This window comes from Ovis aries, chromosome 22, assembly GCF_016772045.2.
Source record: "Ovis aries strain OAR_USU_Benz2616 breed Rambouillet chromosome 22, ARS-UI_Ramb_v3.0, whole genome shotgun sequence".
Lineage (NCBI taxonomy): Eukaryota > Metazoa > Chordata > Mammalia > Artiodactyla > Bovidae > Ovis > Ovis aries.
In genome coordinates this window covers 342,885-487,063 of record NC_056075.1, presented here as the reverse complement: position 1 = coordinate 487,063, position 144,179 = coordinate 342,885, and the positions used below count along the sequence as shown (strand labels likewise).

Genomic DNA, 144,179 nt, shown 5'->3' with positions numbered 1-144,179 from the left:
CATTTAAATTTTATTTTAGAAAGTTTCAAATTAATACAAAAGCAGAAAATATAACTTAATATATCTATCACCAGCTTTCACAGTTTCCAACACTCTAACACTACCTTTCCACATAGTAATACTTCACACCACTTTTTTTTTTTTCTGGATTAATTTTAAGCATATACCAGACATCATAAAAAATTTCTCCTTAAGTCTTAGCTTTTATTATTAAAAAGGAGACCTTTAAAAATATATATATATATATATATATATATATATATATATATATATAACTACTACATAAATACCCCATTATACAGAATTCACAACAATTTACTAATAGTTTCCAATACCACTCAGTCTTCAGTTACCACCACTTGTTTCGGGGGTTCAGGATTGGGAACACGTGTACACCCGTGGCAGATTCATGTTAATGTATGGCAAAACCAATACAATATTGTAAAGCAACTAGCCTCTAATTAAAATAAATAAATTTAAACTTAAAAAAAATAATTTTAAAAAATACCTTTTAACAGGTGGCTTGTTTAAACCAAAATCCAAACAAGGTTATTATTGTTTTTAAAATCTCTCTTGTATCTACAATTACTTTTCCTTTTGAATTCTGTTATTTTTTTCTTTTTGTATCTTTTCTCCTTTTTTTAAATTGGCATTACCAAAGGTCTACCGGTTTTAGCTTTGTGAGTCTTCTCTATTATTTTTTGTGGCTCTTGTCCTTTTGTATGTGTGTGTTTGGCAAAATCTATTGATACTGTCTTAACCATTTTAAGTGTACAATTCTATGACATTAAGTATATTCACAATGCTGTGCAACCACTACCATTTATCCATTTCCAGAACTTAGACAGGATCAATTTTATAAGGAGACCCAAGAGAGTAACTATCCTAAAAATAGGTTAAATGCAGATTTCAAAAGAGATATTTACAGATTCATTAGTAGTTTCCAATTTCATGCCAATTTTTAAAGCTCTGACCTAGATTCACAGTCAGGTAGCTTTAACTGGCATTTAATAAATGTCATTTTCAGGAAGGATATATAACTGCAATATATATCCAAATAACTCATCCAAATAACTGTCAGGGTGCCACCTGCTAGATATTGATCTTTTACATTCAACACCCCATCAAACATCATCAGATATTAAATGAAACTGCTGATTTCATCTCAAGGTTCATAGAACTATAAAACTGTTTATAATGTCTAACTCACTAATGAATGGCATCTCAATTCAGAAACACTGGTTTACCCCTTGAAATGTTTGCACTCCATCAATAGTCACAACCTCACTGAGCCACTTTCCTTGCTATTAATTAGAAGAGGTACAAATAATTCTTAGGAGAATAACTAGCAGGCTGTTCATAATCTTCTTTGAAAATGTATTGAGGTTAAAGCAATTAGCAAAAGTGTAACCTGATTAAAACAATTGATAACTTCAAGAGAACCTCTATGATACAATTTGCTCCTCTAGTACTGCCAAGAGGCTGAAATAAAATGTGATACATGTATTAACTAAGTGTTTATTCAAGAAAATCACAAGAATAAGAGAGCAGACATCCTGAACACTGCATAGAATATTCCACATGATATTTGGTTTACAGCATCACAACTCACCATCTTAGAAAATGTGAGAGATTCAGTCAGTGTTGGGCAGGCTGTTAAGTACTCTGCTGCATGGGTCTCCATTATAATGAGATTCATTTCTGATTGAAAAAATTCATAGAATTGAAGAGGAGAGGAAAGGGGAAGGAGTAATCCTATTTTTACGTCTCATCCGCATGTGTAGATAACATTGGAAAACCTGCATGGGGAATAAGATATGAAATTGCTTTCACAGTATATGAACATCATGGTCACTGCTAGGCTGTCATAATATTCTTTAAGGGATGTTTTATTCCAAGACTTTAGATTTTAACTCTTGGCTGATAGGAGCCTACAAAACACCAGCATGAATTAAACATGGAAGTTTCACAAAACTAAATGAAATAAGGGAAGGTTGATAAAGTTTGGCTTCTTAGGGCTACAATTAAAACATGAGAGAAAATCCTTCTCAGAGACAAAGGAAGCAGTTTTACAGAGGAGTAAACAAAGATGCCTCCAATGTAATTATCTTAACTAAACTGGAATAAGCAGAAGTGATGGTCCAGCAAATTTACTTCTGCAACTGATTTTCTTGATTTGTAGAAGGAACAAGAAAAATAGCTCTAGAGCCAATGTTTTAGCTGTTTATTTATGGAAAATATGAGTGCCTGCCATGCTCTGGCACTAGGCTAAGTGCTGGAGATATAGTAGGGAAAAAAAAAAACAGCATGCTCCCATCTTCATGAAGCTTCCATCCTGATAGAAGAGATGATAAATAACCAGATACTTTCTAAAAATAGTAAATTAAACATAACCACATAATACAAATAATTATAACAGTTGTAGCAGAAACAAGAACAACACCCCAGAGGAGACACGAGTGGTGACACTGGTCACTACTGTTTATGTGGTGGGTGGTGGTTTTCCACAATAGTCAGCCAGACTCCCACAGACTCAATTCATTGAAGACACTGGTTACGGTTGCAATTAAAATGAGAGAATAATCATGTGTATCAAGCACTTAAGAAACTTAGCTGCTTCTGAAAGTCTCCCTAACAATGACAAAGAGTGAGATGCAGACTGTTTTTATGAGAACATATGTATGTAGGTATATTCAGTGAATACAAGGAAATGCAATGTTCTACAAGACAGAAATGGCTCTAGAAAATGTGTCCCTAACAGAAATTTTATTCCTTACTTGGCCAGTTGCATACTCCCATACTGTTCGTCTCATTACAGAGAAAAGAGAAGTAAACGTAGAGCTCCAGCTTCCTCATCACGCTCCTCCCCGGTCAAGCCCTGATTATTCTGTTAGGTTAAGGAAGCTGCCACACTCCACCCCAGCCCACTCCCTCAGCCTTATTGTTATTGTTCAGTCATTCAGTCGTGTCCGACTCTTTGCAACTCCATGGACTGCAGCACGCCTATCTTTCCTGTCCTTCACTTCTTCCAGAGCTTGCTCAGATTCATGTCCATTGAGTCTGTGATGCTATCCAACTCTCCTCCTCTGTCATCCCCTTCTCCTCCTGCTCTCAATCTTTCCCAGCATCAGGGTTTTTTCCAATGAATCATCTCTTCACATTAGGTGGCCAAAATATTGGAGTTTCAGCTTCAGCATCAGTCCTTCCAATGAATATTCAGGGTTGATTTGCTTTAGGATTGACTGGTTTGATCTCTTTACAGTCCAAGGGACTCTTAAGAGTCTTCTCCCACACCGCAACTCAAAAGCATCAATTCTTTGGTGCTCAGCCTTCTGTATGGTGCAACTCTCACATCCATACATGACTACTGGCAAAAATATATAGCTTTGACTAGATGGACCTCACTCACCCTATGAACACTTATCCCAAACACTAAAAGTCCCACCCAACATTTTGCTTCGGAGTTAGACATTAAGAGCCTCTATTCATATTCATATATGCTACCAGGTCCACTTGAGCCATTTCCTGACTGCATATGAGAATCACATGAAAGGCTTTGAGAATTTTTTTTTTTTTTGGAATTACAGATATTGATTTATTGGTTTGAATGGAACTCAGCATGGATACATTTGAAAAGCTGCACAGGTGTTTCCAATGATGCAGACAGGGCCAGGAACCACTGAGTAAATGCTTTAGTATAAATTAGTCTTCCCATTTGGTTTTGTTGTTGTTGTTGTTGTTGTTGCTTTTGTTGTTAACTAACTTTTGGCTGCACTGGGTCTTCATTGCTGCACGGGATTTCTTCCAGTTGCAGTGGGGGGTTGGGGTTCCTCTCCAACTGAGGTGTGTGGGCTTCTTATTATGGTAGCTTCTCTTGCAGAGCAGAGGCTCTAGAGTACAGGTTCATTAGTTGTGGCCTATAAGAAAGCCTTCCTCAGCGATCAATGCAAGGAAATAGGGGAAAACAGGAGAATGGGAAAGACTAGAGGTCTACTAAGGAAAATTAGAGATACCAAGGGAATATTTCATGCAAAGATGGGCTCAATAAAGGACAGAAATGGTATGGACCTAACAGAAGCAGAAGATATTAAGAGGTGGCAAGAATACACAGAAGAACTGTACAAAAAAAGATCTTCACAACCCAGATAATCACGATGGTGTGATCACTCACCTAGAGCCAGACATCCTGGAACGCTAAGTCAAGTGGGCTTTAGGAAGCATCACTACAAACAAAGCTAGTGGAGGTGATGCTGTGAAAGTGCTGCACTCAATATGCCAGCAAATTTGGAAAACTCAGCAGTGGCCACAGGACTGGAAAAGGTCAGTTTTCATTCCAATCCCAAAGAAAGGCAATGCCAAAGAATGCTCAAACTACTGCACAACTGTACTCATATCACCACTAGTAAAGTAATGCTCAAAATTCTCCAAGCCAGGCTTCAGCAGTACATGAACTGTGGACTTCCTGATGTTCAAGCCGGTTTTAGAAAAGGCAGAGGAACCAGAGATCAAATTGCAAACATCAGCTGGATCATGGAAAAAGCAAGAGAGTTCCAGAAAAACATCTATTTCTGCTTTATTGACTGTCAAAGCCTTTGACTGTGTGGATCATAATAAACTGTGGAAAATTCTGAAAGAGATGGGAATACCAGGCCATCTGACTTGCCTCTTGAGAAACCTGTATGCAGATCAGGAAGCAACAGTTAGAACTGGACATGTAACAACAGACTGGTTCCAAATAGGAAAAGGAGTACGTCAAGGCTGTATATTGTCACCCTGCTTATTTAACTTATATGCAGAGTACATCATGAGAAACGCTGGACTGGAATAAGCACAAGCTGGAATCAAGATTGCTGGGAGAAATATGAGTAACCTCAGATATGCACAAGACAGCACCCTTATGGCAGAAAATGACAAGGAACTAAAGAGCCTCTTAATGAAAGTGAAAGAGGAAAGTGAAAAAGTTGACTTAAAGCTCAACATTCAGAAAACTAAGATCATGGCATGTAGTCCCATCACTTCATGCGAAATAGATGGGGAAACATTGGAAACAGTGGCTGACTTTATTTTTCTGGGCTCCAAAATTACTGCAAATGGTAATTGCAGCCATTAAATTAAAAGATGCTTACTCCCTGGAAGGAAAGTTTTGACCAACCTAGAAGGCATATTAAAAGAAAGACATTACTTTGCCAACAAAGGTCCATCTAGTCAAGGATATGGTTTTTTCCTGTAGTCACATATGGATGTGAGAGTTGGACTTTAAAGAAAGCTGAGCGCTGAAGAATTGATGCTTTTGAACTGTGGTGTTGGAGAAGACTCTTGAGAGTCCCTTGGACTGCAAGGAGATCCAACCAGTCCATCCTAAAGGAGATCAGTCCTGGGTGTTCATTGGAAGGATTGATGTTGAAGCTGAAACTCCAGTACTTTGGCCACCTGATGGGAAGAGCTGACTCACTGAAAAGACCCTGATGCTGGGAAAGATTGAAGGCAGGAGGAGAAGGGGACGACAGAGGATGAGATGGTTGGATGGCATCCCTGACTCAATGGACATGGGTTTGGGTGAACTCCGTGTGTTGGTGATGGACAGAGAGGCCTGGCGTGCTGCAGTTCATGGTGTCGCAAAGAGTCAGACACGACTGAGTGACTGAACTGAACTGATGGGTTTAGTTTCCCCCAGCATGTGGAATTTTCCCAGACCAAGGATCAAACTCATGTCCGTGCATTGGCAGTCAGATTCTCTACCACTCCACCACCAGGGAAGTCCTAGTTTATCTCTTTAAATAAGAGGTTGAAGAGAAAAGAACTCATTTCACCAGGAAGGAACAGCCAGGTGAGGGATGAGCAGATTACCCATCTCTGGAGTGGGTGCAAGAATGGATAGCACCCTCCTTTGAGACAGGGGTCATGAAAAGCCACAGGAATACTGAAGGAGGCACAAAATATATGAGCCTCTGAACAAGACTCTGATGAGATAATATGCTCCTGGTTTCTGGAGCTTGTGTTGTGGGATTAAAGAAGGATGATCCTGGGGAGGAGCTGTGTAATGAAAAAACTCAGTTCCCCTCCTGTGTTTCTCCTTTACTCTCCACATTACCACCATACTCACAACACTTCTGACAACAGCAATGCAATTCTCTAAGAAATCTACTGAATGTCCTATAATTTACCTCAATTCTGATGCTCTCTACCTGGAGATAACATAAATCCCATAGTTAAGTGCTCAGTCGAGACTACCACCCACTTCCGATGCCAATCTCAAGTAGTAGGCCCCCAGGTTACCTATAATTTATTTCCTGCTCCTAAGTCACTTCAGTCATGTCCGACTCTGTGCGACCCCATAGATGGCAGCCCACCAGGCTCCCCTGTCTCTGGGATTCTCCAGGCAAGAACACTGGAGTGGGTTGCCATTTCCTTCTCCAATGCATGAAAGTGAAAAGTGAAAGGGAAGTCACTCAGTCATATCCGACTCTTAGCGACCCCATGGACTGCAGCCTACCAGGCTCCTTCATTCATAGGATTTCCAGGCAAGAGTACTGGAGTTGGGTGCCATTGCCTTCTCCGATAATTTCTTTCCTACTTGGCTACAAATCCAAGGTTCACAAGACCTCCTCCTCCTTGGATTGAATTATTTGCCAGAACAGCCTACAGAACTCAAGGAAATACTTATGCTTACTAGTTTGTTGTAAGGATTTACTATAAAGAAGATGATAAAGAATACAGATGAAAAGCCAGGTGAAGAGATACACAGCGTGAGGTCTGAGAAGGTACCAACTGTGGGAGCTTCTGTCTCTACAGTTGGGGTGTCTCACTCTGTTGGGTATGTGGGTATGTTCTACCTGGAAACTCTCTGAACCTTGTACACAAACAATTGATATTTTAGACATATTATTCTTTAAGCATAAGAGGCATTAACTTCCCTATTCAATACTATTGATCTTTGTTTTGTAACAAATATTACAAAGAAAAATTTTTGCTCATTTCACATTGATATTAAGGGTTCATCCAAAAACATTTTTATATTGGGTGTCAGCATACATGTTGCTTCTGATAAATTCATTTTCATTCATGCTTGATTTTGGGTGTGACATTGAAATAGATACTGCTTTTACCAATACAGATCTTATATAATTTGTGATTATATAAGAGTATTCCATATAAATATACACATCTTTTCTGTATTTCTCTGTTAAAGTATTTACAATTTTAGATACTGGAAAACACCAACACGCACTTTTAGGTATATTCTAATGCCTAAAATTCAGATCTTCTAGCAAAGTTAGCAGCATTGCTAGAATCATGTGTCAGAACTCCCAATTTAAGAACTATTTTGTCTACACAACTTATTTTTTGAAATGGCACTCATATAAGTTGCATATAGTATATAATGCATGTAAACATATTAATATTAATTCCTCTTTTATAAATTGACTCACTATGAAAAGTAGACAAGGCCACAAGCACCCAGTTATGTCAACAGCTCTAAGACTGAATGATTATATCATGATCACTTCCCTCCTATGTGCTCCTGTACAAGTTCCCAGAAATGTTAAACTCAACCTTCAACTTCCCACGGCAGCTTTCCTGTTCTTGCTTTTAGCTTGACTTCAGTGAAATCTCAAATTAGTAATTATGTTGACTGTTAAGCTTTTCCTTCAAGGTCTGGAATTTTAAAAACCATACAAGTCATAAGAGCTACAAGGAAGGATTCCTGCAAGAAAATACAAAGGCTGATCAATAACTAATTAGTAAATACAAGCAATAAGTAAAATGTAACAGTGTTCAAGGTCCTCCAGCTGTGGACACCATGTTCTAGTAAAGCACTTACTTTTGGTCCACATGTATGAACTAACAATAGAGTTGTACTATCCCTGGCTTCTGGGATTTTTCTAAGGGCAGGAGCTTCCCACCATGCCAGAGGGATCCTCAAAATCCTCAAAAGTCCAAGGAGATAACTCACAGGGATACAAAGAAAAGATGGGGAAAACTTTTATCTTAGACATCTGCACTTATTTCTGTTGCCTTCAGCATAAGACTCCCTGCTTTGAAGCACTGGTCTTTGAAAATATGCAACAATTGATATGGGAAGCACTCAGCATGGTAGCAGGAACATAGTCGACTCTTCTGGTATGTTTAAATAAAATCCTTCCAAAGTAATACCCTGGCCTTGTCCCTTCTCCCTGAAAACCCATTTAGAGTCATTCATTTTCACTAGATTTTAATGGTATTGTTGGTCTACATCCCCTCACCTCATCCTCTACAGTACCCACCTGTCTTGAATTCCTTCCTTTTATGATCCTGCTCCATTGTTAATAGAAGCTTGTGAGCAGTCAACCTTATTTCGTCGCCTCACTTCTAATCATTCTGCAGAACCCAAACGGGCAGTCATGGAGTCCACAGGGCAGGGAAGAGGAAGGGATGGTGATGTCAGTTTAACTCTAGCACTTCCTAGTCCTAGTTGTGTCATTAAAATTTGGCCAATGACTGAGAATACACTAACCAGGAATTCACAGCCAATCACTGACTCGATGGACGTGAGTCTGAGTGAACTCCGGGAGTTGGTGTTGGACAGGGAGGCCTGGGGTGCTGCGACTCATGCGGTCGCAAAGAGTCGGACACGACTGAGCGACTGAACTGAACTGAAAGTTCATATACTGAGGCCCTGAACCCCAATGCAGCTACATTTGGAGACAAAGGCTTGAAGGAGGTAATATTAAGAGTGGGACCCTAATCACATAAGATTGGTGTCCTTAGCAGAAGAAGAGATACCAGAGAGGCCTCTCTCCCTCTCTCCCTCCAACTATCTCTCTCTCCCTCCCTCCTTTGCCTTCTCTCTCTCTGTCTCTGTGTCTATCCCTCCCTCCCTCTTTCTCTGTCTCTCTCTCTCTTATCTCTCCTTCCCTCCATCTCTCTCTCTTTCTCTTTCCATGTGCTCACAGAGGAAATTCCATGTAAGTACATGGCAAAAAGGCAACTCTCTATCTGCAACCCAGAAAGAGAACTCACCAGAAACTGAATCTGCCAGTCCCTTGGTCTGGGACTTCAAGCCTCCAGTACCATGAGAAAATTAATTTCTATTGTTTAAGACACCCAGTCTGTGGTATTCTTTTATGGCAGCCTCGTCTGGCTAATACAGACACTAATTCAACAATGGAACCCAAGAAAGTAGGAAATCAAGAAGAAGTTGGAAAGAAAATAGGAGTTTTAAACAAGAAAATGAACACCAAAAGGAAGACAGAGACTTCAGAAAAGATTGAGGATGGAAAATGCCACTGTAGCAGGTTGCTAAATTTCACATAAATACAGGAGCTTTAGATATCCCTCATGGAGATAAGACAATTTGTAACAGGGGCAGATTTCCCCCTGGAGTACAAGAGCTGTTGTGCTACAATTAACTTCCTGATGGGAGTTTCCTTCCAGTGGAGTTGTAAGTTCACATGTCCTCCACTTTAGAAAACACATGGATTCATCACCAACAGTAATGCTGGAAACAAGGAATCTCTGTCTTTTGCTCTCCTCTTGACTCTATCCATCAACTTCTCCCACATAAATCTCTTAGTCCATGGCTCATATCAACCAAGTGGATCTAGAATATAATATATGTTAATTTCCAACTAATACTTTGTTGGAGGACATGCTACTCTATGAAGAAACTGCTACTGTGATTGAGAGTGGCTGAAGCAGGAATGTAAGTTGCTGCAATTTTATGTGTTATCAATATTTTTGAAACTCTAGAACTGCAGGACACATGTAGAAGCTGGAATTAACTCAAATTTTTAGAAATTTGGTGTTGTTTCAGGAGTAAACTCAGCTTCAGAAGAAGTCAGTTGCAACAGGAGAAACCCAATCCCAGTAAGCCACCACTGACAGCAGATGAGTCCACCAAGAAAATAAGGGTTGTTATACGTATATGGGGACTCTAATCTTTCTATCGCAACAAGAAGAAAGGATATCCAGTTTATTATGCTAATTTCTCTGGTGAAACAAGGGATTGACTTACTAAGGAAATTCATATTGTTCAACTTTAGGTTAATGTGCTATAGCATTATAAAGCAGATGAGCCTGGGTTAAAGTCCTATATCCATCATTGATTAGCATGTTTCAGTAAATTACTGAATGTAATACTAACCATCTCAGAAAGTTAATTTAAGAACTGAGTTAAATAATGCCTGAAAAGTACCTAGCACATCATAATTTCTCAGTAAAGGTTAGATCCTCTTATTATTAATAATTATTATTTTCTCTGGACTTTACTCTGGGGCAAACAGCAAACCATTATCTGCTCAATGGGTTGGAGAAGGAGGCAAGTATAAGGAACACCTAGCACTGAATGAGCACTTACTATGTGTTAGACACAGTGCTGAGTGATAAGACATAGATTATTTCATTTTAAAATTTGATTTATTTTTCAATTATTATGTGTGTGCATGCTTAGTCACTTCAGATACGTCTGTTTGCAACCCTATGGACTGAATCCTGCCAGGCTCCTCTATCCACAGGGATTCTCAAGTCAAGAAGAGTGGGGTGAGTTACCATGCCCTCCTCCAGGGGATCTTCCCAACCTAGGGATGGAACCCAAGTCTCTTATGTCTCCTGCATTGGCAGGCAGTTTCTTTACCACTAGCACCACCTAGAAAGCCCCAATTACTATGTATTTGAATTTTTATTTATTAGTTAGCATTACCTTATTAAGTAGGTACTATTACTTTAAAAAATGATGAATCTGAGATTCAGAAAGCATTTTACTAAGGTCAACAGAGATAGTAATTAGTGACTCTAGGAATGTAAATCTCAGTGATAAGACTCTAGGGTCTATCATCTTGACAAGGATCAACTAAAACATTTCAACAAAATTCAAGTCAAAAATAAGAAGAGTATGATTTCTCAGGTAATATAGAGAATGGAGCTGGGTCTAACCTCAAAAAGGTTTCTCGGACAATGTTATAAAAGCCTTGAAAAACCAAGCTGCCCATTTCATGGTCACAGATGCAGACTCAGAGACTAAGCCAGTGATCTCAGTGAGGTCAGGACACTAGTTATTTCCTGACTTTCACATCTCATTCTACTCCTAAGGAGGAAAAGTTTGTCTCTGGATTGACCTCTGTCCTTAAATGTGCATGTTCAAGGGAGTTAAAGATCATGAGCATACATGTATGTTCTTTCCTTGTATTCTCTTGATTCCTTGAAGCTGGAGAAGGAAAACAGAAACAGGACCCAGGACCTGCTCTGTCCTAGGGGGAAATACATCCATCTCCGTTTCCTTTTGGCCCCCTTCTCCATTTTGAGACCTACATCATCCCACCTAGTGAGGAAAAATGTGTCTGCTGGTGACTCCTTCCTGAGGTCTTCTAGAGCTTCTTATTCTTTTATTCATTGCTGGGCACTCTGGCCCCTGCCATTGGAGCAGAAAGACCTGAGACTCAGGGGTGCACTTAATGGGAAGGAAGAATAGATTAGTGGTTATTATCCTTGACTACACATTAGAATCCACCTTGATAGTTTTTTTGTGTGTGTTTGTTTGGTTTTGTTTTTTTTTTTTTAAGTTCTGTTGGCCAAGCCACATGTTATACCAAATCAGCCAGTATCTTTGGTGGCAGAAAAGAGAAGAACAAACAAACAAAAAAAAAAAAAAAACTGTTTTTTAAATCTCAGTTCACTCCAGTGGGCAACTAGCAAAAGAGGCTATATAATCTGTTTTGCTTCCAAAACTCAGAACCACCCTGAGAAGGAAAAAAAGTTTTCTTTTTGACTCAGTAAAGACTGTTATAGTTCTACAAGTTTAAGGGTCATAGCCAGGGCATAATAAAGAATGCTCCTTGGTCCCACCATTTTATCCTGTTCATAAGTTTTCCCTTTGGGGACTTTGAATGATTAAACAGCAATGGTATTTATTGCTGTTTTTGGGTTTGGGGTTATATACAACCCTCTTATTGCATGATATTTCTCACAAATTGCAGAGACCACATTTCTCTTCAGTCACAATTGTGCTCTTTCCCTTTTCTTTTTCCCTCACATCTTCAGCAACACATGAGCTGGAAATTAGCTTCTATATAATTATGATATTGTTCTATGAAATATCAGGATTGATTTTTTAATATTTTTTATTTTATATATGTATTTATTTCTGGATGTGCTGGGTCTTCATTGCTGCACAGGCTTTTCTTTAGTTGCAGTGAGCAAGGGCTACACTCCAATTGTGGTGCCTGGGCTTCTTATTGCAATGGCTTCTCTTGTTATGGAACACAGGCTCTAGGGTGCTCAGACTTCAGTAGTTGCAGCATATGAGCTCAGTAGTTGCAAAGCCTAGGCTTTAGAGTGCTGGCTCAATAGCTGTGGCACACAGGCTTAGCTGCTCCAAGCATGTGAGATCTTCCCGGATCAAGGATTCAACCCATGTCTCCTACCCTGGCAGGCAGATTCCTACCACTGAGCCACCAGGGAGTAGCAGGAATGATTTTTTAAAGTGTCATAAAAACATTTACAAGAGGATGAAATTCTTGTATCTGACAGAAATGTAATAGGTCAGCCAAAACTTCTATTTATGTGTCATGAAACAAAAATAAAGTTGTTTTTTCCTAGAACTATGAAAATCACAAATTATCATCACCATAAAGGAAAATTCTTAAATAAAAATATCAAATTATGCACAGAGGAAGAAGTAGCAGAATCAGACTGAAACAACATGGTCATAGAAACACGCTCTCAACTTGGTTCACATGTTACAACCTCATAGTGAGCTTTTTTTTCTTTTTCTTTTTAATTAATTTTTTATTGAAGGATAACTGCTTTACAGAATTTTGTTGTTTTCTGTCAAACCTCAACATGCATCAGCCATAGGTATACATATATCCCTTCCCTTTAGAAACTCCATCCTACCTCCCTCCCTATCCCACCCCTCTAGGTTGATACAGAGCCCCTGTTTGAGATTCCTGAGACATACAGCAAATTCCCATTGGCTATTTTACATATAATAATGTAAGTTTCTATGTTAGTCTTTACATACATCTCACTCTCTCCTCCTCTCTCCCCATATCCATGTCTATTCTCTATATCTGTTTCTCTATTGCTTCCCTGTAAATAAATTCTTCAGTACCATTTTTCTAGATTCCATATGTGTGTGTTAGAATATGATATTTACCTTTCTCTTTCTGACTCACTTCACTCTGTATAGTAGGTTCTAGGTTCATCCACCTCATTAGAACTGACTCAAATGTGTTCCTTTTTTGTGGCTGAGCAATATTCAGTTGTGTATATGTACCATTACTTCTTTATCCATTCATCTGTCGATGAACATCTAGGTTGCTTTTGTGTTCAAGCTATCGTAAATAGTGCTGTAATGAATAATGAACATGTGTATTATTCAATTTTGGTTTCCTCAGGGTATATGCCTAGGAGTGGGATTGCTGGGTCATACGGTGGTTTTATTGCTAGTTATTTAAGGAATCTCCATACCGTCTTCCATAGTGGCTGTACCAATTTACATTCCCACCAACAGTGCAAGAGTGTTCCCTTTTCTCCACACCCTCTCCAGTATTTATTGTTTTTAGACTTTTTGATGATGGCCATTCTGACCAGCGTGAGGTGATATCTCATTGTGGTTTTGATTTGCATTTCTCTAATAATGAGCAATGTTGAGCATCTTCTCATGTGTTTGTTAGCCATCTGAATGTCTTCTTTCGAGAAATGTCTGTTTAGGTTTTTTTTTCCCACTTTTTGATTGGGTTCTTTGTTTTTCTAGTATTGAGTTGTATGAGCTGCTTGTATATTTTGGAAATTAATCCTTTGCCAGTTGTTTCATTTGCTATTATTTTATCCCATTCTGAGGGTTGTCTTTTAACCTTGCGTATAGTTTCCTTTGCTGTGCAAAAGCTTTTAAGTTTAATCAGGTCCCATTTGTTTACTTTTTTAAAATTTCCATTACTCTAGGTGGGTCCCAGAGAATCTTGCTTTGATTTATGTTCTCGGGTGTCTGCCTATGTTTTCCTCTAATAATTTTATAGTTTCTGGTCTTACATTTAGGTCTTTAATCCATTTTGAGTTTATCTTTGTGTATAATGTTAGGAAGTGTCTTAATTTCATTCTTTTACATGTAGCTGTCCAGTATTCCCAGCACCATTTATTGAAGAGGCTGTCTTTGCCCCATTGTATTTTTTGGCCTCTTTTGTCAAAAATAAAGTACCCATAGGTGCATGGGTTTATTTCTGGGCTTTCTATCTTGTTCCACTGGTCTATATTTCTGTTTTTGTGCCAGTACCATATTGTCTTGATGACTGTGGCTTTGTAGTATAATCTGAAGTCAAGAAGGTTGATTCCTCAGCTCCATTCTTCTTTCTCAATACTGCTTTGGCTATTCAGGGTCTTTTGTGTTTCCACATGAATTGTGAAGCTTTTTGTTCTAGTTCTATGAAAAATGCCATTGGTAATTTGATAGGAATTGCACTGAATCTCTAGATTGCATTTGATAGTATAGTCATTTTCACAATATTGATTCTTCCTACCCAGGAACATGGAATCTCTCTCCATCTGTTTATGTCATCTTTGATTTCTTTCATTAGTGTCTTATAATTTTCTGGATACAGTTCTTTTGTCTCCTTAGGTAAGTTTATTCCTAGATACTTAGTTATTTTTGTTGCAGTGGTGAATGGGATTCATTCCTTAATTTCCATTTCTGATTTTTCATTGTTATTATATAGAAATGCAAGTAATTTCTGTGTATTGATTTTATATCTGCAACTTTGCTTAATTCACTGATTAGTTCTAGTAATTTTCGGATCCTGTCTTTAGGGTTTTCTAAATGTACAGTGTCATGTCTTCTGCAAACAGCGAGAGCTTTACTTCTTTTCTGATCTGGATTAGTTTTATTTTTCTTCTCTGAATGCTTTAGATAGGACTTCCAGAACTATGTTGAATAATAGTGGTGAAAGTGGACACCCATGTCTTGTTCCTGATCTTAGTGGGTGTGCTTTCAGTTTTTCACCATTGAGAATAATGTTTGCTGTAGGCTTGCCATATGTGTCCTTTACTATGTTGAGGTAGGTTCCTTCTATGCCCATTTTTTGAAGAGTTTTAATCATAAATGGGTGCTGAATTTTGTCAAAGGCTTTTTCTGTATCTATTGAGATGATCATATGGTTTTTATCTTTCAATTTGTTAATATGGTGTACCACATTGATTTGAGTATATTGAAGAATCCTTGCATTCCTGGAATAAACCCAACTTGATCATGGTGCATGAGCTTTTTGATGTGTTGCTGAATTCTGTTTGCTAAAATTTTGTTGAGGGTTTTTGCATCTATGTTCATCAGTGATAGTGGCCTGTAGTTTGCTTTTTTTGTGTTGTCTTTGTCTGGTTTTGGTATCAGAGTGATGGTGGCCTTGTAGAATGAGTTTGGAAGTCTTCCTTCCTCTGTAATTTTTTGAAAGAGTTTTAGAATGATAGGAATTAGCTCTTCTCTAAATGTTTGACAAAATTCACCTGTGAAGCCATCTGGCCCTGGGCTTTTGTTTTTTGGAAGATTTTTTTTTTTTTTTTTAATCACAGCTTCAATTTCAGTGCTTGTAATTGGGTTGTTCATAATTTCTATTTCTTCCATGTTTCAGTTTTGGAAGATCAAGCTTTTCTAAGAATCTGTCCATTTCTTCCAGGTTATCCATTTTATTGCCATATAGTTGTTCCTAATAGTCTCATAATCCTTTGTTTTTCTGCATTGTCTGTTGTAACCTCTCCTTTTTCATTTCTAATTTTGTTCATTTGATTCTTCTCTTTTTTTTTTTTTTTTTCCTTGATGAGTCTGGCTAAATGCTTGTCAATTTTGTTTATCTTCTTAAAGAACCAGCTTTTAGTTTTATTAATCTTTACTATTGTTTCTTTTATATATTTTTAATTTATTTGTGCTCGGATCTTTATGATTTCTTTGCTTCTACTAATTTTGTTTTTTTTTCTTCTTTCTCCAGTTGCTTTAGGTGTAAAATTAGGTTGTCTATTCGATCTTTTTCTTGTTTCTTAATGTAGGATTTTATTGCTATAAACTTCCCTTTTAGAACTGCTTTTGTTGCATCCAATAGGTTTTGAGTTTTCCTGTAATCATTGTCATTTGTTTCTAGAAATTTTTTTTTTATTTCCCTTTTGATTTCTTCAGTAACCTGTTGGTTATTTAGAAATGTGTTGTTAAATCTCCATGTGTTTGTGTTTCCTACAGATCTTTCTTGTAATTGATATCTAGTCTCCTAGCATTGTGGTTGAAGATACTTGATACAATTTCAATTTTCTTATATTTACTGAGGTTGGATTTGTGGCCCAAGCTGTGGTCTATCTGGAGAATATTCCATGTGCATTTGAGAAGAAGGTCCATTGTTCTGCATTTGGAAGGAATGTCCTGAAGATATCAGTGAGATCCATCTCATCTAATGTATCATTTAAGACTTGTGTTTCCTTATTAATTTTCTGTTTTGATGATCTATCCATTGATGTGAGTGGAGTGTTAAAGTCTACTATTGTTCTGTTACTGTCAATTTCTCCTTTTATGTCTGTTAGTGTTTGTCTTATGTATTGAGGTGCTCCTATGTTGGGTGCATAGATATTTATAATTGTTATATCTTCTTCTTGGATTGATCCCTTGATCATTATGTAGTATCCTTCCTTATCTCTTGTAATCTTTATTTTATGCTCTATTTTGTCTGACATGAGGTTCGCTACTCCAGCTTTCTTTTGCTTCCCATTTACATGAAATATATTTCTCCACCCCCTCACTTTCAGTCTATGTGTCTTGAGGTCTGAACTGGATTTCTTGTAGACAGCATATATATATGGGTCTTGCTTTTGTATCCATTCAGCCAGTCTGTGTCTTTTGGTTGGAGCATTTAATCCATTTACATTTAAATATATGTTCCTATTGTCATTTTCTTAATTGTTTGGGGGTTGATTTTGTAGATCCTTTTTCTTCTCTTGTATTTCTTAACTATATATGTTCCTTTAACATTTGTTGTAAAGCTGGTTTGGTGGTACTGAATTCTTTTAACTTTTGCTTGTCTGAAAAGCTTTTTATTTCTCCACCAATTTTGAATGAGATCCTTGCTGGGTACAATAATATTGGTTGTAGATTCTTCCCTTTCAGTACTGAATATATCCTGCCATTGTCTTCTGGCCTGCAGTTTCTGCTGAAAGATCAGCTGTTAAGCACATGGGGTTTGTCTTGTGTGTTACTTGTTGCTTCTCCCTTGCTGCTTTTAATATTCTTTCTTTGTGTTTAGTCTTTGTTAGTTTGATTAGTATGTGTACTGTTGTGTTTCTCCTTGAGTTTATCCTATATGGGACTCTTTGTGCCTCTTGGACTTGGACTTGATCGACTATTTCCTTTTCCATGTTGGGGAAATTTTCAACTATAATCTCTTCAAATCCCTTTCTTTTTCTCTTCATTTTCTGGGACCCCTATAATTCAAATGGTGCGTTTGATATGGTCCCAGAGGTCTCTGAGACACTATACTCAGTTCTTTTAATTATTTTTACTTTATTCTGCTCTTCAGAAGTTATTTCCACCATTTTATCTTCCAGCTCACTGATTCATTCTTCTGCTTCAGATATTCTGCTATTGATTCTTTCTAGAGTATTTTTAATTTCAGTAATTGTGTTTTTGTATGTTTACTCTTTAATTCTTCTAGGTCTTTGTTAATTGAGTCTTGCATTTTCTCCATTTTGTTTTCTGAATTCTTTTTCAGGGAGTTTGCCTATTACCTCTTCATTTCTTTGGACTTCTGTGTTTCTAGTTTATTCCTTTATTTGTGTAGTATTTCTCTGTCTTTCCATTATTTTTTTTAACTTATTGTGTTTGAGATCTCCTTTTCCCAGGCTTCAAGGTTGAATTCTTTCTTCCTTTTGGTTTCTGCCCTCCTAAGGTTGGTCCAGTGGTTTGGGTAAGCTTTGTATAGGGTGAGATTTGTGCTGAGTTTTTGTTTGCTTGTTTTTCCTCTGATGGGCAGGGCTGAGTGAGGTGGTAATCCTGTCTGCTGATGATTGAGTTTGTATATTTGTTTTATTTGTTGTTTAGATGAGGCATCCTGCACAGGTGCTACTGGTGGTTGGGTGATGCTGAGTCTTATCTTCAAGTGGTTCCCTTTGTGTGAGTTCTCATGATTTGATACTCCCTAGGGTTAGTTTTCTGGTAGTCTAGGGTCTGGAGTCAGTGTCCCCCCTCCAAAGGCTCAGGGCTTGATCTCTGGTCAGGAATGAAGATAACACTTGTTGTTATGGCATTAAGTGAGATTAAAACAAATATTCAAAAATGAAAAACCAAAGATGAACTCCAGAAAAATGGCATTTATAAAATCAGACAAATAATAATTAAAATAATGGAATATATACATCCATGAGCAAAATCAAACAGTCCAACAAAAATAAAGTACCTGGAGAACAAAGGAAATTAAAAATTGTATTTACCAGTTAAGAACAAAACTAACTAAAGCACAAAATGGAAAGCAAAACTAAAGCAAGGTGCCAATAGGGGAATAAAGCAATGAAAACAAAGCTAACAAATGCTGAGAGGAAAGGAAAGAAAGAAAAGGAAGAAAGAATTGTTATGCAAAGTTAAATAGAGGTAGATGAAGAAGATTTGTACACACTAAAGATTAACTACAAGGGGAAAAGAACAGTAGGAAAGGCAAACAAAGGAACAAATGTAGAAAAAAATATAATAGGTTTTAAAAATTAAAGTTAAAATTATAAAGAAGGGGGGGGGGGGAAGAATGGAAGAAGAAAGAAAAAAGGAAAATACCACAGAACTGCAAAAGCCCAACATCGAAGCAGAGGTATATAACAACAATAAAAAAGGTGACTGAGGGAAAAAAAGCTCAAAAGCTTACTTAGATTTCATAGCGCCAATAAAATGGACAACTACAACATAGGTGGGAGAAAAAAAAAAAGAATCTACAGAACAAGTCAAAACATAAGAATAATAAATGTTTTTCCTGTGTCACTACTGTTAGAGTCCTTTCCCTTGCTGGGAGTCACAGTCCACCTCACCTCCCTATGATGCCCTCAAACACTGCTGATCTCTGGACCTGTTGTTGGGGCAGCTCAGGTTCTAATCTGGTCCTACTCTGTGTTCTTGCCTCCAGTGTCCACAGCTATCAGCACTAGTGCCTTTTCTTTTGTGGGCACTCTCAATGACCTTTTATATATTCCATAGACACAGTCTGCCTAGTTGATCATGTGGGTTTAATCTGCAGGTTGTGCGGCTGGTGGGAAGGATTGGGTCTTTATTATTCACACTGCCCCCAGGTTTCAATTGTGGTTTTATTTCCACCTCTGGATGTGGATTGTCCACTGGGGTTTGCTCTTGAGGCTTCCCTGGAGGGCTTGGGTTTGCCCCTGTGAGGGCCAATTTGCAGCTGGCACAGCTACTTGGGTTGCAGGGGTTCTGGCAACACCAGGTACTCAGGGGAGTTGGCAGCTAGGGCAGCAGGAAATGTAATGCTATAGAAGGGTGTGACAATCAATATTGGCCAATACGCTTCAGTATTCTTTCCTGGAGAACCCCTCTCCCTGACAGAGAAGCCTGGAAGGCCACAGTCTACAGGGTCGAAAAAGTTGGACACTACCAAAGCAACCCTGTGCACATAGATGCAAGACACTTTTTGCCTATGGCAGCTGTACCCCAGTGAGAGTTGAGTGTGAAGGTGGCACAGCTGCTTGGCTTGTGGGGACTCTAGTGGCACCAAGTGTGCAGCGACATGGACTGCCTTCATCACAAGAGTTATGGCCCTATTAGAGTCTTTTTTCAAGCCTCTTGTAGCTGGCAATCAGAAGGCCTCTTTGGCCAGTCTTTCTCCATAGCTCCACCCATTAAGGCACATAGAGCGGCCACCTTGCCTGGGGTCCTTCTCTGTTGCTCAGTGCATCAGGCATTTGATGGGCCAGCCTCTCTATTGTGCAGCTGCCAGTACTGGCTTGTCGGGGGAGACAGGCTATGGTGATGGCTCCACCCACTACATGTGACTCAGAAGTATCATCTTGCTTCCATGGCTGCCTGGCTTTCCTCATCCATAGGCATTTCCCACCACAATCTCCTCCCTTCAGTTCAGTTCAGTCGCTCAGTCATGTCCGACTCTTTGCGATCCCATGAATCGCAGCACACCAGGCCTCCCTGTCCATCACCAACTCCCGGAGTTCACTCAGACTCACGTCCATCGAGTCAGTGATGCCATCCAGCCATCTATCCTGGGTCATCCCCTTCTCCTCCTGCCCCCAATCCCTCCCAACATTAGAGTCTTTTCCACTGAGTCAACTCTTCACATGAAGTGGCCAAATTACTGGAGTTTCAGCTTCAGCATCATTCCCTCCAAAGAAATCCCAGGGCTGATCTCCTTCAGAATGGACTGGTTGGATCTCCTCCCTTACATCCCCTCAATCCATCTCTCTGCAGTCAACAGCAGCCCTTACCCTGGGATTGCTCCACAATCCCTAAACTCCAGCTCCCAGCCGCTGTAACTTCCAGGGGATCTATGACCCTGTCCAGGGTTTGTATGGCTGTGGCAAGGACTGTCTGATTCTCATTCCATTTAGGCTGCCACAGATCAGCTGTTTCACTCTCAGCCTTAAATGTTTCTCCTCTGACTCAGATATTTGCCCCAATGTGGTGATTGGACCCCTGCTTCAGTTCCCCCACCTGCTCAGGGCAGGTCCAGCCCTACTAACACTCCTGTTTTTCCTCCTAGTTCCTTCATCCTACTGAGTTTTGTGTAGGTCTATATATTCTTTTCCACTGGTCATGTACTCCTGTCTGCTCTCAGCTGGTGTTCTGCATGCACTTCTGTGTCTGAAGGTGTATTCCTGTTGTATCCGTGGAGAGAGATGTACTCCACGTCCACCAACTCCTCTACCATCTTGTTCTCCCTAGTGAAAGATGAATTAAATCAGAATCTGGAGAGATGAGACCTATATATGAGGTTGGTGGGGTGGTTTGCTTATTTGTTTGTTTGTTTTTTCAAGCTCTCCAGAGGACTCCAATATTCAGCCAAAATTAAGACCAATGCTCAAGCAATGTTTCAGGACCTTGAACAATTAGATACAGAATAGGCATTGGTGGGAATGCAAACTAGTACAGCCACTATGGAGAACAGTGTGAAGATTCCTTTAAAAATTGCAAATAGAACTACCTTATGACCCAGCAATCCCACTTCTGGGCATACACACCGAGGAAACCAGAATTGAAAGAGACACATGTACCCCAATGTTCATCACAGCACTGTTTATAATAGCCAGGACATGGAAACAACCTAGATGTCCATCAGCAGATGAATGGATAAGAAAGCTGTGGTACATATACACAATGGAGTATTACTCAGCCGTTAAAAAGAATTCATTTGAATCAGTTCTGATGAGATGGATGAAACTGGAGCCGATTATACAGAGTGAAGTAAGGCAGAAAGAAAAACACCAATACAGTATACTAACACATATATATGGAATTTAGAAAGATGGCAATGACGACCCTGTATGCAAGACAGGAAAAAAGACACTGCTGTGTATAACGGACTTTTGGACTCAGAGGGAGAGGGAGAGAGTGGGATGATTTTGGAGAATGGCATTCTAACATGTATACTATCATGTAAGAATTGAATCACCAGTCTATGTCTGATGCAGGATACAGCATGCTTGGGGCTGGTGCATGGGGATGACCCACAGAGATGTTATGGGGAGGGAGGTGGGAGGGGGATCATGTTTGGGAACACATGTAAGAATTAAAGATTTTTAAATTAAAGAAAATAAAAAACTAAAAAAAAAAGTAAGAAAAAAATAATAATAAATTGAGACATTGTTCGCTTTTTACTAAAGACATGATCACTTTTTACTAGAAATAGAAAAGTAGGAAAAAAAAACAGGAGGGGAAAAAAGTACAAAGCATCAAGGAAAATTCCATTCTTATTTAAAATAGTGTTCTCAAACCAAAATGACATATAGGGTTCAGATAGAAAATGCTAAGAAAAGAAACAGACAAGGTTTGTTATGTAATGGTGATTTAAGTTTACTCTTTTGACAAAGACCCTTTTTGCATATAGAGTACCCTCCAGTCACACATACACACAAACACACACACACGTTCTTTGATTCTTCTAGAAAAGCCATGACCTTCTAGGTTTGGATTTTACTTTTCTACTTTTTTTGTTACATTTTGTTTCTTTATATGGAATCATAAATTGTCAGAGGAGGAGTTTTGGAATTTTATGTTTATCCTTCCTTTTTAAAATTTTTTTTTAAAATTAATGTATTTATTTTAATTGGAGGTTAATTACTTTATAATATTGTGGTGGTTTTTTGCCATACACTTACATGAATCAATCATGGGTGCACATGTGTCCCCCATTCTGAACCCCCCTCCCACCTCCCTCCCTATTCCCTCCCTCTGGGTTGTCCCGGTGCTCTGGCTTTGAGTGCCCTGTTTCATGCATTGAACTTGGACTGGTCATCTACTTCACATATGGTAATATATATGTTTCAGTACTGTTCTCTCAAATCATCCCACCCTTGCCTTCTCCTACAGAGTCCAAGTCTATTCTTTATATCATCTATTTTGCTGTCTCGCATATCGGGTCATCATTACCATCTTTCTAAATTCCATATATATGTGTTAATATACTGTATTGGTACTTTTCTGACTTACTTCACTCTGTACTTTTAGTGGGAAAATATTCTTATGACTTAATTGCATTTTTCTTTTTATTTGACTATAAGAAAAACAAGATGATGATAAATGGAAATATGGGGTGGAGGGGAACAGCATGAAGGTTAAACAGAACACGTCTGTAGGATGATTTTGGCATAGATTACATCAACTGGCAACTATATGAAATTAACAAAATAATTCAAAACATGCAAAAATTTCTGTCTCACTTCAAAACTAAGCTCAAATTAACTATCAGGCTTAAATGTGCTCTATGATTTATGAGGTATTTAAGGGGGGAGAGATCTTTTCACTGTTTATCATCAGCTTTCCTACTTCCCAGTCAAATTACATTAGCAAATTTCTGTTTTGCAAAGCATCTGTTTGCCTGATCCCTATAGTTCACACAATGCAGAAAACTGTAGCAATTACATGGACAATTCATGATGAACAGGACATTGGCATAGCATTTGGGATATTCCATTATCATTTTCATTACAATGTAGGCAAATTATTTATTGGAAACCTAGATAAAGCAGTTCACATTTATCAGGCAAAACCACAGAGGCTCTATGCAAATAGCTCTATCTTTTCTGCCACTTGAGTTATTTCAGTCAGTTCATCATTGAAAGCATCTTTCATCAAGCAAAGGAGTCTGACTGTGAAGGACTAAACCAAGCAAAAGCTCTTTTTATCCAATCAATCATGGGAAAATAGATAGTAACCACATTATCTAATTTATTTATAACGGATTTGTCATTGAAAATCAAAAAAAAAAAAAAAGAGAGAGAGAAATTTGCTTTCTCCATGAACAAAGTAAATCATTTTTATGTTATTTATTTAAAAGGAGGATCATGTTTGGGAATGCATGTAAGAATTAAAGATTTTAAAATTAAAAAAATAAAAAACTAAAAAAAAATAAAATAAAAAAATAAAAGGAGGATCCTACTCATTATCTCTAGTGTCTCAAATAACTTTAGCTCTGATTTTTTAAGCGGACCATAGAGATATGAAGTTCTCAAAGTTGTATATGGATGTATGTCATGTTGCTCTAAATTAAAAACTAGATGATATTATTTTCTATAAATTTAAGATATTTCTGAGAAGAATAAAATGGGTCAATGTTGAAAAAAAAAAAAGGAGGATCCTTCAAGAATCGAGTTGGATCCAATCACTCTGGATTCTGATTTAAATAGCATTCATCCTTGTAGATTGAGAAGCCAGTTTTTCATTCTATCCCATTGCACTCCTGTGAGCTCTGTGTACTACTATTTCAACAAGGGGAAAGCCCTGGACCGTGCTTTCTGTGACTTTGGAGAGGAGAAGCATTCAGGCATAATGTCAGAAATATTTACAGTTGCCAACAATTCCACCTCTGAGCTAAAGTTATAAATACTTGACTAAATTCCAAAGGAATATTTATGAGATGTTTTTCTCTAGAGAAAGAAATGCAATCTCCAAAACCCCCTGTTGTAAAAAATATGTATAACCAGTTTGAAAACTGTATATTTCTTTCTGGGTTCACAGAACTTTAGAATCTATGATACAAGAGGACTAGGGCTGGTCTCTCCAACCCTAAGTGCTGCCTGGGTGCCATAGGTAAAACTCGGAGGCTTGGGCTGCTCTGAGTGGTAGTGTAGACTGCCCTGGCTGCAGGCCTCTCTGATTAATCCTGATTCCTACAAAGTGGCTACAACCTGCGCATAAATTAGGAATTGGGATAGCATCATTATTCATATTGGAAGGCTACGCAAATCTATTTCCAAAGATTTCTGAGACTGATTAACCACATGGGCACCCAGAGACCGCCAAATGTCACTGCACACAGTTCATTCTATATCCTGAATATTCTATGCTTGCCTTCCCTGAGTATAATAAAAACCAATACAGAGGAAAATTCTAGTGATTAAAAAGACATGTGGTAGATGGCTAATTTAGAATTGACAAACAGTTTCCCCCAAGTGGGAAATGTTGCCTTTTCCAGTTATCATGTGTGTGTCTGTTTTATTTAGGTGAAATTCATATAACATAAAACTAACCTTTAAAAAAAATTTGTCTTTTAATTGGTGGAAAATTGCTTTACAATTTTGTGTTGGTTTCTGCAATACAACAACATGAATCAGTTATAATTATATCTATATATTCCTTCCCTCCTGAGCCTCCTTCCCCTCCTACCCCTCTAGATCATCACAGAGCACCAGGCTGGACTCCTTGTATTTTTTAGCAGCTTCCCACTGGGTATCTATTTTACACATGGTAATATATATGTAAAGGCTACTTTCTCAATTCGTCCCACCCTCACATTCCCCCTCTGTGTCCACAAGTCCTTTCTTTCCTAGGTTCATTTGTACCATTTTTCTATATTCCATATATATACATTAATATATGCTTGTTTTTCTCTTTCTGACTCACTTCACTCTGTATAAGAGCTCTAGATTCATCTACTTCACTACAACTGACTCAAATTTGTTCGTTTTTAAATGGCTGAATAATACTCTGTTGTATAAATGTATCACAACTTCTTTACCCATTCATCTGTCAATGGATATCTAGGTTGCTTCCATGCCCTGGCTATTGTAAATATTGCTGCAGTGGGCATTGGGGTACATTTGTCTTTTAGAAGTGTGGTTTCCTTAGAGTATATGCTCAGTAATGGGATTGCTGGGTCATATGGTAGATGTCAGGAGGCCTGGAGTGCTGCGGTTCATGGGAGCGACTGAACTGAACTGATGGTAGATGTATTCCTAGTTTTTAAAGGAATTTCCATATTGTTTTCTATAATGGCTGTATCAGTTTACATTCCCCCCAATGGTGCAAGAGGGTTCCCTTTTCTCCATATCATCTCTAGCGTTTGTTGTTTGTAGATTTTTGGTGATGGCCATTCTGACAGGTGTGAGGTGATACTTCATTATAGTTTCAATTTGCATTTCTCTAATAATGAGTGATGTTGAGCATCTTTCCATGTGTTTATTGCCCATCTGTAGGTCTTCTTTGGAGAAATGTCTGTTTAGGTCTTCTGCCTATTATTTTTTATTGGATTGTTTGTTTTTCTGATATTGAGCTGCTTATATATTTTAGAGATTAACCTTTAGTCAGTTTCTTCAATTGCAATTATTTTCTCCCATTCTGAGGGTTGTCTTTTCATTTTGTTCATAGTTTCCTTTGTTATGCAAAAGCTGTTAAGTTTTATTAGGTCCCACTTGTTTATTTTTTATTTCCATTAATCTGGGGGGTAGATCAGAGACAGTACAATTTATGTCTTGCTACAATTTATGTCGAAGAGTTTACTGCCTATATCTTCCTCTAAGAGCTTTACAGTTTCTGGTCTTACATTTAAGTCTTTAATCCATTTTGAGTTTTAGTGTATGGTGTTAGGAAGTATTCTAATTTCATTCTTTTGCATGTGGCTGTCCAGTTTTCTCAGTACCATTTGTTGAAAAGGCTGTCTTTTCTCTATTATATATTCTTGCCTGCCTTATCAAAGATAAGGTATCCATAAGTGTATGGGTTTATTTGGGCTTTCATTGGTCTATATTTCTGTTATTGTACCAATACTATACTGCCTTGATGACTAGCTTTGTAGTATATTTTGAAGTAAGGGAGGTTGATTCTTCCAGCTCTGTTTTTCTTTTTCATGATTGCTTTGGCAATTTGGGATCTTTTCTGTTTCCATATGGAAGGGGGTGGGGTGGGGGTTCAGGATTGGGAACATGTGTACACCGTGGAGGATTCATGTTGATGTATGGCAAAACCAATACAATATTGTAAAGTTATTAGCCTCCAATTAAAATAAATAAATTTAAACTTTTTTAAAAAATTTAAAAAAATTTTTGTTCTAGTTCTGTGTGAAATACCCTTGGTAATTTGATAGGGATTGCATTGAATCTGTAGATTGCTTTGGGTAGTATAATCATTTTGACAATATCAACTCTTCCAGTCCAAGAACATGGTATATCTCTCCAGACAAAGATATCACACACAAAAAGAGAAAATTACAGGTCAATATCACTATGAACATGGGTGCAAAAATCAACAAAATTCTAGCCAACAGAATCCAACAAACATTAAAAGAATCATACACCATGATCAAGTGGGTTTATCCCAAGGATACAAGGATTCTTCAATATATGCAAATCATGCATGCATTTTAGAACATGTTTTTAATACCACTGGATTTAACTTCTTCATTCCTCCCCAAGGAAGAAGTATACCATAGAGTGGACTCCTCCATACTAAAAACTGTGCCTGGGATAGTACACTGCAAAATTAGAAAATGTACAAAGTTTGCTTTAGGAAACCTCCAGACCTTCTTCTCCTGCCTTATTTTGCTCTGATGTCCATTGAATTTCTGTATGTCCCCATAGCAAGCCTGCCCTTACCAAGAGGACACCAAAATCCTAAAACTCCCTCATTTCTGAGCAACCTAGTGCTTAATGTCCAGTGCTTTACTGACTGCTTTTCTTCAAGATTTTTTAAACTTTTATTTATTGATTTTTTTTTACTGTGCTCAGTTTTCATTGCTATGCAAACTTTTGTCTAGTTGCAGTGAGAGGGGGCTACTCTTTAGCAGTGGTGCATGGACTTCCCATTGCAGTGGCTTCTCATGTTGAGGGGCACAGAATGTAGGGCACACCAGCTTCAGTAGTTGTAGCATGTGGACTCAGTAGTTTTACCTCCCAGAGCACAGGCTTAGTTGCTCCAGCATGAGGGATCTTCCTGGATCAGGGATCAAACTCTGTCTTCTGCTTTGGCAGGGGGATTCTTTACCACTGAGCTACCAGGATTGCTTTTAATTACACAATAAACAACTCAAAACTATTAAGCTAAAGGTTAATGATGAGAGAAGACTCAAACCTCTTACAGGCTGAAGGGTAGAACGAACTTGGGACCTCAGGGTTCTTTCTGTGCTCCTGAAACCACCACTGTGGTCTGTTAGCTTGTGAAGTTGATCCTGAGAATGTGTTTACTTTATGCTTAAGAGATTACAAGTGTTACTCTAGGGTGAAAATTTCACTCCAGATTCACCCATTCTCAAACGGAAGATGCCTGTGGATGTTTCCGCCTCCAGGGATACTGTCTCTAGCATCCAGGCATCCGTACTTCTTGAAAGCAACCGGGTAAATTTCAGCCACAGTCAAGGTTGACTCTCTCTCTGTGGAGATTCTAATCAGGTGACCAATGAGGGTCAATCTGTCTCTCAAGTTCTATGATATTCAGTGAAACTTCTCTTTCTCCACAATCATGAGAGATAATTACATCCTACTGTCTGTTCTGTTAGCCTCTTCTAAGGCCCCCAAATTTTTAGGCATTGATTTTTAGTACCAAGCATGACATCCAGGCCTTAAATCAGATTTCATTTTTCTCCTAATGCTCACCATTGATGAATGAGAGGTTGAGGCCTGCGTGACTCTGTTCCATTACTGAAATGAATTGAAAGGCCTCAAAAAAGCATCCTCAGCCAAGCCATCAATAATGTAAAAACATGGTCCCCGCGGATTGCAAAAGTGATGTCTATTTCGATGGGAACATCCTGTGTGGCCTTTTTGTATGAGGAGGTGACTGCTTAATTAAGAAAGAGCACTGTCTCTGGCAGGACAAAGCAACTCTCCAAACTCAATCGTCGTCTTACCTAGAGCACGTCTGCCACCTAGTGTTCAGAGCTAGCATAACATTCTGTCAGTCTTCAGGGAGAAGTGGCTGCTTTATTTCAGGCGTACTTCAGTTTTACGCTCTTTGGTTAAGGTCATTTCTAGAATGCTGGGGGTAACCGTGGGAGGTATTATTTCTGAGTAACACCTAAACACTAAACCTAAAAATACAAACACTTGCACTCATCACTCACTCACTCACTAAGGACTGTAGTATTTTGGTGCTGAAATTTATATTTCATAAAATACAATTCAATCAAAATGTTCTGTCCCTAGGAAATGCCTGGGGCCCACAGCTCAGCAGACTGAACAGCCCTCTTTCCCTGGATGATAGTTATAAAGACACTAAATAGAATAAACATGAACTTACAGGGAGATATTGAGAAACAGCTATTAGATGTAGAGGTAAAGGATCTTGTCAAAGCAAAGACATAGATGTATCTTATGTGGTTTAGTGTCCTTTCCCCAGACAGAGTAAGAGCTGCCCTACAGCTAATGTACGTGGGGATGGATCACCAGGTAATGGATTCAGAGAGAGAAATCTATGGGGATAACTAACTCTTTCTTCCTTATGGTGCCACCTCTACAATGCAGTCCATCCACTTTGCACTCTTCCAGGTTCAAGATGAAAAAGGACTAACAGCTATCAGGAGAATTTATCCAGACACCACTGAAATTAGCTGGTACCACAACCAGGCCCTGTGCTTCCCCTACATTACTACTCCAGTGAGACAGAATCAACTGTCAATACCCTGTGCCAGTTAGCCTGGAAGAATTAAAGGTCTTCCCTACATACAGGGAATTTCCACGTCCCAATTTTCCTTGGTGCCAAAAGCCAAAGGAAAGTTTGGATAAAAGTGTTTAAGGATGCCAGGACTGAATCCAGGCAATGGGCAGCCAGTTCTAGAATTTGGGCTCTTGAACACCGCACTACACTCCCTTCCTGCAGCACAATGTTATACATTCTCCCTGACAGCTTATTCTCAGCCCAGTAAAAACAAAAGAGAAATATCTCAATCTGATGCCATTTAAACTTAAATCAGTCACTGAACAACTCCACTGTTTCATTAAAAGAAAAGAAAAGAAAAAAACTGTTATCAGTTCAGTTCAGTTCAGTGGCTCTAATTCTTACCCTAATTCTGACAGCTGTTGCTGAAAGCATGGTTCAGTGCCATGATGAAGAAGGAAACCACAAAACCATTCCTGGACCACCAACTCTGACAGCAGCAAACCCAGGATGGCTGTCCTGGCTTTGACAATGGTGTACATCTCACAGCCTCAGTCCTTCTTTTGGTTGCACAAAATGACCATTACATAATATTTAAAGTTCCTTTCTACTGGATTGGACAATATCAGTATAATGCACTCACATTATTTATAAACATTTGCAAATATTTACAGTTTGCCAAGCAATTTAAGACAAAAAATGTAAAGATAATCTAAATCTGTGAGCATTTTCCATGGTGTTAATTTCTTATATTGGAATTGTTTTACTCATATATGTTGGACTATTTCCTCACAGCAGAAAAAAATTTATATCTGGCTTCTGAAATAGCTTTAGGAAGACAGAGCTCCCAGGGTTTAAGTCAATAGTTCAAGATATGGTGAATCATCAAAACTTCCTGCCCAGATTTTCAGAAATACAGGCTCCCAGGCTCCATCCTGAAGCATCTGAATCTAATTCTTCTGAGGGCCCAATATTTATCAATATAATTTTTTTAAAACTCCCAGTGATTCTGATGGTTTGAGACCCTCCGCTCCGGACCACAGGAGGAGCCCTTCTCATTCTTTCTCTTTGTCCCTACATTGGGTCATTTAATGGGAACTTTCAGAATTAATTTTACCCTAAATGTTAAGGGGAGAGTTTCTGCCAGCCCTTGGTTCCTCTTTCCCTCACTTGCTTCCAACACAGAAGAGGAATGACCTGTCTTAGTTGGCGAAGTTGGAGGAAGGTCACTGCATGTGCATGGCCTGTCCTCTGGTTGCTGCTGGCTCCCAAGTAGACCAAAGCAGGAGCATCTTCTCCAATCTGCCTCTGCTTCCAGGCTCTAAGAAGCCCTACAACAGCCCCTTCTTCAAGGCTTCTCCCTCAGCCCTCTGACTCTTGGCTATTTAAACTTGAAGGGCTATGACCCTCCAATTGCCTTAATATGTATCACATCAAAGTTATTGACATTCTTAAGTTATCAGTCAAGATGACATCCTAAGCAAGACGTTATTTAATCGGATATTTGGAAATCATCCAAGTTGACATGAGATTGAGGGAAAGGAAACTCATTAACTGGCAAAGAAAATGCATTTTCACCTATAGGAATATTGATTTGGTCATATGAATGAAAGATAACTGATTTATCTTACCAGCAGAAATATATCATTTGGACCTTTGGGTCTAGATCGTACTGTAGTGTCAAACATTTGATAGGTAAATTCTCCCAACAAGTTCCAAATTTATTCAGCTCACAATAAAAATTTATTCCTGTGTGATTTTCCCACGGTAGCACACAAAAAAATATATTGCTAGATGCCTTTATAAGACAGCAGGAAATATGATTACCTCTTTGATATTCTTTTAATCAAAAAATGGACTGGAAAGCATACTTCCTTATGAAAATTTCCAAAAAAAAAAAAAAAGAGGAACTCTTTTAAATAACTTTTACTTTTTGTTACATCGTTCTTCCTAGAGAAAAAGACAATAGTTGAGTGATGGTGACAAGAAAAAACATATTGCAACTTTATGCTTTTTCTGCAAGACTCATGTGAAAAACAATAAAAGGAAAGAATAAAATTCTCATTTAAAACACAAGAAATAAGATTACAACTATCATAGCAGTGTAATATGTGAAAGAAACTCCTTGGCATATTAAATAAAAGGAATACTGTCGGCCCACCATATTATAGGTTCCACATCCATGGATCCAACCAACCTGTGAATCAAAACTATTTGGAAAAAAATTTTTTTTCTAGAAAGTGCTAAAAGGCAAGTGAATTTGCCAGACACCAACAACTATTTACATGGCTTTCACATTGTATTTATAACTATTTACATAGCATTTATTATATTAGTTATTATATATAATCTGGAGAGGATTTGACCTAAATCAAATCTCTTATGATTATATATAGTGGAAGTGACAAATAGATTCAAGGAATTAGATCTTTTTTTTTTCCTGTGTTTTATTTAATTTTATTTTATATAATTTTTTGTTTTAATTGGAGGCTAATTACATTACAATATTGTATTGGTTTTGCCATACATCGACATGAATCCACCACGGGTATACTCATGTTCCCATCCTGAACCCCCTCCCACCTCCCGCCCCATACTGTCCCTCAAGGTCATCCCAGTGCACCAGCCCCGAGCATTCTGTATCATGCATCAAACCTGGACTGGCGATCCATTTCACATATTCAATTTCATTTCAGTGCCATTCTCACAAATCATCCCACTCCCGCCCTCTCCCAGAGTCCAAAAGACTGTTCTATACATCTGTGTCTCTTTTGGTGTCTTGCATACAGACTTATCATTACCATCATTCTAAATTCCATATATATGCATTACTATAATGTATTGGTGTTTTTCTTTCTGGCTTACTTCACTCTGTATAATAGGCTCCAGTTTCATCCACTTCATTAGAACTGATTTGAATGTATTCTTTTTAATGACTGAGTAACATGGAACAACAGACTGGTTCCAAATAGGAAAAGGAGTACGTCAAGGCTGTATATTGTCACCCTGCTTATTTAACTTATATGCAGAGTGCATCATGAGAAACGCTGGACTGGAAGAAACACAAGGTGGAATCAAGATTGCCAGGAGAAATATCAATAACCTCAGATATGCAGATGACACCACTATTATGGCAGAAAGTGAAGAGGAACTAAAAAGCCTCTTGATGAAAGTGAAAGACGAAAGCGAAAAAGTTGGCTTAAAGCTCAACATTCAGAAAATGAAGATCATGGCATCCGATCCCATCACTTCATGGAAAATACATGGCGTAACAGTGTACAAGGTGTCAGACTTTATTTTGGGGTGCTCCAAAATCACTGCAGGTGGTGATTTTAGCCAAGAAATTAAAAGACACTTACTCCTTGGAAGGAAAGCTATGACCAACATAGATAGCATATTCAAAAGCAGAGACATTACTTTGCCAACAAAGGTCTGTCTAGTCAAGGCTATGGTTTTTCCAGCAGTCATGTATGGATGTGAGAGTTGGACTGTGAAGAAGGATGAGCGCCAAAGAATTGATGCTTTTGAACTGTGGTGTTGGAGAAGACTCTTGAGAGTCCCTTGGACTGCCAAGAGATCCAACCAGTCCATTCTGAAGGAGATCAGCCCTGGGATTTCTTTGGAAGGAATGATGCTAAAGCTGAATCTCTAGTACTTTGGCCACTTCATGTGAAGAGTTGACTCATTGGAAAAGACTTTGATGCTGGGAGGGATTGGGGGCAGGAGGAGTAGGGGACAACAGAGTATGAGATGGCTGGATGGCATCAATGACTCGATGGACGTGAGTCTGAGTGAACTCCAGGAGTTGGTGATGCACAGGGAGGCCTGGCGTGCTGCGATTCATGGGGTCGCAAAGAGTCAGACACGACTGAGCGACTGAACTGAACTGAACTGAACACTCCATTGTGTATATGTACCACAGCTTTCTTATCCATTCATCTGCTGATGGACACCTAGGCTGCTTCCATGTCCTGGCTATTGTAAACAGTGCTGCAATGAACATTGGGGTACCCATGGCTCTTTCAATTTTGATTTCCTTGGTGTATATGCCCAGCAGTGGGATTACTGGGTCGTATGGCAGTTCTATTTCCAGATTTTTAAAGAATCTCCACACCATTCTCCATAGTGGCTGTACTAGTTTGCATTCCCACCAACAGTGTAAGAGGGTTCCCTTTTCTCCACACCCTCTCCAGCATTTATTGCTTGTAGACTTTTGGATCGCAGCCATTCTGACTGGCGTGAACTGGTACCTCATTGTGGTTTTGATTTGCATTTCTCTGATAATGGGTAATGTTGCATATCTTTTCATGTGTTTGTTATCCATCTGTATGTCTTCTTGGGAGAAATGTCTGTTTAGTTCTTTGGCCCAGTTTTTGATTGAGTCTTTTATTTTTCTGCAATTGAGCTGCAGGAGTTGCTTGTATATTATTGAGGTTAATTCTTTGTCAGTTGCTTCATTTGCTATTATTTTCCCCCATTCTGAAGTTTGTCCTTTCACCTTGCTTATAGTTTCCTTTGTTGTGCAGAAGATTTTAAGTTTAATTAGATCCCATTTGTTTATTTTTGCTTTTATTTCCAATATTCTGGGAGGTGGGTCATAGAGGATCCAGCTCTGATTTATGTCTGAGAGTGTTTTGCCTATGTTCTCCTCTAGGAGTTTTATAGTTTCTGGTCTTACATTAGATCTTTAATCCATTTTGAGTTTATTTATGTGTACGGTGTTAGAAAGTGTTCTAGTTTCATTCTTTTACAAATGATTGACCAGTTTTCCCAGCGCCACTTGTTAAAGAGATTGTCTTTTCTCCATTGTATATTCTTGCCTCCTCTGTCAAAGATAAGTTGTCCATAGGGGTGTGGATTTATCTCTGGGCTTCTATTTTGTTCCATTCATCTATATTTCTGTCTTTGTACCAGTACCATACTGCCTTGATGACTGTGGCTTTGTAGTAGAGCCTGAAGTCAGGCAGGTTGATTCCTGGAGTTCCATTCTTCTTTCTCAAGATTGCTTTGGCTATTTAAGGTTTTTTGTATTTCCATACAAATTGTGAAATTATTTGTTCTAGCTCTATGAAAAATAATGTTGGTAGCTTGACAGGGATTGCACTGAATCTATAGATTGCTTTGGGTAGTATACTCATTTTCACTATATTGATTCTTCTGCTCCATGAACACAGTATATTTCTCATCTATTAGTGTCCTCTTTGATTTCTTTCACCAGTGTTTTATAGTTTTCTATATACAGGTCTTTTGTTTCTTTGCTGCTACTTCTAAGTCACTTCAGTCATGTTCGACTCTGTGCGACCCCATAGAGGGCAGCCCACCAGGCTCCCCTGTCCCTGGGATTCTCCAGGCAAGAACATTGGAGTGGGTTGCCATTTCCTTCTCCAATGCATGAAAGTGAAAAGTAAAAGTGAAGTTGCTCAGTCATGTCTGACCCTCAGAGACCCCATGGACTGCAGTCTACCAGACTCCTCCATCCATGGGATTTTCTAGGCAAGAGCACTGAAGCGGGGCTGCCATTGCCTTCTCTTTGTTTCTTTAGGTAGATATAGACCTAAGTATTTTATTCTTTTCGTTGCAATGGTGAATGGAATTGTTTCCTCAATTTCTCTTTCTGTTTTCTCAGTGTATAGGAATGCAAGGGATTTCTCTGTGTTGATATTATATCCTGCAACTTTACTATATTCATTGATTAGCTCTAGGTAATTTCTTAGTGGAGTCTTTAGGGTTTTCCATGTAGAGGATCATGTCATCTGCAAACAGTGAGAGTTTTACTTTTTCTTTTCCAATCTGGATTCCTTTTATTTCTTCTTCTGCTCTTATTGCTGTGGCCAAAACTTCAAAACTATGTTGAACAGTAGTGGCGAGAGTGGACACCCTTGTCTTGTTCCTGACTTTAGGGAAATGCTTTCAATTTTTCACCATTGAGGATAATGTTTGCTGTGGGTTTGTCATATATAGCATTTATTATGTTGAGGTATGTTCCTTCTATTCGTGCTTTCTGGAGGGTTTTTATCATAAATGGATGTTGAACTTTGTCAAAGGCTTTCTCTGCATCTATTGAGATAATCATATGGCTTTTATTTTTCAATTTGTTAATGTGGTGTATTACATTGATTGATTTGTGGATATTGAAGAATCGTTGCATCCCTGGGATAAAGCCCACTTGGTCATGATGTATGATCTTTTTAATATATTGATGGATTCTGATTGATTGCTAGAATTCTGTTAAGAATTTTTGCGTCCATGTTCATCAGTGATATTGGCCTATAGGGTTTGTTGTTGTTGTTGTTGTTTGTTTGTTTGTTTTGTGGCATCTTTGTCAGGTTTTGGTACTAGGCTGATGGTGGCCTCATAGAATGAGTTTGGAAGCTTACCTTCCTCTGCAATTTTCTGGAAGAGTTTGAGTAGGATAGGTGTTAGCTCTTCTCTAAATTTTGGTAGAATTCAGCTGTGAAGCCGTCTAGACCTGGGCTTTTGTTTGCTGGAAGATTTCTGATTACAATTTCAATTTCTGTGCTTGTGATGGGTCTGTTAAGATTTTCTATTTCTCCTTGGTTCAGTTTTGGAAAGTTGTACTTTTCTAAGAATTTGTCCATTTCTTTCAAGTTTTCCATTTTATTGGCATATAATTGCTGATAGTAGTCTCTTATGAACCTTTGTATTTCTGTGTTATCTGTTGTGATTTCTCCATTTTTGTTTCTAATTTTATTGATTTGATTTTTCTCCATTTGTTTCTTGATGAGTCTGGCTAATGGTTTGTGAATTTTATTTATCCTCTCAAAGTACAAGCTTTTAGCTTTGTTGATTTTTGCTATGGTCTCTTTTGTTTCTGTTGCATTTATTTTGCCCTAATTTTTAAGATTTCTTTCCTTCTACTAATCCTGGGGTTCTTAAGGGATTAGATCTGATAGACAGAGTGCCTGAGGAACTATGGACAGAGGTTTGTGACACTGTACAGGAGACAGTGATCAAGATCCTCCCCAAGAAAAAGGCAAAATGATTGTTTGAGGTAGCCTTAAAAATAGCTGAGAAAAGAAAAGAAGCTAAAGGCAAAGAAGAAAAGGAAAAATACACCTATCTGAATGCAGGGTTTCAAAGAATAGCAAGGAGACATGAGAAAACATTCCTCAGTGATCAATGCAAAAAAAATAGAGGAAAACAACAGAATGGGAAAGACTAGAGATCTCTTCAAGAAAATTAGAGATACCAAGGGAATATTTCATGCAAAGATGGACACAATAAAGGACAGAAATGTTATGGACCTAACAGAAGCAGAAGATATTAAGAAAGGATGGCAAGAATACACAGAAGAACTATACAAAAAAGACCTTAATGACCCAGATAATCATGATGGTGTGATCACTCACCTAGAGCCAGATATCCTGGAGTCTGAAGTTAAGTGGGCCTTAGGAAACATCACTATGAATAAAGCATTGAAGAAGACGTAATTCCAGCTGAGCTATTTCAAATACTAAAAGATTATGCTGTGAAAATGCTGCTCTCAATATGTCAGCAAATTTGGAAAACTCAGCAGTGGCCACAGGAATGGAAAATGTCAGTTTTCATTCCAATCTCAAAGAAAGGCAATGCCAAAAATGTTCAAACTACCATACAATTGCACTCATCTCACATGCTAACAAAGTAATGCTCAAAATTCTCCAAACCAGGCTCCAACAGTACGTGAACTGTGAAATTCCAGATGTTCAAGCTCTATTTAGAAAAGGGAGAGGAACCAGAGATCAAATTGCCAACATCCACTGGATCATCAAAAAGCAAGAGAGTTCCAGAAAAACATCTACTTCTTTATTGACTATGCCAAAGCCTTTGACTGTGTGGATTACAATAAACTGTGGAAAATTCTGAAAGAGATGGGAGTACCAGACCACCTTACCTGCCTCTTGAGAAATCTGTATGCAGGTCAAGATGCAACAGTTAGAACTTTACATGGAACAACAGACAGGTTCCCAATTGGGAAAGGAATATGTCAAGGCTGTATATCGTCACCCAGCTTATTTAACCTATATGCAGAGTACATCATGCAAAATGCCAGGATGGATGAAGCACAGCTGGAATCAAGATTGCTGGGAGACATATCAATAACCTCAGATATGCACATTGCACTACCCTTAGGGCAGAAATCAAACAGGAACTAAAGAGCCTCTTGATGAAAGTGAAAGAGGAGAGTGAAAATTTTGGGTTAAAACTCAACATTCAGAAAACTAATATCATGGCATTGGTCGCATCACTTCATGGCAAATAGAAGGGAAAACAATGGAAACTGAGAGACTTTATTTTCTTGGGCTCCAAAATAACTGAAGATTGTGACTGCAGCCATGAAATTAAAGACACTTGCTCCTTGGAAGAAAAGTTATGACCAACCTAGACAGCATATTAAAAAGCAGAGACATTACTTTGCTGACGAAGGTCTAAAGCTATAGTTTTTCCAGTAGCCAAAGTTAAGCACCAAAAAATTGGTGCTTTTGAGCTGTGGTGTTGGAGAAGACTCTTGAGAGTCCCTTGGACTGCGAGGAGGTCCAACTAGTGTATCCTAAAATAAATCAGTCCTAAATATTCATTGGAAGGGCTGATGTTGAAGCTGAAACTCCAATACTTTGGCCACCTGATGCAAAGAACTGACTCATTGGAAAAGACCCACATCCTGGGAAAGACTGAAGGCAGGAGGAGAAGGGGATGACAGAGGATGAGATGGTTGGATGGCATCACCAATTCAATGGACAGGAGCTTGAACAAGCTGTGGGAGTTGGTGATGGACAGGGATGCCTGACATCCTGCAGTCCATGGAGTCACAAATAGTCAGACATGATTGAGCGACTGAACTGAACTGGAGAGGATTTTAAAGTATATGGGAGGATATGTACAGGTTATATGCAAATACTGCACCATTTTATATAAAGGACTTTAACATCCACAGATTTTTGGTATCCAAGAAAGTCATGGAACCAGTGTCTCACAGATACTGAAGGACACCTATATATCAACATCCTCATCTATTGAAAGCTGATGTTCAATAAGATAATTGATATACTATCATATCACAGCAGTATTAAAGGGACTGTGCTATTCAAATTCTTGTCTGGGAAATTCCATGGACAGAGAAGTCTGGTGGGCCACAGTCTATGGGGTCCAAAAGAGTCAGACACAACTCACAACTAAACAGCAGTAGCAGCTGCTGCTATTCAAATTTTATTTTATTTCAGGGGTTCCAATTTAAGCTGGTGACATAGGAAGATCCTGAAGTCATCTCCCCCCAGTAGCACACTCATGTATAGCTATATACAGAATAATTTCCTCAGGGGAAAAAAAAAAAACTTTATAAATAGCTGGTAGGCCTGGATGAAAGGGGTCTTGAAGGAGAATGGATACATGTATATATATGGCTGAGTCCTTTTGTTGTTCACCTGAAACTACCAAGCCATTGTTAATCATCTGTACCCCAATATAAAATGATTTTGGTGTTAAAAAATTAGAAATAAAAAAATAATAATAAATTTAAAAAATATATATAGCTGGCAAATAAGAAAAAAAAAACACATCAAAAGGATAGAAGAGGCTGGGACACAATCTCATCATAAACCATACCTCCTGTGGGGTGAACCATAATCAGAAGAAAAATAGAAACCTGGAACTTCTCCCTGAGGAAGGAAAGGTTTTATCCTACATTGGGCACCCCAACTTTTAAGGCCTGCACCTGCGAGACAATCCCCCCAAAAAATCTGGCTGTGAAAACCAATGGAGCTTGCATCCACAAGACCCACAGAGCTATGGAGAACTGAGAAACAGGTCTTCCTAGGTCTCCACACAGCTTACTCACCTCAGGGCTCAGCACAGAAGCAGCCCTTTGCAAAGCACTCAGACTTCCTGTAAAAGAGGCTCATTTGCTAGTTTTCAAGCATTGGACTAAGGGGCAGAGGCCTGCTGGATACTCAGGGGACTAAGATCGGTACATGCCACCTTCCTGCTCTCCCTCTGCTGATCTCCAGGGTGACAGTATCTCCTGGAGAGGAGCTTCTACACACAACTGGTGCCCTGGCTTTTGTGGCTACAGACCAAGGGATACCCTTTGATTGCTTGATTCTGGAGGCCAAGGGGGTTTGCACTGTATTTTAATATTTTCATATCTTAAAGGTGAACATTGGAGGCTATGTACCTAGTCCACCTCTTTTGTTTTATAAATGAAGTATCCAAGGTCTGGGGAAGATAAGTCACTTGTCCAGGGTTACAAAAGTAATGCTAGAGGGAGGGTTTTCAAGCCAGTGTTCTATGTCAAATATGACTAGCTCATCCAGTTGCTTTGGGGCAAATATCAGACCAACATTTATTGAACAGTTACTATGAACCACAAGAAAACCCTGTGTGCCAGTTATCAATGTATTGCCTCTCAGCTTTACCTTAAATGCACCCCTATTGCACATGCTCTGCAATAAGTGGATTTTCTTAACACATTTCTTTTACAGTGAGTGCAGTTTTAAAACATTTTCAGTAGAGGGTGCTAAGGGAACATTTCTAAAGGAAAGATACCTGCTCTTCGCTGTGGCTGCAGAGTCAGTCCTTGGTGTTGGTGTGAGGGCAAAATGTAGTACTTGACCCCAGCCAGCTGCCAGAATGTATGGTCTTTTGACGATCTTGCAGCCTCAGCCTGACCTAGTAATCACCTTCTCAGAGCTCTCTGAATAGCGATGGCAACCCTCAATTGTGCCCTCACTCTTTCCGTACAGCCACATGCCTGTACCCGACATGTTCCTGGAGAGTTGTTTCCTGCTTGCCCAGAATATGCAGACCATGCAAATCAAAATTTTTTATCATCCAGTGGGCTGTAACTACAACTTTTCCAACAAAATCTGAACCCCAGCCTTAAGGGTGAGCCCTTCTTCCAGGTGTGTCTTTCCTGTGTACTCTCCCTCAGTCTAGGAACCCTATAAAGTCTTCTTTTATCTTACAGTTACCCTTTTCTCAATATTTAATAGACCTTCATAGGATACATCCCTGTTTAAATTATTTTGTGGTCTCTTTCATCAGATTGGATACTGACTGATGTATTTTGCCAGATGCTTTGAAAATACCAGTCCTCTCCCATGACGCCCTTGCATGCATGTGTGCTCAGCTGTGTCTGACTCTCTGTGACCCCATGGATTGCAGCTCTTCTATCCATGGAATTTCCCAGGCAAGAACACTGGAGTGGGTTGCCATTTGGTACTCCAGGGGATCTTCCCAACCCAGGGATCGACCCCATATCTCCTGCAGTGCAGATGGATTCTTTATCATTGAGCCACCATGATGCCCTTAATAATTATAATTAGTGTCATAGTCATCCTAACAAAAAATAGCACTTTTATTGCTTACCATCATACCTCTACACAGCAGACACTCTAGAAATTGAATCATTTAATCTCCGTGACAATTTTATGGGGTAGACGTGCTGGAGGAGGTCACTGAAAGGATGTACTGCACGTTGGCCCTTGAGCTGGACCCAGACAGTGGGAGGCTCCCCATCCACTTCCTCATCCTTAGAATGAACTTGTGCTTACTGTCCCCATACTAGCAGCCAATTCAAGGATGTAGCCTTAAAAGAGGAAGGAGTTGTTGATACCCTCTGGATGGTATATGCGACTGAACCCCTGAAGACCTCTGTATAAACTTTTAAGATTCTGTTGTGCAGGTACAGAGATCTACTCATCTCGTGGTCACACAAAACAAACCTCACATGTAAATTTTCTTGCTTACTAAATAGGCCATATACCAGTGGTCAGCCTCTTTCTTCAGTTTCTCCCTACCCTCCATGAATGGGGGCCAGTTTTAACATTCACCCAGGGAACTCTAAGGTTTCAAACCAAAAAAGTATTATTATAATTCTCACTTTCAGACAGATGTGAGGCAGAGAGAGGTTCAGTAACTGGTGCAGGATCACACAGCCAGGACATAATGGAATCCACAGTGATTGTGTCTGTTAGCAGCTCACATCACATCTTCCTTTATCTCCCAACTACCTGCTTCCAGACTCCTCCCCTCACTATGCTCCTGGTATTGTTTCCTGCAATCCTCATCAAAACCAGAAGCAGCTTGGCCCATCCTTTCCTTTATAAAAGGCACCACAGCAGAGCTGTCTTTTACATGCTGCAATTGCAGAAAATTTCCAGCCACTTCTTGAACAGGCAACAGACAGAGATACAGAATGTGACAGTGTTCCAGTCCACAATCACCTCTGGAAAATGATGTCATTAGGTGGTAGAGAAGAAGCAGGTAAAATAGAAGTCTCCTACCCAAAGGCTTAGACAACCTATTTAAAAACAACAGTCCCTATCTGTAGACAACAACACATGCATCCATCAAGACAACTGACTCATTGCCCCTATTCCCATCTCTGGATTAGGTTCAAAAGAACAGATAGAGAAAATACAATACTCTCAGAGAGTCTTGGGCTTTTTGTTACCCTGGGATGTTCTGGTCACTAATTATCATCATAGATGCTCAAGATAACCATGACATATTCCTCTTCTCTGTTGAAGCTCCTGGGAGACTTTCTTTCAAATAGACAGAAAGCTAAAAGTCCTGGGTCATATATGCCTTAGATACACTCTCCAGCAGCTCATTTTCCAAAGAGAATTGAAACTGTTACCCTTTGGAGGCACAAAACAAATATAGCCACACTCTTGAATATACAAACCAACATACTGAGTCCTAGGTCACATATGCCTAAAACACACTCTATGGCAGTTCATTTTCAAGAGTATTCAACCTGTAAGTTACCCTTTGAGGGCACATTCTAGAACAAAAAAAGCATATCCATTCAAAATAAATTAGTCGTGTCAGGAAAGTACACATTGGCTGGAAAAAGACAAGCTGTAAACCTGATGGGTGGCCCCGGTGGCTCCACCTACACCTGCCCCCTTACTGTCCCTCTCATCACTGCCCATCCTTTTGGTGATCTGGCAAAGAGTTTGCTCAGTAGGAGTGAGCTGGCTCAACTGAAGCTCTACAAGGTAAGTAGCTCTGACCAGCTTCTAGCATGTGAACCCCCTAAACTAATGACTTCTGGGCACTGAACACTCTCTTTTTTCAGCAAAGCCACTTCTTGCCACTATAAAACTCTCATTGTATGTGATCAAACAAGTGTTTTCTGCTCCCCCTCAGTATTTTCTTAGTCCTTCCAGGCTGCTATAACAAAACAGATTATAAACAATAGAAACATGTATCTCACAGCTTTGGAGGCTGTTTGTCTGAAACCAACATGCCAGTACAGTAGGGCTCTGGTGAGGGACCACTTCCAGGTTGCAGACTGATAACTTCTCACTGTATCCTCATGCGGTGAAAGAGACATACTAGCCTTCTGGAGCCTCTTTAAGGGCTCTAATCCCATTCACTTGGGCTTGACCCTTAGGACCTAATTGCCTACCAAAGCCCCCACCTACTAATAGCATTGCCTTGACACTGGGTTTTCAACTTGCAAACTTTGGAGAGACACACATATTCAGACCACAGCATTCGTTTTCCAAGAAGTACAGTGGCAGAATTCTTCTCAGGAGCTGCTTTCCAAGGTACATCCTGCTAAGCCTAAACTACACATGATGGGCTGACCTTCTTTAAATCTCCAAATAAGAAAAGGAGTACCTCAAGGCTGTATATTGTCACCCTGCTTATTTAACTTATATGCAGAGTGCATCATGAGAAACGCTGGACTGGAAGAAACACAAGCTGGAATCAAGATTGCCAGGAGAAATATCAATAACCTCAGATATGCAGATGACACCACCCTTATGGCAGAAAGTGAAGAGGAACTAAAAAGCCTCTTGATGAAAGTGAAAGTGGAGAGTGAAAAAGTTGGCTTAAAGCTCAACATTCAGAAAATGAAGATCATGGCATCCGGTCCCATCACATCATGGGAAATAGATGGGGAAACAGTGGAAACAGTGTCAGACTTTATTTTGGGGGGCTCCAAAATCACTGCAGATGGTGATTGCAGCCATGAAATTAAAAGACACTACTCCTTGGAAGGAAAGTTATGACCAACCTAGATAGCATGTTGAAAAGCAGAGAGATCACTTTGCCGTCTAAGGTCCATCTAGTCAAGGCTATGGTTTTTCCAGTAGTCATGTATGGATATGAGAGTTGGACTGTGAAGAAAGCTGAGTGCCGAAGAATTGATGCTTTTGAACTGTGGTGTTGGAGAAGGCTCTTGAGAGTCCCTTGGACTGCAGGGAGATCCAACCAGTCCATCCTAAAGGAGATCAGTCCTGGATGTCCTTTGGAAGGACTGATGCTAAAGCTGAAACTCCAGTACTTTGCCACCTCATGCGAAGAGGTGATTCATTGGAAAAGACTCTGATGCTGGGAGGGATTGGGGGTAGGAGAAGAAGGGGACGACAGAGGGTGAGATGGCTGGATGGCATCACCAACTCGATAGACATGAATTTAGGTGAACTTTGAGAGTTGATGATGGACAGGCAGGCCTGGCGTGCTGCGACTCATGGGGCCGCAAAGAGTCGGACACGACTGAGTGACTGAACTGAACTGAACTGAATTAGAGGCCAGGGATATTTAGCTTCAAGGATGGCTAGAACAAAGCGCTCAAATGATGTTACAATCTTTTGGGGTGTGTGTGTGTGTGTGTGTGTGTGTGTGTGTGTGTGTGTGTGTGTCTGTGTGTTAACTCCACGCCAATATTATTCCTGTGTTGGCCTCTCTTTCAGACAAGCACTCAGATTCAAGTCCTCATAGATAATCAACTGTGGTGGAAAAAGAGCTTCTCCTTCCTATTAGTTCCAATAAAAGTCCCAGATTGTACCTCATTAGTCTGGGATGGATCCCATGACTATCTGTGAACCAATCACTGAGGCCCACTAGATGGAATGCTATGATTGGTGAGGCAAGGGTCATATGCCCTTCCTTGAAACTGGGGGACTAGTCTCAGCCTCATCTAATCACATGTATAAAAATAGGAAAACTGAGATAGTATATCCTGAAGAATGGAAAGTGTATGTTTGATATGCAAAAACATTGTAGAGTCTGTTAGCTAAGATTATATTAGAATGTGAGTGCCAAAATAGCTAAAAATCATAGTGATTTAAACAAAAATGGAAGTTTATTTCTCTCTCATATTCAAGAAGCCAAATGGTAGTCATATCAGAACTGTTTAAGCACTTGTAGTATAAGACATAAAACTTAATTATCTTGTTATTGTTCTCTATAGGATTTCTAGTCTAAAGGTCACCTCATTGTCCAAGATAAATGCTGTAGCTCCAGCTATTACATCTTTATCTCCCCAACAAATATAAGAAAGTATAAGAGAAGACAGATTTCCCTCCCCCCTCAACTTTATACATTACCTCCAGATACATCCCATTGACTGGAACATAATCATTTGGCCATATCTAGCTACAAAAGTCAGAGAAGGCAATGGCAACCCACTCCAGTACTCTTGCCTGGGAAATCCCATGAATGGAGGAGCCTGGTAGGCTGCAGTCCAAGGGATCACTAAGAGTCAGACATGACTGAGCGACTTCACTTTCACTCTTTACTTTCACGCATTGGAGAAGGAAATGGCAACCCACTCCAGTGTTCTTGCCTAGAGAATTCCAAGGACAGGGGAGTCTGGTGGGCTGCCATCTATAGGGTCGCACAGAGTCGGACATGACTGAAGTGACTTAGCAGCAGCAGCAGCTATAAAAGAGGCTGGGAAATCTGTTCTTTTTTTCTGAGGAACCAAACACTGAACCAAAAATTGGAGTTTAAAAATTGGGGAGAGAACAATGAATACTGGGGGAAAACTATAAGTTTTTAATACAATGAGCTAAATAATTATAGTGCAATACAAGCTAGTAAGTGATAATAAAACAAAATAAAGGAATGACACGTTTCGCTTTATATTTCTGGAACTCTAAGCAGCTATAATTCAAACTGGTCTCCTGGTAACACTGTCAAATTAGGGAATCATTGATCCAGAAGAATACTAAATCATGATAAAAGTCAAACTGTGTCAGCCAGAGACTTTAGGTACATCACTTATATAGCTGTAGACATTCACTGATGACATTTTTTTGAAAGTAATAATGAAATAATTTTTCAGACATTGGGAGTTTATCATTTCAGATCTTCAAATAATGTCACAAACGGTCACAAGTAGTTTACATGACAACATTGAGAATAATAGTAAGTAAATGTTTTCCCTGTTCTATTATTAAGAAACCAGAAGCAAAGCCAAACCAACAGAGTATTTCAGAACTGTATAAAGTCTGCAGAATAAAATGAAGAGCTTCATTTCAAAGATTTTTGCTAAGATGGATTCAACATACATTTCCACACTCCCCTCCCAGAGATACACGACCCTGCCAGTATTAAGCATAACCATTCATTCAGCACAGTCCCCACATTTTCAGCTAAATCTTTTTGTAATGTTGTCATTCTGGGTAAAACTCTCTGAAAATATCCATTCTTGTTGAAATTTCACACTTCTTTTTACAGTTTTGAAACCACTAAAGAAGAGTGGATGAGCAGAGTAGGAGAGAGAGAAATAATAACTAAAATAAAATTTCCCTCTCAAGAATGCCCTCCAAATGCCAAAATCATTGAAAAGATCTAATCAAGCCAAGAAATAAACACAATCAACTTCTATAATTGTTTGGCAAATACCAGAAGCATAAGATGATCATCAAAATAATTGCAAAAGGCATTATTCTAAAAAGAACAACCATAATTCTAAAACTATGTTATATATTTACAGCATAGTCCTCTTGGAAAGTAATATTAGAAACAGACAAGAATAAGTGATGATATCAAAGATATGAACAATTAATACTGTACTGGATTTATCAAATATATTAAATGTTGGAATACACACACACAGAGCCATTAAGAATATATATTTTTTGGATGCACATACAACATTTATAAAAGTAAACAATTTTAGGCCTTTGAAATAATCTTAATAAATCCCAAAAGATCAATATACAACTCAGATTACTTCAACCATAGTGCAATAAAATTTGAAATTAATGCTAAAAATATATAGTTATTAAGAGCTTTCAAATGCTTGAAAATTAAATAACATAAGACCAGGTAACTCATGGAGTGAAACAAACAAACAAACAGAGAAAATAAAGATCTGCTTAGAACTGAACATGAACAAAACACCACTCATGTAAAAAATTGCTTGACATAGCTAAGCCAACACTTAGAAGGAAATTGATTGTTCTACAAGCACTCATTAAGAATTAAGGTTAAAAACAGAAATCTTTATTACTTCTTTTCTTCTTACCTCTTTGGATGTGCTTTGTTACCCTCCTCAATTCTCTGAGTTAGATGCTGTGCTTAAATGACTAATAAGTATATGAAAATATGCTCAGCCTCATTAATATTCAGAGATAAGCAAATGAAAACAATGAGATACAAGGCTGGTTTGTTACACACATCTGCATAGTCCACATTTGCATTCCAGACATCAGGAAAAAGAAGGAAATAGAGAGGAATGGGAAATCCCTTCCTTTAAAAAGTACATGGCCTGAAAAATACACACATGACCACAGCTCAAAACCAACAGTCCAGAACTTGGTCATATGACTATACATGACACCTCAGAGCTTTCTTAAGGTCTGGGATATGTATATTTTATAGTATGGCTTTCATATACCAAGATGATAACTGGCGTTTTACATTACTGTTGAAGGAGCAGAGAATGGATACTGAGCAGAGAGCTGGCATGCTCTGTCACAGTCGACTTAAATGAATTTATTATTTTTACCCTTGGACTTCTATGAAGGTTCCAGCTCCCTTCTGATGTTCTCATTTAGTTGTAAAAATGTCTTTGCTGCTCAGATTTGGGTTTCAAGAACATGCCAAAATTAGCTTTGGAAAGAAAAAATATTTAATTTTTAAGCATGTACCTTTTATGGAGTTTTCAAATAAATGCTATCTGTGGTCTTATAAAGTGGAACTGATTAGGAAGTTCAGACCCTGAGGACTGATGGCAGTCAACTATGTATACTTAAAATCAGACTATTTTGCATTTCTGTTCATGATATTCCATGATTTACTAATGTTTTAATCTTTTCAATTCTTCACCCTAAAAAAATGTATAAACCTCCTTGCATGCTATGACAAGAATTTTAACACCTCTTTTATATCTCTATTAAATGAATGGGTATTTGACAAATACATTGTTTAACTGAATACAGAGCAGAATATTTTCTTTGGAATAACTGACTCCTCTCAATTAATATGAAAAGCCATAATTTCCTCTCAGACCCTTTCCACACTTATTTCCCAGGAAACAAGATAGCCCAGGCTTATCAGTTTATAAAAGTCTGATTTCTTCATACAGAAACATTCTAGTCTTCAACCTTCAAGGCAAAATCTTAAGATTCTGTCACACACAGAAAGAATCAAGAGACCTATTGTCACCTATGACTGACTCATGATAGAAGCAAGCAGGAAAATGAGAATAAGTGGGTAGAAAAGCAAAAACCAAGAGGTGGAGGGTTGTGATACAAAGCAAGGTGCTAGCACTAGAGTTCAAGGTCATTGCACTTACATTAAGGGCCAGCAGATCTTTGATCAAGGGTCCAAGATCCTCACCCCATTGACTGAACAGGGATGAAATATCACTTTTTATTCTACCTCTTCTCTGCTGTCCCCCATAGCACTCAAAGAAATGTAGATACACAAGCAAAATCCATCTAACATTTGCATTTGTTCCCCAAAAGTGCATAAAAGAGAGAATAATGTAGGAAGTGACAACACTACCTCTTTCCTGGGCTGCCACTGGCTGCCTATCAGAGTCAGTGCTGGTATCAGGTATGTGTCTGTGCAGAGGCATTACCCTTCGCTGGTACCCAAGCCTACTTCTGAAGTCTTGGGAGAGGTTTAGCAGGGAAGGGTAGGTACAAGATAGGCAAAAATGGAAAATGATTAAGAGGAGCTATAAACACCAAAGTTGGTAAAAGATGGTGTCTGAGCTGAACTGTGTCCATTACATGTTTTTACTTCAGTTTCCCCATTTGTGAAATTGCAATATTTTTTTTTTACCCCTTAAGAGTTTTTGTAATTACTAAAATGAGTCAACATATATAAGAGCTTAGAATAGCTGGCCCATAATAACAGCTCTACAAGTCTTACCTGTGACTGTATGCTATGTTAAACTACCTTTAGAACGCAGTCCACATAGGCTCCAGCCAACAACTCTTCCACTGAAAGCAGGACCTTTTCTGGTGCTCAGGCTCCATCTTGATGTGTTTCACATCTCTGTCTCACTGCCTCTCAGCAGAGCCAGTCTGAACATCTTCCATGCTGAGCTGGTGCATGTAGCTAAGGAAACAAAGACAATGACAAAGCTGTATATGCTGCTACCCGGTTCATAATATGTTTCCTGTAACATGGAAAAGAACTACATAGTGAAACTGAAACGCTGAGACCCAGATTACAGTTTTCCCTTTGTATATAACTGCCACTTCTTGAGGGCCTTCAGTGTGACCGGCACTGTGTACTTCCCACTTTCCATGTTGCCATGAACTGAATGTTTTCATCCACCCCCCCACCCCAAAAATCCATGTCTAGGCCTTAAATCCCAGTGTGATGGTGTTTGGAGGTTGGGCCTTTGGGAAGTAATTAGGGTTAGATGAGGTCATAAGGTTAGAGTCCCAGCGATAGGATTTGTGTCCTTATAAGAAGAGCCACCAGAGGACTCTTTCTCTCTCTCTCTCATTCTGTCTTTCTACCATATCAGGACACAGCAAGCGGGTCAACCATGCTGACACCATGATTTCACATCTCTAGCCTCCAGAGTTGTGAGGAAAGAAATTATTTTTATTTAAGCCACTTGATTTATGGTATTTTGTTAAGGCAGCTTGAGCTGACTAAGAAAGAGGCATTATTCTTTGTTCTCATCAGGGTGCACAAAACCCAGTCTCTGCCCTCACGGGACTTACAGCTTAGTGATTAAATACTAATCTCAAAGCAATTACTTAGTGTGACAAGAAAATACAACAATGATAGTTCAAGGGAAGAAATATGTAAACTACCCCCTATATACACACCCATAGCTTTCTGCCAAAAGCAAGGTATTTATTTCTGTCTTCATGATAGCAAGAAGTGAAATTTGAAAATACAAAGCACCATTTTTTTTCCCATTCATCATCCTGGCAAATTCTCCAGAGCTATGCTTCTCTCTCTCTCTTCCTCACACTTTCCCCCCTCCTGTGTGTGTGTGTGTGTGTGTGTGTGTACACATTTCCCGTCACTTAGAAATCACCGATATCCTAAGGTTTCACAACAATCTTGCCCTCCTGAGTGATGGTGGTTTCAGAACCAAGGACAGCACCTGAGCCCTCCCATTCCCATACTTTTAATTTTGTATTTACACCTATGAAAGTGGTGTGACAAGATTTATTCTACAGTCACAGGTTAAGCCATCCCTCATACACCACTCTAAGAAAATAATACTAATAGTAAAACAATAGCAATGATATCTAACATTCATTGCATTCTTACTATATGGTATACATGCATTATTATCTCCAGCTTTTAAATTGAGAGATATTCAGCAAATGGAGGTCAAGTGACTTGCCCAAGATCACACAAATAGTAAGAGTTAAAGCAGAATTGGAACTTACATTAGGTAATTATATTATTATTCAATTTGACATTTTTAATTATAAACTGAAATTATTGTTTCTCTGAAACATATTTCTAGAATAAGGTATTGTTGTTTAGGAAGGTTATGTGCATTCCACCAGACAAATATTACACTGTTGATCACAATTTAATTAAATTTGGGTCACTGAGCTCCAATGAACTCAGGTAACATGTGGGGTCTCCAGCAAAAAAGTCAAGCTGTGAGGCTGAGTCAGGGGCTCCTTGTGTTAGCTACTGTCTTCAGTCCTAGCCTGTGAGTGATGTATTTACTGCCACCAATAGGGAAGAATCCAGAACGGGGAAGTAATGGAAAATTACTGTCTTTCACAGACTTTGTTGGATATTTTTGCAATATTTTAAAATTTTGATATTCACCTTTAAAAATAAAAGTGTTCAACTATGAATACACACTCGAGACAGAAATAAGACCAAGAGGAAAATTTATTCATTTCCTAGTACCCAATCACTCTTTTATTTTTGTGTATTCCTCCAGTTCTGTATTTATAAAATTAGTTTCATCAAGTAGGGGAACAACCAGTCCCCATCCCTGCTTCAGTTGTGAAGCACTTATCAGCTAAACATATTGAGACTTCAAGTAAACTTTCATTTGAAGAATGCCAATAATTTTTAATTAAGCATTTAAAATTTATCTAGTAATGGTTTTAGATAATTTTGTAGGTACTTTCAAATTGAATTTCATTCATAAACTGTAAATATTTAGAGCTGATTTAGTGACCCCACGGAAGAAAACAAGGAAACATGAATCTCAGGATTTCAGGAATAATGATATCAACTTGCTGTCTACTCAAAAACCACTAGGTGGTACTAGGTAATTTTTCTTTTCACTTAAAGTGAGACGTGTGTGTGTGTGTGTGTGTGTGTGTGTGTGTGTGTGTGTGTGTGCGCGCGCGCGCGCGCGCGCGCCCGGGTTTCCTCTCTCCGTCCTGTTAAGAACGGTGAAAAAAGTGCAATATGCTTAAAGGAAATCTGGGGGTTAATGAAAAAGTTCCCAAATTGGACTGTGGTGATGGCTCACAAATTTAAATCATAAATTTTTGCTAAACCAGCTTGATTTGTACTTTCAATAAAATAGTTCAAAGAGGAAAAAAGCTAAAATAAACATTTCCATACATGGCACATCTTGAAATTTACATATACTTTGTCTATATATTCATAAAAAACTCTCTGGTTAGCTACAAGTTAAAAATTTTAATTCATGTATATAATCTGAATCAATGTAATTAAGCATATATTTAAACTCTTTTCCTGTGTTAGGCAGTACTCTCACATAGAAATAATCCAGTATTTAGTTTTGGCCTTTTCAACATCCTCTTTACCATGCAGAGTACCTCCATGTTGCTCATAGTGGACCTTGAAGGCATTATACTGGCTGGAAAAACAAAAAACAAACAAACAAAAACAGAGAAAACAAACATCACCTGATCCTACTTATGTTACTGTGCTAAGTCACTTCAGTCATGATCCTTCAGTAGGATCTTTGGAACCTACTTATATGTGGATTTAAAAAAAAAAAAAAAAACACTTCAAAGACACAAAGAACAGATTGGTGATTACCAGAGGTGGAGGGTGAGTGGTACAAAATGGGTTGTAGTTCAGTCACTAAGTCGTCTCTGACTCTTTCGACCCCATGAACTGCAGAATACCAGGCTTCCCTGTCCTTCACTATCTCCTGGAGTTTGCTCAAACTCATGTCCATTGAGTCAGTGATGCCATGCAACCATCTCAGCCTCTGTCACTTCCTTCTCCTTTTGCCTTCAATCATTCCCAGCATCAGGTGGCCAAAGGATTGGACCTTCAGCTTTTGCATCAGTCCTTCTAATCATATTCAGGGTTGATTTCCTTTAGGATTGACTGATTTGATCTTGCTGTCCAAGGGACTCTCAAGAGTCTTCTCCAGCACCACAATTTGAAAGAATCAATTTTTCAGCGCTCAGCCTTCTTTATGATCCAACTCTCATACCTGTACATGACTACTAGAAACACCAGATCTTTGACTAGATGGACCTTCGTTGGCAAAGTGATCTGCTTTTTTACTAACACTGTCTAGGTTTGTCAGCTCTCCTTCTAAGGAGCAAGCATATTTTAATTTCACGGCTGCAGTCACCAGCCACAGTGATTTTGGAGCCCAAGAAAATTGTTACTGTTTCCACATTTTCCCCATCATTTGCCATGAAGTGATGGAACTGGATGCCATGATCTTCGTTTCTTGAATGTTGAGTTTTAAGTCAGCTTTTATATGGGGAGAAATACTTTTATATGGGGAGAAGTTATATATTACAGAAATACTTTCTGTATTTCAGAAAGTACCAACTTCCAGCCATAAAGTAAGTCATTCATGGGGATATAATGTACACAGCATGGTGACTATAATAATAATATATCCATTGGATATTTGATGCATTTCATAATTAAAACTTGCTGAGCAGCACCACAGCAGGAGCAGTGGCCAGGAGGCACTGGAACGACTTTGAGACAGCCCACATCCAGCAGCAAAGGAGAACCCCCAGCAAGATGGTAGGAGGGGCAAAATCAGTCTAGAATCAAACCCCATACCACCAGAGACACTCAGAGGGCTCAAACAAACTTTGTGCACACCAGGACCCAGAGACCCCACAAAGACTGAGTCAGAACTGTGTTTGAGTGTCTCCTGAGGAGTGGACTGCTGCAGAGGCAGGGGCTCTGGGTGCAGTAGACCTGGGTATGGCATAAACCCTCTGGGAGGAGGTCGCCATTAATCTACCATAGAACCATGAGAACTTACACAGGACTGGAAAACAGATTCTTAGAGAGCACAAATAAAACCTGTGCACACCAGGACCCAGGAGAAAGGAGCAGTCACCCCACAAGAGACTGACCCAGACTTGCCTGTGAGTGTCCAGTAGTCTCTGGCAGAGGCATGGGTCAGCTGAGGCCTGCTGCAGGGTATGGGGCACTGAGTGCAATGGTGCCTGCATGGGACCTTCACCTCCACCATAGTTTGGCCTAAGGTCAAATAATAGGGACGGAACAAAGCCCCACCCATCAATAGAAAATTGGATTAAAGATTTGCTGAGCATAGCCCCACCCATCAGAACAACACCCAGTTTCCCCCTCAATCAGTCTTTCCCATCAGGAAGCTTCCATAAGTCTCTTATCCTTCTCCATCAGAGGGCAGACACACTGAAAACCATGCACGGAAAACTAACCAGTCTGATCACATGGACCACAGCCTTGTCTAACTCAATGAAACTATGAGCCATGCTGCGTAGGGCCACCCAATATGGACAGTCATGGTATAGAGCTCTGACAAAACGTGGTCCACTGGAGAAAGGAATGGCAAGCCATTTCAGTACTCTTGCCTTGAGAACCCCATGAACAGTGTGAAAAGGCAAAAAGATAAGTCACAGAAACATGAATTTCCCAGGTCAGTTCAGTTCAGTTCAGTGGCTCAGTCGTGTCTGACTCTTTGCGACCCCATGAATCACAGCGCGCCAGGCCTCCCTGTTCATCACCATCTCCCGGGATTCACTCAGACTCACATCCATTAAGTCCGTGATGCCATCCAGCCATCTCATCCTCAGTCGTCCCCTTCTTCTCCTGCCCCCAATCCCTCCCAGCATCAGTTTTTTCCAATGAGTCAACTCCTGTCATGAGGTGGCCAAAGTACTGGAGTTTTAGCTTTAGCATCGTTCCTTCCAAAGAAATCCCAGGGTTGATCTCCTTCAGAATGGACTGGTTAGAACTCCTTGCAGTCCAAGGGACTCTCAAGACTCCTCCAACACCACAGTTCAAAAGCATCAATTCTTCGGCGCTCAGTCTTCTTCACAGTACAACTCTCACATCCATACATGACCACAGGAAAAACCATAGCCTTGACTAGACGGACCTTAGTCGGCAAAGTAATGTCTCTGCTTTTGAATATGCTATCTAGGTTGCTCATAACTTTTCTTCCAAGGAGTAAGCGTCTTTTAATTTCATGGCTGCAGTCACTATCTGCAGTGATTCTGGAGCCCAAAAAAATAAAGTCTGACACCGTATCCACTGTTTCCCCATCTATTTCCCATGAAGGGATGGGACCGGATGCCATGATCTTCGTTTTCTGAATGTTGAGCTTTAGGCCAACTTTTTCGCTCTCCTCTTTCACTTTCATCAAGAGGCGTTTTAGCTCTTCACTTTCTGCCATAAGCGTGGTGTCATCTGCATATCTGAGGTTATTGATATTTCTCCCTGCAATCTTGATTCCAGCTTGTGTTTCTTCCAGTCCAGCGTTTCTCATGATGTACTCTGCATAGAAGTTAAATAAGCAGGGTGACAATATACAGCCTTGACGTACTCCTTTTCCTATTTGGAACCAGTCTGTTGTTCCATGTCCAGTTCTAACTGTTGCTTTCTGACCTGCATACAGATTTCTCAAGAGGCAGGTCAGGTGGTCTGGTATAGATACCAAGGGAACATTTCATGCAAAGATGGGCTCGATAAAGGACAGAAATGGTATGGACCTAACAGAAGCAGAAGATATTAAGAAGAGGTAGCAAGAATACACGGAAGAACTGTACAAAAAAGATCTTCACGACCCAGATAGTCATGGTGATGTGATCACTAATCTAGAACCAGACATCTTGGAATGTGAAGTCAAGTGGGCCTAAGATAGCATCACTACGAACAAAGCTAGTGGAGGTGATGGAATTCCAGTTGAGCTGTTTCAAATTCTGAAAGATGATGCTGTGAAAGTGCTGCACTCAATGTGCCAGCAAATTTGGAAAACTCAGCAGTGGCCACAGGACTGGAAAAGGTCAGTTTTCATTCCAATTCCAAAGAAAGGCAATGCCAAAGAATGCTCAAACTACCGCACAATTGCATTCATCTCACATGCTAGTAACGTAATGCTGAAAATTCTCCAAGCCAGGTGGCGCCTGATATGCTACTGGAGATCAGTGGAGAAATAACTCCAGAAAGAATGAAGAGATGGAAACAGAGCAAAAATAGCACCCAGCTGTGGATATGACTGGTGATGGATGTAAAGTCCGATGCTATAAACGCAATAATGCATAGGAACCTGAAATGCTAGGTCCATGAATCAAGGCAAATTGGAAGTGGTCAAACAAGAGATGGCAAGAGTGAACATCGACATTTCAGGAATTAGCAAACTAAAATGGACTGGAATGGGTGAATTTAACTCAAATGACCATTATATCTATCCTGTGGGCAAAAATCCCATAGAAGAAATGGAATAGGTATCATAGTCAACAAAAGAGTCCAAAATGCAGTACTTGGATGCAATCTCAAAAATGACAGATTTCTGTACGTTTCTAAGGCAAACCATTCAATATCACAGTAATCCAAGTCTATGCCTCTACCAGTAATGCTGAAGAAGCTGAAGTTGAACGGTTCTTTGAAGACCTACAAGACCTTCTAGAACTAAAACCCAGAAAAGATGTCCTTTTCATTAAGGGGACTGGAATGCAAAAGTAGGAAGTCAAGAAACATCTGGAGTTACAGGCAAATTTGGCCTTGGAGTACAGAATAAAGCAGGGCAAAGGCTAATAGAGTTTTGCCAGAGAATGAATTGGTCATAGCAAACACCCCCTTCCAACAACACAAGAGAAGACTCTACACATGGACATCACCAGATGGTCAATACAGAAATCAGACTGATTCTATTCTTTGCAGCCAAAGACGGAGAAGCTTTATACAGTCAGCAAAAACAAGACTGGGAGCTGACCATGGCTCAGATCATGAACTCCTTATTGCCAAATTCAGACGTAAATTGAGGAAAGTAGGGAAAACCACTAGACCATTCAGGTATGACTTAAATCCATTACAATTATACAGTGGAAGTGATAAATAGATTCAAGGGATTAGATCTGATAGACAAGAGTGCCTGAAGAATTATGGATGGAGGTTCGTGATATTGTACAGGAGGCGGTGATCAAGACCATCCCCAAGAAAAAGAAAGGCAAAAAGGTTGTCTGCGGAGGCGTTACAAATAGCTGTGGAAAAAAGACAAGCAAAAGGAAAAGGAGAAAAGGAAAGATATACCCATCTGAATGCAGAGTTCCAAAGAATAGCAAGGAGAGATAAGAAAGCCTTCCTTAGTGATCAATGCAAATAAATAAGAGGAAAACAATAGAATAGGAAAGACTAGAGATCTCTTCAAGAAAATTAGAGATTCCATGGGAACATTTCATGCAAAGATGGGCACAATAAAGGACAGAAACAGTATGGACCTAACAGAAGCAGAAGATATTAAGAAAGGGTGGCAAGAATAACTGTACAAAAAAGATCTTTATGATCCAGATAACCACAATGGGGTGATCACTCACCTAGAACCAGAGATCCTGGAATGCAAAGCCAAGTGGGCCTTAGGAAGCATCACTACGAATAAAGCTAGTGGAGATGATGGAATCCAGTTGAGCTATTTCAAATCCTGAAAGATGATGCTGTGATAGTGCTGCACTCAATATGTCAGCAAATTTGGAAAACTCAGCAGTGGCCACAAGACTGGAAAATGTCAGTTTTCATTCCAATCTCAAAGAAAAGGCAATGCCAAAGAATGTTCAAACTACCATACAATTGCAGTCATCTCACAAGCTAGTAAAGTAATGCTCAAAATTCTCCAAGCCAGGCTTCAACAGTATGTGAACTGTGAACTTCCAGATGTTCAAGCTGAATTTAGAAAAGGCAAAGGAACGAGATCAAATTGCCAAGATCCACTGGATCGTCGAAAAACCAAAAGAGTTCCAGAAAAACATCTACTTCTGCTTTACTGACTATGCCAAAGACTTTGACTGTGTGAATTGCAACAAACTGTGGAAAATTCTTAAAAGAGATGGGAATACCAGACCACCTGACCTGCCTCTTGAGAAATCTGTATGCAGGTCAAGAAGTAACAGAACCAGACATGGGACAACACACTGGTTCCAAATAGGGAAAGGAGTATGTCAAGGCTGTATATTGTCACCCTGCTTATTTAACCAATATGCAGAGTACATCATGAAAAACACTAGGCTCAATGAAGCACAAGGTGGAATCAAGATTGCCAGGAAAAATATCAATAACCTCAGATATGCAGATAATACCACCCTTATGGCAGAAAACGAAGAACTAAAGAGCCTCTTGATGAAAGTGAAAGAGAAGAGTGAAGAAGTTGGCTTGTAACTCAACATTCAGAAAATTAAGATCATGGCATCCAGTCCCGTCACTTCATGGCAAATAGATGGGGTAACAGTGGAAACAGTGACAGACTTTATTTTGGGGGCTTCAAAATCACTGCAGATTGTGACTGCAGCCATGAAATTAAAAAATGCTTGTTCTTTGGAAGAAAAGTTATGACCAACCTAGATAGCATATTAAAAAGCACAGATATTACTTTGCCAAAAAAAATCCATCTTGTCAAAGCTATGTTTTTTCCAGTAGTCATGTATGGATGTGAGAGCTGGACTATAAAGAAAGCTGAGTGCTGAATTGCTGCTTTGAACTGTGGTGTTGGAGAAGACTCTTGAGAGTCCCTTGGACTGCAAGGAGATCAAACCAGTCCATCCTAAAGGAAATCAGGCCTGAATATTCATTGGAAGGACTGATACTGAAACTCCAATACTTTGGCCACCTGATGTGAAGAACTGACTCATTGGAAAAGACCCTGATGCTGGCAAAGATTGAAGGCAGGAGAAGGGGACGAGAGAGGATGAAATGGTTGGATGGCATCACTGACTCAATGGACATGAGTAAACTCTGGGAGTTGGTGACAGACAGGGAGGCCTGGTGTGCTGTAGTTCAAGGGGGTTGCAAAGAGTCAGAGACAACTAAACGACTGAACTGAACTGAACTGAACCTGATCTAATACTTCTTCCTGATAAAAAACCATGGACCATTAATGACATGATATGACTTGATTTTCTGGGGCCCCATGTGAGCTCGTCTGAGATTAGAGCATGCTGTTGATTGCCCTATGGCCTCCTGGCATGTCTTTCTGTAGAGTCCTCCCTCACTGACTCAGGATTTAGCAATCATCTCTTGGACCCGAAACTACTATTAAGAGAAAATGCCTGGACTTGCCTGACTGGACTAGCTCACCACCCATCCTCACTAGGCCCCACTCAGCCAACCTGCCAGCTGACTATAGGTGCCCAAGTCCAGCCAAGATTAGCAGAACCACTCAATTAACTTGCAGATCCATACAAATAATAAAAGATGGTTAGTGTTTATGCCACTTACATTTTGAGGTGTTTGCAGCAATAATTGCTGACAGGGTAGCCAGGCTACTGCAGCTTAGACTGTCTTCTCTGCCTCTGGCATAACCTAGATGGGTTCAGTTCAGTTCAGTTCAGTTCAGTCGCTCAGTCAGCCTCTGTCTGACTCTTTGTGTCTGACTCTTTGCAACCCCTTGGACTGCAGCACACCACGCTTCTCTGTCCATCACCAACTCCCAGAGCTTGCTCAAACTACAATGGGTTAGAGTCAACCATACTAGAGTGAAAAACAGAAGTTAAGATGGATGAGAACTTAAAGTTGTATTACAGCTTCTAAACAAATTTACAACAACCAAAATACTCTTTGAACTGGATCCAAGCTCTATAATCTGTAAGTTAAGCCTATATATTTAACTTAAATTCATACTCTTCAAAATGTGTGAGGTGATATTCTTTCATTCTCCCATAGACTAACATGTCCACATGGTTCTTCCACCATTCATCACTTTTTTCTGCCCACCCCAAGGCAGTTTGTCAAATTATATTAACTTAAATAACAATTTTAACTGACTTCTCTTAGAAACACACAGATCTGACTATTTCAGAGTATCTAAGCCAATGATACCATGTCATTTATGCCTAAAATACTTCTAGAATGTTGTTAGATGGCAAGTACAACATAATTATCAAGCATATATAGGATGTTTTCTTCATTTGCCAAATTAGTCAACATTCACATGCAAATAACAGAAAATGAATGTCTATGATTTGATTACAGAATTCTTAAGATCTGTTGCAAAAGGAAGGTTTAATGGCCTGACAGAATGGCCATTACCTTGAACCCTTGTTGATTCTATTTTCTCACACTGTAAACCATTTTCTTTCCCAGAACTCTCCTAGCTTTCAAATGGCTGTATTTCTTGGATAAAGTTCCACTATACACTCTACCTTACACAAAAACATTTTGAAAACCTTGCTATTCAGTGTGGTCCATGAACCAGGAATATCACAAACCCCATCCAAACATGCTGAATCAGAATCTGCATTTAAAAAAAAAATCTCCAAGTGATTACTTTTTACTCTTAATTATACTACTATTATTTTCATTTATTATTTCATTTCAGGCTCTATTTAGTTCTTATACTTAGCCATAACTTGGAGACCATGGCAGTGGATTTCCCTATTGTTTTCAGTGGTTAGGCAGGCAGTCTTTTTTTTTCCTTCTTCCTTAAAGAGCCTGTCTTAAAAAGTCTGTAGGTTTCAATTGGGTGTGTCCACTTACATATGGTTTGCAGGCCCTCTATATCTATGGATTTGAAACCCATGAATATGGACTGCTGACTGTACTAGCCATTTTATATGAGGGGCTTGACCTGTGGATTTGGTATCTGTGGGGGCTTCTGAAACCAATCCTAAAGATACTGAAGGAGTGTACTTCACACAGCACTGCTTCTCCCTACAGTGCACAGCAGCAGGCATAGGTAATACCACACCACCTTTGAGAGCTTTGACTCACAATTGCTGTGAAGTGTTCACCCTCTTACATGCCATCAGAACTGATTCCCCTTCTCCATCTTTGCTGGATATTGATAAATATGCATCATAGCCCCAATAACATTTTCCCCACATTTACATGTTTTTCTTCTATCAGACAGTGTATATCTTGAGGCCAAGTACTAGATCCCTTATTCAGCTTTTTAGAATCTCCAAGGCCAAATACAGTGCATGATACAGGGTAGATAGATGTCAGATTGTGCTCTCTTTAATTAATGAATGAAAGACTAAGTGACTCATGAAGTTTCAAATACATGCAAAAATATCTTACCTATATCTGAAGTTTTAAATTATAGTATATATTTTCACAGTTAAGTCAGTATTTTTCTCTTATAGTCTATTCCTCCTACTAGGCTGATTCCAAAGATAGAAAAAAATATTAATACAAAATAGTCTGCATACTTTTTCATTTCCAATGTATATGCTTCTATTAACATTTTGTCTTAACCATCTTTGACTCCCCAATGATTCCTATAGTTTTTGGTATATAACATGTACTCAAATATCTGTTGAATAAGTAAGTTATTTTCAAATTACCAGGAGTCTGTGAGCATATCACAATTACTGAAAAAAGCTCCAATGCAAAACATTTTAATAAATGGTCAAATATACAGTTATTAGAATTACCTAAATATCACTTATATAAAAACTGGTATATCACATTAGATGACACTATAAAAACACAAATCACACACTGACAACAACCCCTGCAGTCCAAGAATACCCCCCTCATCAATAGTACAAATTACACTTTTTAAAAAAGACAATGTTTAGACATTTAAACCAAAGTAACTTTGACTAGACTAAATACATTCATTCATCAAGTACAATAAATTCAGCACAGTCACTAACAACACAATTTTAGGTGCGATTTCACATGCTTTCATAAGTCTTCCAGTTCAGGTCCCACAGTAAAGTGTCTTTGTGCACACCATTTCCATTTATATATAGGTGTATCATACATCATACTTAAGACTATTTTACTTCATAATTAAATGTGTTAATGTATATTGTAAGTGAATACCAGGCCAAAATTTAACCCCAGTGATGACAAATTTCAACAATTAAAAAAAAAAAAACAATTCTTTACAGTATATTCTAATTTGTTTAATTGCATGGGTACTATTTCCTCTTACTAAATACTATCAAAATAAGTAATAAGAATTTAAATATTAAATCCAAAAACATGGAGATTCCAACCTTCCTAAAATATTAATAAGCATTTTAGTAATATGACCATTTAAGTCAAAAAGTAATTTCATATTCATTGCCAAATTAAAATACCTATGATTTGAAGACAGAGGTCTAAAATACTTGCAGTAAATTGAAAAGTACAATTTTTTAAACGTGCAGTAATTTGCTTGTGAATTTGTAATGGAATGTTTTTCACAGTAATACTATGTTAAAATACTACTCTAAATGATCAGTCTAAGTACACGTACCTTTACCAGCAAGAAAAATTAAGGCCTTTTAATGCTATCAATAATTACAGCTGAACTCAAATGTCAAATAGAGGGTACAATGCGGCAAACTATTATTTTTAACCTCTAACATATTGTTAGTTGCTTCATCTCAACTCAATTACTTATCTTCCCATGAAGTTGAATGTTAGTTAACTACTACCTTTAAATAAGCATTTCTCCATATCTCTATTTTCATTTAGCCCTGAACCCAGTCAATCTAGACAGAATGTTGGAAATATTAGGGCTTTGTCTGATTGGATCACAACTTTACATTCAGGGGTTAAAAATGTTTGTCCCATTTATATTTCTGAATGAACTAAGATGCCTGGCCTCCATAGACAACATTACATATTTTCCCAAAGCACTGGCAGATAATTGCTACTTCTTCACTTGGCCAAAGTGACTTTTTTTTTTTTTTTAAATTTAAGTGTAGGCTATGAAGATATTACAGGATGTAAGGAAGGATAACCAAGGCTACAAATATATCAAATCAAGGTTAAAGGCACTGGATAAGGAAGATTATTACAAAGCACTGTAAACAATTTTTAAAGCAAATCAAATTTTACAGTATCAAATGCCAAACTACTAAGAGCAGATGGTACTAAAATGATGACAATGCTTTAAAATAGTGGACAAAATTTCTGTAATTTCACAAATAAAATTCTTTCATTGTTCTACCATTTTTTTTCATCCTACATGTTCTTTAATATTCCAAATCCTAGAAACAAAAGTGTTTTCAGTTGCATGAAATGAGAAAACTGCAACTGAAATACCTCTGAAAATTAATTTTATCTTAAGTTACATTATAAATTTGATATATAATACATATACATATAGTACAGAGATATGAAGATCATCTTGGAAATCATAAAACAGTAAATTAAACTCAATTAAAATTTTAAAAAAATCTTATTCAGTTGAACACAATCTAAAGCCCCACAATAGCAAACTGTAGTGTAAAGAGGCACAGAAAGTACAATTTTCAGACACATTAAACAAATAATGAATACAGAGTTGAAAATACCACATGCTCCAGTTTAGAGTCATTTAATACACACGTTTTCACAACTGTTTCTTGAAAAACTATTTAGATAAAATATTTAGCATTTATCATCAATTTTAAATTTATCTGAATCTATGCAACTTTTATCCATATTAAAATACTGATTACTGTAAATACTTTATTATAAAACTATTATACAATTTAAATTTTTATTAGAGAAATGTATTATTCACTATTCATAATCAAAGTCTTTTTCATGAGTGCATTTCATAAGAAATACACAAAAATCATTATTTATGATTTCTAGGGAGAAGAAACTATGGTAATCCTATTAACCCAAACTATATCCTTATTATTATTTCTTAAACATTTAAATGTTTAAATATGCTTGGTGACTAGTGATCTTTCATCCCCACAGTGGTAAATTTCAGCATAATGTTAAATGACTGGACTAGACAATAAAATAGTCACATGTAGATAAACGAAAACCAATACTTGTTCTCTTACATGTAAGCTTACTTATACAATAACACCAAATGAATAACAGTGATTAAAAAAAAAATGTAAACAGAATAAAAGGTGAATCCCTTCCCTGAAGAACAAAAGATAAAAGTATTTCTCATTTTATAAAAACAAAACATTATCTATCAAAAAGGTAAGACACTGATTTTACAAATCTATCATTTCTAAATATGGATAAAGAAAATCTGGAACAAAAGATTCACATTTTATTGAGCTAAAATGCACAAAAAATATGATAATACTTAAATTAATTCATTGTAATAGGTTGATACTATCCCATACTAAAAAGTATCTTGTTAAGATTCAAAATAGTGTTTAATTATCTCAGCTTAAGATTTACTGAATCACTATCCAAGTAACAACAACAACAAAAGTCCACATTGTAGGACAAAAAAAGCAAAACAAAATTTCTATTCACTATGACTTGAATTTCATCCCCACAAAAAAAGCTACAGCGATACCCATTTAGGCAATAGGCAAACATATGAAGTCCTTATGGAAAATACCTACACTGACCCTAAGTAAAAAATGTAAAATAATCAAATTTTGCTATAATAAATGCATGTGAATTTTAAAGGTATACAAGCTTAATAAATTTACTAAGCATAGAATTAATTTCATACTTCTCTTTGTGCTCAGATGATTACAAAAGCACATTCAGAGAGAGGGTTGGGAAGGTGAGATAAAACTGTGATACTTTCCTTCACACTAAAAAAGGGTATTTTAATTCTGAGGGGAAAAGAAAGGGAAGAGTCTAACAGTTCACAACTCTAAAACAACTTCCAAGAATATGACAAGACTGTTAATTACTTAAGACATTTTGCTGGTAAATCAAAGCTCAATGAAAACAAACATTTAACATTTTTGCAAATTTAATTTCAAAGTTTTAAATGTTTCTGAAAATACCTAGTTTTTTTTTTTAAGGTGATGAATGTGAAACAGAGATAATACCTACAGATCTACTTTTTCCAAGAAAATTAGCACTGCCCCTTTCATGAAATTAAATTATAATCTCTCTCTTGAATATGATATAAAACTGTTTTGAGTAAGAATGAAACAGAAGCATGAATTTAGATATGCACCAAGCTCTGTATGATGTACTAATTTACACATGGTATTTTTGACAACTGAATGTTATCCTTCACTGCTTATTAGAATTTTGAAAAACGCTTTTTAGCAACATACAGTCATACCACTGCTTAACTAAAAGGGCACATACAAATACATGAATTATAAAAGAAAAACCTCAAAATGAGTTATTTAAAGGGGAAACAAAAAGAGCTTCAATCATCCATCTTTTTGAAGCTACAGAGTAAAAGGCAAGGTACTTTATGGTTTATAAATACTTGTCACAATGTAGTAAATACATATTCCAATTTTCTCATAAATTAAACATTAAAAAAAAAATATTTTGTTCCTGGCAAATATCTTCTCTTTTCCCTAACCCTGGCAAGACTAATAAGTGCCCTTAATTTTAAGACTTTTGTTGTTGTTGTTTTTATCCATTTCAATGATCTTTTTCATGAAGTATGTATATAAGTGAAAATGAAAGGAAAAAATCTGCTTTTGGAATGCAATAATTCTAAATCATTTTACTAAGAAGCACCTTTTGATACGCTGGTTTGAACTTTTAATACAAAACCTAAAGAATAACTTTTTTCTGTAGAATTCTCTCCAGTTTTAATAATTTCATACATAGCAATACTAAGGATATCAGCCTATGCTTTCTACATTTTTTTAAGTGTTTTAATAATGTAATGAGTTATAGATATGGCTCACCATGGCCAGGTAGACAGAGGTTTCATGATAAATGGCTACAGAAAACAAACTAGACTCATTATGATTGAATAATAGTTTGCATTTTGCTTGAGCCAACAGACATTTAAGCCACGTACCACCACATTCCCTGCATAACATTCCTAAGTTTCTTTACTCTTTATAGTTTTTTAATGAATAATTAGTTTTCCTGAGTAAGATTATAAAAAAGTTAACTCTTCTACCAAAAGTATAAAGACAAAATGTAGACTCACAATACAAATTTTTTACACAGCATTACAAGTGCAGAGTTATTAACTGCTGCTCTTTGTTATGATTGCCCCACCCCTTTAAAAGACTGCAGCAAAAGATTCAATTGTCTAATATGCTCTGCAGTACAGTAATTAAATGCTTCAGCCCATAAACATATCCCTCATCTACTGTGTTGCTAGGGAACACATGAGCAAAGTCTATCATTCTCACTTCTACTTCTGCAGTCTCTTGACAACCAGTGGGAAGATGGTAGAAAACTTTTTCCAGTTGGGAAAGTACATTTCCGTTTAAACGCTCCTGTGACATGCTTTTCCACCCATTGTCTTGCTCTATATTTTCAACTTTCAATGAAGTCTGACTGTGATGCTTTTTTGAATACATTTTTCTGTGACAAGCATACATTTTGGACAAGCTTTTACCCACTGAAGCTTCTATTTTTCCATTCGCTGTATAATTTAACACATGAAAGTTATTATTGTACTCCAGTACATCTGTGTCTGAGAGCTGACCTTTGGACAAAAACTTTTCTGCCAAAGTCCTGTCATTCAATTTTGTAGTAGTTGGCTGAGATGAACCTTCATAAACAAACAGTAATGAACTTGCATAAAAGTTAAGCTGCTTCTGGCTTTCAAACCACTGGAGAATTTTCTCAATCTTCTGAATACTGGCAGCAATAGCATCTCTTCTTAAGCAGAATCCATTATGAAAAAAATGGGAGACTCCTATAAGAAGGAAAATACTAGGATTATAATGAAATTATGTAATAACCATCACTTGGGAAGTAATTTCATCTTAGATACAATTATTAAACTTTCTCCCATCAGCCCCTGTAATTAAGCAAACAGATAAGAATTCCAGTTAAACACAGAATCTTGGAGCTCAACTTAATTTCTGGTGAAGATGTTCTTCTTAGAAAACATACAAATGACACTTAAGTAAAGCAAAACACATTATTTAGACAAGAAATTTACTACAGGTAGACTACTAGTTTAGTGCCGTCTATATATATTCTCTTAAGGAACAGGATTCCAAGATTTTCTTCATTTGCTATTATGAAGAATTTTATAGTAAGACTATATGTTTGTTAGAATCATGAACTAATCTAGAACCTAGAGTCAAAGCATAATCATTTTCAATTATGTCAATAGCCCATTACCAAAATACCAAATCATAACTGTACTTAATTTTTTATGCTCTCAACAATACTAATTAAACCAGCCTTTTCACAAAAGGTGAGCTCACTTTGGAGACTAGCAGTAGTCCAAGTTAATTATGTTATTCAATATTGAGACTTAATGTTTTAGCCTATCATATTAGGCCTCTTAAAATTATTTATGCGTATTTTATCATATTTGGGAATCCATGGAATTTGATTTTTGCTGTTCCCCTACTTTGGTATAAAAACTGCTAAAACTATATATTCATATTGGCCTGAGAAATATTTTAATATAGAGCCAATCTCTATTTATACTACTCAACTTCTTCCTCATCCTGGGTACAGTTAATAATAAACTTTAACAGAACATTATATATGGAAGTCTTTTATCATTGCTTTTATAATATCTTGGCCATACACATTTTAGAAGTATATATGTTAAGACAGTATTGAGAATTGAATCACTATACCAAAGAAGAATTAAAACTGAAATTACTTTAGAATTATTCTGATTAATTCTATAGTAATAAAAAGCACTGAAGTATGGTTTTTCAATCCTTACCATCCTTTAGAGTTTCTTTTGTTAAGCTTCTTCCATAGTGCTGGTTTTTTGTCTCATAGCTATCAGAATGAACATGATAAACCTGTCAGAAAAAAATACTGAATATTAAAAATGAATACTCCTTAACCCTGGGGGTTTTATCCCAGCAATGAAAGGATGGCTAAAGATGAGAAGATCTACTCATATAATTCATTCTAATGGATTTAAGATGAAAAAAGAGAGTCATAGTGTCATATCAATGATGCTGAAAACGCATTTAGCATATTTATATCCACTACTGATGAAAACTCTCTAAAAAGATAGTTAAGTATTTCCACTATGAAAAAATTATCCATTTTAATCCATCAAAAGTTAGTCTCAAGTTTAAAAATGAAATAAGGAAGTATCTGTCTTAAAATAGAAGAAACTCCCATAAAAACTACTCTACTACAATACCTTTTATCATTATTATTACCTAATATTGTTCCAGAGCCTCTAGCAAATCCAAATAGATTACAAAGAAATAAGAGGCATAATTTGAAAAGGAGGAAAAAAATATTACCCTTTGTACATAATGGTTATATAATTGGAAAAATCAATTTAAAAAGTTAACACAAACAATAAAAACCTGAAATGGTGACAGCACAAATTAGTAAATAGAAAATAACCTTTCATATATACAAACAACTGACTAGAAAATGTAAGACTCCATTTATAAATCAAGTTAAGAAATAAAACAAAGGAATAAACAGAAGGCATGAACCTTATGTGCAAAGTACTTATAAGATACAATGTAAAAGAGATTATATGGAAAAGTGAAAGTGTTAATCGGTCATTTATGTCTCACTCTTTCAGACCCCCATGGACTGTGGCCTACGAGGCTCCTTTGTCCATGGGATTTCCAGGCAAGGATACTGGAGTGGGTTGGACAGGGAGGCCTGGTGTGCCGCAGTCCATAGGATCTCAAAGAGTCGGACACAACTAAGCAACTGAATTAAAACTAAACATAGTAGACTGATTACTAAGATCAAGAAAATAAACACATGCACCACTTCATACAGTTAACTAATTTTTAGTGTGTATATAAGATCTACTCTCAGCCAATTTCAAGAATATTGTATTATTAACTGGTGACACTGCTGGTAAAGAACCCACCTGCAAATGCAGGAGACGTAAGAGACGCAGCTACAATCCCTGGGTCAGAAAGATCCCCTGGAGGAGGAGATGGCAACGTACTCCAATATTTTTGCCTGGAGAATCCCATGGACAGAGGAGCCTGGCAGGCTACAGTCCACAGGGTCGCAAAGAGTTGGACAAAACTGAAGCGACTTAGCACACTTGTAGCCACTATGCTATACATTAGCTTATAAGAATTTATCTTATAACTGAAAGTTTGTATCTTCTGATCTCATTTCTCCCTTCCCCAAGTCCCTAGAAAGCCCAATTCCATTTTCTGTTTTTATGAAATCAGCTTTGTCTTTTGAGTTTCTGTTCTTGACTACAGATGTAAGTGCCACCACACAGTATCTGTCTTTCTTTGGTTTACTGCATTATTGCATGGTTTCATCCACGTTGTTACAAATGGCAGGACTTCCTTCTTTATAATGCATGAATAATATTACACTGTGTAAAGAACCACACCTTCTATGTCCATAAATCTGTAGATGAACACTTAGGTTGCTCCCAGATAGGTTGTTTCCACATCTTGGCTATTGTGTATAATGCTGCAATGAACACAGGAGTAGAGATATCTCTTCAGGATAATAATTCTAATAAAACATATTATAGAATCAAAAACACATGAGAAGCCTGTATGTGATAATGGTATTTTAAACTAGTAGAAAAAGATGAATGATTATTAAATGGTGTTAGTATCATTCATTCAGTGGGGATCTGGAAAAAAATAAGTTGTATTTATAACTTATACTAAAATATTAATATTAATCCAAATACATCAAAGATCAAACTGAACAAAATAAAATGCCTTCCCACCTAAAGATGGCAGAATCCTTAAATAACTGGTAACCAGGGAAGGCATTTCCAACTAAAACTCAATCTACCACATACAATATGCTTTTTAAAATGTTGATAGTGTTTTTGCCATTCAAATATCAAAAGACAAACAGAAAAAAAAAAAGGTATTTGAAATGTATCTGATGAACAAAGAGCATGTTTACTCATGGGAAATTAAACAATGGAATCTGAAGAGTTCACTAAAATCAGGTCTCAAACATACCAGGAAAACTGACTATCCCCAAACTGTGGCAAACAAAAGTATCTCAAGTTCAGTTCAGTTCAGTTGCTCAGTCGTGTCCGACTCTTTGCGACCCCATGAATCACAGCACGCCAGAACTCCCTTTCTATCACCAACTCCCGGAGTTCACTCAGATTCACGTTCATCGAGGCAGTGATGCCATCCAGCCATCTCATGCTCTGTCGCCCCCTTCTCCTCCTGCCCCCAATACCCCTCAGCATCAAAGTCTTTTCCAATCAGTCAACTCTTCACATGAGGTGGCCAAAGTATTGGAGTTTCAGCTTTAGCATCATTCCTTCCAAAGAAATCCCACAGCTGATCATCTTCAGAATGGACTGGTTGGATCTCCTTGCAGTCCAAGGGACTCTCAAGAGTCTTCTCCAACACCGCAGTTCAAAAGCAGCAATTCTTCAGCACTCAGCTTTCTTCACAGTCCAACTCTCATATCCATACATGACTACTGGAAAAACCATAGCCTTGACTAGACGGACCTTAGTCGGCAAAGTAACGTCTCGGCTTTTGAATATGCTATCTAGGTTGCTCATAACTTTTCTTCCAAGGAGTAAGTGTCTTTTAATTTCATGGCTGCAGTCACCATCTGCAGTGATTCTGGAGCCCCAAAAACTAAAGTCTGACACTGTTTTCACTGTTTCCCATCTATTTCCCATGAAGTGATGGGACCAGATGCCGTGATCTTCGTTTTCTGAATGTTGAGCTTTAGGCCAACTTTTTCACTCTCCACTTTCACTTTCATCAAGAGGCTTTTAGTTCCTCTTCACTATCTGCCATAAGGGTGGTGTCGTCTCCATATCTGAGGTTATTGATATTTCTCCTGGCAATCTTGATTCCAGCTTGTGTTTCTTCCAGTCCAGCATTTCTCGTGATGTACTTTGCATAGAAGTTAAATAACAGGGTGACAATATACAGCCTTAACGTACTCCTTTTCCTATTTGGAACCAGTCTGTTGTTCCATGTCCAGTTCTAACTGTTGCTTCCTGGCCTGCATACAGATTTCTCAAGAGGCAGGTCAGGTGGTCTGGTAGTCCCATATCTTTCAGAATTTTCCACAGTTTATTGTGATCCACACAGTCAAAGGCTTTGGCATAGTCAGTAAAGCAGAAGTAGATGTTTTTCTGGAACTCTCTTGCTTTTTCCATGATCCACCGGATGTTGGCAATTTGATCTCTGGTTCCTCTGCCTTTTCTAAAACCAGCTTGAACATCAGGAAGTTCACGGTTCAAGTATTGCTGAAGCCTGGCTTGGAGAATTTTGAGCATTACTTTACTAACGTGAGATGAGTGCAACTGTGCGGTAGCTTGAGCATTCTTTGGCATTGCCTTTCTTTGTGACTGGAATAAAAACTGACCTTTTCCAGTCTTGTGGCCACTGCTGAGTTTTCCAAATTTGCTGGCACATTGAGTGCAGCACTTTCACAGCATCATCTTTCAGGACTTAAAATAGCTCACTGGAATTCCATCACCTCCACTAGCTTTGTTCGTAGCGATGCTTCCTAAGGCCCACTTGACTTCACATTCCAGGATGTCTGGCTCTAGATGAGTGATCACACCATCGTCATTCTCTGGGTCGTGAAGATCTTTTTTGTACAGTTCTTCTGTGTATTCTTGACACCTGTTCTTAATATCTTCTGCTTCTGTTAGGTCCATACCATTTCTGTCCTTTATTGAGCCCATCTTTGCATGAAATGTTCCCTTGGTATCTCTAATTTTCTTGAAGAGATCGCTAATCTTTCCCATTCTGTTCTTTTCCTCTATTTCTTTGCACTGATAGCTAAAGAAGGCTTTCTTACCTCTTCTTGCTGTTCTTTGGAACTCTGCATTCAGATGCTTATATCTTTCCTTTTCTCCTTTGCTTTTTGCTTCTCTTCTTTTCACAGCTATTTGTAAGCCCTCTCCAGATAGCCATTTTGCTTTTTTGCATTTCTTTTCCATGGGGATGGTTTTGATCCCTGTCTCCTATACAATGTCACACACCTCATTCCATAGTTCATCAGGCACTCTATCTATCAGATCTAGGCCCTTAAATCTATTTCTCACTTCCACTGTATAATCATAAGCGATTTGATTTAGGTCATATCTGAATGTTCTAGTGGTTTTCCCTACTTTCTTCAATTTAAGTCTGAATTTGGCAGACACACTGAAACCATACTCACAGAAAACTAGTCAGTCCAATCACACTAGGACCACAGCCTTGTCTAACTCAATGAAACTAAGACATGCCTATGGGGCAATCCAGGGCGGGCAGGTCATGGTGGAGAGGTCTGACAGAATGTGGTCCACTGGAGAAGGGAATGGCAAACCACTTCAGCATTCTTGCCATAAGAACCCCATGAACAGTATGAAAAGGCAAAATGATAGGATACTGAAAGAGGAACTCCCCAGGTCAGTTGGTGTCCAATATGCTAAGGAGATCAGTGGAAAAATTTAACTCCAGAAAGAATGAAGGGATGGAGCCAAAGCAAAAACAATACCCAGCTGTGGATGTAACTGGTGATAGAAGCAAGGTCCGATGCTCTAAAGAGCAATACTGCATAGGAACCTGGACTGTCAGGTCCATGAATCAAGGCAAATTGGAAGTGGTCAAACAAGAGATGGCAAGCGTGAATGTCAACATTCTAGGAATCAGCAAACTAAAATGGACTGGAATGGGTGAATTTAACTCAGATGACCATTATATTTACTACTGCGGGCAGGAATCCCTCAGAAGAAATGGAGTAGACATCATGGTCAACGAAAGAGTCCAAAATGCAGTACTCGGATGCAATCTCAAAAACAACAGAATCTCTGTCTCCAAGGCAAACCATTCAATATCATGGTATTCCAAGTCTATGCCCCAACCTGTAATGCTGAAGAAGCTGAAGTTGAATGGTTCTTTGAAGACCTACAAGACCTTTTAGAACTAGCTCCTTAAAAAGATGCCCTTTTCATTATAGGGGACTGGAATGCAAAAGCAGGAAGTCAAGAAACACCTGGAGTAACAGGCAAATTTAGCCTTGGAATGCAGAATGAAGTAGGGCAAAGTAATAGAGTTTTGCCAAGAAAATGCACTGGTCATAGCAAACATCCTTTTCCAACAACACGAGAGAAGACTACACACGGACATCACCAGATGGTCAATACCGAAATCAGATTGATTATATTCTCTGCAGCCAAAGATGGAGAAGCTCTATACAGTCAACAAAAACAAGACCAGGAACTGACTGTGGCTCAGATCATGAACTCCTTATTACGAATTTCAGATTTAAATTGAAGAAAGTAGGGAAAACCACTAGACCATTCAGGTATGAGCTAAATCAAATCCCTTATGATTATACAGTGGAAGTGAGAAATAATTTTAAGGGCCTAGATCTGATAGATAGAATGCCTGATGAACTACGGAATGAGGTTTGTGACATTGTACAGGAGACAGGGATCAAAACAATCCCCATGGAAAAGTATCTCCAGACACTGCCAAACGACTCCCTGGGAAATTAAACTGCCCCTGGTTCAAACCATCTACTTCTGCTTTATTCACTATGCCAAAGCTTTTGACTGTGTGAATCATAACAAACTGTGGAAAATTCTTAAAGAGATGGGAATACCAGACTACCTGACCTGCCTCCTGAGAAATCTGTATGCAGGTTAAGAAGCAACAGTTAGAATGCTGCAATAGTCCCATGCTACAGTTCATGGGATTGCAAAGAGTTGGACACGACTGAGCGACTAAACTGACCTGGTTCAAAATCACTGCTTTGTATCAAGCAGATTGCCAGTATCTACCACAATTATAAATGCATACAAGCTCAATTCCCCTCTAGGCACTTATTCCATAAATACACTAGCACACTGGTGAAATGAGGAAGGTCTCCAGTCATTCATTCCAAACGTTATTTGTAATAGCAAAAGACTGGAAACAAGTCAAACGATCCATTACAGACAGCTGGTAATGCCACTATGGAAAAATCTCCATGATATGTTAAACAGAAAAAAAGCAAGATACAGAACAGTGTTCAAAGTAGATGGTTTTGCAATATAGGAACAAATATCTCTGGAAGGATACATTGGTGAGGAAAAAAAAAATCACTATTAATATAATATCCTGTGTGGGGAGGCTGACTTCTTGCAGTATATGTTTCTATACTTTTTGGCATATGAACCATACAGTGATGTATTTCATTAATTTTTAATTAAATATTTTTAAGAAGCATTAAGAATACATTGCTTTAGAAAATGGTATTTTATAACTTTCAGTATGATATGGCTAATTACTCTCTATCTCAAATGCTTCACTTTATTCAAAAAATCCAAATAGTACAGTGTTCTTTTTACATACACTTAGCAGCCTATTTAAAGAAAAACAATTTATCTTGAACAAAGTGTTACTATGAACAAAAGAAAAACACTTTATATATATACCAAAATTACATTTGACTGCAAGAAAAATTATTTTCATAAGGACAGTTAATTATATCCAGAAAGTGATTTTTTAAAAAGTACTCATGTTCTCTATGCCCAGAAATACATGTAAAAGAGGATTTTCAAAGTGACAGAGGTATTAGCTAATACTATATGGCAATAAGATGGCAATATATAAATTTATCAAATCAATACGCTGTACAGCTCAAACATACACAATGTCATGTGTCACTTATCTTGAAATGAAAAGATGAAATTGAGAAAATAAATAATGTGATAAAATTAAATACAAAAATAAATGAGAAGAATTTTCAAATACCCAGTCATATAATGGCAACCCACTCCAGTGTTCTTGCCTGGAGAATCCCGGGGACGGGGGAGCCTGGTGGGCTTCTGTCTATGGGGTCGCACAGAGTCAGACACGACTGAAGCGACTTAGCAGCAGCAGCAGTCATGTAAACTACCAACTGCTGCTCCTGCTAAGTAGCTTCAGTCGTGTCCGACTCTTCCCGACCCCATGGACTGCAGCCTATCAGGCTCCTCCACCCATGGGATTTTCCAGGCAAGAGTACTGGAGTGGGTTTCCACTGCCTTCTCCAAAACTACCAACTAGGAAATGTTTATAGAATCCAAAAAAAAAAAGGATTCTCAAAACTTCACCATTCTACTATCCAGGGATGTATTTTCTGAGCTAAATTAAATTTCACATATGAAAAATCTAGATTTCACCTACAGATTAAAGCTAACTAGTTTCAATGAGACACCTTTATTTATATTCTCTCTCTACTTAGTTATTTATTCATTTATTTTTTATTGAAGTATAGTTGATTTACAATGCTCATTTACAATGCTCAATGTTCATTTCAGGCATGTCTGTTTACTTCTACTCTACTAGTTAAAGCTAGAATGTAAAGAGATCTGAGAATGTCTCCAATCTCAACCCACTACCCAGTCTTGATCAGTTACAAAGACGTTTGTAAATCAAGAGTTAACAGTGCCACCTTGAAAATATCTAAACAGGTAACAAAAAAAGATACTTAATTTTTTTTAAAGGAAAGGTAACCTGGAAGACATGAGGAGGGGGAGAAAATGACAAGTATAAATCAACTAAAATCTTGAATTACATGTTTTAAAGAAATTTCAGGTGAATTTCTACAAATTGTATTTCAATTATTTGCAGTTAATATTTTAAGTGTTAGTCTCTCAGTCATGTCTGACTCTTTGCGACCCCAAGGACTGTAGCCCAACAGGTTTCTCTGTCCACAGAATTCTCCAGGTAAGAATACTGGAGTGGTTAGCCATTCTCTTCTTCAGGGGATATTCCCCACCCAGAAATTGAACCCAAATCTCCTGCATTGCAGGCAGATTCTTTACTGCCTGAGCCAACAGGGAAGTCCAATAAATATAATAATCCCCACAGTTATACAGCACATGTTTAAAAAGTCAATAGAAAACTGGAAAATTAAACAACCATTCATTCACTTAATAGTTGACCACTAAGAACGCTACTTGAAAAAGGCAGAAAGTCCCAAAGCAAGCTGCTGATATATTTACTTGTCTCAAGTCTGATACTTTAAGCTAAAATACACTCCACCTGCCTATATATATGCTCCTTACATAAACTTACAATCACCTTTCATCAACTAGTTCAAAAAATGCTCTGCTTCTTGGTTTTCTACCTATTTTCCCTGTTGCCAATTCAAAATACTCTCTTTTCCAAAGTCACTTTATACTCCTCCTCTCTTGACTGATTTGCTCTTATAGCTCCTATTTTGTTTCTTTTTTGTTACAAATTATCTTAAATCTTTTGTTATTAAATCAAAGTGAGTCTTATCATCTATACCATCTTGGGATCAAGGAAATAACAGTGTAATTGTTGACAGTCATTTAAAAACAAGGAATTCCTGGGACTTCCCTGGCAGTCCAGTGCTTAAGATTCTGTGCTGCCAATGCAGAGGGCATGGGTTTGATTCCTGGTCAAGGAACTAAGATCCCACATGCTCATAGTGCAACCAAAAGATTTAATTAATTAATGTCAGGAATTTATATAAGGAAATTATGTATTTATAAGCAATAAATTCCTTAATGTAATAAGTTCCTATAAATATATTTATATGAATAAACTCCTTATATTTATATAAGAAATAATTATATATAATTCAGTTCTGTTCAGTCACTCAGTCATGACTGACTGTTTCCGACCCCATGGACTACAGCACACCAGGCCTCCCTGTTCATCACCAATTCCCGGAGTTCACCCAAACTCATGTCCATCAAGTTGGTGATGCAATCCAGCCATCTCATCCTCTGTCGTCCCCTTTCCCTCCTACCCACAATCCCTCCCAGGACCAGGGTCTTTTCCAATGAGTCAGTTCTTCACATCACGTGGCCAAAGTATTGGAGCTTCAGCATCAGACCTTCCTTCCAATGAACATGCAGAACTGATTTTTCCTTTAGGATGGACTGGTTTGATTTCCTTGCAGTCCAAGGGGCTCTCAAGAGTCTTCTCCAACACCACTGTTCAAAGGCATCAATTTTTCAGCACTCAGTTTTCTTTATAGTCCAACTCTCACATCCATACACAACTACCGGAAAAACCACAGCTTTGACTATACAGACCTTTGCTGGCATGTAATTAATTATAAGGAAATCATAAATTGGCATTTTCTTTTGCCCACCAAACCTCTTCCTACTTACTGGTTAAACATAATATAAAAACAATTTAAAACTGATATATTTGGTAAACTTCAGTATATTCAGTGAGGGTTGGTTTTGGATTTTGTTTTGTTTTTTTAATTTAAATTGGGCATGATTGTCTTGGAGGAAAATTTTTTAAATTTGGAACACTTATTCTAAAATTATCCAACTCTATCTTTAGTACTAATCTATAAACCCATTGTGATTGAACAGTTTAATAAATTTACCAAACACTAAGGAAATAACTATCTGAAAAAAAATCCTAATAGAACTCCTATTAAAACTCAAGTTATATCTCCCAATTTTAATATTCTAGAATTATATAATTTAGTCTATATTTATATTCTCATTCTTATTCATTATTTCACACTGCAATCATATCCTTTCTCAGATAAGCAAACTATATGTAATTATACACTGCTAACTACTATACAAAGGAAAGCCATGAGAATAAAATTAGGAGAACTCAAATTAATCTACAGATCAACATAATTTCTACCAAAATCCCAGGTGAACACTTGCTTGCAGAAACTGACAGACTGATCCTAAAATTCACGAGGAAGTCAAAGGGACCCTAGGTAGTCCAAACAATCTTGGAAAAGAACAAAGTTGGAAGTCTAACAATTCTCAGTTTCAAAAGTTATTCCAAAGCTACATTAATCAAAACAGTGTGGTTATTGGGAATTCCCTGGTGGTCCAGTGGTTAGCACTCAGTGCTTTCACTGACATGGGCCAGAGTTCAATCCCTGATCAGGGAACTAAGATCTAGCAAGCCATGTGGTACAGCCCCCCTGCTCCAAAAACAAGACAGTGTGATTCTGAGAAAATACCTGCTACAAATCAATGTATCTGGTAAAGGGTTAATATTCAAAACATATAAAGAAGTCAGACAATTTGATAGGAAAACTAACAAGTGCTGTTGAGAATATGAAGGAAAGGCAAACCTTGAGTACTACTAGTAGGAATATAAACTGGTACAGCCACTATAAAAAACAGTATGAAAGTTCCTCAAAAACTTAAAAAAAGAACTACCATTATACACCCAAGAAAAAGAAAACACAATGAACAAGTCTATCAGAGCCATTTTTCTAACAGCATTTGTCTCAGTTCATGTCTCTGTGTCCCATCTGGTAATTCTTGCAATATTTCAAACTTTTTTTATTATTACTATATTGTTATATTAGCTGTGATCAGTGATCTTTGAGGTTAGGCAATGGTTTCTTAGCCATGAAGCCAAGAGCACAAACAACAAAAGGCAAAATTAAATTAGATTTCAAAAAAAACATTTGTACTCAAAAGGTATTATCAAAAAAGTAAAAAAACAACCCACAGAAAAAAATAACCCAAATTAAAAGTGGGCAAAGGACCAGAATAGACATTTCTCCAAAGATGAGATGCACATGGATAAATAAGCACAAGAAAAGAGGCTCAATTCCATGAGCCATTAGGGAAATGTAAATAAAAACCACAATGAGATACCACTTCACAGCCACTAGAATAAGTTATAAAAAAAGAAGAGAGGCAGAATAACAAGGTTTGGGCTTTGGGTAACAATGCAGAGAAACTGAAACTCCTATACATCATTGGTAGAAATATAAAATGGTGTAAGAACTTTGGAAAACACTTTGGCAGTTTCTTTAAAATTTAAATTTAATCATGGCATTCACTAATCTCAAATTCAGGAACTACATACCTTAAAAAACATATGTACGTAACAACTTGTACCATGAATGTTCATAACAGCATTATTAATAACAGCCCCAAAGTGGAAACAACCCAAAGTTGATCAATGGATAAACAAAATGTGGTATATCCATACAAAAACAAAAAAGAATAAAATACAGATTTGTGCTAACTACATGGACGAACTCTGAAAACATTATGAAAGAAGCCAGTCACAAAAGACTACCTATTGTATTACATGATTCCCTTTATATGAAATGTCCAGAAGAGGCAAAGCTATACAGTCAGAAAGTAGATTAGAGCTGTAAATAAGTGACTGCTGATATGTATAGCTTTTCTTTTAGGTAATGAAAAAAATGTTCTACAGTTGAATACTTTGATGGCTGCTCAACTCTATGAGTATACTAAACCAATGAACTGCTACTTTAAATGAGTGAATTGAATGGTGGGTAAATAATATCTCAATAAAAACGTTATTAAAAAATACAAACAGAGGAACCTCTATTTGTCTGGGGAAATAACACACAGAGAGCAAAATCAGGCAGTGCCTTATTTATTTCTACTGTGTGTCTATACACACACACACACACATAAAGGCAATGGAAACCAACTGAAGAATTTTTAAGCTGGGGAATGTCAAAATTAGATATACATTTTAAAATGTTTGGAGAACAGACCAGAAGAGAACAAAACTGAAATTGAGAGGTAAAATACTTGTCTAGAGAGGAGTAATTTTGAAAATGGGACTCAGGTGCTTGAAAATTAAGATCAACAAAATTGATGGATGGCTTTGAGAGATGATGGTACTAAAAGGTTTCTCCTTCATAAAACTGGATGTATGATAATGTCATTCACTGACACGGAGAATAAGAGATTTGCTGTTAATGCTTTGGTTGTTATTTTGCAAAAGGGATGTAAGTCAGTTTTTTACAGTTAGTCCTAGATGTCTTTAAGTTATCCAAGTAAAATGTTGAATAGGCTGTTAGTTATATAGATTAGGAGATCACAGAAAAACCAGAGGCTAGATATGTATGTTCAGGAGTTATCAGTGTAAGTGAAACTGAATCAATGAGAATAAAGGACACTACTTGAGAAGAAACAGAAGGCAGTAAATGGAACTAAATGGAATACCTCAATATTTAAAGAATAAAGAAATGAGCTGGCAAAAAAAAAAAAGACTGCAAAGTGCTCTTAGGGAAAGAACAGGAGAGACTGCAGTGTTATGGACACAAAAGGAATGTTTCAAGGAGGACATGCTCATGTTGAAGACTGCTTTTAAAAGTGAAGTAAGATGAATAATGAAAAATGCCATTTGAATTTAGTGACACAGAGATGTCATTAGGGACCTTCATGAGGCACCAGTCTGGTGGCATGATGAAGCTAAAGCCAGATTAAAATGGGTTAAAGAATACAGCACGGCAAGTAAGGAAACAGTAACAAATATAACAAGCTTGGGTACAAAGAGGAAGCAATTTAAATGCACTGCTGCAGAACAGAGCAGGATAAAAGTGGGTTTTGATTTTTTTTCTTTTTCAATTGAGAGTGATTTGAACATTATTTGAAACAAAAAGGAAAAACTAAAGAGAGACCAAAGTTGAAGATAAAAAATAAAATAAAATAACAAGACAGAATCAACAATATTAGGTTGAGAAGAGGCAGAAGAGAAAGACAATCCAGAGGGCAAAGGGAAGGGCTGCCTCTGACAGCAGGATGGAAAATTCTTCAATGTAGAGAGGAATAATGAGGAAATGAAAGCATATGCAGGTTAGATGTGTATGTCTCTTAGCTGGAAATTAAAGGAAACCCTGTATAATGGCTTATGTTTTCTGAAGCAGAAGCCAAAATTATCTCCTAAGAGGAGGAAAGTGGAAGGGTGAATGATTTGAAAACAGTGAAGGTTTAAATAGGCATCACTTGTTTATAGAATTTCATTCCGCATTACCTAACTGTGGCATACTGTTTGCAAAGAGGGCCTCAACATCCTTATGCACACTGCCATTCATATTGTGACTTCTCTTTTTCCACAACCAGAAGTGGAGTCTTCTCCTTCCTATGAATATGGATTGCCCTGTGACATACTTTGACCCATATAATTTCATAAAAGTGACAGAAGGTGACTTCTTAACCTAGATTTCAACAGACCTCGTAGCTTTCATTCTTGCCTCCCTAAAATGTATATAGTACATGTAGAAGCTCCAGTCAGCATTCTGGAAGGAACCTGATGGGAAAAAGCCCAGCCAACAGTTAATATCAACTTGTAAGACAAATAGGAAAAGGAGTACATCAAGGCTGTATATTGTCACCCTGCTTATTTAACTTATATGCAGAGTATATCATGAGAAATGATGGACTGGAAGAAGCACAAGCTGGAATCAAGATTGCTGGGAGAAATATCAATAACCTCAGATATGCAGATGACACCACCCTTATAGCAGAAAGTGAAGAGGAACTAAAAGCCTCTTGATGATAGTGAAAGAGGGGAGTGAAAAGGTTGGCTTAAAGCTCAACATTCAGAAAACTAAGATCATGGCTTCTGGTCCCATCACTTCATGGGAAATAGATGGGAAACAGTGGAAACAGTGTCAGACCTTATTTTGGGGGGCTCCAAAATCACTGCAGATGGTGACTGCAGCCATGAAATTAAAAGACGCTTACTCCTTGGAAGGAAAGTTATGACCAACCTAGATAACATATTGAAAAGCAGAGATATTACTTTGCCAACAAAGGTCCGTCTAGTCAAGGCTATGGTTTTTCCAGTAGTCATGTATGGATGTGAGAGTTGGACTGTGAAGAAAGCTGAGCACTGAAGAATTGATGCTTTTGAACTGTGGTGTTGGAGAAGACTCTTGAGAGTCCCTTGGACTGCAAGGAGATCCAACCAATCCATTCTAAAGATCAGCCCTGGGTGTTCTCTGGAAGGAATGATGCTAAAGCTGAAACTCCAGTACTCTGGCCACCTCATGCGAAGAGTTGACTCAGTGGAAAAGACTCTTATGCTGGGAGGGATTGAGGGCAGGAGGAGAAGGGGACAACAGAGGGTGAGATGTCTGGATGGCATCACCGACTCGATGGACGTGAGTCTGAGTGAACTCCGGGAGTTGGTGATGGACAGGGAGGCCTGGCATGCTGCAGTTCATGGGGTCGCAAAGAGTCAGACACGGCTGAGCGACTGAACTGAACTGAACTGAACTGAAAGACATAAGAGTGAGGTCACTTGGATCAACTAGACCCAGAGGAGCCATCGGATGAGTATAGTCACAAGAGGGACTCTGGATGAGATCAGAACTGACCACCTGAGCCCACTGTAAATTGCCAGTCCAGGGAAAAATAAGCAAAGAAAACAATGGCTTTAAATCACATTCTTAAACCAGTAACCTAATTTATTTCTCTTTTTTGTTTTAAATATACAGAAAAAATTACTGGCACTTTTCTCATGGGGAAAAAAAAAAATCACAAATAATATCACATTCATTTATCATATTATTTCTTTTGCACTAAACTTAAAACTTCTTTAAAATAAAATTACTAGAGTCAGAGCTTTGAAGTTCAGCCACTCATTCACTTATTAATCATGTACTGCATCTCAGAATAAATCCAGACACTGCCCATATACCAGTGAACAAGAGATAAAAATCTCTGCCTGCACTGAGGAGTTATGGATAACCTAATTCTAAAATATATGTGACATCTATAACCTTCAAGAAAACATGTAATGAGAAATGTATGTATTACACTAAAAATCACTCTTACCCTCATGCCAAGCACCAAGAACCCAATCTCTTCCATTAATGGGTACTTGCTGACCTGTTGCTGAATCTTCTCAGATGAAGCAAAAGGATCATAGCTTTTCCGCCCTATCTTTACATCCATTATACAGGGCTTATTAAATTTATGGGTCACATCTTCCAGTTTTAGGTATAAATCTGTTATTAAAGAAAAACCCTAATTAGTAATAGGAAAACATATTACTACTTAAGAGAAAACAAAAATGAGGAAATCTTAAAACTGAGAAAAAAGTTAAAACTAATCCAGAGTCAACAATTATTATTACTTCACCTGGAGGGAAAAAAAAAGACTGACTAATAAATTTTATAACAGGTATAAATATCACAGAGAAACTCTTGCAAGAGGTGTAATAAATATTCAACCATAAATAAAAGGTCTGAATTAGATATAAGGCTTCCAAGAGCATTAAAAAGGGAATGAGATAATTTTTAAAAATTGTCCTTGAATACATTCTCTTTTTGAACATGATTTACATCCTATGTACCTCAGCAGGCATCTTATTATTCTAACAATTTTTTAAATTCTTCATTTAAGAATAGTAAAAGGAATAAATCCTTTCCACAGAGGATACAACAGGTATAGGCTGAGAAAGGTAAATTAATCCAAATGATGTTGATGCCAAATATACATTCTAGACTTACTAGTCCTAAAGGAAAAAGAAACACCCTGCTTTTTAGAACACAAAAAGTCCTCAAAAGTTTATTTGTAAATAACTTTGGCATCCTGTTTACACCTTCCCTCAGAAAACTATTATAATGGGAGATTCAAGTAAAAAAAATTACAAACATCTCAGTTACCATACACTGTAGCCGACCTTATAGTTTTAGGTTGAAAATACAAGTCTGGGAGTACTGAGGGAAACAAGTAAGGAAAGAAAGTCTTTCCCCCTTCCTAGGTGAATAAATCTTCCCAAACAAAATTCTGAATGAGATCACAAATTTCAGTCATGTCATAAGAAGCCCTTATTGTAAAAACCTTTCCTTACAAACAGAAAATATTTTACTTTTTAATCAAAGTAACAAGGTTTGATTTTTTGAAATAAATGAATTTATGTTTTAAAATCTTTTCCCTTAGTCAAAGGAAAATGGAGAGAGGGGGGATTGTGTAGAACCAGGTGAAGTTAAGAGACAAAAAATGAACTGTAGCCTAAGAGACTAGCACTCACAGAAACTAAAAGAAGTATGCCACATTTAAAAGAAAGGTTCTAACAAAGGGACATTTTCAACAACATAAAAGGTCTGGACACAGACATGAACCTGTTGATGGTGAGACATAATGAGACAAGTAGGAATATCCTACTCAAGAAACTGGAACCCACCCCATTTCTGTACTTTAAAAAGGTAACCACAGGAAAGTATGATAAGATGGGGAAGGAGGAAGCACAGCAGTCCCCTTCACACTCTTCCCATTTTCAGCTACCTTGAGGAAAGAGAAACAAAGGGATCCATCCTCTCCCTAAAGTTGTATAAAAATTTCAGTAACAAGGCTTATGTTTCAAATATCAGAAGAGACTAATTATAATTAGATCCCAATACAGTAAATCATTAGCATTCACAAGTTTATCATCATTAATTTCCATAACTCAAGAAACCTTGAAGGCCTTTGTGAGGTAAGGCTATACATGGGAAGATAGATAGTGTGCAAATCTAGCTAAAGATCACAGCATCTACAGTTCAGTGCAGGGCTACTATTTTCTAACTGCCAATTTGGTAGTGATTAAAGACAAAAACTGTTTTTTGAACAAACAACAGAAACAAGAGAAGCTAAAGACTTTTTTCAAATCCCTATTTCATCCTCTCTTGGGAAAGGGAAAAATACAAATACAAACTCTCCTTACAGTAGGAATATAATAAATGTCTGCTTGAGTGACTCAATGTTTGCCCTTCTCATTTTCTTTCTGCCCAAAGGGACTTTGGGTTTGGCCTTCTTCATCCTGTAATAAGTTGAGCCATTCCTTCAGTAAACAGGCCTAAGTATCATCAGTTTTATCTGACATTTATTTTGACTAGGCAAGGGTTTTCCTGGTGGCTCAGATGATAAACAATCTGCCTGCAATGGAGGAGACCTGGGTTCAGTCTCTGGGTGGGGAAGACCGCCAGGAGAAGGAAACAGCAACCCACTCCAACATTCTTGCCTGGAGAATTCAATGGACAGAGGGATCTGGCAGGCTACAGCCCACGGGGTCGCAAAGAGCTGGACGTGACTGAGTGGCTAATACTTGACTAGGCAAATGTGTTTTTATCTTACTTTCAGATTCTTGATATGCTTTATTTGATTTGAATTACCAAATCATATAAAACATATATATATATATATACACACACATACACACATACATATAAATGGCTAAATTATTGATTATTAGCCTTAAGTTCATAATCCTTAAATTAAGACCTACTGAGAGTTGGTTTACTGTATTCTTTTGGTTCTCTAAGTGAAAAGTTGAAATTTTGAGATTCTTGTTTCTCTTTCCCTCTAAGTTACTAAAAAAAAAAAAAATCAACATCAAAACCTGCTTTAGAGATGCATAGTTAAAAAAAAAAAAGGTTATATATCTAGCAGTTTGCCACAGTTCCTTCTGAATAAAATAGGGAAATGAGACATGATGTGGGAACTGAGATTTACATTGATTTTTTTTTTCAGATTATCATCACTAGAAATAAATTTGAATACTGATTTTCTCTGAAAAAAATGCAAGAGAGCTTAATTCAAAGTAAGTCAATCTCAAGACAATAACTTAAATGATCAAAGGCATTTTAACTACAGGAGAGCCTCATTTATAAGGCAATGCTACAGATAACAAAGGACACTCAGCCAAAGCCCCTCTGGGTATAGAATGGTACAATAGTTCTCAATTTTTAGGTATATAGAAAATATGTCCCAAAAATCGGATGGACTAAGAATAAGATAGTGTTCTATCTGGAATAGTTTAGGTTCATTTTGACCAAAGTCAAGGAAATAAATTAAACTATATTGATATGATGTTTGGAAAATAATTATGACTGTTTGCTATGAGGTAACTTGTAAGGAAAGTAAAAGTTAAAAAACATTTAATATTTTTATATATTAAAAAATAAAGAAAAGTTGATTTTTTCATATATACATATGAATTAATGCATATATAAAGCATATAGATGATCAAAAATAACAATATTTACTTTTTTAAATTTTTAAAAGCTCTATTTAGTACAACAGATTCTGATGAAGCCAGTCAGTCTGTCAGAGGTCTAAAGACTGACATTTGTGAACCTCAAATCTAAGAGATAATCCATTAAGCTTAGTTTTAATATTTGTGTAATAAATAACAGGACATCTACTTTTCATAAATATATGGATCTCATTATAAGAAGTCACACTGACTAGAAGTATAGTTTTCTATGATTGTAAGAGAGAAATCTGTTACCTATTAATTTATGGAAAATGTATATAGAATTTCTATAGTTCTTTAAATTTTTGAGGTAAAAATCATAAAAAATATCTACCAGGTAGTCCAAAATATACCACTTCATGCTTTTATAAGCAGTCTATTAAGTTAAGACTTATCAGTGGCTGTACCAACAATCAGGTTAATATGCTCAAAATATTTATATATTTCATGCTACTGACGATAGTATGTTTAAGATTACACAAGGTTACTATGAATGAAAAAGCTTTTCTATTTTAAATATATTTTCTATTCAAATATATACAATTAAATATAAATATCATATATAAATTAAATGCTTACATTGTTTTCTAATACATTACACATAAAAATATTCTGCTGCTGGAATACAGTCCTGATACTAAGGAAAAAAAAAAGGCAGAAAATTCCCCAGTAACAAAGGAGAAAAAATAAAAACATTTGAAATATTATGGAAAACTGAAAGATCTGCAAATAACTATAAACAGTAAAGATGAGATAACTATTCCTTTAAAGGAAAGACAAAGGTGAGGACATTTAGAGAGCTGAAGATTTATTCAGATCCTCTTAATGAATATAGATGATATAGATCATTACAACATAGGTTCCACGTTTCATCACATTCGTTCCCACCCTATCTAGGCATTGGCTACCATCTTCATTTCTGAACCTCCAAAAATGTAAAAAAGGCCAGGTGGTGAAACCCTGCCCATTTATGAAGCCAAATGGAAAAACAGGACGCCTTTCTTCTGCCTTTTACATCAATCATCAGCTATTTCTGAGAGCAACAGAAACCTGAACTATAAGGAATTATAAATAGAAGAGCCCTTGAGTCTCCAAATGTAGGGTGAAGGGGGAGAAAGGGAACAGCTTATTTTAATCCATGCTTCTTAAAACCTGACTAGCAGTGAGATCCATAAATCTATCAATCAATGAGACTAGAGATTACATTTGAGAACTCTCAATTTGCTCAAACCTACTTGAAGATATACTTTTCTATTCCTCCAAATAAATTTTGATGGTACATGTAATTAGGTATCTATGTGCTTATACACAAGTAAAATGAGATTTAACATATATAACTAGTTTCAAATCTTCAAATATAATTGTAACAAATGCTTTACCTTAAAAAAAAAAACACTAGTCATATTCTAAGGTTTGCTAATGTGATCTTTGTATAACTCTATGACTGTAATTTAAAAACTACTATACTATACACTTTATTTTTTTTCTTTTTTTTTATACTATACACTTTAAATGGGTGAGATTTATGGTACATAAATTAAATGTCAATAAAACTGCCATAAAAAATTTAAAAGGTAAAAAACTGTTGGTCAGGACATCCTTATGCTTCCTTTAAGTGATAATAACTTGCTGTGCAAACTGGCAAAACTTTCTATATTTCTATGTTTTACAACTTTGGATTCTAAGAATTATACAAAGTTGTATAACACTTTACCTTGAGACTTCCCTGGTGGAGCAGTGGATAGGAAATCTTCCTGCCAAGGCAGGGGACACAGGTTTGATCCCTGATCTGGGAAGATTCCACATGCTTTCTGAGCAAGTAAGCACGCATGCAGCAACTACTGAAGCCCCAAGCTTTTGCTCCAAAACAAGAGAAGCCACTGCAATGAAAAGCTCATTTACCGCAACTAAAAGTGGCCCCTGCTCACCACAATTACAGAGAAAGCCTACATGCAGTAACCGAAGACCTAGCACAGCCATAAATAAATAAATAGAAGATGCTCAAGTAGAAAGACGGGAAAAAGAGTTGAGAAATAAATTATATCAATTTAATACTATGTAAAGTATAGTAATGCAAATCACAATGTTCTATTAAAATTTAAGAAAATATTTATTTTCATGATCCTGTAGACTAAAGATGTCAAAAAGTTTCCCATCTTATACTTTTGTCATTTACAATCAAAATGATAAAATCAGAAAGATCAAAGCTTAACAATCTCTGTGGTGCAGTTCTAATTCCAGAACTAAAAACTAGAAAGGAAGGGGGTTCCCTGACTGTCCTGTGGTTAGGATTCAGTGCTTTCACTGCTGTGGCCCAAGTTCAATTCCCGATCAAAGGAACTCCCAGGAAGTTGCAGTGTGGCCAATAAGAAAAAATGTTTTTAATTTTAAAAAATAAAATATTTTTCAAAAGATTACAAAGGAATAGGAAATCTCCTAAGGCAATTGTTGGTATTACAGGACCACATCTATTTACATGTATACTTCTTTTTATATTTTCTCCTTTTTTTTCTCATTTTCGTCACCTCATCTTTTCAACTTATAGTACCAACATCTCCATTTATACTCAAATAAGAGTTTCAGAGTTTACAAAGCATTTTCACATAAATTACATGCATTTTCACAACTCCACGTGATATTATTTTCAATGTATAGAAGAAAAAGTGGAGCTCCAAAAAGTTAATGAGTTAAGAGTAGTTTACAAAATTTGGAAATATCCAACGAAGAAGCCAAGCCTTCTGACTTCAAAGTTTCTGATCTTTCTACATTAGCACAGATATCCCTCAGGATTATTTGATATTGAAAACCAAAAAGGCGTTGATTGCTAGCAAGTCTTTGATTTTTAAATTATTTTAAATTATATAATTCTAGACTATAAAATGTTTCAATTAAAACATTTCTTCTCTTACCCAGATTCTTCTTGTATACTCTCTTTTCAAAATAATGATGCTATTGGCTCAATTATTTGACCCACTTTTTTTTTTTTTTTTTTTTTTTGGTTGTGCCTTGTGACATGCAACATCTTAGTTCCCTGACCAGGGCTTGAACCTGTGCCCCTTACAGTGGAAGCGTGGAGTCCTAACCACTGGACTACCAGAGAATTCTCTCTACCCCTTCTAAATAATTTTTTAAACTTAACATTTAACTAGATACAGATTAGATAAGGAAAAAGGAGGGAAGGGAAGAGGGAAGAAAGGCAAGGAAAGAAAAAAGGAGGGAGAAAAGAAAAAGGGAAAGGGAAGAAGAGGAAAGTGAGAGGAGAAGGGGGAGGAGAGGAAGGAGGCAAAGAAAGGAAAAGCAGAGCAGAGCAAAGTTCAAGTCCCTTGCCTCCTCAAATGAAGCACAGAAGAATCCTACAAATCCTGGGGAACCATTGATTTACTATTATCTGAGGATACTCACAAGAGATACTATGATTCCTTATTAATGAAACCTAGCACAAGTAATGACAAAGAACTGAAGGAAAGAACAAGCTCAAACTTGAGTTCCCATCTCCTGTTCTCAAAATGTGGTTCAAGCTCTGTATCCACTAGGAAAAAAACAACAAACACACTTTCATTTAATAAGCATATCATGAACTCCAACACAGATATGCATTATCAAAATGTCTGGGAGTTGAGCCTATTAATTTGCATTTTAGCAAGACTATGGGTTTTTCTTAAACTCAGTCAAGTCTGAAATTCTTCCCTCATTCATGAATCTTCTTCAATGGTTAGCAGTCATGTTACCAGTTTAACTGACTTTTGTCTGTTCTGTCAAAGGCCTTAATGTGGCAAATACTGCTTCAAGTATTAACTAATATTAAGAGAGAAATTCTGTGCCCTTATATAAGAAATTTTGTCCTCTATAAGAAAATTACCAATATTTTTTAAAGCATGCAAGTAGGGAATGAAGGAACAAAACAGAAGATAGGAAGGAAGTTATATAAAGAAAATTCTTGATTTTTATTTTTTCAAAATGGGAAAAGAAATTGCTCAAAATGTTTGGAAAAAAGAACATCTGATAATTAAGAGTATTAAGTACTAGTGTGTGTATATATATATACACATATATATATGTTCATTCAATTGTTTAAGAAATTGGTCATTAATTTGTATATGCTATTTAAGAAACTGGTTATGAAAAGCAAAATATTAATTAGTTTTCTTAATGAATAAGAGAAAGAGTAGTAAGAAAAACACATATATTCTGTTTTAATAATACAAGGCTTAATCTTACTTAAATCTTTTAAAAAGCAATTCTCATGAATTAAGACTAAAAGATGGATTTTAAAGAAAAGATTACCATTTGGTGCAGTAGGAGGTGACCAGATGCCATAATATTTTGGCAAATATTTTTGTAGCTCTAAAAGAATATCATCAGTACAATCAGCAGCAAAAACCTGAAACAAAGAGAAATGGAACATTTCCAAGTTAGTTCCTTGTAATGCTTTCTAACTGCTCCAGACATTTCTCAAATAACATAATACAATGAATCATAATTTATCTAGTATGAGTTTTAACTGGAATTTAATAAGTTTAAGTCTGGAATAAGCTAAAAGAAAAAAAAAAAAGAAAAAAAGAAATCTCTATGTGTCTCCAATGAGAAACTCTGTATTATTTAGAGCATATTCTTGGTTATCTAATCCTAGCCTTTCACTGTCCTTGAACTATTTTACAACAAAGTAAGTTGTAGATAACTCTTAGCAAATGCGAAAGAATTCTTGTCCATAGACAAAGAATAAATTCTGGCCAGAGGAGGATCTGTGCCTCCCTGGAGTCTCAGTGTTAGTAAAGAATCCATCTGTAATGCAGGAGACTTGCAGGACACATGGGTTCAATTCCTGGGTCAGGGACATCCTATGGAGAAGGAAACGGCAACCCACTCGAATACTTATGCCTGGGAAATTTCGTAGACATACGAGCCTGGCTGGTTGCAGCCCATGGGGTCATAAAGAGTGAGACACAACTGACCACTTAACAGCAACAGAGGAGGATTACTGACTTCCCTCCAACCTCCCTGGAAAGGGAGAGTTTACAGTGTTCTTGTGTACACTCATTTCACCTTCCCTTTATGCCATATAAATTTGTGATTCTTTGACTTTTCTTTTGAACTAGTTTTAATGTCTGCTTAGTTCTTTCTGATACTAAGTAGGGCCCTGTGAGGCTCCTGAGCACAAAAGAGGCTTCATTCAGCCTCCATGACCTTCCCTGAGTTCCAATGGGCAGATGCAAGCAGTTACTAAATAGGAAAGAGAGGCGAAGTGACACCAGGGAGAAACAGTCAAGAGCAGCCTTGCGGGAAGTTCCTGTTTCCCCATCAAGGGATACACACAACATGATCTTTGAGCTGTTTTGACCCCAGACAAGTTTGAACCTGAAAGCTGATGACACTGACTCCTACTTACCTCACCACTAACCCATCAGAAGAATGCAAGCCAGTCACTGCTTTGATCCTTATCTCCTACCCCCACCTCATGTCTGTTAAGACCTTTCCCTATTGCCCAGAGATGGGGGCACAGTTCTTGAGGGGATAGCCTGCTGGGTTCCCTTTTTGCCTGGCAAAGAAATAAAGTCACTTTTTCTCTCTCTTCCATAACTATTTCCATATTTCTGTTTGGCATCGGCACACAAAGTCAATATTTTCGCATCACTTACCTCATTAAATGAGTTTAAACAAAATCTTTAACATGTGTTTATTTTATATCTGTAAGGAAATTGTGATTTTACCTTAAAAAATGTATCATTTAACTCAGTGTAAGTCTAAGTACTATTCATTTAATTATTTGATGTATAACCAGTAATAATTCTAGAAAACAATATGCAGATATCCTGGAACTAGATTTTTAATTTTTCTTCTAGAAAAGCAGAAAGAAAATATTTTTTGTTTCAGACTCAGAGACTGAGGGAGAGAACTTGTGGTTGTCCAGGAAAGGGTGAGTGAAAAGAATAGTTAGGGAGTTTGGGCTAACAGGTACACACCGTTATATCTACAATGGAAAATCAACAAGGACCTACTGTATAGCACAGGGAAGTCTGCTCAATGTTATGTGGCAGCCTGGATAGGAGGGTAGTTTGGGGAGAATGCATACATGTATATATATGATGAGTCCCTTTGCCGTCCACCTGAAACTATCATAACACTGTTAATCAGCTATACTCCAATACAAAATAAAAGGTTTAATAATAACTTGCAAGACATCTTACTCATTAACTCTTGCCAAATAGGTCTACTAATAATAATGACTAGCAAGACATCTTACCCATTAACTCTTGCCAAATATGGTCTACCTAAGTACTCAAAACCATTTAAGTTTACTCATGTAAAATGCTTATGAAATCTCAGTATCAGAATTCTAATTATATATGTCAAACCACATTCACATCAAGTAGTTATATATGACATAATTCTATTTAATAAACTCAAGTATGGCAGAAACACACCAAACGTGATATACTGTTATTTTCCAGCTTCCCCTACTGAAATGTGAGCAGAAATGGTATCAGTCACTTCCTGGTCAAGGTTATTAAAAGCAGGGTGTACCTTACCAAATCCCTTTGTTCCTGGCACAAAGACATTGAAGACACAGTATTCATGATGACCTAACAAGATGGAGGAGCCAAATACATCTCTATGTGCTTACCTGAAGAAGTCCACGATATAAGTGAAAAGATAAAAGAACTAGAAGAGTAGAAACATCAACTTTCTCTTATGTTAAATATTTTTTCTTAAGCAGTAAGACTGATCTTTACTACAACATGCCAAACAAGATAACCTAAACAACTCTGTACCTAGAAATGTAGGATAAAATATAATATTTTCTTAAATGCATAGCTGAGCTCCCATGATTAAAAAAAGGAAATTCACAGAGATCTAAAATAAAGAGGAAACTCAAAGTACTAAGCTGAGCAGTGATATTTGGGCTCAGAGGTCCACTCTGAAGACCTGAACCAAAGGATCTCTGAACTTAGGATCAGTCCTAGATGAGGACAGAGATACTGAAAGAGGGAGAGTAAAGAATGCTCCGGGTCAAGCTAATACAGAAAAAAAAAAACAGCGAATAAACAATATCAGGAATAAAAAGGGAGTCATAATTAAACTAGCATAGCATTTTAAAAAATACTATGAAGAACTTTATCAGGTGGATAATTACATAAAACTATAATCTATATTTTAATACCACATTAACAAAGAAAATCAAAACATTTAAGAAATTGAATCATTAGTTAAAAAATATATCCTTTCCCAGGAACAAATGAAAAGAAAGATGGAAAGGACTTATGGAAGAAAAAGAGACAAGTCAACAGGCTGCTCTGATGAATTTATAGGTAAGTTTTATCAAGTGTAAGGAATAAAATACTTATCTGATACAAATTCTTCCACAGAAAAGAAAAAAGAATGTCCCTCAAAACTCATTTTATGAAGCTAAAGGAAACTTAGTATCAAAACAAGACAAGGACAATATGTGAAGAAAATAATAATCTCATTCATAAGCATAGCTGGAAAAAATCTTATATATGTAACACTAGCAAACAAAACCCAGTAATGCATACTATTAAAAAACAAAAATGACATGTCCAAGTATGTTTTATTTCAAAAATCAAAGCTAATGTAATATTAGAAATCTGTTATGGCATTTACCAGTGGCTTCCCCAGTGGGTCAGATGGTAAGGAATCTGCCTACAATGCAGGAGACCTGGGTTCAATCCCTGGGTTGGGAAGATCCCCTGGAGAAGGGAATGGCTACCCATTCCTGTATTCTTGCCTGGAGAATTCCATAGAGGAGAGTATAAAAGCTGGCTTAAAACTCAACTTTTAAAAACTAAAATTGCGGCATTTGGTTCCATCATTATAGGGCAAATAGATGGTGAAAAAGTGGATAAGTGGAAACAGTGGCAAATTTTATTTTCCTGGGTTCAAAAATCACTGTGGACAGTGACTGCAGCCACAACATTAAAAGACGTTTGCTCCTTGGAAGAAAAGCTATGATAAAGCTAGACAGCGTATTAAAAAACAGTTATCACTTTGCCAACAAAGGTCCATCTCAGTCAAAGCTATGGTTTTTCCAGTAGTCATGTATAAATGTCATAGGTGGACCATAAAGAAGGCTGAGTGCCAAAGAACTGATGCTTTCAAAATGCAGTGCTGGAGAAGACCCTTGAGAGTCCCCTTGGACAGCAAGGAAGTCAAATCAGTCAATCCTACAGGAAATCAACCCTGAATATTCCTTGGAAAGATTGATGCTGAAGCTAAAGCTCCAATCCTCTGGCCACCTGATATGAAGAGCTGACTCACTGGAAAAGACCCTGATGCTGGGAAAGACTGAGGGCAGGAGGAGAAGGGGGCAACAAAGGATGAGATGGTTGGATGGCATCACTGACTCAATGGACATGAGTCTGAGCAAACTCTGGGAGATAGTGAAGGACAGCAAAGCCTGGTGTGCTATAGTTCATGGGGTCAAAAGAGTTGGACACAACTTAGCAAATGAACAAGGGTATTTACCACATTAACAGATTAAAAGAGGAAACTCATGATCATTTCAACAGATACAGAAAATCTTTGCCCTCCTGCATTGTCTCTTCCTGGTACAAGAGACTAGGGGGTTGGTGAACAGCTGAGGTCACTTATTTACTTCTCTAGGTTCCTCCTTATCAGTTCAAGTCTTCTCTTCAAGTTACCTTGCTGAGTTCCAGCAACCACTCCCTCTCCATGCTGACCAGGCCTACAGATGGTATAGCCTTCTCTCTTACAGGTGACCTTAAACTCTGACTACATCATTGTAAACAGTCCTTTTATTAAACTGATAGAGTCCATCATGTGTTCCTTGAGAGAATCTTAACTCACAAAGAAAGCACTTTCCTTAATCTGTGGAGAAGTATCTCTCAAAAACTTAGCTTGAAAGTCATACTTTAACAGGGAAATGTTAGAAGCACTTTTACTAAATGAGGAGAAGATTCCCCCCACCATTGCTTCAGTTCATCACACTGAACTATATAGAAAGCCTCAATAGAAGTACATAGATTCAAAAGGGACAAATAGAGTTTCCAATCACAGAAGATGTAACCATCTATACAGAAAGCAACTAAAATTGCTAGAAAGTCTCAGATAAATATGTTACTAAGAGTTCACCAAGATTACTGCAGGTAAGAACACCACACAAATATCTCATTCCTGTGTACTAGCAACCATTGGAAAACTTAACTCAAAAAATCCTGTTTACAACAGAAACAAAAAATAAGAATAAACTCAACTTAGAATGAGTCCAACAAAGTATGTGCAAGACTTTTACAGAGTAAATATAAAATATTTTCTTTGAAAAAGAGGAAGTGTCAACAATTGAAAGCATATTCTACTGCCAGACTGCATATGTTCAAACCCAGGGACCATCATTAACTATTTGAATGATTCTGGTCAAATTATTTTAATTAATCATACTTTAGTATAAAAAGAATAATAACAGTGTATCTAACCCACAGGTTGTTGTTAAATGAGTTGGTAAAGCATTACTAGCAAGTATTTGGTTTTTGTTTTGCATTATCTTTTTACTTGCACCTAAATTTAAGAGGTAAAGTTATAAAATTCTTAAAAGAAAATATGAGCATTCACCTTCATGACATTAAATATGACACTAATAGTCTGCACTTCAAAAGACACTAACAAGAAAATGAAGACAACTCAGAGAAGAGGGGAAATATTTACAAGTCACATATGAAAATCAAAGCAAATTACAATAAGATTAACACTTCACACTCACTTGAATGCCTATTTAAAAATAAAAACAAAACTAACAAGCGTTGATGAGGATATAGAGAAACTGGAATCCTCATATATTAGTGGTGAAAATATAAAATAGGGCAGGCACTTTGGGAAACACTTTTGACAGTTTCTCAAATAATTAAATGTAGAATTACTATATGCCCCAGTTATTCCACTCCATATCCAATTCTAATATCTAAAAGAATTAGAAACAGGTATTCAAACAAATACTAATACATAAATGTTCATAACAGCCTTATCTACAAAAGCCAAAAGATAGAAACAATCCAAATGTCCTTCAATGAGTGAATGAATAAACAAAATGTGGTATGTAAATTTAATGAAGTATTACTCAGCCACAAAAAGGAACAAAGTACTAATGCCTACCACAAACTTTAAAAACATGCTTAACAAAAGAAGCTAGCCACAAGAATAACTAAATCCATAGAAAGCAGGTTGGTGGGTGGAAGACATTGGGCTGAGGGAGGAATAGGACACCGTGGCTTAATTGGGTACAGGGTTTTTTGCGTGTGCTGAAAATGTTCTGTTAACTAGATAGAGGTGATGGTTGCAAAACATTGTGAATCTTCTAAAAATTATTCCTAGTAATAAGGTTAATTAAATGTTAACTGTCCACCAACGCTTCCCCTCTACTCTCCTTTGGAGTTTCATAGTACACACTAGCTCACGTTCAAGGCTCTAAGAAATTCTATAGTAAAAAAAAGTACTTATTTAAACTCAGCATTTCTGAAAAATACAGTCTATCATCTAAGTATTTTTCAAAAATGTAGGTCAAAATCCATCAATCAAAATTAATTCAGTATATCAAAATAAGAATCACTCAAAAATGAAATAGAATAGAAAATATAGAATATGTTAGTAAAGATAAACATTGTGTTTTTTTTGAGCTGTTGTTTCAGTCACATACACAGTGTACTAAGAAGACATGTTATCAAATGGATTTCTTACTGAGTCAGCAGCATAAAATTATGAAAAGCACTTTGAATACAAAATAAATCTTACCTCACTTACCATATTATAAAATTCCAGCTCTCTTGGACCCCTTGGAGGCGGCTGCAATTGTTTCAAAACTGTGCCATCTGGATGTTGCAGTATACCTACAGAACAAAAATAAGATATTCTAAAATGCTTTAATAGCCAATTTCATAAATTTAACAGTTTCTTTTTACTTATTTCAGAAACTGAAACATTCAAACAACATATTTCAGTGCCTGTTATAGGCAAAGCACCAGGAACACAAATTCTAAATAGCTTCCTTTTGTTGTCTCCAACTGTTATGCCCCTTATAGCCCCCTCAGACCTTCTAATAAATAGAACATATTTAAATTTGTATAGAAATTCTTCAGCAATAGACTTTCCAGGAGATGTTAATTTATAGTTAAATAAGCAAATTGGGCCTCCCTGATAGCTCAGTTGGGTAAAGAATCCACCTGCAATGCAGGAGACCCTGGTTCAATTCCTGAGTCGGGAAGATCCACTGGAAAAGGGATAGGCTACCCACTCCAGTATTCTTGGGTTTCCCTTGTGACTCAGCTGGTAAAGAATCCACCTGCAATGCCCAGGGGGACCTGGGTTTGACCCCTGGGTTGGGAAGATCCCCTGGAAAAGGGAAAGGCTACCCACCCCAAATTCTGGACTGGAGAATTCTATGGACTGTATAGTCCATGGGGTCGCAAAGAGTCGGACACTGCTGAGTGACCTTCACTTTCAAGAAGCAAATTAAAAGCAGCAGCATAAACTGATCCCACTTTTATAAGCAAACAAAAAAATGTTAACGGTGGTTCTATATATGAATTTATGAATTTATGAATTTATGAATTTATGAATTTATGAATATATGAATTTCCCAGTTTTTCATTTTTTTATTTATCTCATCTGTTATAAGAAAGCAACTAAAGTTTTTTCCTGAGTCAGATGCACTGTGTAAAGCTGTACTGATAGCATGAGGGCAACAAGCCAATGCGAAATGTAGGAGCTGAAATCAGGCGCCAAGCCTGGACAAGAAGAGGCACCATTTTACGACATGCCCACTCAAAGGGGAGGCTGGTTTTCATTTATATGTGAAAATTTTAAATTTTCATATATTGAGATTTCATAAAATCATGCCAGTTAGAACACAACAGAACTCAAATAAATCTACTTCCAATTTTGATAAAATACACTACTTAAGCTTCTATTTCTTTGGCAAGTGTCAGGAATTTTTAAGAACAAAAATGCAGAATTTAATCTATAAACTATCAACCTAAAAGATATAGTAATTGAGTTTGTTTAAGTGCTACTTATAGAATATAAGGAAGGTAAACATTAATTCATATGGGTAAGATTGGTTGGTAAGTAATGAAAAGATTTTGGGACTTCAAAGAACAGTCTAACATAGCTGTTCCCAAAGTCTGGGAGAGCCTTCACACCCACGGTAACAAATATTTTCAATGGGCTAATGAATAAAGGCAGATGTAAAAAAGCCCTGGAGCTTCCTGATGGCTCAGTGGTAAACAATCAGCCTGCCAACATAAGAAACACAGGTTCCTTCCGTGATCCAGGAAGATCCCACATGCCGCAGGGCAACTAAGCCCCTGCACCATAACTACTGAGCCTCTGTTCTAGAGCCCAGGAGCTGATACTGAGCCTTTATGCCACAAACTACTGAAGCCCACGAGCCCTAGAGCCTGTGCTCCACAAGAGAAGCCATCATAATGAGAAGTGTATGCGCCAAAACTACAGATTAGCCCCCTCTCCGCAACTAGACAAAAGCGCGTGCAGCAACAACAAAAATGCAGAATTTAATCAACAGCCAAAAAAATATATATAAATAAACCTTAAAAATACTTTATTTCAAAAAAAAAAAAAAAAGGATTGATGAGCTAAATTGGGAGGGAGCAGGGAGCATTCATCAGTGAAGAGAGAACTATGAAGCTTCCCCACCTTGAGGCAGATACCTCATCTAGATACAGGTGAGTCTGCCATTAGACAAACATCTTAGCAGGCAAGCAGAAATCAGACTGTAGACAACAGTGTGGAGTAGCAGGATGGATTAGAGACAATAGTCCTCATACAAAAACAGATTGCTTGATCCAGAAATTCTCCCACACTATTCACTCTGAAAAATACCACTCCAGGTTTTCAGAGAAAGAAGCCATGGAGAAGGAGACAGTAATACCAGGCATTCTCCCAGTGAATGAATTATAGGATCTAAAAGTAAACCACTAGTATCTTACACTGCAGCCAAATCCCTCACAGCTGAAAAACAGTCAGGATAAGAAAAGAAACATCTTGGAAGGCTGGGCCAACACCACATGAACTGAATCTAAGAATGCAGCCCAGCACCAGTTCAACTAAATTCTAGAGGGAATATGATTTATCATTCCTCACGCTAAACAGAGGGGAAGGGCTTATACTCTATGTGGAACAAAACAAAACAAAAAATAATATATTCACTTCCCAGGGTTCTTTTCTTTCTTCTCACTGTTATTTTAAATAAGATATCCAAACTTCAATTTAAAAATTGAGACATAACAAAAGAAGGAAGTGTGATGTATAACCAAAAGAAAACACAGTCAACAGATGATGATACATAGATGAACAAGTACTTATAACTACCAAACAAGGATGTTAAAATAATTATAAGTATGATGCAATAGAAACTATAGGAAAAAATGGATATAAACATTAAATAGATACTTCGGGAGAAATGCAAAGTCTAAAAAAGAACCAAAAGAAATTCTAGAAGTAAAAAGACACAGTATCTGAAATACAATTATCAGCAGATGATTAAGAATAGGCAATCAAAGAGACTGATAATAAACTTTGGAAGGTCTATAGAAAATATCTAAATTAGTGCAGTGAGAGAAAAAGTATCTAAAAAGAAAAACGGAATAAAGCCCTAGCAGCCTGTAGGATAATATCAAGTATTCTAACAAATACACAGTTGGAGTATCATAATGAGAAATGAGAATGGGTCAGAAAAATAATTCTGGACTTCCACTTCTACATAGTATACAAAAAGCTGAAAGAACACCACTCCCATCTTAAAATAAGGAAAAGTTAGATAATCTACAAAATTATAACTTTTCTTGAAACCATTAGCGCACTGAGACTGTAAACTACAAACATATAATCTAACCACTATGATATGCCCAATGGGAGCATTCCCTTGCTTATGGTAGCACACGGCAAGAAGATGGGACTACCTTACAAGGCAGTAAGAATAATTTAGCTAATATTTTTAACAAACAGTTAACAATAACAAAATACAGGTTAGGGAGAGAATACTGACTTCAAAAAGTTACAAAACACTTGCAACATCTTTTCCAGAAACCCCTCTCCTCTGTCCAAGAAAAAGACTGGAATAAAAGGAAAAAAAAAAAAAAATTGAATAAAAAGATAAAAAGCAACCCTCAAAGGTACAGTCCTTGAGGAAGTAGACACCATTCCTGTAAGCAGACAGGGCAGGGAGTCCCTGGAGAAAAAGAACCAGGCACAGCTTTCTTGACATAAGAGAAATCATTTTAGGTCTAAGTTGTTTGGGGATCTAAGCCTGGCCACAATGCTTGCCCTTGAACAGGACACAGTAATTAACAATCTTAAGGGAAGTTGGATGGCATCATCAGTTTAATGGACAAGAGTTTGAGTAAATTCTGGGAGATAGTGAAGGACAGGGAAGCCTGGCATGTTGCAGTTCATGGGGTCACAAAGTGTCACGACTTAGCAACTGAACAATGAAGTGAAGGATTGCAGGAACAAAGGAAAAGCAGTCAAGAAACAATGTGCGGTGCTGTGCTTAGTCGCTCGCTAGTGTTCCACTCTTTGTGACCCTATGGACGGTAGCCTGCCAGGCTCCTCTGTCCATGGGGATTCTCCAGCCAAGAATACTGGAGTGGGTTGCCATTTCCTCCTCCAGGCGTTCTTCCCAATCCAGGGATCAAACCCAGATCTTCCGCATTGCAGGTGGATTCTTTACCTTCTCAACTGCCAGGGAAGCCCCAAGAAACAATAGTTCAGTGATAAAGTCCTAGTTCCTCCTCAAGTTATATATTATAACAATCTGATACAGATCATAGCTGTTCAGGAACTACACCCCTACTCAAGTGAAGGATGGAATGATGAGGTTTCCTATTCGAACCCTCTGTGATTTCAATCAACTAAAACTTGGACTCTGTCGATCTCTGCACCAATTCTATACTGAATTCTCTCCTCAAGCCCCTTCATGAATATTCCTTAACTTAAAGTTTCCCCAATTTTACCATTTGGGGAGACACTGCTTTGGGAAAGAGCTCCTTACTTGCTATAGGTAATAAATCCTTCTTCTCCCGATCTTTGACTTGGTTATGTCTTTTGGCTCAACACCCACCAAGAGAAACCCAATTTTCAGGTAACACGACTACAGGAAAGAACAGTTCCTACCAGAACCTTTTCCCCTGTGAACAAAATTCTAAAACTTCTAGGGTAAGGGCAGTAAACCATGTTGCCCCCAAGGCACAAAGATGGGGAAAATAGTAAGAGGGAAAAAATCCTTAATCCTGGAGGCAAAGAGGGACCAGAAAAGCACGATAAATCCTGACTCCAGAGGTTGTCTATCGCTGGGGGAAGAGAAAGAAACTCACTTGCTAAAGAGTTTGTCTCCCACAAAAAATAAAAAGGAGCATGAGACAGGAGGGAAAAGGGTAGGACACACATGCTAGATAAATGAAGGGGTGCAACCCTTGGGATACAGACTGGCAGGAACCAGCTAAAACTAAGGTGGCTCTGAGAACAGCCCAATCATTGACCTTTAGTTCATTATACCTTCATTGCAATAGGTGGTACAGTTGGTAATGAACCTGTCTGTCAATTCAGGAGACAGAAGAGACATGGGTTTTTTCGATCCCTGGGTCGGGAATATCCCCTAGAGAAAGGAATGACAATGCATTCCAATAGTCTTGCCTGGAAAATTCCACAGACAGAGGAGCCTGGTGTGCTACAGGCCATGGGGTAAAAAAAGTCGGACACAACTGAACACATACAACCACAACCAGTACTAAAAGTCACCCCCACTTAAGCTGAGACAGTAGATCATAAAAGGTCAGAAGGTGGGCAGTGGCCCAAACCCTGGGAAATCCCCACCCTTCCCAGACCTAACAAGAATACTCACCACCCTCATTAGCACATGAAATTACCGAGCCCTTAAAAGCCAAGACCCCCCATGCCCTGGGCCAGCTCTCACTTTCTGACATGGTCTGTCACCAATAAGCAACAGCAGTCTACAGATGGAGGAGGGGCATGAACATAGAGAAAAAAAAAAAAAACTTCTGAAGCATGGGTGCAAAGAAGACCTAAAGCAGAGGGCTGGAAAGGAATACTGAGAAAAATCCTCCAGCAAATCACTCTCACTCTAAACATAAGAGTACAACAGAGAAATTTCAAGCCCAAGATACACTAGAGGTATATTAGTCTGCTTGTACTTCTGAAATACCAAAGATTGGATGCTTAAACAACACAAATCTATTTTCTCACAGTTATAGAGCTAGAAGGCCCAGATCAAGGTGCCAGGTTCCTTGGAAAGAGCCGTCATTCAGGCCTGTGGACACCTCCTACCTTCTCACTGTGTCCTCACATGGTGGGGAAACAAGAGTATACCTCTCATGTCTATTTTTATAAGGACAGTAATCCTATCGGATCAGGCCCCACCTTATGATCTTGTTTAGTTATAATAAGAAAAAGGAATGGCTAAAAGACAAACTGAAAAGCCCTCAAAATCAGAACAAAAGAAAATCGCAGTACCAATACCTCAGATGAAACAAACACACCCCCTTCCTAGCTATCCCTAATTTGCATAGGGGAGGCGGCGGGGGCGGGGGGGGGGGGGGGGGAGGAGACAAAACTTATAAAAGAGAGAGACAAGACAGGTTGAAACTCCAATATTTGGGCCACCTGATGCAAAGAACTGACTCACTGGAAAAGATCCTGACGCTAGGAAAGATTGAAGGCAGGAGCAGACGGCAGAGAGGATGAGATGATTGGACGGCATCACTGGCTCAAGGGACATGAGTTTGAGCAAACCCTGGGAGCTGGTGATAGACAGGGAAGCCATAGGGTCGCAAAGGGTCGGACACGACTGAGCGACTAAACTAACTGAAGATGGGTTGAGGCCTTTCCTCACTAATCTTAAAGGCCTTGTCTCCAAATACAATCATATTGGGAGTTAGTGTTTCAATATATTAATTTTGGAGGGCACAACAGTCAATCTACAACAGAAGGTAACTACAACATAATTCACACTTGGCTCTACTCCTGACTAGACTGATTCAATCACCAACATTAACAGCCTAGCAGAAGAGGTATATTCATTTCAGGCATAAATACTGTTTGCCTCAGTTACTTCAGTCCTACATATGATATCCAGACTTTAATTAAAAAATTACAAGTCATATAAAAAACTAAGGGAAAAAACACTGCCAAGAGATAATGCAACATACAGAACAGTTTCAGAGATTACACTGATGTTAAAATTATCAAACTTAAAAAACCATAATTAATCTATTAAAAACTATAACAGGAAAGGTAAGACATGCATGAAAAGATGAGGAATTTCAGCACAGATAAATTCTGAGTTAAATGGAATGTAAGAAATAAAAAACATGGTAAGAGGGATTAAAAACTGCTTTCTATTGGTTTACCAGTAGACATAAAACAAGAGAGGAAGAAATCAGTAAATGTGGGGACAAGGAATCCATAGGGACAGAGGAACCTGGCAGGCCACAGTCCATAGAGTCACAAAGAGTCAGACATGACTGAAGTGACTTAGCACACACATGCATGCAATTTCTGCATGCAACAGAAATTACCCAAATTGAAACACAAAAAGAGAAGAAAAAAAAACAAAACTGTGTGTTTTTTCTATCTGCAGATGGAATAGTCTAGGTAATTTTTAAATTTTTTTTTTTTGGTAACTTTTCCCAGAAATTTCTATAATAAACATATTTTGCTTTCATTAATAGAAGACATACTTGACACAGGAAAACATATACACTAAATAATTACATACTCTGCATAATCTCAATTATGTAACCAAGTTATTAAAGACTTTTTTTTAATGACCAAAATGACAATGTCTAAAATGTTCTAAAACTAATAAAAACAAACTGTAGAGCCAGGAAGCCCAGAGAATCATAAATACTATGGGGGGGGGGGGGAACTCCTAGACATTTTAATACAAAACTTAAATATAAAAACAAAAATGGTTAAAAGGATGGATTAAAAAAAGATATACTACTCATAAGAAAGTTGATATGTTAATATTCTTATATATCAAACTACGCTAATGTCATATAGACTTCAAGAAAAGAAATACTGAATGTAAAGGACATACCATAATGATAAGGTTTCATTAAGACACAATGGTAGCAAAGTTTCAAAATATATGAAACAAAAACTGAAAAGATATCTCAATAATTCATAAAAACAAGTATTCAGAACATGAGTAATGATATATAAAACTTTAACAACAGTATCAAACAACTTGACTACACTGACACTTATAGAATACTACGTCCAACAGAATATATATATTTTTTCAGGTATAAATGGAACTTTTACCAAAACTGACCATCTGCTGGACTACAGAAAAAAAAATCACACAGAGAATATTCTCTGACCACAATGGAAGTAATGATAAGACATCTGGGAAAATACCAAATAGACAGAATATAAACACACTTCTAACTAATCCATGGATCAAAATTCACAAGGGAAATTAGGAAACATTTTAACTAGGTGATAATGAAACCAATATATCAAAATTGTGGAATGCAACTAAAAGTACCACATAGTGCTTACAGAAAAATGCATAGTTTTAAATGCTTATATTGCAAAAGAAAGAAGGTTCCAACTTAAGATGCAGGGGGGAAAAGATATTAAAGACAGACAGGAGCAAAAAAAAAAAAAAATCAATGTAATAAAAATGGACAACAGAAAAAAATCAGTGAAATTAAAAGGTTCTCTGAGATCAATAAAACTGATAAACCTCTAGCTAGACAGATCAAGGAAAACAAATAATCATTATTAGAAATAAATGAAAGATGAGATGTCACTACAAATGCTACAAACATTAAAAGCATAAATGAATCATGAACTTCACACCAATAAACTCAACAGCTTAGATAGGGGTTTCCCCAGTGGCTCAGTGGTAAAGAATTCACCTGTCAATGCAGGAGACAAAGTTCGATCCCTGGTCCAGGAAGATCCCATATGCCACAGAGCAACTAAGCCTGTGTGCCACAACTACTGAGCTTGTACTCTAGAGCCCAGGAATTGCAACTACTGGGCCCATGTGCGGCAGCCACTAAAGCCCATGCACCTAGAGCCCATCCTTTGCGACAAAAGAAGCCACCACAGTAAGAAGCCCACACACCACAACAAAGAGTAGTCTCAGCTCACTGCAACTAGAGAAAAGCCTATGCAGCAATGAAGACCCAGCACAGCCAAAAATAAATAAAAATTATTAAAAAAAAATTTAAAGTATACAAACACCTTTAGACAGAGAATAAAAAATTAAAGTTAATTTATGTATACCAATACTGTGGCCACCTAATGCAAGGAACCGACTCATCTGAAAAGACCCTGATGCTGGGAAAGATTGAAGGTGGGAAGAGAAATGGACGACAGAGGCTGAGATGGTTGGATGGCATCACTGACTCAATGGACATGAGTTTGAGTAAACTCCTGGAGTTGCTGATGGACAGGGAGGCCTGGTGGGCTGCAGTCCACGGGGTCTCAAAGAGTCGGACACAACTGAGTGACTGAACTGAACTGAACTGAACTGAACTGATGTATACCAAGGGCTTCCCGCATAGCTCAGTCGGTAAGGCATCTGCCTGCAATGCAGGAGACCTGGGTTCAATTCCTGGGTCAGGAAGTTCCCCTGTAGAGGGAAAAGGCAACCCCTTCCAGTATTCTTGCCTGGAAAATCCCATGGACAGAGGAGCCTGTCGGACTACGGCTCATGGGATCGCAAGAGTCAGACACGACTTAGCACTAACGTTTTATGTATACCAAAAACATTGATTTCATATTTGTAAATATACTAAGACAAATGAAGCCAAAATGTGCTCATTAGTAAATTCTATCCAACATTTACAGAAAAAGATACCCGTTTTACCAAGAAAAGTAGGGAACATTTTCCTGCTCACTTTATGAAGCCAGCATATTCATTTTTAAAAACCTCAACAAAGACTTAAAATTATAGGCAATTATCTCAAATGAATACAGTCACAGAAATCTTTAATAAAAACACTAAGAAAGCAAATCCAAACATGCCAACAAATTTGGAAAACTCAGCAGTGGCCACTGGACTCGAAAAGGTCAGTTTTCATTACAGTCCCAAAGAAGGGCAATGCCAAAGAATATTGAAACTACCCCACAACTGCACACATATCACATGCTAGCAAGGTTATTATACTCAAAATCCTCCAAGATAGTCTTCAACAGTACATGAACCAAGAACTTGCAGATGCACAAGCTGGATTTAGAAAAGGCAGAGGAACCAGAGATCAAATTGCCAACATCCGCTGGATCACAGAAAGAGAAAGAGAATTCCAGAAAAAAAACATCTAATTCTGCTTCATTGATTATGCTAAAGTCTTTGACTGTGTGGATCACAACAAACTGTAGACAATTCTTAAAGAGATGGGAGTATCAGACCACCTTACCTGCCTCTTGAGAAATCTGTATGAAGGTCAAGAAGCAACAGTCAGAACCCACCATGAACAACACACTGGTTTAAAACTGGGAAAGGAGTGTGTCAGGCTGTATACTGTCACCCTATTTATTTAACTTGTATGCAGAATACATCATGTGAAATGTCAGGCTGGATAAATCACAAGCTGGAATCAAGATTGCTGGGAGAAATATCAATAACCTCAGATATGCAGATAATACCATTTTAACGGCAGAAAACGAAGAGGAACTACAGAGCCTCCTCATGTAGGTGAAAGAGGAGTGAAAAAGCTGGCTTGAAACTTAACATTCAAAAAACTAAGATCATGGCATCTGCTCTCATCATTTCATGGCATATAGATGGGAAAACAACGGAAACGGTGACAGACTTTATTTTCTTGGGCTCCAAAATCACTGTGGACGGTGACTGCAGCCATGAAATTAAAAGATGCTTGCTCCTAGGAAGAAAAACTATGACAAACCTAGAGAGCATATTAAAAAACAGAGACATTACTTTGTCGGCAAAGGTCCCTATAGTCAAAGATATGGTTTTTCCAGTAGTCACGTACATACGACAGAGTTGGACCATAAAAGAGGGTTGAGTGCTGAAGAATTGATGCTTTTGAACTGTGGTGCTGGAGAAGACTCTGAGAGTCCCTTGGACTGCAAGGAGATCAAATCAGTCAATCCTAAAGGAAATCAATCCTAAATATTCTTTGGAAGGACTGATGCTAAAAGTGAAGCTCCAATACTTTGGCCACCTGATGCTTCCAAAGAGCTGACTCATTGGAAAAGACCCTCATGCTGGGAAAGACAGAAGGCAGAAGAAGGGCATGAGGACAAGATCCTTGGATGGCATCACCAACTCAATGCACATGAGTTTGAGCAAGCTCTGGGAGATAGTGAAGGACAGGGAAGCCTGGAATGTTACAGTCCAAGGGGTTGCAAAGAGTCAGACATGACTGAGCAACTGAACAACAATTTATCACAAACATATAGACCTTAATCCAGGAACGCACAGTTGATTTAAAAATTCCAAGATGAGTAAACGTATTGATGTTTGGGAAGACAGTTTTCTGAGAAAAAAGGGAGATATGAATATAGAACAGGGAGAAGAACCCTGTGATATTAGATTTTAATTATAGATATGAATATTAATTTTAATTTTTACCAGCAAGAAATTACATCTTAATTCATTCTGCTGAAAGGACCAATAGTAATAACAATCAAGAAGCAATGAGTATACCTGTTGCCCAGATGTTGATTTTTAAATACGATTTATCCCCAAAGGATGTACCTTTTCCTCTCTTCCTTGCTTTTTGCTTCTCTTCATTCTTCCGCTACTCATAAAACCTCCTTAGATAAGCACTTTACCTTCTTGCTTTTCTTTTTCTTTGGGATGGTTTAGTTTGCCACCTTCTACACAATATGACAGACCTCTGTCCATAGTTCTTCAGGCACACTGCTATCTAGATCTAGTCCCTTGAATCTATTCATTACCTCTGTGAATTTATATGGGATTTGATTTAAATTATACTTGGCTGGCCTAGTGTTTTTCCTGGTTTTCTTTAGTTTAAGCCTGACTTTTGCTATGAGAAGCTTATCATCTTTGCCACAGTCAGCTCTAGGTCTTGCTTTTGCTGACCGTATATACAGTTTCTCCATCTTCGGCTACAGAGAATGTAATCAATTTGATTTTGGTATTGACCATTTTGTGATGTCCATGTGTAACATATTCTTTTGTGTTGGTGAAAAAGAGTAGAGAGCTGGCTTAAGACTAAATATTAAAACAACTAAGATCATGGAATGGCCCCATTACTGCATGGGAAATAGAAGGGGGAAAGGTGGAAGTATCGACATATTTCCTCTTTTTGGACTCCAAAATCACTGTTGACAGTGACTACAGGCCATGAAATCAGAGGACAATTGCTTCCTGGAAGGAAAGCGATGACAAACCAAAACAGTGTGTTGAAAAACAGAGACATTACTCTTCTGTGATGCTGAAGCTCCAGTATTTTGGTCACCTGATGCGAACAGGTGAAAAAGTCCCTGATACTGGAAAAGATCGAGGGCAAAAGGAGAAGAGGGCATCAGAGGATGAGGTGCCTGGACAGCATTATTGATGCAATAAACATGAATCCAACTGGACAAACTCCAGAAGATGGTGAGGGACAGGGAGGCCTGGCATACTGCAGTCCATGGAGTTGCAGAGTCAGACATGACCGGGCAACTGAACAACAACAACCCTTAAATGAACTAGATTCTTGAGAAAATAGTGTCTTATTCTAAGGCTGGGACCCGAAAGGTATAAGATGAATGTGGGACATCTTTTCATGCCACAAAGTGAGAAAATGCTTCAAAATATGGGAACATTAAAAAGACACAGGAGCCAGCTTGAAGAAGCTCCCACTGCCAAAATCTGGGACAACTGATCATTAAAATTAAGCAGCAACAATAAAGGCTAAGATCCATAGAAGTTTGGAAAACCCAGCCATCCATCCTACGAATTAGAGAGAGAAAGAAAATCTGTATTCCTTAAAGAAGAATGCCAACTAACAAATGTAACAGGAATAAGAGATTAGAACATCATTTTCCAGCTAACACGGTAATAAGTTGAGTTGGTCAAATATCATTAATGAGTGCTTGTAACATTTGGTGAAAATGCCAATGATATGCAGGATGTTTAACAGTCTCAAAATATTCCTCTCAAATTATTTACCTGCAATAGGAAACATTAAACTTAACAGTGGAAAAATCTGGCAGACATCATTTAATCAGCTGATCAAAGTTATATCACCAGTAATGCAACTGACATCCTGTGCTGTATGATATGATGCTTCAAGAAAACAACATAATTCATTTGGTATTCTTAGAAAAATGCATTCATCTGATTCTAATCATAAGGAAATAATTAGAGAATCTTGAAGAACATTCTAAAAGTCATATGCCTATAGTCTTCAAATATTTCACAGTTATAAAAAGATAAAGGAAAAATTTTAAGAACTGCTCCATATGACAGGCAACTAGAGGGTGATAATAACTAAGTGCAATGTATATAACCTTAGATGGGGGAAAACTGCTATAAGGAATATTAGGGAAAACTGCTATAAAGAAATATTATAGGAATAGTGGCAAAAGCAAAGTGATAAATATTCTGAATTTGATAATTTTACCACGGTTAGGTAAGAAAATATTCTTATTTTTAGTAGATAGACAAGAGGTCATGATGCCTACACCTTGGTTTTAAATGGTCCCACAAAACCATTATCATACACGATAAAGCAACTGTGGCAGAATATTAATAGCCAAATAGAGATGAATGGTAATATGTATTAGTTTGTTATTCTATATTTGCAACTTTTAAGTTTGAAGTTTCCCAACACAGAAATGTTTTAAATTCCTTAAAAAGGAAGCATGATATACAGTAGCATCAATTATTTAGGTAAAATCTAGTGTAAGACTTTTACACTGAATGTAAATGGCCAGAAATAGTCAAGACAATCAGAAGTGAGATGTTTATTCTACCATACATCAGGATTTATTATACAGCAGTTTAAATTAAGACAGTGAGGTATTACTGCTAGGATAAACGAATCAGTAAAACAAGCCCAAAATGAAACTGAAAGAACTGAGGTATATATGCACAATGGAGTACTAATAAGTTGTAAAAAGGCAATAAGGAAGCACTCTATGAACTGCTAATACCGATTTCTAGGAAATACTGCTAACTTTAAAAAACAAAGTACAAAAGAGTATATACAGCATACTACTTTTTGTCGGAAGAAAGGAAAAGAAGAAAATAGAGATCTGCTTAATTCTAGAACAACAAATTCAGAAAAGATAAATCAAAAACAATGAAACTGGTTAACCTACAAGGGATGCTGAGAAATGGGATGGAGTGATACTGAAGAGAGTGACACTTCTGATACACCTTTTTTGAAAAGTTTTGCTTTTGGAAGCATATTAATTTTATAAGCATTCAAAAACTGATCACTGAAGGAAGCGAAATGAATTTAAACAGAAACAAACATATTTCAAATGAATAATAATACCATGGAGAAAAGGGAAATAAAAATAGCCACACACACACACACAAATCCTAATCTAAATAGCTTTTGAAAAGTGTCCAACCACATACCCTCAATGAAAGGAATCTAATCTTGAATTCTTTATTCTAGGTTTGTTTTCTACAGTAGTACAAGCACAGAAATTCTGAAGATCATAGGATTAAAAAAAATTTAATATTGTGGGAGCCAGGTTCTCACTGAGGTAAATGGAAAATACAAATATAGAATCAGGAAAAGAACTCCATGGAGTTGGAATGAAACTAGAAGTATCAGTATGCAATTATGATTTCTAAAATATTTATACACACTTTTTAGTAATGTCCATTGAAAAGACCTAGAAGCAGTGACATCCCAGTGGTAACAAGCAAACCTGCACCCAGATCTTGGTTTCTAACAACCATTTCCCACTAAAAATGAACCAGGGCTCCTTGGAGAAATGGCAGGTTCCAGAGCTGTGTGGACTTCCCTGGTTAAAGGAAGGAAGTGCTCCAAACTGGTCAAATCTGGGACAATTTGAACAGCAAAATAAATAAGTTCTATAATAGATTATGACACTATAAAATAAAAATCTATGACTACAAATTAATCATAAAAAAGAACACACATATATAGGAATAACAGAGAGCTATTTCTTTTTTTTTTTCTTACAAAGTCAACTATGCTTCAATAAGTAAAATATCAACTATATTCCCTATGTTAATCATCATTGTAACTAATTTTATATCTCAGTTTGTATCTTTTAATCCCCTTCACCTATTTCACTGCTCCCCAGTGTGCATCCCCTCTAATAATCATTAGTTTGCTCTCTAAATCTGTGAGTGGAAGGGGTCCCCCCAACCCCTGCACTCTCCTGGAGCTATTTCTTAGAATCAGTGCTCAGTCACTCAGTAGTGTCTGACTCTTTGCAACCTCACTGACTCTAGAATGTTGACTATTAAAATAGAGTGGTAGAATGAAAAAAAGAAAATCACAATTTTTCAACTATCAGAGTAAAGGCTGCTTCAGGCAAAATTATCATTAGATGTCTAATTTAGGAGTAAAGTATGAGGATCCCAATATTTGCATGAACTTATAAGCATCTCTCCACAGACAGCTTAGTAACACAGGAAGAAAATATTAACTATACACTAGAGAAGCCAAACCACACTTGGACCAGGTGATCAAGTGAACATCACTAATAACAGGCAAATAGGCAGTGTGGACCTCTAGATGTGATACCCTAAAAAGGATATCTTATATATCACTTGTATAACATTCCAGCCAGAAAAGTATAACCTGAATCTCATTGTAAAAACCCATCATATACCCAAGTTAAATAATACTTTATTAAGTAACGAGCCTGTACTCTTCAAAATCTTATCATTTTTAAAAAGGCTGAGAAACTGTTACAAATTATAGAATTCCAAGAGACAAGAGAACTAAATGCAACAAATGATTCTAGACTAGACCCTATCCTGAAAAAAACAAATATAAGACATTATTGGAACAGTGGACAAAATCAGAATATGGACTATAGATGAAGTACTGTATTATTACCGAAACACAAGTTACTGTGCCCAACACACAGTGAGGTCAAACGATACCAAAACAAACTTGAACAGAGAAAGGTTTACTGCAGGGCCATGCAAGGAAATCAGTGGTCCATGCCTTAAAAACCCCAAACTTCCCAAGAGCTATCAGCAAAGCAGTGTTAAAGGAAAGGTGAGCGAGGGGCGTGGTTAGTTGTTGCAGGGTCAGATCCTTTGTTCTTGAGGTCAGGTCATGATCAGGTAATGATGTTCCCATAAATCTCCACCAAACAAATTACGTGTTAATGTGTTATTTTCTGTTCTGATAAGAAAGAACCAGGTCCCAAGGCACAACTTTCACCCTTTGAGATCCAGATCCTGGTTAAGCAAGAGGAAGCAGATCTCAGCTGGTGGCTCCCTCAGGGCCAGGTCCCCAGACCCTGCCCAACTGTCATCAGTGAGGGAGCCTAATGCCCTGGACCCACCTGGCCCTCAGGCTCCTCAGGCCACCCAAATGGCAGGAGCTAACGCCCACAGATTGGCCCCATGCAGACCACCACTGCCATTAGTTGGCACAGGCAGGGGTAGAGGAAAGGTTCACTATGGTCCCCAGGCCTGGGCCAGGCCAGTGGGTGACCCTGGCCAGGGCTCTGGAATACAGCGCCCAGTCTGTTCCCTGGGCCCCCAGATCATCCAGCGGCCCAAGATTGGGTGAGCTGGAGGGGCCCCCTAGGCAAAGGCTGGGGTCTGCCTCTTACCTCACTCTCCACCTGGCGACCATCACTCCCCCAACTGTTGGCTGAATCCCCCACTAATGGTAGTTCACCGACAGTTGGTTGCTCTTGGGAGGGGACCACTACAGCACTGGCCAATGGCAGAGCAGGACCACTACCGGTTGCTCACTGACAGGTGCTTGTGGGAGAGGCCCACTGTGGTGTCAACCAATGGCAGAACAGGACTGCTACCTGTTTGGGGGTGCGGGTGTCTGGTGTGAGATGGTAATGGAGCTCAGAGACAGGTGCTAAGGGCTGTGCTCCATGGCTCTGTCACCGTATCAAACGGTTAAATTTTCCATATTTGTTAAATGTGCTGTGGTTACAGAAATACACACTAAAGCACATTCTTAAGATTTACACACTGAGGTATTACTGTGTAAAGAAAGGCACATGATAGTAGTGCCTCTCAAATAGTAAAGAAAAAATGTTGTCGTTCAGTCGCTAAGTCATATCTGACTCTTTCATGACCCCATGGACTGTAGCCCACCAGGCTCCTCTGTCCGTGGGATTTCAGAGACATAATTCTGCCGTATGTTGTCATTTCCTTCTCCAAGGGATCTTCCCAACCCAGGGATCAAATCCACGTCTCCTGAACTGGCAGGTGGATTCTTTACCACAGAGCCACCAGGGAAGCCCAAGAAAAAAATAAATATGTATATACAGAGAGATAAATTCAGAAAAATGTTAAATTCCCTATATTATTCTTATAACTCTTCTGGAAGTCTGAAATTATTTTAAGTCAATTAGTTTCAGAGGGTATCTTAAAAAAAATAGACCAGTAGTAAGCCAAAACAGTTGTGGGTTTTTCCCCCAGAAAAATATCAGTTTAAATCCTTCTTTTCCCTATAGACCATTTCATTTCTATATCCTAAATTGGATTAAGATACAAATACCTGATTTCAACTTGTTTAAAACCTCAAGGACATTTGAAGGAAATTAATGGTACATGTTAAATATCAAAACAAAAAAGGATTTTACATTTTGGCAAGCTTTTGGATTTCAAATTGGTAGCAATTACATTTTTGTGAAACATATCTATAGAAAAAGTTGTATAAAACAAGACCCAGGAGTTCCCTGGTGGTAAAGAATTCCAGGCCTTCATTGCTGAAGCCCTGGTTCAATCCCTGGTCAAGGGAACTGAGATCCTACAAGGCCTGCAGCATAGCCAAAAAAAGGTTGTATAATGTGCAAGGTATACTATGATGTACAAGACTATTTAATACATTATTTTTAACACATACACACAAAATAGTGAAAATCTAAAATTTCATCACCAGAGGACTAATTATGACATATCCATACTACACTATCCACTATCCATACAAGTTTTTTAGATGAAGTATAAGCATGAAAATATGACATACTATATAACACAATACAAAATGAAAGCCAGAAGTTGCAGATATATTTGCATAAAAAATTGGAAGTGTGTTATTGTGTTTACATATGTGACCAGAAACAAAGGTCTGAAAGGATACACCAGAAAGTTACCAGTGTTTGTGATTGCCCTGGGAGAGGGAAAATAGGGGGAAAGGCACTGATATATATTTGAACTTTTTACCTTGAAAGATCATGTACAATTTACAACTTGAAAATGCAAATATTTTGTATTCTTAAAAACAAGACATTAATATACTTTGATGAAATAATTTCACTGAAGAACAAAAAATATAGCTCGTGATATCAGAACTATAACATAACCTTCTTAAGCAGTTATAACGATATAAGATCTATTTTTCTATTCAAGTACTTGGTGCTATATATGGTTTTAAATTTTAATTTAATAAAGCCAACAAATCCCTCTTGGAAATAGGTAAGACATTAACCCTAAATTGAAGAACCCTGCTTACTAAATGAATAGTAATAATTTCTTTTTAAAAATCCACAATGTCTTTAGCAAAGTTTATTCTGAGAATTTCAGTTGATAGCCAAAGTACATCTTGAACTACAATATGTACTTTACAACTCTAAGTGATTTATGATAGTACAGAGACATAATAAACTCGAACTTTGAATTACTGACCATCTGGTTATCCATGCTATGAATAAAGCAGATTATCATCATCAGGCGTCCTTTCACTAATAACATTTTAAGTTAAATGTAATAATAAATAAAGCTAAGGATTCCAGCTTCTAACATCTATAGGACTACTTTGATTAGTTCATTTGGATGACAAACCCTTTCAGTCACTGTTTACAATGTAGCTTTAAGGTACATTAGTTATTAGACAGAGATAACTCTGAACAGGTTCACTATTACATACTTTGATAAGCAGTGGTTACACTAACGTGTTTGTGGTTTAGGTTCGGATATTCTGTTCATTCTCCTTTGTGCATAAGTCCATCTTAGGGGCCCTCAGGGAAACAATTATTTTTTTCATGCCTCTAGAATATTATTAGGAATATCACCTTTATAATTCATTAATATAAATCAATAGGTATGTAGTATAAATCTATTAAAAAGTATTCCATAATTACTCTCAAACTTCCATTAACAGAGGGGACATATAGGAGAATGCTATCAAGGTGCTATTCTAAGCACCTTGATAATGTTTCCTTACTTCTAAGCTAAGCACTTGAGAACAATTATTTGTTTCCTAACCTAGGTGTATCAAAAGAACTGATAATTTTCACTCTTTCAACATTTCAGGAGTTTAACTGAGCCTCAGGAGGCTACTGGAATAAAAAGATTCAGTCTCTTAGGAAGTAACAATTTAACAATTTAAAGGGAAGAAAGGAATACAATTGACTCATCATTAACTTCTAACTTTGAAAAAGAGAAAAGTAGATAAAAGTATTGGAAAATGTTGTTCTCTGACAATTAACATACATACATTGTCCCATCCATTTTCAAAAATCCTTGTTTGAGTGGTTTTCTGCAAGCAAAATGTGTGTGTGTGTTCACTCAGTCTTGTTCAACTCTTTGGGACCCCATGGTATGTAGCCAGCCTGCCAGGCTCCTCTGTCCATGGAATTTCCCAAGCAATACTGGAGTGAGTTGTCATTTCCTCCTCAAGGGGAATCTTCCCCACCCAGGGATGGAACTCATCTCCACAGTCTCCTGCAGTGGCAGGCTGATCCTTTACCACTGGGCCACCTGAGAACATGGGGGGAAAAAAGTGCTAGGAGGCAGGGCCCTTGGTTTCCATATTCTCCACACAGTACCTGTATGAACTTAGGTTTGTCACTTAACCACCAGTCTTGGCCTATTATCTCAGCTTAAAATGTCAGTATTATCTTACTAGCCTAAGCCAGAATCATCTTACCAGCACAAACCAAATCGTCGTCAGTGGTTTCCAGGTCAAAGATCCGCATTACTCACATACTCATCTGATTTCCCCAAGTAATCATGGCCTAGGAACCAGTGTGAGTAAGCTAGGTGAATTCCAGTTCCTAAACTGAACTTTTACATTACCAAGAGAATAAAAAGGCCCTGGATTGTGCTTTAAACGCTGTGACTCAAAAAATGCATTACACAGGCTAAAGATACAGTCTTAAAAAGATGATCAAGAATGACTGTCTTAACAGTGTACCATCCTGGTACAACAGCAGGGTGTATTTTCGACCATGAATCCGAGTTTCAGCATTACTGAAACCACGCCTCCCATAGAAACCCAAGAGCCATCAGAAAAACCTCTCCAAAGGGCGGGGGAGAGAGATAAACGAGGACAAGCTTTCCCAAAACAAAACAGAACCCAAACAAACAAACATTAAAAAACAAAACTGTTTTTTCTTCCCCTCCAGCTATGCAGCTGCACGGAAAAGAGAAGCACTTAGATTAGCATCATCTGCGTTTCATTCCTTTTCTTTTGCAATACTAGCTACCCGCCTATAATAAACAGACCTTGTGCTCAGGGGAGAATTTACTTCCCCATCCAGTAAAAACGAAGTTCCTTATTTTCACTAACAATAAACGCCGTTTCCAATCAACATCCACCCTCCCTGGGGAGACCAGACACTCCTCTCTCGCCATCTCCCACTGCAGGCCTGACACCCTACATCCCACAAATCGCCCCACTTTTCAAGCCCCTGCTGCACCGGTCGCGAGGCTCTGGGGGGAAGTGAAAGAGATCCAGGGTGCGGCGTGCACACCAACACAGGCGTCCAGCCGGGTCAGTGAGCCCCCGGGTGCCTCCGCCGGCCGGGGTCTCGCGAAGGCGGAAGGGGAGCGGCGAGCCCCGCGCCACCCCCACTTACCCACTTTGTCTTTCCCGTACATGTGCCCGGCCACCTGATGCGAGAGGGGCACGCAGCCGTTGAGGAAGCGGAGCCTGCCGCCCGCCGGCTTCGGAGTGCCCTCGGGGGCGGTCTCGCTCGCCGGTGGGGTCCGCATTTCTGGGGGGCCAGGCGCCTCAAGCCGGAGAGGGGATGGCGGCTCCGTTGCCATAACGGAGAGCTGAGGCGGCAGCAGCCGCGGTAGCAGGGGAAAAAATAGGGCGGAGGGAGAGGGCTCCGTAGGACCCGAGGGTCGCTCAGGCTCGGCCGCGAGGAGGCCCGGGGGTTCCTGCGGCTGGTGCCCGCCGTGGCCCGGGGAGGGGGCCCATGACGCCGCGGAGGCGCAGGCGCTCCCCTGCCCAATTTTCCGCTCGCGGCGGCTCTAGGTTTCCGCTTCTCTGCCGCCGCGGCTGCCGATCCCGGCGCAGCCCTGGAGACAGATCCAAGCACAAGAGCAGCGGCGGCGGCGGCGGCGGCGCCTCGCGCTCCCCGGGGCCTTGACGGCGACGACAGCCCCACCTCCCGCGCCCCCGCCCCCTCCCGCCGTCCTCCAGTCCCCTCAGCTGCCGCGCGCGCGTCAGCGCCGCTCGCACGGCCGCCTCCGCCGCTAGCTTCCTACTGCGCGACTCGCCGCTACTGAGCATGCCCAGAGGCCGCCCGACGGGACCCCCCGCGGCGGGGCGCGCGCTTGGCGCTGCCCGGGCGAGCGGAAGGACCTGGAAGGGGCGAGCACGAGCGGAGCTTTTCTCATCGCCACCCGATGGGCCTTTTGCTGCAGCCCTGGCTGTTACTTCATTCATTCAGTACGCGCTTCAGCGCGTCCCCGGATTAAAGACGTCTGGTTCTTGCAGTTGTAAGAGGCAGTCAGTCACTCGTTAAAAGCTGGGAGGCAGAAGCGTTGCCCTGGGTAGCTTGGAAGACTACCTTTTACCGCAATCACCTTCCTCCAACTCCCCGCTCCGGAAAGAACTGAACCAGGCAGCCTTCGAAACACCCTTTAATCCTATCCTCCTCACCAAATTGGTGCCTCTAAACAACTTATAACAAGTTATAAACAACTTATTCAAAAAATTTTGAAACCGACACTAATTTCAGACTGTAGAAGATACGAAATAATCTTAATTTTTTTTTAAGTGAGTACGTTTTTTAAAAGAAATGAGCAGGCTTTTTTTTTTTTCCTCTCTCTCTCTCTCTCTCTCTCCCACTGGACCCTTAACGCAAGTTCCAAGATGCTCCATAGATGGAGAATTGTGTCGAAATCAGGGGGGAAAAATGGGGGGAGGGGGGCAATGCACACCGGGAGCGAGGGGGAGATTCTGGGATGGGACACCACAGTTGGTTCCTGTGTTTGGCATTTCAAATGAAAACTGGACCTGGCCTTACAGGTACCAGACTAAGCAAGAAACTTGGGAGTGAAATCTTAGATATCCGAATATGGCAAGTGTTATATCAGCACAAACAATCTGCCCTCATAAATCCGCAAACCTGGGAGAGACATAAAACCTGGCCCGGACTCTATTCCAAAGGTGGGTCCGCTGGGCTCCAGGACCAAGCCCCTCAGGATTGCGCAAACTCAGTTGCTAACCTCTCTCGGTCTCTCCCTCCTCCCTCCTCTGGGGGCTGTCAAAATCCGTACTCAACACTTCCTAAAGGTCCGGGACTCAGCTCCGCGCATGCTCAGTATCAGCCCGGGTGCTTAATACACACGTGCTGACGGCCAGTCGCGGCGCCTGCGCGGTAGCTGCCTGGAGTCAGTGCCCTTAGGACGTACGCCTGTCGCACCTTGACTCCTGCTGTCCGCGAGAGCCGGTTTGTGCTCAGTGTCCTGTGCACACCCTTGCAAGCGTCGGCGCCATGAGTATGACTTCCAGCGTACGAGGTGAAGTGGGGCATGGGAGTGGGTGCGGCTGTCGGCCTGCGCACTGGTTGCAGCTGCTTGGACTGATACTGCTGCCGTGCGTTCCCGCCAGTCCTGTAACCTTGAAATACAAAAGGGCAAAAGCTCCGCGGGCCTGCAGGCTCCCCGGGCCGCATGGGGCAAGGGGGTGAGATCAGGCTACGATCGCGGGGCATAAGTGCCATGGGGGCCATGCAGGTATCTCCCCAGGTGTAGACCTCGTTTCCCCTAGCCAGCTAAACCCTAAATCCTAATGAGCCCGCTACGCTGCTAGCTTTTCTTGTTCTCCCCTGAAACTCCTCTCTGTTAAGTCACAAGACTTGGGGAAAAAGGAAAGGTGAAAACAAAAGCAAAGAAAAAAAAAAAAAACCCTTCCCCCGTCTCAAGGTTTAAATCACCGTAGAGCGAAAACGTGGATTTCCTGCAGCTCTCAAGCGAGGCATGACTAATCACATTTTAGTTTTGCACATTTTTTTTTTAAAAGAAAGAAACCCAATCCTAGGTCTTCAGTTTTACCAGTTCCCCCCCCCCTTTTTTTTCAATTATGCCTCTAGCATCTGGCGCTCGGTGGCGGTAGTCCTGGAGCGAGGATTGAAAACGGCTGGTTTCAAGTTTCTCAGCCTTGCTTACCTAGTGCTGGTACCCAGCTTTCTGAAATGTTACTTCAGAGAAGGTCCAATTAAAATTAAGGGACTTTCTAGAAGTCAATTAATATGGAGCTTCACTTTATAGCAACTCTTAGTAGTAGTATAATTGTTAATATAATAGTGTATACCCGCTGCGTGATAGAAGTGATCTTTGCCCAGATATAAAACACCACACCTCAAGGTTTGGTTCCCTGTAAAAGTAGTTAGGTAAAAAGATTGTCCAGAAGTTAATTTAAAATAGCCTTATTAATTCATGTAGTGCCAGATTCTATAACAGATCCCTGGTAACTTGTGCCCTAATTTTGTAATAGATTCTATAAATTGGAAAATTCACTTGTAGCCAAAAGTTACCTAACTGAATGAGAGTGATAACGCATGACGTTTTTAAGTTACTAATGCAGTATATAAGAGCTGGTTATTTGCACAACTAATTTTCAAGTTTTGAAAGTTTTTATTTCACCTAAAAGCATAAAGATTGTTGTGAGGACTATGAGGAGGGGCCCAAAGCCTTTGTAAATCACCTCTACGGGTGCCTTCTTCCACAAATACTGTGGTGTGGCAAGGGACAGATCCATTTAGATCTCAAATTCTTTTACTCTGTTTTTAAACCAAACCTGTTCATTGCTATAGATTGAAAATCAGCTTAAATCTTTTGATTTGGGGGAGGATGATCATGTCTTTTCTCAGTTAAGTAAGTGAATTATATATATATGTTTTATAGTTTGTGTATATATTATATTGTTATAAAGGGAATAGGATGGTGTTTGTCACTGGACGGAGGAGCCTTGTGGGCTACAGTCCACAGGGTCACAAAAGAGTCAGACACTACTTAGCAACTAAACCCACCGTAACAACAAAGCACGATATAAATAAACGTTAAATAAAAAATTAAAGGGTGTGTACATGCATGCAGAATTCTTATTTATATTCAGGTAAAAAAATAATGGGTGGGAGACTTCCTTGAGGGTCTGGTGTTTAGGACTCAGGACAGATGGAGTAGCAGATCTCTTAGAGAAAAGCTTCATCTAAATTATTTCATCTGATTGATGATTGTCATTTACAGCTTTATTGCTACTTCTGTTTCAGGTATTCCTTTGGAAAAGGTGTGTGAATTCATTACGTATTCTAATGTATTGTCTATAGGTATAAGATAAAGTCAAGCATTTATCTGCTGATACTTTTTAAGTTGACCTATCTTTATACTTAGAAGCGTCTCTTATAATAGTAAGCTTCTGGGGTGGCTCAGATGGTAAAGAATCCGCCTGCAATGCAGGAGACCTGTGTTTGATCCCAGGGTGGGGAAGATCCCCTAGAAAAGAAAACGGCAACCCACTCCAGTATTCTTGCCTGGAGAATTCCATGGACAAAAGAGCCTGGCAGGCTACAGTCCATGGGGTTGCAAAGAGTCAGACACGACTGAGCAACTGTCACTCACTCACTTCCAATGCAGGGGTCCTGGGATCCGTCCTTGGTCCGGGAACTAAGATCCTGTATGCCACTCGCCTCACCCAAAAATTAAATAAATAAATTACAATAAGAATAATAAAATAAATTTTAAAAAATAATGGTTGCGCTAGAAATAAAATGAATGCAGATCAGGTCAGGACATGAATCTGGTAGAGGCAATGAGGATGAATAATTGGAATTGTAATCCAACAATCCCAGTCAGAGAGATGGCTTTTGGTACCCACTTTTTTTTCCTTACTGATGTATAATTGACATTCTTATACCAAACTTACTTTCTATGTAATGTTTGTGAGTGTGTGTTTGTATGTGTGCTCAGTCATGTCCAATTCTTTGGGACCCCATGGACTATAGCTTGATAGACTTCTCTGTCCATGAAATTTTCCAGGCAAGAATATGGGGGTGGGTTGCCATTTCCTACTCCAGGAGATCTTCCAGACCCAGGGATTGAACCCAAGACTCTTGCATCTCCTGCATTAGCAGGCAGATTCTTTATCACTAGTGCCACCTGAAAAGCCCCTTTTTATAGGACACCAAATATTTATTGCAGTCTTAGAAACTATAAGAAACATCAAGCAGCTTTCACTGCTACAGAGTCCCCATTCTCGAATGACTCTTCCTCATACCCAATAGATGACTTCTAGGAAGTTTACTAAACTTCTTGCTCCTCTGTTATCTCTAAAACTCACTGAATCTGCTCTCATCTTTAATTTAATCCCTTTCCTTCTACTTTACTCTCAAGGTATAAAATAGGTGTTAGGCTATCTGCCTTGTGCTTTGTTATGTAACCCAAACCCTGAGCACTACAATGGAGGTGGTGGTTTAGTTACCAAGTGGTATCTGACTTTTTGGGACCCCATGGACTGTAGCCCTCCAGACTCCTCTGTCCATGGGATTTTCTAGGCAAGAATACTGGAGTGGTTGCCATTTCCTTCTCCAGGGAATCTTTCCAATCTTGCTCTCCTATGTTGCAAGGGGATTTTTTACCCACTGAACCATCAGGGAAGCCACCACCACTACAATGCCTGTAACCAAAACTAATCCTCTGTTATATCGTTGTCTCTTTTATTGAAACTAACTATAATTTTCCATTCCATTTAATCTCAGCATATAAAAATACTGCTTGGGTTCAATAAATTTATCGAGTCATTTAAAGGATTTGTTTTTTATCTGAGAAGGAAGGTGCAGATCATACTGCAAATAAAGGAGATAGCTCCTATAGGTTATAAGCAATAAATAATGAAGCTCCTGTAGATTATAAGCAATAAATAATGAAGGGACTTGGGAGCTATCGATGAAACGAAATTGACAGAGAATTGATATTTGTTGGAGCTGAGTGAGGGTAAGTGGGAGTTCATTACACTATTTTCTGTGTTGATCTGAAGCATTCCATAATGAAGTTTTATATTTAATCTCAGGAAGTATTTGAATTCCACACTTTGATACTGAAGGATAAGATAAGGCCAAAGAGAAGTCATTTTTGTGAGAGCAATGTGATAGTAGTATAGACAGATGCAGTAGCAAATTCAAATTAGGAATCTGTTACATCTTTTTATTGAACTAACATTGGACACTGCCTGTACACTTGTCCTGGAAAGAAAAACATTACCAGGCATAGCCTACAGATCTGAGGTAGACCCAAGAAAGGCAGAGATTTAAGCACAGCTCCCCTCCCCCTCTCCTGAGGTGGAGGGTACATTCTGATTCCATGGCAGTTGACACTGGATAGGAGAGGACAGTTTGGGGCCGAAAAGAGGCTAAAGGAAAAGAAGCAGGGTGAGATTTCTGTCTTGGGTTAAAGCAAATGGTTCCCACAGTAAAGAAAAGTTAAGAAACGAGTTATAAATGAGGGTGTGGGATTTGGGAACAAGTTGATGTTTTCTCTATCTGTAATTAATACTAAGAAAACCAAAGAATATATACAAAGAATGTAAGCCAAGGGAAAAGTAAGAAAGGGAAGGATTATTTAGAAATGTATTTTTTGTAATTTCTATATTGGCATATGTGATAATTGTATAGATAGAAAGCATGGTTAAGCAAAGGAAGCATTTGATCTAACTATAGGACTACTGTGCATTGAGAGAGGCATACAAAAAAGGGAAGTAAGGATAACTAGAAGAGGCAGAAATAAAGCTCAGGATATTTCTGGACCCCAATTTTGAAAGAATGTCTGAAAGGTGCCAACTGAAATCTCTTCAGAAATTAGGTCTTGATAAAATCCCTTGTTTACCCTGAGATTGTGTCTGTTCTTCATAGATGTATACACTGTCAAGAACTAAATGTTAGGGTTTTGCTTATTGCTTTTATCTGTTTACTGTCTTGGGCTTTCAATTCTTTGCCCATTGTCATTGTTGACTTTGGAATCCATCATTATTCTCGTCTATCTCCATATAGTTTCCTTTTCTCTCTTTTCCCTAGAGTTGCCAGTGGCATCCATAGCTTTTTGCCAGAAAGACTGATTCAGACTGCAGTAATGAAATGATAAAACAGCAACATTTTTCTTATTCTGGGAACTTTTATATTTGTCTCTAATGAGGTTAGAGAATTAGAATTTGGGAAGGAGGGAGGGATGGAAGTAGTTTTCTTAAGACCTTATCTGACTCTGATTCTATCAAACTCATTGGAGCAAATGCAAAGCCATTTCCCTAGCACACATATGGTGCCGTGAAATTTATGTACTGTCATAAGTGACCCTCCTTGGGTTAGGGTAACAGAGTACATGTTTTGAGACAAATTAATCCTAGCCAGTTGTAGATGTTTTCAATCTCAGACATTTATATAATATGTAAGCACCATTAAAACATATATGTTAGCAATACTTCAAATTTCACCTCCAAAGTAAGTAGTAACTTAAGATCAACAGCATTTAGGGAATTATTTTATTTCAGTCTTTTGGCTGTTTCCCGCTTTTAAGTCTGCCTTAAGGATTCAGCATTCAGAAGACATAATTGAATATATACCTTTGAAGCTCTATGTTAGCCCAGTTTGTGATGGGTAATGAGCTATTCAGAGTGGCTTTCCCTTAGCTAAGAAGTGGATTCCCATACCTCCTGACATTTTGTCTAGGGAATTCCATGATTGAAAAAATGCATCAGAAACGAAGATCTTGAATCAAACTAGAAAGCAGAGCTAGTGTCAGCCCTGCTTGGAGTTGCCACAGAATGATACTATGAAGCAGGTAAAATTCAAGGCAGGGAATTCCCCAGCAATCCAGAGGTTAGGACTCCATGCCTTTATTGCCATGGGCCTGGGTTCAATCCCTGGTCAGGAAACTAAGATCCCATAAGATGCACAGTGGCACCAAAAACAAAAAATCTATATCCTTTATCACTGAGGAAAAAATAACATTTGTAATAAAGAAATAAATTTTTAAAATATGTTTGATTAATGAAACATAGCATTCAAGACAAATCTATACAAGGCGTGTAGCTGAAAATATCTTTCAATGAGGCCAAAGGTTTGAAGCTGTCGAATGACTTATTAACTTTTTGCAGTCATGCAGCACATGGGAAGGGTATAAAGTTAATGTTTGTTCTAGGGGATTATAGCAGAGAGGAATAGAAGGGTTACATTGCCAGAAAAACAAACTAAATTTTTTCGCATACTGTGGTTGAAAACAGGAGCCAAGGAACATGCTAATTAGAAACACTTGATAAAAACTAAATTATTAAACAAGCTAGAAGAGAAGACTAAGATAAAAGGAACTAAGTGTGAGAATGGTTATTTCCTTCCATTAGAGTTTTGTAAGGCACAATTAGATTCAGTGATTCACTGATTACTCACATTAGTACAATAAGAAATTTGACTCAGTAGTGCAAGTAAGCCATACAGTTAATTATTCATTTTATGTTTTTATTTGGCTTTGGAATGTGTTTTTTGTACTTATCTCTCTAGGGCTTTATTTGATAGTCTGGGAACTTATTTCAAACACTGAGAAGATCTGACTCAGGAAATGCTGGGACGCAGTCCAGTGTGTTTATCCTGACCCCTGTTCAACTTCTTCCTGCAGTCCACTCCATGCTGGGACTAGACAACTCTCCTCTGAGGCTGAGGCTAACCAGACTATGCAGCACCCTCTTCTCTCCACAATTCTCTGGAACTGGGGTAGTTGTTAAGTGCTTGGATTTCCAAAGGATCCTTGAAAAGCTACTTTAAAAAAAGAATAAATAGATGGCCTATTAGTCAAGCAAATAATTGGGCAGGAAAATGTCGTGTTTTTTTAGTTACTGTTTTTTTTTTAATATATGACACTGAACCATTTTGTATTGGGGTTTAAAATGTTGTGATAGTTTCAGGGGAATAGTGAAAGGACTCAGCCATACAAACAGTCGTTAAATTTAAAATGAATTTGTGGAGAAGTCACATCATTCACTAGTGGATCATGTAAATTTAGAATTTATTAAAGGAGAATCTAACTGTAATTATGTTTTCTATGAAATTAGTATATTCTTGTTCTTATTTTAATGAGACGCTTTGAAATTAAAAAACAAAAAAAAATTTGCGTGACTTGAAGACCAGAATACTGCTGAATATATTCCTTTGAATGTTTAATATTAAGGCTTGGTTTAATTTTGTCCTTTCTTGCTTTTTCTTTGGATAGCATTTCTCTTTGAGGTTATTCCTTTTTAAATGACTATAGGACCTACTATTTAACTGAATCACTTTGTTAACATAATCATCTCCTGATAGTAAGAGGGATAAGAGGTTCTTGTTTGTAATCTGAATTTTTATGGCCTTATTTGTAATCTGGATTTCATTATGTATGAGGTTTTTTTGCCTTTTTTTTAAGCGATAGATATGTGCAGGCTCACTAATTTAACTAACATCACTCAATAGAAAATATACAATTGTCTCAGTAAGGGCTGGGGAAAGTTTTAACAAGGGACTACTACACCAGTGTGTTCTGATCATTTTGTTAACGTTAAAAACCTTTGACTGTTGGGATACTTAATACTCAAAACTTGCATTTCCTGAACGTTCTTGTTAGATTATAAGTATGCGTTTTGGTTTTGATAATTATTCCTGTTTTCCTTCCCTACTCTAGTTGAATGGATCGCAGCTGTTACCATTGCTGCTGGAACAGCTGCAATTGGTTATCTAGCTTACAAAAGATTTTATGTTAAAGATCATCGCAACAAATCTATGGTAAACCCTCACATCCAGAAAGACAACCCCAAGGTAGTACATGCTTTTGACATGGAGGATTTGGGAGATAAAGCCGTGTACTGCCGTTGTTGGAGGTCCAAAAAGGTAAGAGAAACAAGTCCTTTATGTCAATGTCATTTTTAATGTAACATTCCTTTTTAAACTATCTTGTCAAGCTGGCATCATCATGAATTGTTAAGATCTGTTCTTTGGGCTTCCCTGGTGTCTCAATCGGTAAAGAATCCACCTGCAATGTAGGAGACCTGGAGTCGTTGGATCGGGATGATCCCTCGGAGAAGGAAATGGCAACCCATTCCAGTATTCTTGCCTGGAAAGTCCCATGGACTGAGGAGTCTGGTGGGCTGCAGTCCATAGGGTCTCAAGAATCAGACACAACTTAGCAACTACACCACCACCACCACCATCCTTTCTTCTTTTCTTTCTCTTTTTAATAGAATCTCTGTTTTCTCTATTTTCTGTGTACTCTTCAGGAATATATTTACTGAAATGTATAACCACCATGCAATAAAGTTACATCACAGCCTTGTTGAGTTAGGTGAATGTAACCATATTCTTTGCCAAAGAAGAGGGAAAAATCCCTTTGCTTATGTTTAGAATGTCTTCCCCAAGTGTGTCTTAGTGTCCCCTATCCCAGGAAAAGGAGTATGCAGCCTAAATAAAAAGAGAAACAAAAAATTAAAATAATAAATAAATGCAAAGAGAAATAGGTCTTTTTTTTTTTTTTTCTCCTCTTGGGATTTCAAGCTCCTGGATTCTAGGATAAGTTTTGGAGATATCTAGAAATTCACCTGAAACTATCACAACATTGTTAATCAGCTAGTAGCTCTGTTGGTAAAGAATCCTCTTGCAATGCAAGAGACCTGGATTCGATTCCTGGGTCAGAAAGATCCCCTGGAGAAGGGATAGGCTACCCATTCCAGTATTCTTTCGCTTCTCTTGTGGCTCAGCTGGTAAAGAATCTACCTACAATGCAGGAGACCTGGGTTCAATCCTTGGGTTGGGAAGATCCCCTGGAGAAGGAGGGAAAGGCTACTACCCACTCCAGTGTTCTGGCCTGGAGAATTCCATGGAGTCAGACATGACTGAGTCTTTATTTTATACCTCAATAGAAAATAAAAGTTTTTTTTTTAATAAATTAAATGCTAGTTTAAAAAAAGAAATATCAAGAGAAACTATGAGAAAATTGCCCCTGAAGATTTCTTACCTAGTACATATGTACTGACCCTGTATCCTAAGCTTTCTTTAAGCTGCAACTCCTATATTTAAATATCTAACACAAGATTTTTTTGTATCTTTTTTTCTTTTGTGAGAATTGCATTTTATCAAGTTCCATTTGGAAGTATGCCTGTGATACCTGCAGCTTCTAGATAGTGATGACAGCTAGTGATCTAAAGATGGTAAAATGTTCTTCTAAGGTCATCTTGAAAAGCTTCATACATTGAATGACTTTAGAATTTCTGGTATATTTAGAGAAATATGATGACATACTGTGTGTACTGCCACTATTTAGCATTTAAATAAAATAGATTTGATACTATGAGGCCTAAGAACATAGACAATAAAAATGATGTATCTATTTCTGAAAGCATGTTGTATTAGGGACCTCATCCCACAGTGGAAATCCATTATCACAAATTACATGTTACAGATAAGAAAGAAGTCACATACCAGGTACTGGAAAGCAATCCTACTTACCCCCTTCTCTGGCTGCAGTTGATGTTGTATAATCCAGTGGTGACAGACCACTTAGATTATGTCATTCTGTTTGAAAACTGCTTGATGAACACACGGAATATGAACCAAAAATTGATAGTCCCATTACAACAAATTGTTCCTTCAGAAGGGCACTGTTCATTTGGAGTGTGGGATTGTTTATATGTACTATTGAGGTTGCTAGAAAATAATCCTCAATAATATTCTATAGTCTAGATCTGGGTTCTTTTTTTAATTAATACCTATAATAGGTTTCATTCTCTAGTTGCTCACCAAGATATAAAAAGTAATATCTTTAGAAATTAATAACTTTAGATATTACTAAATTAAGAATTTAGTAATATCTTTAGAAATTTCTTTTTTTTTTAATTTTTATTTTTACTTTACAATACTGTATTAGTTTTGCCATACATTGACATGAATCCTAAGTCCAGAGTTGTATTGGTCCTTTAGTCAATGATCTAAAATAGTTCATTTAGTTTCTATTACTAGATACATGCATGAGAACACTTAAAATAGTAAAATAGCAGGTGTCATAGATGTGTATAGTTGGTGCACTATGAGTGCTTTAAATAAAAGAAAGAGCTTGTTACACTGTGGGCTCAAATTTTCTGGAAAGGCATAGTGATATCCATAGGAGTTCAATTGCCCCCTGGGAAGATGAATCAATGAAGACTCTACTCTGATCCTTGTACCTCCTTCCTCAAAAGAATAAGTCCGAATCAAAAATCTTAAGTACCAAGGAAACAGTTCACCTCAGACTGGGACTTGAACCCATGTGCAGGGTCTCGAACACAGCCAGAACCCTGCTTGGGACTGTGTAGCCCATGTGGTGGGGACTGGAACCCAGCTTTCCATCGATCTTATATGGAGGCTTAAGTTCTAGTGGAAGTTGACTTGTTTGCCATCTTGGACCTTTTTGGTTCTAATCAGTTTATGTCATGTCCTTGGGCTACATCATTCTTTTAAAGATTGTGCCCTGCGACCTTCCCTCCTGTTTCATCTTTGAAAGGAGTTTGCCTGCCAACATGGGGGAGCACCCTGTCAGGGAGTTCAGACATAAAGTTATACTTAAACCAGAGTGCTCACTGTGGGAATGAAGAAAAATGAACAGATATATGAAACATTTTGAAGGAAGGATTAGCCAGTGAAGGAAGGATTAACTGAATGATTTGTGTGGAAGATTGAGGGAGGAAAACTGAAGCTCACTGAAGTGTCTTGCTTAAGATAGGATTGTAGGGTTAGATGAGATGGTGCCATCAATGGAAATAAGAAATTTGGAGTGAATGGCTGATTTTTCAGGACACCAATGAAAATTGCAATATCAAAGAGTGACATTGAGGTAACATTTGAATAGAAACATACAGCAGTCTGAAGTGTGGGACTAAAGTTGAGACATCAGGGTTGGAGATAGTAATCAGCAGAACTGTGAGTCAAGAATAGGAATGCAGCAGATCCTTGGTACAGATAAAAATCAAGGAAGGGCTAAGTAAGAAATCTTTGGAGAATTTTCTGTGTCTTCTAAAAAGGAAAAAAGAGTCAAAAAAGGAGATGAAATGGACACCAGAGTTAAATGAAAACTAAGAATATCGTGGCTTCAGAGTGAAAAAGGGAAAAGTTTCAAAGAAGATTTTGTTATGAACATCAGTGTATGCAAAAGACAAAGAGGTGAATAGACTGTTAAACTAAGACTGTGGGGTAAAGCAATTAGGCAGTTGACCTTTTGGCATCATTTGAACAGAATAATTAGAATAGGAGCTGTGTCCAAGTTGGTTACAGTATGAATGTGTAAATATGACACTGCATGGAAAAAAAAAGAAATACGATGACTGCTTGAGTAAAGCCAAGAGTGTTTGCTTTGGTTGGGCGTTTGGACTGCAAGGAGATCAAACCAGTTGATCCTAAAGGAAATCAACCCTCAAGATTCATTTGAAAGATGGATGCTGAAACTGAAGCTGCAATACTTTGGCCACCTTATGCAAAGATGCAGCTCATTGGAATTAACCCTGATACTGGGAAAGACTGAAGGCAAAAGGAGAAAGGTGTGGCATAGGATGAGATGGTTAGATAGTATCACCAACTCAATGGACATGAACTTGAGCAAACTCCAGGAGATGGTGAAGGACAGGAGCCTGGCATGCTGCAGTCCATGGGGTCACAAAGAGTCTGACAGGACTAAGCAACTGAACTACAGCAACAAAGGGTCAATAAAGCAAATATGGGCTTTTACAAACTAAGATCTCAAGTATTTCAGGAAAAATCACAAATGGACACAAGCTAATGGTTTAAATGTTTCCATTTTCTCAATGTCTTCTTTCTTTTTAGGCTTGTCTTTTATGTCATTATTAATCCTCTTTGCATCTATGATTTGTCAGTTCTGAATTTTCACTGAAGCTTGGGCACTTTTTAGTCTCACATGAGTGGATTCAGAGATCACTTTGAATGCTTTTCAAATTAGTGGATGTGCTTATTCTCCAGAAGTTTTTGAAAACTCCACACATTCCTGAGGTTCTTTAAGGTTGTCACACAGGTGCCAAGTCATATATTTACATGTCTATGCACAGAAGGCCTATAACTGATCACTTTGATTAGATGCCTATATTGAGTTTATATTCAGTAGTTTTTCTTCATATAAACCAGTTGTTTTTATAATATTAATAATATAACAAAATTTAAGCTCCTATCCAAAAAAAAAGTTTCATGTGATATAAACTAATTCAATTTTAATGCATTCTTTTTTTATCGAAGTATAGTCAATTTACAGTATTGTGTAAGTTTCATTGTGTATGTTTGGCTGTGTCCCTTTGCTGTTCACCTGAAACTACCATAACATTGCTTGTTAATTAGCTATACCCCAATACAAAATAAAAAGTTAAAAAAAAATATTGTGGAAGTTTCAGGTGTACAGTGGAGTGATTCAGTTTGGTTTTTTTTTTTTTTTTTTTGCGGATTATATTCCATTATAGGTTATTACAAGATATTGGATATTATTATATCCAACAATAATAATCCATATTGCTTATCTATTTTTTACATGTGGTAGTTTGTATCTGTTAAATCCTATACTCTTAATTTGTCCATCTCCCCTCTAATTCATTCTTAAGATACAGTAACTAGTAGCCTGTTGTATGTTTCTAACATTTTGAGTAGTTTTCTCAGACCTAATGAATCAGATCTCTTAGTCATGTTTGGAGAAGGCAATGGCACCCCACTCCAGTACTCTTGCCTAGAAATTCCCATGGATGGAGGAGCCTGGAAGGCTGCAGTCCATGGGGTCGCTAAGAGTCGGACACGACTGATCGACTTCACTTTCACTTTGCACTTTCATGCATTGGAGAAGGAAATGGCAACCCACTCCAGTGTTCTTGCCTGGAGAATCCCAGAGACAGGGGAGCCTGCTGGGCTGCCGTCTATGGGGTCGCACAGAGTTGAACACGACCTAAGTGACTTAGCAGCAGCAACATGGTTCATTCCTCCTCTCTTCCCACCCACACCCCGCCCCCCTAGTGTGGCCTCTGCTCTTCAGAAACTAGCTTGTTTGATAGTATTTCACAAAAGGGCTATCCCTAAGTAAAGTGAGAGAAAAAGGAGCCAATACAAAGGAAATGATTAAAACAACTACAGGGAGAAATCCCATCTGAGACCATGGTGGGTTGAGAGACTGGAAGGAATCAAAAGGACAAGCAATGATTTGAGATTCGCCCTTAACAAGAAATAGTCTTTCGAAACAAGATGAGGGAACCTTGATATCAAAGGGAACAGTTTTCAGCAGTCTTACTAGATTCCCATCCCCTACACACCTCAGGTAGGTTACATCATTTACTGAGTTATGTGGTAGGCATTGGGTAGGCAGGAGAAAGTTTGAACAAGGACCGAAGGAGAAAGCAGACTTAAGAAATTAGGGGAAAGATGAGCCAGTTCATGTCAGTAGCTCCACTGAAATTGAAATGTAACTGGAGAATCATTTTCTTCCTTTACAACTTCAGAATTTGAGTTGGGGTTTTTTGTTAGTGGTGAGTTTGTTTTTGTTTTGAGGAGCTGGGCTGTGATTATGGAAAGTCTCCATCCCATTAATGGTTAGAGGTGCGTTGCACTGACTCCCTTTCTTCACAGACACAATATTCTAAATATTGGTTACATTGCTTGCCTAATCCATATGAAGACAGTCTTGTAAAGTCTTAATTTTTTCTTATGTATTTTCCTATTATATCTACTATCTTGTGCTTAACATTGCTAAAGTTAAGTACATAAGAATGATAGAAAATGTCATAGTCTCTCTTGTAGTCTCATAGATCTCATTGCTTTTATGTTCTTTCTCAACCAAAGCAAGTTCATTCCTCAGAACAATTTATGGTAATGAGCCAAATGGCCCCAGGCAGCCTCCTTAGAAATTATAATCCAAACTCTAATTAAAAATACAAAGTTTAGAGAAAGAAGATTCAATTTTTTTTTAATTTTTGCAAGTAGAATAGATAATTCAAAGAGTATTTATTTACCTCTATGTTGAATCTCCCTAAAAACAGAAACAGCTTAATTTGGGATGTGAGAACCAACCGTTAAGAAGAAACACATTTTGTGTTTTCTTATGAACATCCTACCAAGTCTACTAACTTTCCAAGAGGAGAACAAGGATCTCTAGGGTTTTTTCCCCTAAACATTTATTCCCATCTCTTCTCCACACCCTGTCTTCTCTACTTGTAAAGCTGTTTGGGATTTGTAATTTTCTAATTGGGTTAACAAATGATAGGATGTTTTCTGGACATACAGAGAAGGCAGCCAATTTAATTCTCAAAATTTTTCCCAGGATTTGTTAATAAATAAACAGTGACATCTTAGAACAAATTTAGAATCATCTGTGAGCTAAACGTTTTCTCCTCATCAATTTTCTGATTCTTTTAAGTATTGATACTACATGAACGGAATTAAATATACCTTTTTTTAAAAATTTCAGCTCTTTGCTTGACATTTTTAACACATCTAAAATTTTAAATGAAAGAGGGCTAATAAAATTCATGTTTTCATTATATTATTATTTAATACAAAAACTGATGTACTTCCTAGATTATGCTCAAAAGTATATATCCACCACATGTTTTTTTTCTCCTGCACAGAAAGGTAAAAAATGAAATAAGACACTTTCTGAAAAACACAAATATTGTCAGATAATTTGCCACTTGAATTTTTGTACCAATAATTACCATTCATTAGTTTATAATGTATTTAGAAGTATGAGTTAATTTTAATAAATATATTTCATTAATACATATAGCACATTTTTATGAAATTGCTAATCTTTTCTTGAAATAACTCATTTTGGCTCTTTGTTGTTTGTTGGGAAAAAAAAGTTTAATCTTTTCATCATCTTAAAATAAGAAATCTCTAATGGATAAATATGACCAACCTAGATACCATATTGAAAAGCAAAGACATTACTTTGCCAACAAAGGTCCGTCTAGTCAAGGCTATGGTTTTTCCAGTGGTCATATATGGATGTGAGAGTTGGACTGTAAAGAAAGCTGAGTGCCGAAGAATTGATGCTTTTGAACTGTGGTGTTGGAGAAGACTCTTGAGAGTCCCTTGGACTGCAAGGAGATCCAACCAGTCCATTCTGAAGGAGATCAGCCCTGGGATTTCTTTGGAAGGAATGATGCTAAAGCTGAAACTCCAGTACTTTGGCCACCTCATGCGAAGAGTTGACTCATTGGAAAAGACTCTGATGCTGGGAGGGATTGAGGGCAGGAGGAGAAGGGGACGACAGAGGATGAGATGGCTGGATGGCATCACGGACTAGATGAACATGAGTCTGAGTGAACTCCGGGAGTTGGTGATGAACAGGGAAGCCTGGTATCCTGCGATGCATGGGGTCGCAAAGAGTCAGACATGACTGAGCAACTGAACTGAACTAATGGGTAAATACAGAATGCCTAATCTTCACATGAAGTTTGGGAAATTATTCTGACTAATATTAGGTAATATAGGAAGTACTATTATAGGAAGATGTATTGGCCTCTGAACAGAATGATTTTGAATCCTGAGTTTACATTTTAAAGGCATGCAGAGGTTTATATACTTAATTAACTTTTATGCTTTTTTTTTTCTTTTTAAGAAATAGCCAGGGTCTACTTAGTCACTCCTTTTTTCTGGAGGAGAAACAAAAGTGAAAGTCACTCAGTCGTGTCTGACTCTGTGACCCCATGGACTGTACAGTCCATGGAATTCTCCAGGCCAGAATACTGCGGTGAGTAGCTATTCCCTTCTCCAGGGAATCTTCCCAACTTAGGGATCAAACCCAGGTCTCCTGCATTGCAGGAGGATTCTTTACCAGCTGAACCACAAGGGAAGCCCTTTGGAGGAGGGGAGGAGTATAATTGATTTACAATGTTGTCTTAGTTTCAGGTGTACAGCAAAGTGAATCAGTTATACATATATGTATATCCACTCTAGTTTCTTTTCCTGTATACATTAACCAAATAGTTAATCTATTTTATATACAGTAGTGTGTATATGTCAATCCCTATTTAAAAAATGGAGTGTTGTTTTTTTTTTAACAATGCAAACATTTTTTCTCACTGTAAAATCACCTGTGTTTGTATATTAAATATATGTCACTTTGAAATGCTGTTCTTTGCTTTGGAATACAGTTCCATTTGATTTTTATATGGCCTGTTTTGTCATCCATGCAAGAAAACCCTGAAAGCTTGAGTTCATCTTTTTGCTACAAGGACTTGTTTGTAATATGAATATACTGTGCCACATCTTATTGACAGAAACAATTTAAATTTCATATATATCACATTTGTATTGCTACCCCAGGATAGATTTTACATCTAGAAATTTATAATATGATGATACCTTGAGTTTTTTTCAAGGTAGTTTTTAACTAATTTACTGCCTCTCAGAATTATATACAGATAGTAAAATTAAGATTGAACTTCTTTAACATCAACTGAATGTCATTTTAGTCTTTGACACATTTCATCAAGGTTAAAGATTATATACCATCATTGTCTAGTTTCAGGTACTGAAAATTATACTTCCTTGATGGAGTAATAAGGTGATCTTACTCTTCAGATCAACACTCCTAGCACTTTACTCTTCTAAATAGGCTCCTTCAGTGGAAGAGTATACCTTATTCTAGAGTGAAGTTACATTCCAGACAAAAAGAATAAAACAAAGATTCTAGGTATCATCATTTGACATGAAATAAAAGGTAAAATATAGAAGGAAAGAAAATAATTTACTGATAATTATAAAATCCTGAGAAACACCTAAAAACATTGTTGAATTCTTATTTTCATCATTTAACAATAAAGAGGATATACTTGCAAAAAACAAGTGATATACAGGCACACACACACAAATATATATTTATATATATGTGATATATATCAAGAATAGTCAGATATGAAAATATATACTTAATGCCTGTAAAACATATAAAGCAGAAATGTTCATATCAGAAAAATGCATGAGACCTGAGAATGAAGAACAGAAGAGAAATAAAATAGGACTTGGCCAAAAAACTCTCAAGTTTATTTGGAAGAATAAATAGGTACAGGATAAATTGGAAAGTTTTAACAAAGAAGAAATATGAAGGAAAACCAGCCCTACCTAATACTGAAGCAATTTTAAACACAGTCATTATCTCGTAATAGGCTGATGAATAAGATAATGTGGAACCTATAAATAAGCACTTTATATGTAGACTTAGTTTTGATAAAATTTTGAATGAATGTATAACAGTTTGGGAGGCAACCACTTCTAATAATACTGAAGCAACAGATTCTTAAGTGCGGTTCTTAGAACAGCATTTTGCAAGTTGCACTCCACAGAACATGATGATAATGGACATCAAAGAAGTGTTTTTAAATCCAGTCAGCCTGGGAAATTTGAGGTTAAAATTGTATGTGTATCTGTGTGTGTTTTTATTGGAGAATAATTGCTTTACAATATTGTGTTGGTTCTGCCATACATCAACATAAATCAGCCACAGGTATACATATGTCCTTTCCCTCCTGAACCACCCTTCCCAACTCCCACCCCGTGTGTGTGTGTTTTTAATAGTAGTTCCTCTTTAAAATAATAATATATGTTGTTAACCAAGAGAACTGTATATGTTTTTTGTATACGAAATGAAACCAAATCAGAATATTTTGCAGGACTTCTTATTTTGCAGTGAGCTCTGGGGAAGCACCGTGTTAAATATTTAGTTTTGTCCCTTTTCCCCAATGTGAGATCTTGAAAACAAATGGAAATTTATCACATCTCCAGGAGAAAGAAGTCTCCATGATGGATGTTAACAAGGGAAATACTGGCTTATTTGTATGAAAGTAGAGAAATTAAGGATATGAACAAATAAGCAAAATAAAAAGGGTTGGGGTGAAAAATTGCTATAAAGTTGATTAGCAAAAGGATAATGAACAGATTGATTTTGAACAAATTATGAACTTAAACTCTTTCCAGTAGATAGGTCAGGGATACAATTCACTCGAAAGGAAATATGACTAGTACATAAACATAAAAAAGGTTTTTCACATCCATAAGTAGATATCACAAATGGAAATGCAGTTAATGATCTGTGTTTTATCCACAAGTCAATTTGTTTCTGCTCCTTAGTGTGTACACTTTACATATGCTCATTCAGAAAACCATCTCTAAGGTAGCCAAGAAAAATCTACTGAGTTATCGTGTTATATATGTGAATTAAGTGACACCCTACTCTGCCAAACATAATACTGATTTTGCAGTTAGACATTTCACATTCTTTCTCTTCCTAGTTCCCACTCTGTGATGGATCTCACACAAAACACAATGAAGAAACTGGAGACAACGTGGGACCTCTGATCATTAAGAAAAAAGACACTTAAATGGACACTTTTGATGCTGCAAACCAACTTGTCATGATGTTTCCTGATTGTTTAATTAGAATGACTACCACTTCCATCTAATTCACCTCCCCTGGGTTCTAGATGTGTGGTAAACTGTAGCTTTCATATTCACGGCATTTGCCTTACATGTGGAACCATTGTGGTGCACATCTGTTGAAACAAAAAAGGAAAAACAAAAAACCAATCTCATGGCCTGTGGGTTATTTTGGTCTTGTAAGGATCTGTTTCTTTACATTTAAAACTGACATTAGAATATAGTTGTATGCCAAAGTTAACGTATTAAATTATTCTCAAAATCATGTATGTGCAGATTGTATTTGTAAGTTTCAAAGAAGAATTAATCACCATTTAATATTACTTAGCCTAGAAAGTAAAATGGGTGTGATTAAAGCTACACTAATCTCCTAATAACAATCTAGGAAAAGCCTATTATGACCTTGGTTTTTTCCTTGATCGTAGTACTGATACTAAGAAAATACAGTTTCTGGGTTTTCAATCAAAATGAATGTTAATTCTGCTTAATTATAAGTGGGCCAGGTCAGTAATAAAGGGACAGTAACTTCTTTGTATTCATCTTCCTGGATATTTCATCAATTCATTAAGGAAACCAATAGTCGAAATTTAGATCAAAGTAATAAGAGATTTTAAGTTGTCATGAAGGATGTCTTAAAATGTTAGGTTCCAGAATTCTCACCAAGGAGTGGCAAGCACTTGAACTGGGGACACTGAAGGAATTGGAGCACATAATGCCAAGTCTCTTGAACACTAAACACACATCCTTGGCAGAAATGGTGATAATGAGGGTAGATCAAAGGCATGGGAAGATTTTTATTTCCTCATTCTCAATTGCCAGGCATATGGTTACAAAAGAAACTATTTTGGAGAGAAACATAAGAATTACATCGTCTTTTAAGTTATATAATCTCAAAAGCAAAAATTTGAAGACAAGTTTTTCTTTTATGTAATATTCTTCAAAGACAGACCAGTAACTTTGCATTTCATTGCTGATTTAGAAAAGAATATGAAAACGGAAGATAATTAGGAGCAATAAAATAATGAAGACAGGAATAGTATATAGGCAGACATATTTGGAAACTGACAAAGTTAATAGGTAAACTCATTTCTTTGCAGATGCTTGAATTCTCAGTAGTGATCGGTCATGTAGAATCCAGAATTACCTTGGAAGTAACAGAAGTCAGTGAAACCAAACATCAGTGTTATTATATTAAATATGCTCATTGGCATTTTTTTTAACATGTTGCTTTGTATATTATGGTAGATAGAGTTGATCCCAAAATTGTGTGTACCAGTTTTTAAGTAGTGCACATGTCTTAGTTAAACTTGTCTTCAAGACACATCTTCACAAAATCTAAAGTTACTGAAACTCAATGGAACCCTGTGGGGCTTTCTACCAGGTCTTTCTGTCCCCCATTTCTTGTAGGCAAGACTCCAGCCATTGTGATCTTCCACGAATTCCAAAGGGTAGATTTGAACAGTTGCAAATCAAGAGAAGAGCAGCCAAGAAATCACCTGAGGCAAGATTAAAAGGAGCAAAAAAACTCATCAAGATTCAGTTTCGGTCGCTCAGTCGTGTCCGACTCTGTGACCCCATGGACTGCAGCACACCAGTCCTCCCTGTCTGTCACCAACTCCCAGAGTTTACTAAACTCATGTCCATCGAGTCGATGATTCCATCCAGCCGTCTCATCCTCTGTTGTCCCCTTCTCCTGTCTTCAGTCTTTCCCAGCATCAGGGTCTTTTCAAATGAGTCAGCTCTTTGCATCAGGTGGCCAAAATATTGGAATTCAGCTTCAGCATCGGTTCTTCCAATGAACATGCATGACTGATTTCCTTTAGGATGGACTGGTTGGATCTCCTTGGAGTCCAAGGGGCTCTCAAGAGTCTTCTCCAACACCACAGTTCAAAAGCATCAATTCTTTGGCACTCAGCTTTCTTTATAGTCCAACTCTCACATCCATACATGACTACTGGAAAAACCATAGCCTTGACTAAATGGACCTTTGTTGGCAAAATAATGTCTCTACTTTTTAATATGCTATCTAGGTTGATCATAACTTTTCTTCCAAGGAGTAAGCGTCTTTTTATTTCATGGCTGCAGTCACCATCTGCAGTAACTTTGGAGCCCCCAAAAATAAAGTCTGCCACTGTTTACACGTTTCCCCATCTATTTCCCATCAAGTGATGGGACCAGATGCTGTGATCTTTGTTTTCTGAATGCTTAGCTTTAAGCCAAATTTTTCACTCTCCTCTTTCACTTTCATCAGGAGGCTCTTTAGTTTTTCACTTTCTATCATAAGGGTGGTGTCATCTTTATATCTGAGGCTATTGATATTTCTCCTGGCAATCTTGATTCCAGCTTGTGCTTCTTCCAGCCCAGCATTTCTCATGATGTACTCTGCATATAAGTTAAATAAGCAGGGTGACAATATACAGCCTTGACGTGCTCCTTTCCTATTGGGAACCAGCCTGTTGTTCCATGTGCAGTTCTAACTGTTGCTTCCTGACCTGCATACAGATTTCTCAAGAGGCAGGTCAGGTGGTCTGGTATACCCATATCTTTCAGAATTTTCCACAGTTTATTGTGATCCACACAGTCAAAGGCTTTGGCATAGTCATCAAGATTAGGAGTTCCTTATCTTCTCAGAGCCCACTTTTGATCCACTGTTAGAGAAACTCTCATCAAGGTCTCCAGTTGAGACAGTGTTTCAAGGGTGAAGCCAGGTTTGTCTCCCTCTGCCTGGTAAAGCAATAAAAGCCATCCTTTCTACTACATCCAAAACCATCTCTGGGGTTTGACTGGCACCAGTGTACAGAGAGGCAGAGCTTTTGGTAATGGTATACAAACTCTGATTCTACCTGAAAAATTCTTATGGTGAATCTTTTCATGCCTCTTCCCCCCTTTTAATAATAAGTATGACTAGGTCAGCAATAGCATCATGCTTTTAAAGGTGAATTGCTTTAAAGAAAAATACATCTATGAACTCCCAGATTTACTGATGAAAGGACATCCTTTAATTAGACTAAGCTGTATTTTTTTTTTTTTTTCTGGCCATGGCATGTGGGCCCTGATAAAGGATTGAGCCCGTGCCCCCTGTTGTGGAAGTTGTGATCCTAACCACTGGACCACCAGTGAATTCTTCTGTAGTCTTAATTTTGAATTTAAAATGATAAATTATGAGTCATGCATTTTTATAGCTAGCGGAAGAAAAAGAACTAGTGCCAATTCTCAAAACTTTATCAATGGTATAGGTGGGTGAGTATGGTTATGGTAAAATTGGAAATGACCACCTTATTGTGAAAGGCAGATCTACTATAGCATTTAATTAGATAAGTGTAGTTCCAGGGTCATGTAAAATTCTATTACATGCTTTTGAACTAAAATTCCTTTAGGATTTTAAAACCTTTTCATGTTACTAACCTAAAAGTTAAGTAGGTGTTGTGTACAGTTACTGTTCTCACTTAAACACCTTAAAACTTCTAATTGCTTTTTCCTTTGATTAGAGATCAAGCAAGTGGGACTCCCCCATACCACCACTATCTTTTTTCTTTATATCATTTATGTTTTATGGATCTCTGCAGTAAGAATCTGCCAGGTTGGGAAGTTTCTAATGTTATGAAGAAATTGTTTTGCAGCTATTTAGAGTGATATACACCTATTCATGCAAATATTTATTAAGCATTTATTATAGACTGTGTAATTGAGAACAAAACACTTTATAGAATTAAAAGCTCACAGTTTGGATTATATCATCTATGACATAGTTTATATTATTATGATAATTTATGATTTGGGTTATTTTCCTTGACATTATAACAGGTGCAGTCAGTACACCAATTCTTTCTACCAGGTAGGTGGATTTATTTGATTTTATATTAGCTATCAGAGATTTTAAGATGAACATTGGTAGGACTTCCCTGGTGGTCCAATGGCTAAGACTCCACACTTCCAGTGCAGGGGGCCTGGGTTCAATCCCTGGCCAAGGAACTAGATCCGACATGCTTCACCGAAGGATTCACACACAGCAGCTATTAGTAAAAGATCCCACATGCCACAATTAAAGAACCTGCACACTGCAACTAGGACCTGGCTCAGCCAAATAAATACATAACTTTTTTAACTGGTTAAGGTTCCTCCTAATTAGCAACATGTTTAATGCTTGAGTCTCTCAGGGTATTTTACTCTACTAGCTGTCAGGAGCTGTGCTTTTCCTCCCCAATTTTAACACCAACTGATGTCAGGCAAAGCCACCTCTTTTAATTAGAACATTTGGACAAAATGGCATGTTAGGCATTTGTTCCCCAATTCTAGGCCACAACTAAAATTTCAGCATCCATAAAGGGGAGAAAAAAAGGGTTGATAGACGATCAACTTGAACTCCATTTTTATTACATGATTAATCCCTACTTTTGTGGTATTGAACTATTGTTTTATGAAATACTATTGTTAGTAGTATTAGTTGGTTTCAATATTCTTGGCAAAATAAAGTGTTGACAGCCTCATATTAGCTCCCACTTGAACTGCTCCATGAAATCTAAAAGTCTGGGAACCACTAAACCAAGAGTTTTTCTAAAGTTCTGGGACTTAGTTATTATTTTATAAAGATGTTAAAACAATAGGTTCATTGATCTTGATATTTAGTTTGCAAATTTGAAAATTTCCATATATGACTTAAGACAATGAGTGAAACTTCATGCAAAGTTATTAATGTAGGAAAAGTGGATTTTACTTACACTCAACTTACTATCATGATCAAGATTAAAAATAATGTCAATCTGGGCTTCCCTACTGGCTCAGTGGTAAAGAATCCACCTGCCAATGCAGGGGAAATACTTTTCTTAGAAAATGCAGATGTGCAGTTAACAGTATTTTTTATGGACTTAAACAGTATTTCATAAACAAAAGAATTGCATGTTGAGCTGAAGTTACCAGTAATCATGCTCAAGGGGAAAGACTAGTAATCAAATTTTAATCAGCAAATGGGTAAATATCATTCAGATTTTAAATTAAGGGTATTGGTATGATGTTTATCCTAAGATCTCTGAACAACATTAAAGGCAGTTCAACCTCAAATATGGAACTGAACAGTGCCAGGCTGAGAATGTTGTCAGCTAGGCCATGTAGAAACTAGATGTTCTTCACTTGCAGTAATACCTGTGTCTTTGAGGATAGTCTATGTCTTCCTTGTTCTTCCAGCTTGACCCTTACAGATGAACAGAAGCCAATTTCTGTCAAGACTTGGTTCTTCAAGTGCTATTTCTAAAGTTTTTTTCATTTGTAAGCATATAGAGTTTTATAGATTCTCAGCTTTATTTCCAATTTGAAATAACTTTGAACATTGCCCACTGCCTCTACATGCTCATTACTATAGGATAAATTGGTTTTCTGCTGATAATACTGACTGACAACTCTCATTATTGGGTTAGGCAGCAGCTCATCTCACTCCATGTATAAAATAGACATGAAAGATGGTGTCTCTTATGTCTGTATCAACCATTAAACTTAGCTAAGTAAATGTGTTAAATTTACTTTGAAATCTCTCAACTATGAAAAGTGGAGTTTCACTTACGTGTTCCATCTCTACACAGCACTCTTTTACCATAAACTTTCTTGATACTGACTTCCTCTCCTCATTCTAGACAATAAGATATTATATGTTCCCTTTAATATCATTATGATTTTATATTTTTAGAATTGGTCAGCCTTTATCTTTCCAACTTGCAGTCTGCCTGGCAGTCATCACATGAACCTTTATCTCTTCACTTCTGCAGTTCTTTGGGCGAAGAGCATTTTGATCATCATATAAAGCAACCTCATCCCTTTCTCATTTAATACTATTTCTCAGGACCCACTGGGAAGCTGCTTCTAGCACAGAAGCTAAAACAACATTGACTTTTCATTGTTGGTTACTGTTTTTATCCTGACCCTGAAAACCACCAGCTGTAGACTCTCTTATAATGGGAATATTATACCATGAATTACATGTCTTAATTTAACAGTGCCATCCAGCATATGCACTTGAGGTGAGTCCCTGATCCTGAAGAACCTTTCAATTCAGTCGCTCAATCGTGTCCAACTCTTTGTAACCCCATGGACTGCAGCATGCCAGGCTTTCCTTGTCCACCATCAACTCCCGGAGTTTACTCAAACTCACGTCCATCAATTCGGTGATGCCATCCAAGCATCTCATCCTCTGTCGTCCCCTTCTCCTCCTGCCTTCAGTCTTTCCCAGCATCACAGTCTTTTCCAATGAGTCAGTTCTTCATATCAGGTGGCCAAAGTATTGGAGTTTCAGCTTTAACATCAGCCCTTCCAATGAATATTCAGGACTGATTTCCTTTAGGGTTGACTGGTTGGATCTCCTTGCAGTCCAAGGGACTCTCAAGAGTCTTCTCCAACACCACAGTTTAAAAGCATCAATTCTTCAGCGCTCAGCTTTCTGTATGGTCCAAGTATCACATCCATACATGGCTACTGGAAAAACCATACCTTTGACTAGATGGACCTTTGTCAGCAAAGTAGTGTCTGCTTTTTAATATGCTGTCTAGATTAGTCATAGCTTTTCTTCCAAGGAGCAAGTGTCTTTTAACTTCATGGCTGAAGTCACCATCTGTAGTGATTTTGGAGCCCAAGAAAATAAAGTCTGTCACTGTTTCCATTGTTTCCCTATTTATTTTCCATGAAGTGATGGGACCAGAGGCCTTGATCTTAGCTTCCTGAATGTTGAGTTGTTTTGTTTTTCAGACTCATTTTTTAAAATTAAGTTTTTTGGAGGCTAATTACTTTACAATATTGTATTGGTTTTGCCATACACTGACATCAACCTGCCACGGTGTACATGTGTTCCCCATCCTGAACCCCCCTCCCACCTCTTTCCCCATCCTATCCCTCTGGGTCATCCCAGTGCACCAGCCCTGAGCACCGTGTATCAGGCATCAAACCTGGACTGACGATCCATTTCACATATGATAATATACATATTTCAATGCCATTCTCCCAATGAATGTTGAGTTTTAAGCCAGCTTTTTCACTCTCCTCTTTCTAATCAAGAGACTCTAGTTCTTCTTCACTTTCTGTCATAAGGGTGGTATCATCTGCATATCGAGGTTATTGATATTTTCCCCAGCAATCTTGATTCTAGCTTATACTTCATCCAGCCCAGCATTTTGCATGATATACTCTGCAAGTTAAATAAGCAGGGTGACAATATACAGCTTTGATGTACTCCTTTCCCTATTTGGAACCAGTCTGTTGTTCTATGTCCAGTTCTAACTGTTGCTTCCTGACCTGCATACAGATTTCTCAGAAGGCAGGTCAGGTGATCTGTATTCCCATCTCTTTCAGAATTTTCCACAGTTTATTGTGATCCACACAGTCAAAGGCTTTGGTGTAGTCAATAAAACAGAAGTAGAAGTTTTTCTGGAACTCTCTTTTTCTATGATCCAGTGGATGTTGGCAATTTTATCTCTTGTTCCTCTGCCTTTTCTAAATCCAGGTTGAACATCTGAAAGTTCACAGTTCACATACTGTTTAAGCCTGGTTTGGAGAATTTTGAGCATTACTTTATTAGCATGTGAGATGAGTGCAATTGTGCAGTAGTTTGAACATTCTTCGGCATTGCCTTTCTTTGGGATTAGAGTGAAAAACTGACCTTTTCCAGTCCTGTGGCCACTGCTGAGTTTTCCAAATTTGCTGGCATATTGAGTGCAGCACTTTCACAGCATCATATTTTGGAACTTGAAATAGCTCAACTGGAATTCCATCACCTCCACTAACTTTGTCGTGATGCTTCTTAAGGCCACTTGACTTTGGACTCCAGGATGTCTGGCTCTAGGTGAGTGATCACACCATCATGGTTATCTGGGTCATGAAGATCTTTCTTCTTAATATCTTCTGCTTCTGTTAGGTCCATACCATTTCTGTCCTTTATTGTGCCCATCTTTTCACTAAGTGTTCCCTTGGTATATCTAATTTTCTTGAAGAAATCTCTAGTCTTTCCCATTCTGTTATTTTCCTCTGTTTCTTTGCATTGATCACTGAGGAAGGCTTTCTTATCTCTCCTTGCTATTCTTTGGAACTCTGCATCCAAATGGGTATATCTTTCATTTTCTCCTTTGCATTTAGTTTCTCTTCTCAGATGTTTGTAAGAACCTTAATAACTCCAGAATTCTAGTGACTTACAAGTTCAGTTTACAGTTCTGTGATTCTCTTGTGCTTTTGGTGTTTGATTTGCCAAGACATTGGTAATGCTGCACGACTCACTTTTTTTCAGCTCTGGGAAAGAAAATGTTTCAAATTTTAATCATTACATAAATCTCCCCAGTACCCTCAAACAACTGGGGTACTTGAGTGTACTGAAATTACTATACAACAAAGTAATTTTGAAGAAGGTTAAGTGGGTATTTATACTAAAATCATCCTAGTTGCTCACTGCCCATCCATGAGCATGCTAGAGGGTCCCTAACAAAGCAAAAAGATAGTGAAGTGAAAGGACTTTCCATGTGGCATTAAAGGTGGTAAAGAACCCACCTGCCATTGCAGGTAGATGTAAGAGACATGGGTTGGATCCCTGGGTCAGGAAGATCCCCTGGAGAAGGGCATAGCAATCCAGTCCAGTATTCGTGCCGGAAGAATCCCTTGGACAGAGGAGCCTGATGGGCTACAGTCCATAGGGTCACAAAGACTCAGACACAACTGAAGTGACTAAGAGCTAGGGACTCTGTGTTTTCCACTGTGTGAACTTGATCAGATCACTTAACCTAGTTGAGCCCTGTAAAACAGCAATGATAGGGCTGTCTCACAGAGCTGTCATGAAGATGAAATGCATCTGAAGCACTTCACACTGTGCTCAGCCCCAGGTAGGTGTACTCAATTATTATTGTCCTTTATTGAATTTTAGCTATTTAACAGTGTATCAAAATGCTATAGGAATCACTACTATTGCATCTGTCTTGACCATTTCAATTCAAAGAAACCTTTTCTTAATCAAAAACTATCGTTTGGTCAGAACTATAGCCAACCAACCATATTTAGATTTGAGTGTAAAGAGGCTTGGATTGTTACTCGCTTTAGTTTATCAGTATCCTGAACAAGAAGCTGGAAAAAACTGAAGCAATAAGCACACCAAACAAAGGTAATGAGACTGAAAATTTAAGCCGAGAAAAGTAACCCAAACATTGCTACATTATTCTCCTTCCCCTTTTGTCCTTTGGTGGTTTAGTACTGGACTCTTGCAGCTCCTTGGACTGTAGCCCACCAGGCTCCTCCTACTA

General features: G+C 38.0%; 2 protein-coding genes across 6 annotated transcripts; one reads left to right on the top strand and one right to left on the bottom strand.

Moving 5' to 3' along the window:
• Positions 1-59,984: 59,984 nt before the first annotated feature.
• Positions 59,985-115,624, bottom strand: IPMK (inositol polyphosphate multikinase). 4 transcript variants are annotated; one of them, XM_042238882.1, is made up of 6 exons: positions 115,096-115,624; positions 94,861-94,955; positions 88,387-88,483; positions 80,919-81,091; positions 66,144-66,225; positions 59,985-65,147 (listed from the first exon to the last, which is right to left on the bottom strand). In XM_042238882.1, exons 1-6 carry the CDS (start codon positions 115,283-115,285, stop codon positions 64,525-64,527), a joined length of 1,260 nt encoding a protein of 419 aa, XP_042094816.1. In that variant the 5' UTR covers positions 115,286-115,624; the 3' UTR covers positions 59,985-64,524. The 4 variants fall into 4 exon arrangements, with proteins under 4 accessions (XP_042094816.1, XP_042094817.1, XP_011957831.3 ...); XM_042238883.1 differs by having other exon boundaries at positions 80,973-81,091; XM_012102441.4 differs by having other exon boundaries at positions 94,870-94,955.
• A 1,242-nt stretch (positions 115,625-116,866) lies between these two features.
• On the top strand, positions 116,867-135,187 carry CISD1 (CDGSH iron sulfur domain 1). 2 transcript variants are annotated; one of them, XM_042238884.1, is made up of 5 exons: positions 116,867-116,992; positions 118,744-118,760; positions 123,131-123,225; positions 124,166-124,371; positions 134,778-135,187. In XM_042238884.1, exons 3-5 carry the CDS (start codon positions 123,186-123,188, stop codon positions 134,865-134,867), a joined length of 336 nt encoding a protein of 111 aa, XP_042094818.1. In that variant the 5' UTR covers positions 116,867-116,992; positions 118,744-118,760; positions 123,131-123,185; the 3' UTR covers positions 134,868-135,187. The 2 variants fall into 2 exon arrangements, with proteins under 2 accessions (XP_042094818.1, XP_027815975.1); XM_027960174.2 differs by lacking the exons at positions 118,744-118,760; positions 123,131-123,225.
• Positions 135,188-144,179: the final 8,992 nt, after the last annotated feature.

What these genes read in the sequence shown, in the direction of transcription:
- CISD1 (XM_042238884.1), top strand. Translation starts at nt 123,186, where the DNA reads ATGCAGCACCCTCTTCTCTCCACAATTCTCTGGAACTGGG. An exon ending in CACAATTCTCTGGAACTGGG is followed by an intron (nt 123,226 to 124,165) that starts GTAGTTGTTAAG and finishes TCCCTACTCTAG; the next exon opens with TTGAATGGATCGCAGCTGTT. An exon ending in GTTGTTGGAGGTCCAAAAAG is followed by an intron (nt 124,372 to 134,777) that starts GTAAGAGAAACA and finishes TTCTCTTCCTAG; the next exon opens with TTCCCACTCTGTGATGGATC.
- IPMK (XM_042238882.1), bottom strand. Translation starts at nt 115,285, where the DNA reads ATGGCAACGGAGCCGCCATCCCCTCTCCGGCTTGAGGCGCCTGGCCCC. An exon ending in TTTATAATATGGTAAGTGAG is followed by an intron (nt 88,484 to 94,860) that starts GTAAGATTTATT and finishes TCTTTGTTTCAG; the next exon opens with GTTTTTGCTGCTGATTGTAC. An exon ending in ACCTCCTACTGCACCAAATG is followed by an intron (nt 81,092 to 88,386) that starts GTAATCTTTTCT and finishes CTTTAATAACAG; the next exon opens with ATTTATACCTAAAACTGGAA.